At 42.4% G+C, this 144,179-nt stretch overlaps 6 protein-coding genes and 2 long non-coding RNA genes across 24 annotated transcripts in view; 3 read left to right on the top strand and 5 right to left on the bottom strand.

The window, feature by feature from the left end:
• Positions 1–13,496, top strand: part of LOC121694094 (mitogen-activated protein kinase 9-like) — an 18,975-nt gene extending 5,479 nt beyond the window's left edge. The window contains exons 1-13 of one of the 6 annotated variants that reach the window (XR_006025666.1): positions 4,357–4,422; positions 6,489–6,643; positions 7,098–7,227; positions 7,611–7,669; positions 7,766–7,904; positions 8,046–8,211; positions 10,149–10,220; positions 11,169–11,351; positions 11,641–11,765; positions 11,864–11,927; positions 12,026–12,103; positions 12,245–12,499; positions 12,606–13,496. Coding sequence is in view for 4 of the 6 variants with exons in the window: in XM_042074030.1 (XP_041929964.1) it covers positions 4,384–4,422; positions 6,489–6,643; positions 7,098–7,227; positions 7,611–7,669; positions 7,766–7,904; positions 8,046–8,211; positions 10,149–10,220; positions 11,169–11,351; positions 11,641–11,765; positions 11,864–11,927; positions 12,026–12,103; positions 12,245–12,390 (1,356 nt within the window). In the remaining 2 variants the exon portion in view is untranslated. Of the gene's footprint in view, positions 1–4,356; positions 4,423–4,458; positions 4,638–6,488; positions 6,644–7,097; positions 7,228–7,610; positions 7,670–7,765; positions 7,905–8,045; positions 8,212–10,148; positions 10,545–11,168; positions 11,352–11,640; positions 11,766–11,863; positions 11,928–12,025; positions 12,104–12,244 lie in introns of those variants that run through there. The other 5 variants (XM_042074030.1, XM_042074031.1, XM_042074032.1 and 2 more) reach the window with 5 other exon arrangements.
• A 656-nt stretch (positions 13,497–14,152) lies between these two features.
• LOC121695044 lies at positions 14,153–16,404 on the bottom strand. The gene is made up of 2 exons (XM_042075559.1): positions 15,392–16,404; positions 14,153–14,605 (listed from the first exon to the last, which is right to left on the bottom strand). Exons 1-2 carry the CDS (start codon positions 16,249–16,251, stop codon positions 14,368–14,370), a joined length of 1,098 nt encoding a protein of 365 aa, XP_041931493.1. The 5' UTR covers positions 16,252–16,404; the 3' UTR covers positions 14,153–14,367.
• A 20,942-nt stretch (positions 16,405–37,346) lies between these two features.
• On the bottom strand, positions 37,347–38,035 carry LOC121694472. The gene is made up of 4 exons (XR_006025766.1): positions 37,905–38,035; positions 37,735–37,800; positions 37,567–37,638; positions 37,347–37,460 (listed from the first exon to the last, which is right to left on the bottom strand). It is a non-coding gene; the product is annotated as an uncharacterized LOC121694472 (long non-coding RNA).
• A 6,874-nt stretch (positions 38,036–44,909) lies between these two features.
• On the bottom strand, positions 44,910–45,624 carry LOC121694471. The gene is made up of 4 exons (XR_006025764.1): positions 45,468–45,624; positions 45,298–45,363; positions 45,130–45,201; positions 44,910–45,023 (listed from the first exon to the last, which is right to left on the bottom strand). It is a non-coding gene; the product is annotated as an uncharacterized LOC121694471 (long non-coding RNA).
• A 9,183-nt stretch (positions 45,625–54,807) lies between these two features.
• Positions 54,808–75,015, top strand: LOC121694562 (ras-GEF domain-containing family member 1C-like). 6 transcript variants are annotated; one of them, XM_042074756.1, is made up of 15 exons: positions 54,810–55,335; positions 56,086–56,133; positions 65,587–65,784; positions 66,453–66,575; positions 66,865–67,002; positions 67,960–68,172; positions 69,187–69,261; positions 69,772–69,870; positions 70,614–70,716; positions 70,861–70,940; positions 71,669–71,764; positions 71,945–72,040; positions 72,136–72,259; positions 72,431–72,503; positions 72,609–75,015. In XM_042074756.1, the coding sequence occupies exons 3-15, from the start codon at positions 65,593–65,595 to the stop codon at positions 72,631–72,633; spliced, it is 1,437 nt and encodes a 478-aa protein (XP_041930690.1). In that variant the 5' UTR covers positions 54,810–55,335; positions 56,086–56,133; positions 65,587–65,592; the 3' UTR covers positions 72,634–75,015. The 6 variants fall into 6 exon arrangements, with proteins under 6 accessions (XP_041930695.1, XP_041930690.1, XP_041930691.1 ...); XM_042074757.1 differs by having other exon boundaries at positions 65,591–65,784; XM_042074760.1 differs by having other exon boundaries at positions 54,818–54,858.
• Positions 75,016–77,139: 2,124 nt separating this feature from the next.
• tmem129 (transmembrane protein 129, E3 ubiquitin protein ligase) lies at positions 77,140–81,056 on the bottom strand. Of its 3 annotated transcripts, none has more exons than XM_042074939.1 (5): positions 80,804–81,056; positions 80,115–80,589; positions 79,546–79,705; positions 79,035–79,307; positions 77,140–78,933 (listed from the first exon to the last, which is right to left on the bottom strand). In XM_042074939.1, exons 1-4 carry the CDS (start codon positions 81,006–81,008, stop codon positions 79,053–79,055), a joined length of 1,095 nt encoding a protein of 364 aa, XP_041930873.1. In that variant the 5' UTR covers positions 81,009–81,056; the 3' UTR covers positions 77,140–78,933; positions 79,035–79,052. The 3 variants fall into 3 exon arrangements, with proteins under 3 accessions (XP_041930873.1, XP_041930874.1, XP_041930872.1); XM_042074940.1 differs by having other exon boundaries at positions 79,027–79,307; XM_042074938.1 differs by having other exon boundaries at positions 77,140–79,307.
• A 2,312-nt stretch (positions 81,057–83,368) lies between these two features.
• atoh8 (atonal bHLH transcription factor 8) lies at positions 83,369–89,352 on the top strand. Its single transcript, XM_042074953.1, has 3 exons — positions 83,369–84,632; positions 86,001–86,192; positions 88,666–89,352. The coding sequence occupies exons 1-3, from the start codon at positions 83,964–83,966 to the stop codon at positions 88,669–88,671; spliced, it is 867 nt and encodes a 288-aa protein (XP_041930887.1). The 5' UTR covers positions 83,369–83,963; the 3' UTR covers positions 88,672–89,352.
• A 2,240-nt stretch (positions 89,353–91,592) lies between these two features.
• Positions 91,593–115,949, bottom strand: st3gal5 (ST3 beta-galactoside alpha-2,3-sialyltransferase 5). Of its 5 annotated transcripts, none has more exons than XM_042074933.1 (7): positions 115,722–115,949; positions 104,499–104,579; positions 102,121–102,238; positions 101,555–101,892; positions 95,366–95,552; positions 94,749–94,907; positions 91,593–93,434 (listed from the first exon to the last, which is right to left on the bottom strand). In XM_042074933.1, the coding sequence occupies exons 2-7, from the start codon at positions 104,534–104,536 to the stop codon at positions 93,177–93,179; spliced, it is 1,098 nt and encodes a 365-aa protein (XP_041930867.1). In that variant the 5' UTR covers positions 104,537–104,579; positions 115,722–115,949; the 3' UTR covers positions 91,593–93,176. The 5 variants fall into 5 exon arrangements, with proteins under 5 accessions (XP_041930867.1, XP_041930871.1, XP_041930866.1 ...); XM_042074937.1 differs by having other exon boundaries at positions 104,499–104,595; XM_042074932.1 differs by having other exon boundaries at positions 104,499–104,623.
• Positions 115,950–144,179: the final 28,230 nt, after the last annotated feature.

The following is a 144,179-nucleotide window of genomic DNA, read 5'->3' on the forward strand; positions in this document are numbered from 1 at the left end:
TTAGAGTTAAAGTCACCAACCCAATGGATTATGTTATTTTAACCCAACATGAGGTCGGTCCAATAGTGACCCAGGTACCTGGGCTAGGAATAACCCAATTTGGGTTGTTTCCAACCCAGCATTTTTAAGAGTGTAATGACGCGGAAGCGATGCAGGCCATAGTGTTGCAGAAATTGAAGCAGAAATTAAGCAGAAATAGCCAGGCCTACACCAAATGTTGAAAAACGTTCACGTGTGATGAAGTCTTAGGTAAGCTATGTTATTCACCTATTCTAATTCTGAAGGAGAATATCCTTTTGGAGATTATGATCGATCGTCTATGACAGCGTCTGTGAATGGAGGTGCGTGTATACAACGGTGTCCACTAAGCATACCATGCTTGTTTCGACCCTCTGCCCAACATAGCTTGGAGGTTGCAGTGGTAATCGTGATGATAGTGTCCGTAATGGATGTGGTACAGACATCAGGGCTAGTAGAAATAGGGCTCTAAAGAACTACAAAGTCACCCGCAATATGATGCGAACTTCTGGTTACTGCAGATTACCCGCGATAGGAACTGTTTGACCAGAATACTTTATTGTAGGCCTATATTGTAGTAATCTATTACTAAACCACAACATCTTAGGTGTTGGTATACATCTTAGGTGTTTTTCTGTTAATTTGTTATGTGAGTAATATGAAAAAAGGAAAGTAAACCTGCTTAAATATGTTCATCCAGTATTTACTGAAAGGTGCATAATTTGAGGTGCTTGCCATCCATGACAAATTAGATGGGTAAATTTACCCCCTTCATAAACTTTTGTTTTACTCAAAGATTTTTACATTTACAGTATAACTTTATCTCTGACCACTTTCAAGCCATGGCCTTTTAGATTTTGATATAAAAATCCAATGGTGTTGCTTTCTTAACCCTGATGCCTAGTTTGCCAGATTTAAAAAAGTTATGAGAGGAAATATTTTTATTTGGTGTGAAACACACACACATACCTGTTTTTTATGTTTTTCATTTATTTTATAATTTGTATTAATATTTATTTTATCATTATTTTATTTATAAGCTAAGGTTGCTAGCACAGGTGTCTAAAACTAGATAAAAACACTTGCACTTTCTGTTTGCAGTTTTGTGGGGTATTTGAAAAAAAGAACATTGCATTTTCAGCCGGCCCTCCAATCAGATGACGTTGGCAGAATTGGCCCCCAGCTCATTTGAGTTTGAGACCCCTGCGTTAGAGCCTTGAATTTGATGCGGGCCGCCATAGGTAGCCAGTGTAGCTGGATGAGCAGCGGGGTAACATGTGCCCTTTTGGGTTGGTTGTAGACCAGGCGCGCCGCCGCGTTCTGGATCATCTGAAGTGGTTTCACTGCGCAGGCTGGGAGACCTGTCAGGAGGGCATTGCAGTAGTCGAGTCGTGAGATGACTATTGCCTGAACCAGAAGTTGGGTAGCATCTTGAGTCAAGTAAGTCCTGATTTTCCGTATGTTGTAGAGTGCGAAACGGCATGACCGGGCGACTGAGGCAACATGATCTCAGAAGTTTAGTTGGTTGTCGAGAACAACTCCTAGATTTTTTGCAGTCCTGGTAGGTAAAACAGACAGGGATTCAAATTTGATGTTGATGTCGTGATGTATGGTAGGTTTAGCTGGGAGGACCAGCAGTTCAGTCTTTGAGAGGTTCAGCTGGAGGTGGTGTGCCTTCATCCATGTAGCTATGTCTGAGAGGCAATCCGAGATCCGTGCTGAAACCAAGGGGTCATCAGGTGGAAAGGACAGATAGAGCTGTGTGTCGTCTGCATAGCAGTGGTATGAGAAGCCATGCGAACGGATAATCTGTCCCAAGGAGGTGGTGTAGATAGCAAAGAGAAGGGGGCCCAGTACTGAGCCCTGGGGGACCCCTGTGGTGAGATGGTGAGGTGCAGATAGCTGACCAAGCCATGATACGTTAAACGAGCGTCCTGTGAGGTAGGATTCAAACCAGGAGAGAGCAGAACCGGAGATTCCCATGTTAGCGAGTATAGAGAGATGGATGCGGTGATTAACCGTGTCAAAGGCAGCCGATAAGTCAAGCAGAATGAGTACTGATGACCGAGCGGTCGCCCTGGCTTCTTTTAAGGCTTCTGTTACAGACAACAGAGCCGTTTCGGTAGAGTGGCCGCTTTTGAACCCAGACTGACTTGGATCCAGAAGGTTGTTCTGTGAAAGGAAGTCAGAGACCTGTTTGGAGACTGCTCGTTCAATGCCTTTGGATAGGAAGGGCAGGAGTGAGACAGGGCGGTAGTTCTCGACTTGAGCAGGGTTGAGAGAAGCTTTCTTAAGTAGCGGTGTTACGCGGGCCATTTTGAACGCTGTTGGAAATGTGCCGGAGGTTAGCGAGGCATTGATCACATGTGTGATAGCTGGAGCGATGGTCGGGCTGATGGACTGAAGTAGGCTCGTAGGTATAGGGTCCAGCGAGCATGTGGTAGGACGGCTGCATGTCAGGAGTCTAGATACTTCACTCTCGGAGAGAGGCGTGAATGCTGAAAAAGATGTTCCAGCAGTCCCTAGAGGTTGTAGGAGTGCGGTATCTGAGTCAGATGCGTTGAGTGGGCATGTAGAGAATTGACTGCTGATTGCCGCCACTTTGTTTGTAAAAAATGAGGCGAGGGTATCTGCAGTAAGGCTGGATGGAGGAGGAGGCAGCTGCTGAGGGTTGAGTAGCGATTTGAAGGTTGAGAAAAGTTTTCGAGTGTCTGTAGCGCTGTTGATTTTGTCATTGTAGAAAGCCGTCTTAGCAGCAGTGATGCTGGCTGAGAAGGAGGTCAGGAGTGTCTGGTAGTTTTTGAGGTCATCAGTTAGTTTGGACATATAGCGTTTAGATATCAGGGTGAATAATATAACCTATGTTATATGATTGAGGGGCCCTATTAAGACATGTCACATAACATAACCTATGTTATTTGACTGAGGGGCTCTATTCCGATTGGGCTTCAGGGATCCCTGAATACTTGGGCCCCTGGGCCTGGGTCCATTAGGCCCGTTCAGTAATCCATCCCTGCTCATCAATTTGCCTGTATAGAACTTTTGAACCGTTTTGGGATTCCTGGTGTGTGATATTCCATATGTAGTCTTATTCGAGTTTTATTTTGTTTGGGATAAAAAAGCTGATTTGGAAAGTGTTCCATGTCCCATTGAAAAGAGTATTTTGAGTATTTTCAAAATACAAAAATACAGTATTTTATTTTGATACGTTATGGCTACAGTATTTTGTAGTTTATTTTGATGCATTTAAAAGGAGGGTATTTGGTATTTTATTTCAAAATAGGCTACGTCCTGATGTATCCTTGCCCATCCCTGTATGTATTGAAACACATAAACAAAATGTGTCTAACACATTAAACAAAATGTGTCCAATGTAACTATAATCTGATTATATTTTTTTTATGTAATCTAGTCTGATTATAGTTACTTGTTTTTTGTAATCCAGATTACTTGTAATCAGTTACTACCCAACCTAGAATATTGCCATGTGAAAAATGTTGTTTCTGTATGGTTGCACACCATTTGTGATGTACAAAGAGTGTAATTTTCCATCAAATTAAATCAGATCAGTAACAAACAATAAAATGTAGACCTAAATGAACATTTTAACAATAGTTCTATATTGTTGTTTCCCATGGTAAGGATTATATCTTTGCATGGAATTGCCTATTATATAAACAATACTGTGAAGAATACAGTATAACAATACAAATTTACAAAAAATATACAATAACAATTGAAGAGGCTATGTTTTTGGCTTACTCTGAACAAAGTCAATCCTGCCTGTTCAAAAAGCCTGTTCACTTTGCCAAAAACATAGCCTGAAAAAAGCAACACTTCCCCAATAATGTTCGAATGACTGAATAATAACAAGCATTTATCCTGCAGAGGAGTTGCTGCTTACATCTTGTCATAGGTCTATGTCTCCAGCTGTGCTTCATAAGCACCTTTCGCTATGTTTTTTCTTGCAGTGGCGTAATGCTTTCTGGATGGATTTTTAGATAACCGCCAGACCACACCTGTTACGCTTATGGTGTAATAAAAGAGATGGGCATGGCGAAAAATTCCAGTGTAAGAATAAACTTTGCATCGTGATAGGCTATACGCTAAGCGCTATGTTTCTGATCGTCAAAATAGGGCCCAATACCTGTAGAGGTTTATTTTGTGTGACCTTCAGGGAACCTTTAGGGAACGTTCCCGAACGATGCGTGTTTGCTGGAAACTTTGCCAAAATGGCAAGCCAGTTTTGGGCCACATTTGGGCCATAATGAGTTTGCTATCTGGGTCCCTATGAAAGAAATTCCCTGGGAATACAAATTGCATGAGCCCAAACCAGATGTTCCTCTTGTAGGCTCGTCACGAAGGATGCCCCGGTTTATGAAGTGTCATGCCTCCAGCTTCCCGGTAAGGGCGTGATGACGTGTAACACGTGTTGTAACAACCACCCTCCTACCATCATCACACACGTTAGGCTACTAATGTGTCGCCGCGGTACAAGGTTTAAGTATTAAGGCCATAGTGTGGCTTGTAAAGATTTTTGTTGTGTCGAAGAAAGGTTATGCGAGTGTTAGTGTTGCTCAACTGATAAAGACACGATAAAGCAGAAAACACCAGACAAGGTAGGTGGAGCCCGGTTTGATTGCCTGTGCACGCATAGGCTACAAACGCCGGTTCTTAGCTGCTGCTGAAAAGTACACTGTAATACGGCTCTGGCATTATTCCGTGAGTTTAAGGGTCAGTTAAACGTAATAAATGCCTGAAAATCCGTTGAGATACGGACGAATTGCATATGCACAAAATGCACTTATAGCCTAGCTAGCCTGGGTTTTGTAAGTGGACAGCGAAAAAGCTGTCGACTAAATCACTAAAATATGTTAGTGAAACACTGGCATTATAGTGATGAAGTAGCTTAGCCTAACCTAAATGATTTTATATAGGCCTAAGTAGGCTACGGTTGTCTTTGGTGTTCATTTTTGAGAGGTAGGCTACAGCTAATCTCGTAGAGGGATGGACAGACCAAATGACTTCTTGAAAATTATTTCCATCCTAAGGAACCAAAATAACATCATAGCCTACTGGAAGGGTGGCTATCTCTTGATCGTAAATAATATTGTCACCTACTAGACTTTGTTGAAGTGCAATGCTCTTAGTCATCAACAAAATAATGAATTCAGCACTGTTTCGCAAACCTCAAACTTGTACAGTAGGTGTGCTCAGTGCCCCCCTCACACACACACACTCACACACATGACTGCCCACACTCATGAGTCATTGTGCTGTATTTATTTCTCTCTCATATGGAGTAGCCTATAACAGAAATATGAAATGTAGATGGGAAACTGAACTGATGAATTCATGTGTTTGAAATTCTGAAATAATTGTTCAGAAATGTTATTTCTGATCTTACATCCCATTGCAATCCTGTCCTTATATTTGTGGGGAAAACAAAGCATCCATCTATTTGTTAACTTTAATCTCTCTTATTTGGTGAAGAGACATTTCAAAGACCTAGTGAACTATATGTAGTGAATAGAGGTCCATCATATGAATGACACGCAGGGCTGTGTGTAGCCTAGGCTACTATCTGAAGAAAATAAATGGCTTCCCCCTCCTACAGCCCCTTTAAGCAGCAGATACAAAAAATGTAACTAAAATGTTAACATTTTGTACAAAAATATGTTTTCCAAACCATTTGCATTGTGTGTGTGTGTGTGTGGGTGTGTGCGTGCACCTGTGTGCATGTGTGTGTGTGTGTACAGCAGTGCTTCACTATGGGATCATTCTGTGTCAAATCAGACAGAATCCAGGAAAATGGTTGAGCACCATCTCAAATATTGCTCAGACTTTGTGTACATTATTTGTGGATCCCGAAACTAAGACCTGTAAATATTCTCAGTATTACTGGACTATTAAAAGTGTGTAATGCATGCCCACTGATCTTATATAACCCTGTGGATTTGGAACAAAGTGCAAAATGACTGATTAGAGTGAGTCTTTTCATTTTTAGTATACTTTTTAAGTATATTTTGGCCAAATATTTGCCTGTATCCACATTCTACAAGTACATCTGCCATTTTGCAGCAGTCATATTAGGCTCTGTGCTATACGCCTTGATTTTTACAATCTGTGTGTGTGTGTGTGTGTGTCTACCAGTTTGTATGTATATGTGTGTTAATACATGTATGCATGTGTCTGACTGTGTGTGTGCTACTTGCCCACCAAGTGTCATATACCCCGGTATTTCAGTGCCCCAGGACTCATCAAGCATTTGGTGAAAAAAATAAGAACAAATGATTTGTTGCAGTGTTAACCCAAGCCAGAGGGCTTCCGAGAATATTATATTGCAGATCTGAAGACATATAGCCCCTGTTACTGTAAATGACCTGAGTATTACAAAATCAGGCTCAGTTTTATTTAACAAGGACTTGGAAAGGTTTAAACTATGTTTTACTGACGTATGTGTCCTTTAGTCTGGCCAGCCTGACTTTCCGTGTCAACGCTGTGGCAGGATGACAGACGAGAGGGAGCAGTTTTACAACGTCCAAGTGGGGGACTCAACATTCACTATACTCAAGCGCTACCAACAACTCCGCGCCATTGGCTCTGGGGCACAGGGAATTGTATGGTAAGCCACTGCTAAAAAGTGTGCCCTCAGCACCATGACATAGTTTCTACAGAAGTTCATTATTCATAGTGAGTGTTCTTTATTCTTTATTTGTTATTTGTATGCAGCCATTTAGCTGATGCTCTTATCCAGAGTGACTTACAGAGAGCTAATTACAGGGAGCAATTCAGGGTTAGGGGCCTTGCTCAGGGGCAGAGCAGTGGCAGCTCCTATTCAACCCATAACTGTCTGGCCTTACATTTGGAAGTCCAAATATCTAACAGCTAGACCATCACGACCCTAGCATAATGCCTCTAGCATCTCATATTAGACTTTTCCCTGGGTATTGCTCTCAGCAGACTTACAACATCAGTGCAACAGTATTTATTGAGCACAAGCATTTGCCCACATTTTTAAATGTAAGGAAAACATGTTATCTACATTGTGTTTGTTTTATTTGTTCCTTTGTTCAAAGCTCTGCTATGGACACAGTTCTAGAGATCCCAGTTGCAGTGAAGAAACTGAGTCGTCCTTTCCAGAACCAAACCCACGCCAAACGAGCCTACCGGGAGCTCGTCCTGCTCAAGTGTGTCAACCACAAAAATGTATGGAGCATTTTACTGAACATCAAACACATTTGAGCATCACTACTTTAGCACTGTTTTGACCATCACTACTTTACACTGTTTTGACCATCACTACTTTACACTGTTTTGACCATCACTACTTTAGCACTGTTTTGACCATCACTACGTTAGCACTGATTTGACCATCACTACTTTAGCACTGTTTTGACCATCACTACGTTAGCACTGTTTTGAGTTTCTCAGTGTGAGTCAGATTTGGGATTCTAAATCTGTATGGTATAGGGAATTTGTTCTGTCACTTTTATGGATAGGACAATATGGGAAACATAATTCTGCACCAGCTGACTGGGCGTCATGTGTATTGTCACGGCTCATTTGACACAAACTGTCTCTGTGTGCAGATTATCAGACTCATCAACGTCTTCACACCTCAGAAATCTTTGGAGGATTTTCGGGACTTGTAAGTGTCTGTTTGCTTTCAGTCCCAGTCTTTAATGAGTGTGAATTGTCACTAAATAAAGACATCATTATCCTGCTGTTGTGACGTGCTCCCCAGGTACCTGGTGATGGAGCTGATGGATGCCAATCTGTGCCAGGTCATCCACATGGATCTGGACCATGAGAGGTTGTCCTACCTGCTCTACCAGATGCTGTGTGGAATTCATCACCTCCACTCAGCTGGAATTATTCACAGGGTGATTTTTGGATGACCAAGATCTATCTATCTTTCTCTATCTCTTTCTCTCTCTCTCTCTCTCTCTCACATATATATGTGTGTGTATGTGTAACATTGAAAGAATGCTCTGAGTATAGAAAATAGTATTTCTGTACTGCAGGACTTGAAGCCCAGCAACATTGTGGTCCAAACGGATTGCACACTGAAGATTTTAGATTTTGGCCTTGCACGGACTGCCTGCACTAATTTCATGATGACTCCATACGTGGTGACCAGATATTATAGAGCACCAGAAGTCATTTTAGGGATGAAATACAAGGAGAACGGTAAGGGACAAATATGTCTTCTATAATGAAGTTATAACATATGTTACTCTAGTCATTTATTACCTTAAAGCAACACCAAAGAGCTTTTTGTACCTTAAAATAATGTTTCCAAAATCGTTTCAGTGGTTCATCAACTTGTAACAGGGTGAACTGCACTTCTGCATTTGCTTCACAGCCCTCTATCGGCTATAACCGCACTATGTAAGTTTGCCAGATCGGGTAGCAGATCTGTAGTTCGATGGAATGAGACATAAGAAACTACAAATTTGACTTGCATCTGATGTCGCAATACATCGTACTTTCATATATCGTGCAACATATTCTACCTTGTCTATGGACATCGTTATTTGCAAAGCCGGTGCTGGATAAACAAATAGCATGCGTGCGACAGAGGGAAAGTTCTTTGGTGTTGCTTTAAATAATACACATAAATAAATAAAATGTCTGAAACAAACTCATTGTTACATAATTTCAATCAAACTGCCATAAACTAGTAGCCTGGAAAAATCCGAACTCATTCACGAAGTGAATAGAGTCTAGTGACTCTCGATTGGGAAATGTTTGCAACACGTTTGCAACATGACGGGCACTAACTTTGAAATCATTGGTCCAGCCTTACCAATGACATTAATCAGAGATTCCTAACGTTACTTCCTACTTCACCTAAACTTTACAAACTAACAATAAACAGCATCAACAGTCAGGAAACAATTACTACCTTTGCGATAAATACATTTCTGCATTTTTCCAACGGTTATGAACTATAGTGTTCCAGATTAGATCTCCAGATTAGAAGATCTAGATGGGCTAATAAACTAGAGGGAGCTGTGGCGCAAGTGGCAGCACCGTATCACATATGGGTATCAGTGCCATCAGGGTCCATTCCAGCCTGCGGTCATGTCCCGATCTCACCCAATCTCTCTCCTACTCGCTTCCTGTCTCTCCAATGCACTATCCATATATGTGACCCTGCAAGGCGAAACCAGTCGTTTTGGTAAAATTTACAAAATTAAGTTATTGTACTCACACTCACATAAACTAAGCTTCCCAACGATATGTATATCGAGGGTATTGCAAAAAGTATCGCTAAGATAACCGCATCCAAAGTTGCCATGGTTCTCCTGTAACGATACACCAGAAGAGGAGAAAATCACCTTGTAAATGGTCACGTGCGATAGTGTGAGGGCACAGCTATGATTAGCCTTACGGTAGCGTGACTTTGAAGCGGATGACTGACTATGCAGTTTCAACCGTGCAATGAGTCTTTTTCTGCCCACTAGTTAATACCTGGGACGGTCATAAGGTGTCACTATAGAATATAATTAAGGTATTTCGGGGGAAGTAAGGGGAGAGGAAGTTCTGTGTGTCCGTATAAATAGCACCGTGCGCAAGATGACTGGTTTTGCTATGCAGGGTCACATATATATATATGCAAAAAGCCCAAAAATATATACTTTAAAATACTACCATAAACTAGTTCTCACCAAACTTGTGACAGTATGAATATAACCTCTGTTCTCTGAAGTAAAACTAGAGACGTTGACTGAAGGAAAGTTATTCTCTGAGCAACCAAACATACTTATCTGAACTAATCTCTGACCACTAGTTTTTTTCATAGGCTACTGGCTATTTATAAAGCATGCTACTTAACGACAACACAGTATACACTATTAAGCCATGTGGGTTTTAGTAAAGGGGCACATTGTAGAAATATTAATTTGAATAATGACTGTAAATAGTTTTCCCTTGTTCATGATCAGTGAATTGATATTTTGTCCCAGGTCATCTGGTTTTTAAACCCTAGCACTTAAGCAGACTCATTAAATTGCTGTTTTTTAATCCTTGTATTTGCTCAGCTCTCCATAGCCAGGAGTATTTACTCATAAGTATAGTTCTGTCCACCTCTGCCATGTAACCGTGATGCTGCTTCTTTGTAGTGGACCTATGGTCTGTAGGCTGCATAATGGCTGAAATGATTCTGCACCGGATCTTGTTTCCTGGGAAAGACTGTATCCTTCTTAGCAGTGTTTTTCTTTAACCAGTACTTACTTGGCATGGTTAAAATACAGTATGTTTAATGAAGGTTTGAATATGGCACTTGTTTGCGCTATGTCATGTCAGGTTATTGACTTTTGTGTGTTCTTACATGACTCATTTATTATATTTGCATGCATTTTAATCATGATAAAAATACTGAAAATATTAAAGAAAATATATAAAAAAATACATGTCCTTATAATCACTTGTTTTTGTTTACCCTTTCTACAGATTGTGTTTATTTCTGTGGATTCTGTTTTCTGTTTAGCATCTGCATACCATTTCATAATATGTATGTATCCTTTTCCATTGTGTTTAGCATCTGCATACCATTTCATAATGTATGTATCCTTTTCCATTGTGTTTAGCATCTGCATACCATTTCATAATGTATGTATCCTTTTCCATTGTGTTTAGCATCTGCATACCATTTCATAATGTATGTATCCTTTTCCATTGTGTTTAGCATCTGCATACCATTTCATAATGTATGTATCCTTTTCCATTGTGTTTAGCATCTGCATACCATTTCATAATGTATGTATCCTTTTCCATTGTGTTTAGCATCTGCATACCATTTCATAATGTATGTATCCTTTTCCATTGTGTACCATGTTTCATTTGTTTCATTTGCCCATTTCCTTTCACTTTCTGCACTATGAACATGTTGCCTGTTCAGCCACCAGTGGGAGACGGCCTCCTTTATATGAGTGTTGCACAACAACCCTCATCATCAGTAACATGGGAGAATGTGTATGCATATTGTCTCTCCTCTAGGATGATTCAAATCATTCAAAGTTTTGAAAGAGAAACAAATTATGTGATTTTGTATAATTCATTTTTGCTTCATTTTGAGACAGCTACGTGAATCATGTCTCTTCACCATCTTAATACAACAAGCTCTTAACTACAATGATTAGACATTGACCAGTGGAACAAAATTATTGAAGTCCTTGGTACACCATGCTTGGAGTTTATGAGTCAACTCATGGAAACTGTCAGGAATTATGTCATGAGTAAGCCCCAGTTCCCAGGGATCAATTTTGCTGAGGTCCTACCAGACTGGGCCTTCCCCAGTGAATCTGAACAAGATAAGCTAAGAAGTAAGCCTCCTGCTCCTGTCCCTTTTTACTTCTCTACATTTCTGTGTATTTCAAATTAAATGAAAGTTACTTTTCCTTGTTTAGTTTTTTTTTTACCTTTAATTCACATAGATATGTTTTTTCATGACCGTTTTATATTTATAAATAACAGAGCATCCTTTTATCAGAACTTCTGAGGTTGTGGCAAAGAGCAAATCGTTCAGATACAGTCCTCCAATAGTCTCCATTGACCTCCAAGACTGCCTTGGTAGCAAAACCATCTCTTACAGTTTTATTGTTGCCATGACAGCCAGCCAAGCACGAGATCTTCTCTCCAAGATGCTTGTTATTGACCCTGAGGGAAGAATATCTGTGCAGGAAGCCTTAAATCACCCCTATATTCAGTTGTGGTATGACCCAGCAGAAGTAAATGCTGTGAGTAGACTATTCCATTGAGTATACACCATGGGGTTCATGCCTTCTCGTGCCTTGTTTTGATGTTTTTACTTGTCTGTGTTTTTTCTGCTCCACAGCCACCTCCACAAATCTCAGATAAGCAGCTGGATGAACGAGAGCACAGCATTGAGCAGTGGAAAGGTGATTCCTCCTCAAGCAAATCAAATACAATTCATCTGTACAATGAAAGGACTACTCTGAATATGCTACATGTATATTGAGATTTGTTTTTTCCATAGTGTTGATATTTGAAGAGATTGTGGACTGGGAGGACAGAAGTGAACTAAACATGGGAATGCAGAGGGAGGAGTCATTGGGTATCTATGATCCATTTCTCTGGGCTCGCCACACACCATTGGTATCTTGTGTCTGCAGTCGGTGACATTATCCAATAACAAAAGAATATTTTTCTATGTCTCGTCCTTTGTATTTTGTGTGTGTGTGTGTGTGTCTGAAAGACTCAGCTGTGAGCAGTGTCACAGGCATCTTACAGTCCTCCTCCATCTATGATATGTCTTCCGTGTCCACAGAGCAGACACTTGCTTCGGACACTGACAGCAGCATTGCGGACCCTCTCAGTGACCCACCGGACGAGGGCCTATGATGGGATGCTAGATATCCACGCTGCCTGTGTCACACATCTGCCTCTCCCCCACAGAACACCTTTCCCTGGTGTTTCCCCTGGTGTTATGGATGCTTTGTTTTATATTCATGTGGGTCTTTTCTTGTGAAGTCCTGTTGTTCATTTTCAGCTCATGGCGGTTCTTGGTATCTTGCCAATATCATTTAGGTCTTATATCAACTCTATTTTCATTTTAGTGGCCTTTTTCACCAAGATAGCAGCACTACTGTGGATTCCATGAGGTGGTGCATGTTTCTGAATTACTTGAAATATACTTGAAGTAGACTTCAAGTAGTAATGTGCAATTCCATTTGATTTATTCCTCTGACAATTGATTAATGAACCAAAGTACTTAACATTAAACTGAATTTGGCTCAGTATGGCCGTTTTGTATTTGCCTCTCAGTGCAGGGTGTATTCGATAAGTTCTTCATTCATTTTAGGAAATAGCTTTGTGGTAAATCAGTCACAGCCAGTTGTGACCAGGGTTAGATGGATTGGTATATAATGTAAATGATTAGTTGAGATCTTTCTTGTGATACATTCTTGTCCAGTTCACTGAAGAACTACTAACTTAGAGGTCAGAAAACTGGCATGGCAACTGAATGTTTCTTAGCACCTTCTGTATAAACATCTGTAAGCTTTCAGCAGTATTCATATTTGGGAGTTGACTGAAATGACTTTGTTGGTGATCAAAATTTAAGCATGCAGTGTGACTTCTTTTACAGTCCTGCATTCTGCCTAAGTACTCATTTTTGTTTACAAACCTTCAAATTTGTTTTGTTGTTAACAAACATGTGTGCATGTTTGTGCTCCTGAGTAAGTGTGTTATATCAGAGGATGCTTTATGTGTGCATGCATATTTAATGAATGTAATGACATGAGCCACCACCATGTGCTCCCTTTACCAGTATACCAAGTGCATTCTACATGTGAAGGACAATTCTATACAGGGACACCAAAGTGGGCTCTACTCGAAGATGATCTGGATTAAAATGAGGATGTTTCACAAGTTGAATTGTGAAGTGTTCTGACCGTCTGCATTGTGTGTTGTGTGATGGCTTCTATAAATGATCTGCAAAAACGGTATTTGCTTTCACTGTAATGTGTCTGTGGGAACTGCCAGCGTGCGTAAATGTGTGCTACTGCATAATAGCCCAGCAAGTAGAAGCACTAAAAGACAGCTAGACTGTGTGCAACAGCTGTGAGTACAAAGGCTTTAAATGGGTATTTTACTACATAATAATATGCTATGTGGCTACTTTGTACGTCACACCTACCTTAAAAGAAAACAAGATAGTTATTAGCTCTCGGCTTCTATATAAAGGTCTTCATAAATTAATTTCATGGTCATGTGAAAAGTGGTTCATGATTGTGAACCCACAGTCGTTCATGAGTACCCTGACTATACCTTTTGAGTTGTGCTTAGTGTGCCATCTTTTGCTCATTCTGGAGGAACAGTTGCACACGATGCTTTGAACAATATTTCGCAGAAACCTTTAATCATGGCTTGAGAATGCCATATTCTATAGATCATTGTTATTATTCTTGGGTAGTGGAACACATGAACTTCAGCTCTGAAACCTCTCCAGACATGGATAAGATCCTGTGTACTGCCAGGACAATGAGCCCTTGTGCTGTAACATGACAAAACTTTGTCTGTTTAATTATATCCAGTGGAGTTGATTTAAACTAAATGATCTTAACCCAAGATGGAACCATGGAAAGCAATTATTTACTCTTCATTGATTAGTTACTTTTAATTGAAATGTCAACTTTTGACAATATTGCCACTCTTAAAATGTCAACATACCAAAGGAAACCCTGGGACCTAAAAACATCAACTTGGGAATTACCTTTCTCATAACACCTAAAACAAGATTACTGTTTTCCTCTGGTAGAACTGGCATCAACACCAGTGTACATCAAAATAGTATTTCCTGGGTGTCGCTGTCATGTCTCAAAATCCCTGCACGATGCGCTCGGTTTTCTTTGCCTCGTTGGTGAGCTCGCCAAACGCATCAAAGAACTGCTCCATCTGGCTCTGGAGCTCGGTGTTGCGGCGGTCAGCGTCGGCTCGTGCCCGCTCCACCTCACACAGACGCAGCTCCACGGCGCAGTACCAGCGACGCTGCTGCTCCAGGTTGGCCCTCAGACCCAGCACCTCCGCCTCCAGGGCCTCGTTACGCTGCTCCAGCCTGATGACCAGTGCACATGGACACAGACACACAAGAGCCAAATCAGCATTTTATACAATTTATACAATGACAAACACATTTCTACATCAAACATTTTGAAGAGGGTGCTAGTATTTAATGACTATTGCATATACCACCTAGAGAATTGCAATAGGCCTATGTGTCTGTCATATGTACTTCAGAATTGTTTTCCAGATATTTGAGCGGGGTCCCATAGTCCATGGATACAGTAAGCATGTAAACTTCTTTTTCATTTTATTTATCCTTTTCTAAAGTTTACCTTGATAATGACAAAGTGATTGTGCTGCTTCTAGACATAACAGACCCTCGTCTTATCTTAAGAACCAAGAAATGTTCAGCAGGGATACGACCTTTCCTCTGAGTCTATATTAGCTTGCTGTAAGTATGTGGGAGTGTCTTGTTCAGCAGCAGCACTGTAAATAGCTGCTTCCAGCATTACACTAGAAATAGAGTCCATTTCATTTCAGTGCCTGTTTTCCTGTTTTGTTTATGGCTGCAGAGACTCGACTGAGGAGAAAACAACATCCTGATTTAACCATTATGAATTAACCCTCCAATTGACCCCAAACATTTCAACCATGCCCAGTACAGTAGAAATGTTGAACGTGTAGCCTACCACTTTAGAAGAGGAGTTAATCAGGCGGTCTAATGATGTCTACACCAAACTCTGTAAATTCACTTCAGCATAGCCAATCATTTAAAAGGATATTCTGCTTCTTATTTCAAAAATGAAATCCAAGGATTTGAAAGCAAAATGAGTTTTACCTTCTTATTTGGGTTTCATACTCCTCCCTCTGTCGGGCAATCTGCTGCTTGATGCTGGTGAGAAGCGCGGTCATTGTGCTGGACGGCTGGCTGGACTGCTGGACTACATGGACCTCAGGTTGACTAGTTGGTGGTGGAACAGTGGCAGGTAAGGAAGAGGGGTAAGGGGTAGGGAGCAAAGGCAGATTTAGAGAGAACGTGTTGTGGAGGTCTCTAGTCCCTTGAAGTAAGACTTCCCCACCAATGTCTCTGGCAAAAGGTTGCGTCTGAGGATTTGTGTTGGAGAATGGGTGTGGAACCTTTAATATCTTTGGCCTGGACTCCACTGCAGTGAAAAGAAAGGGGTCGGGCTTGCAACCGCTTCTCTTGTTCGGCTGAGCATTTGCTCCTCGACTTCTGTCCTCTAGACTCTCACAAGAGGATATCCATCTATTCTCTGTCTTCTTTGTGAAGTCTATCCAGTCCTTGGGCTCAGAAGCCTCTGATTCGCTTTCGTCGCAGTCCGTGTTGAGGCTGTCCTCGGTGGGGCTCCTGGGCATCTCAAGGTTGTCGTAGAGGGAAAGGATGCTCTCGTATGTGTTGCTGCAGCTAATGGTCTCATGGTCCCCAGCGGCCAGCTTCAGCCAGCCCTGTCCTCCCATGGCCCATCCACTGCTTCCTGGGCCGCTTGGAACACTGCCATCCTCTCTCCCTCCGAGCGTGGGAACCACGGCAGGAGGGACGGTGACCGGGATAGGGAGAGTTCTGGTCACCCCGGGGTCGCTGCTCTCTGAGTGGGACAGGCAGTTATCGTACAGAGGGTCAGTGAAGGCAGAGCTGGCCCTTCTGCGTGTGCCCAAGGGAATGGTCCTCAGCTCCATGTCCCGCCCAGTTAAGTGGCCAGTGGGACCAGTGGGGTCAGGGAGGACTGAGCACTGTGAGGATTAGGTCCAGTAGGGGCCGGGTTTCAGTTCTATCCCTGTTGCTCAATGGGTCTGTCGACCTGAGGCATATCCTCTGACAGGAAGTGTTGTGGTGCGACATGAGAGGGAAACGGGACCAATGTGCCCCCTCTCTCTCACTTTCTCCCTCTCCCTCTCTCTCTCTCTCAGCGTTACTTAAAGATCAGCTGTTGCCCAGCTCCCAGCGGGAGGGCCAAGGCATATCTAAGAGCACACCCTTATTCAGAGGAGTGCAGATATGTTCTAATTGTGAGCCTCACTGACGGTGAGATACTTGTACAGTACAGTACTTGGCAAGCAGACATTTGACTTAATCTTGCCAATGGTATTTTGTAAATGTTTGTAGGGTCATCCTGCAAAGACGTTGACTTTAAACTCTCCTGTTGAACCTAACTTTGCCCTGTCACACAATATGAACCAAACCTTGACCTGTCACACAACATGAACCAAATATCGCCCTGTCATGCAATATGATCCAAGCAATATGAACCAAACATCGCCCTGTCTCGCAATATGAACCAAACTTCGCCCTGTCACGCAATATGAACCAAACCTTGACCTGTCACACAACATGAACCAAATATCGCCCTGTCATGCAATATGATCCAAGCAATATGAACCAAACATCGCCCTGTCTCGCAATATGAACCAAACTTCGCCCTGTCACACAATGTGAACCAAACCTCGCCCTGTCATGCAACATGAACCAAACATAGCCCTGTCACGCAATATGATCCAGACAATATGAACCAAACATCGCCCTGTCACGCAATATGAACCAAACCTCGCCCTGTCACGCAATATGAACCAAACATTGCCAGTCAGGCAACATGAACCAAACATCGTCCTGTCACGCAATATGATCCAAGCAATATGGACCAAACCACCCTGTAACGCAATATGAACCAAACCTCGCCCTGTCATGCAATATGAACCAAACCTCACCCTGTCACGCAATATGAACCAAACCTCGACCTATCAAACAACATGAACCAAATATCGCCCTGTCACGCAAAATGAACCAAACATCGCCCTGTCACGCAATATGAACAAAACCTCGTCCTGTCTCACAATATAAACCAAACTTCGCCCTGTCACACAAAATGAACCAAACCTCGCCCTGTCATGCAATATGAACTAAACCTCGCCCCGTCACGCAACATGAACCAAACCTCGCCCTGTCACGCAGCATGATCCAAGCAATATGAACCAAACTTCGCCCTGTCACGCAATATGAAACAAACCTCGCCCTGTCACGCAATATGAACCAAACCTCACCCTGTCACGAAATATGAACCAAACCTCGCCCTGTGAACCACAGTGAAACCAAACTCCAGCAACTGCATTCTGAACAAGATAGGAAGACCAAGATTGAGCCCTTTTGAGGGTAAAAAAAACCACCTAAAAACTTTTTTTTTTCTTTTTTTTAAAACAGAAATGTTAACTGGTAAGTAGGACTACAAGTGTTATGAAAATTTCTATTTCAATTTAAATTTCTATTCATTTGTAAGGGACAGTGTGCAATTAAAACATAAATGTAAACATTTGATGCATTGCACCAGAGTTAGCCTTGGGCTAATTTACAACACCCCAAACCTTGAAAGCCAAGGAGACATTTAGTATGTTTGCATTTGTTCATCTATGCCTTTCAGGAACTTCCAATATCTGAGAATATAGAATAGAAAGAGTTTGGGATATGGAGTATGTCCAAGAGAATCTTTACGTCAACAGATTTTTGACAAACCCTAAACCTAATCCTGCAAGGATGCATTTGCATTCTATGCCACTTTTTGCTGACATCTGTAATTATTAAATGTTGGAAATGTAAAGATGGCTGTCCAAAAAAAAATTAGTTACATTTCATATAATTAAAATACACTGTATCTTGTATACAGTTGACATCGAACACCCAACTGAATGCAACCAAAGTAGGCATAAGTCTATCCAGAAATGACCTATGGAATGAATGACCAAAATGACCAGTAATGGCATGTTTGGTCCTTCCTTGCAGACTGACTTTGGGCATTTCATTGGACACTGCATTGTACAATGAAACTGGGAACCAGAATGTCTTCGATCTGATGTAGTTGATGATGTTGACCACTAGGTGGAGATGTATTCACATCAACTCATTTTGGTGATCAGGGATGGCATGTCTTCATACCACAAAGGAGAATGTAAAATAAGCCACAGGGCAGTGTTATGTCAAGTGCTGGTAAACCACAAAACACGTCTTCTTCCCTCATTTCATCTTTCCCTGCGCATTCCTCTTCCATTGGAATGAACTAAATTGGCAGTTGCTAAAACTCACCATGAAACAAATCATCTTATTTGAGAAAATCTGAGGATTATCAAGGAAAACATCTGCATAGACTTGATCTGAGACGGTTTTCAAATTATTTGTCGCTTAAACCACAGTTAGGGTGTTTTGATGAAAATTAAATAGCATACAATAATGCATATGAGAAAATAAAATATGAATCAGTGAGTTGTTAATGGGGTTAATAGAGGTAGATAGTAGTGATTTGGAATGTGGTATAACGTGTTGAAAGGATTTGTTTGTGTGAAAAAAATGTTCTGAGAGAGTCAAGATAAAAGTCATAGGCCTAACTGGTTCAGAAATGATAAGAACACGAAAACTACTTTCAATGTCTTGATCTTAATTGAGAAATATAAAAGATACTGGAGTGTTTCAGTAGCACCACAGTGAAACTAACTGATAGTTTAGGGATAATCTGTAATTTCTTAGTGTGAAATGTCTATTTCAGTTTATATTTGTTCCTATTCAGTTCAGCCATGGCTCTGAGAGAGACATGCAGGAGCAGAAGAAGAAGACATTCCTCACTCTCCTAGACCTGCGTAGTTGTTTGTAACCACGACAACAGCTGCCATGACAACTCTGATCCCTGTTTTAAATAATAAAGCATCAAGAGGTATAAAAAAAAGTAGCTAAGATGGAACTGTAATTATGCAAGGGTGGTCATTATGTAGGGAGGTGAAATTGGACGGTGCCCTTTTTTAAAAGCGTCCATACATATTTGCATACCATTACAGCAAGAGGATATTACCTTTGTGACAGATTTTCAATATAGTGAGACAGTAATGGTCCATACCAAGCTTACTCTCCGTTCTCTCTGTGTTTCTCCTTGATAACTAAGCTGTGATCCCACTGCGGCCTCTCTCTAGCCACTTCTGGCATCATTAGCATCATGCTAATCCTTTACATTGTCTTTCATCCCTGGAAGGACAAGGTCATTGTCAGTGGCAGCACAGCACACTGGAAGAGAAAGAGGAGTGGGTTTACTCAAGACTCCATTGAACTAAGCATTAGACACAGTGATGGTCAAGCGAAACTATCCCCATCCTCATTTGCCATGATGGCTGTAGTTGTGCATTGATTCCATGGGTGGTTATTTCATTCTGTGATCTTAAAACAAGCTAAGCTAACTGGGTGATCGCTAAGTTTGACACAGGTGTTTTTTTGCATATAAACTCTTCTAGCTTGGAGATGCTGGAGCATGAAGAGAGCCCTGCGACGACAGCAGCAGCAGCAGCAGCAGCCTGTGCTCTGTGATAAGTGACTGTGCCGTGCGTGGGAACAGCTCACACTCCCATCCTCAGCAGCACCACCGCCAGCCCCGTGACAGAGTATCAAAATAGCTCCCCTCATCTTCTGGTGCATCAACAACCCTTACAATCCTCAGGCAGCATTCACTTGCCCCCCACCCCCTCACCCCCCGGCACACACACACACACATGCACACACACACACACACACACACACACATACTGACACAACCACTGTGTATACATATAGGCACTGCACAACACACACATAACCAATTCTCATGTGAACACACATCAACTCCCACACATGTACAAAACGAGTAACTGCATGTGTACGTCAGCGCTGCTCCCTGTGTGGGTTGCTTGTCTTCTATTCTGTATAGGAACAGGTTTTCAGTTTCTGTTTTTCTCAGGGTGTGTGTGCTGAAAGAAAATCAATCTGTGCACATTATTACTGCCCATGGTAGTGCATGTGCTCTTCTTTAATACCACTTCCCTCTATTGAAGTTCAACAATAAGAGGATGTTATTGTTAGTGCTATTGTTAATCACACTAGCGTATAATATGCATCCTTACAAAGGGTGGTAATAAGACATTTCTATCAGACATGTGGACTCGAGTCACATGACTTGGACTCGAGTCAGACTCGAGTCATGATTTTAATGACTTCAGACTTGACTTGATAAAATTCGGCATGACTTGCGACTCGACTTGGACTTGAATACTATTCACTCGAGACTTGACTCGGACTTTGCCTCTTTGACTTGTGACGACTTGACATGTCTCGAGTCAAAAACTAAATTTCCTGATCGTGGACCAGTCACCCCAGAGATGTTTTCCCTCCGCGACTAAAAAAAAAAAAAATAGCGGAGACAAGCGGCCAGTCCAGAGCAGTTCAGTGCTGCCGCTACCCCCACATGCGTTACGCACTGTGTGTAGGGCACCAAGAGACAGAGAAACGACCAACATTTAGCTAATAACTAGTAGCTTTACTGCAAACTGATTTGCACTCTTGTTAGAGAACGTTTACAATGTCAAAATGCACCAACAGCATGTTACATAAAGATGATTCTTTTCGAATCCTCTCCATTAAGATCCAACTTGAACTTATGCTAGCCTACTCCATTTAATTGAGAACCCCATCTAAGCACGCACGAGAGGGAGAGAAAACGAGTGGCAGGTTCCAGCTGGCTTGTCATTGTTGATGATGATTGATATTTTCTTTTAAATATAAGAAACGTATAAAAGGAAATCATGAAGGCAACAAATACGAGATTAGGGGAAATTGCGGATTTATCCGGTTCTCACTACTGTTATAAACTATGAGATCCAGGTCACTATGACATAGGCTGCACTCACTGTGATTTGGAAAGTGGACAAGAATATGAAGAGTTGTCTTTGCCTTTGTTTAATGGAAATGGTGAGTCTTGAAGTAGGCCTATTCAATAATTTGTTTACATGAAGCACATTGATATGCCGATTGAAACGCATTCCATTCAGCTAGGTGGCTACTGGCTACCAGGCTCATAATTCACATTTAATTGCAAACAGAAAATGTCAAGCAAGCATCATGTCATACATGCATCTATTTCCAAAGGAATGAAAGCTGTTTGTGCCAACTTAATATCAGCATCACATGTGTAGTATTTCTTAAGAAATGAATACTTTAAAACAAAATTACTGTGTCATTATTATCTTTTAAATAATATAAAAGTGTTGACCTTGGCTTCCCTTATGAGTCGCCACTGGCAGACAGCCTAATAAATTGTTTGCAGGCAAATCTGTGGCCTAGCGCAGTGAAATGCCATCAGTCAAATTATTACTCATCCTTACAGTGGGCTCCGAAATTTGGAAAAACAATATTTTTATTTGTCATGTAGCTATCCGTTTTGTACAGATTACTCAGGTATGCACATGTGTATATTGTATGCGCATGCATATATCGTAAAAGATTTCAAGACAGAAACATTGAACATATTTTAATCTGTATTTATAAAAAAAAAATCTGTGGATTAGATGGAAGTGTTAAAATTATGATCGATAGTCTAATAATGCCATTATTAAGTGAAGAGTACCTGATGACTTGTTCAGGACTTGAAAAAGATTGGGACTTGGACTTGGACTCGACTTGGCTTTGATGAGACTTGGACTTGGACTCGACTTGCCCTTCTCTGTATTTACTTGGGACTTGACTTGGACTTGAGTGCTAAGACTTGGGACTTACTTGTGACTTGCCAAACAGTGACTTGGTCCCACCTCTGATTTCTATCACTCAAAATAATGACTTGATTTAATTATTTCAAAGTGTAGTTGACATGCTAAATGATAGAGAAAATAACTGTACAGAAACTGACCAACAAGAATAAACCTTTTCTGACCAACAAGAATAACCTGTTCCAGGGTCACAAATCTATTTCTTTTTATCAGAATGTGTAGGAAATGCATGTCCACATAGTGAAAACACTCATTAAAAAACTGGCCTTCTGAACAACATTTGGCTTTACCTGTGTTTACGGTTGGGTTCAACACTATTCTACCTGCCTTCTGCCTAGTCTTGTCCTATGACCCACTCATTTCAAACACACTTTGAATTCTAGCATTCAGTCTTCCTTTTAAAGCCCACAAAGCAATCTGCCAGATATAATCACAGCCCTCTCCTTCAGGCCACACAAAGAGAGAGGGGAGAAGATTGAGCTCATTCCCCCTCCGTACCCATTCACAACAGAGCTCTGCCCCAATGCATCTGCTTGCTTTTTCAGCTGAAGATATAGTTTTGAAATTCAGTAAGTGCAAGGTCAGATGTCTGGTCGATGATGAATCAACATATTCACCTTTTAATTCAGAGGTCTTTTGCATATTTTGCTAGTTACTGTGCTACAATCTGACATCCACTGTGTGATCTATTTCCATAGACACTAGTGGTGTACGCTTTTATCTAGAGAGATGAAGGAGACGACACTATTTCATTTCATCTATATTTAGTGTGATGGATATTCAAAAAAAAAATTACTTGGCAAGAGCCAGCAGTCATTGAACTGAGATTGAACAGCCATGGACTAAGATCATTTCCTTTCATTTTCATCTCATTTCACATTCTAAAATGGGATGGAGCGACATCGAAGAATAGCTATCCATGAATATGCTACCTTTGATGACAACATATTTGTTCTCAACTGAATAGAGATAAATAGTGGTCTATTATGATTGCCTGCATTAACTGTTGTTACTTTAGTATAGCTTACAGTTGTTTTTTTTATGTTTTAAAGGTGCTGTTTGGTGCTAATGATGCTTATTTAGTTTGTAGAAATTAACTATAATTTATGTTTATCGCTTTGTTTCCAGTGATGTGTAAAAGTTCCTATTTGAAATACCGGTACCCATCTTTGTGCTTAATTTGGCTAATGGAGACAAAGTGACTCCATCATTCCAGCCCTTCAGAGAGCATTCAGTGGTTCCAGCACAGCAGGCAATGAAAGTGGCCTTAATAGAAAGCAATAGGTACTACATTTGCAGCATGTCCGCAGGGAAGACATACACACAGCTCCTTTCCCCTATATATTCCACCATGTTAAGAACTACCATGTGCCCACTGCAAGGTTGGACATATTCGAGGATTGTCTGGAGGTTTGATTTATCTGAGTGTGCCAGACTTTCATGCCATGGAGTGTAATTGAATTCCTCTTTTTTCACTTAACTCACAGTCCCATTGCATCTCAGGCAACATGGAGTGGAGTAATGAGCGCTCCCCTGGACCTCATTACAGCCGTATATCCAGGAAAATCAATTAGGGCCCAGGAAGTAACTTAACGAGCCTTTGTCTGATCTCCTCCCTTTTAAGGAAAGCCTCAGCCATAGCTATTATTTAACTATTAGACACAGGGGAAAGGTCCAACTCCAGCATGAACAGCAAAATAGGGGAGTGACAGAGACCAAGAGGGCTACAGTGTAAATGTAGGTTAAATCCTCTCATGCACATTTCAACTGCATCCCAACGAATTTGATATAATGGCAGTACGGAAAAGCCCGTGTTATCTGTTCTGTTAGAGTTTACAAATGGCCTGGGCTCAGTCAGACTTCTGATATGTTGTATTTTCTCCAGGGATTTCAATACCACATCTATTATCTAAACCATTGACATTTAAGATGAAAGCTTATGTTGAGAAAGGAAACCTTGCATATTAAATCGAAGAATCCTGACATCATGAACAGAATGCCCATCCTTTGTGTCCCACGACTTTGGTTGGTGTAGTCCCAGATATTCCTTCAAAGGGGAATAATAGGATAGTATTATAAAAAAACATTTTAGTATCAAGTGTAGGCCTACATAGGAAATTTCATTAGACTTCAAATATAATGGACATTCCATAATCAGCATTTGTAAATCAAAATGTGTAATGTTCATTTCTCATCCCTCCTGATCCTCCATTAGGTCACTGCCCATTGTGGTTCAAGTTGCAGAGTATTAAACAGATGAAGAAAAGGAGCTGGTTACTTCAATAGCTCAAATGAGATTTCTCTTCACAGAAGATTATGTGGTTGGATGAACTCAACTTGTGATTTAGAAGTGAAGAGGAAATGGGAATGAGAGCAGAACATAGCAGACTGAGAGACAGACTTTGAAATGGATTTTTTAAAAGGGACGTCTCCTTTGACTTGAAGCAGTTTTACATGACCAGCTGACCCAAATAGGTTACACTGAATGCCCAAAAACATTAGGAAATCCTCTCTAAACTGAGTTACTTACGTTTGCCCCTCAGCAAAAGCATAGAAGCCAAGAGTCCTCAGCTCTCAAAAAATATGATATGCCACATGCACCCATAACATGTCATGGGTCCCCAGAACAAATTACTATACGGCTTTTGTACAAAAGAAAACGTAAATGATTTTACAACCTGATCAGGGATATCTCACCAGCAATTTAAATAAATATACAAATACAGAAAATGCATATGTTTAGTAAATTGTACCAGTAAATTGGCAGCGGTAATTATATGTTTGCAGCGGTAATTACGTAAGGGATAATGACAGAACGCCGGTCATTATCGGAAAATAATTCCCTTCAGGACGAAACAAGACCCATTCACTGGTGCATCGGGGTCCTGTCCACCCTGTCGGGACTCATTTCCTGATAATGACCAGCGTTTTATACATTATCCCTTACATAATGTTTATAACGTGTCTGATCTTTTTGGACTGCTGTTATCCTCCAATATGTCATAGTTTGGTGGTTACCTGTAAACTAATACAAAACTCAAAACTAATACAGGATCACTAGCAGATCCACATTTCTTTGCTTCGGGGGCTCGGATACGCCGCTGGTCTAATGTGGACGGGAGGGCGAATTGTGACAAAAGTATTTCGGATTTAAACGTATCTGAGCTAATGTGGACTTAGACTTCATGTCAAAGATTGAATGACATTTGCAAGTCTCATGCCATAGGGGATGTGTCTGTTCCACCATGCTGCATTGTAGGTCTGTGCATCATGTGATGCATCCCATGCACTATGTACTGGATACTTAACTTGCAATTAGGGTTCATTCACAGAAGGTGTGGTGTCTGGTGTGTGGAGAGGATCTGGAGAGCCATGTTTTTTTTCTACAGCATCAGTGGTGCTTTGCTGCATCGTTGCTCTGAGAATGAGCTCACTGTGGCTCCTGGGAGAGATCTGGGGAATGGCATCTAATGGACATGGATCTGCACACGCTGAGAGGGCGGGGGGGCTGGGGGGTTAGCAGAGAGTGTGTGACTCCTGTGTGTGTGTGTGTCTGTATGTATGTGTGTGTGTGTGTGTGTGTGTGTGTGTGTGTGTGTGTGTGTGTGTGTGTGTGTGTGTGTGTGTGTGTTTTGCCTTGTATCTGTTGGCTCATAAAAGCACCAGCCAGTGAACTGTCAGAGAGGCCCCATTGCCCTAAATCCAGTATGTGCCCTGCAGCTGCCAGTGCTTCCCGAGTAGCAGGGTCAAAGCTAGAGCTCCTCTTGGTGATCATTTCAAAGGAAAACTTCCAGGACATTTATTGTATGATTTGGGCTTTTGCCATCAAATTCTTAATGGTTATAGCCTCACAAATCCTCTTCAGTTCAATTTTTAAATGATTGCTCTAACATGCACTGTAAATTGTTCTGCTAATTGGATAAAAATCTGAAGTATACTTACATTTTCTTTTAGTCTTTACAAAGCTTTGCTTCCGGAATCCTCTCCCCCATGGATGTCACTGCACATCTCCTCTCAAGACAGTATGTAAAGACCACAATCCGGTCCCACACATTCTACCCCATTGATTTTGATAGCCCCACAGCTTGTCATTGTCCTCCGCTCCGTTCATTATTCATTGCAAATAGGGATTTACCCGTATGACCTTCACTAGTCAGGCGTCCGTGGAACCATTCAAATCTTTTTGTAGAACTACTCACCTGCTCCCATGATTAATATAAGACATATTCTGGTGCCCTGGTGCTGTGCAAGGGTTACTACTCTACTAGACAAGAGACAATGAAATTCAAATTGTCCCCAACTTCATTGCAAATGATTATCCTAGACTGACTTCCCCATTATATATATATATATATATATATATATATATATATATATATATAAGACAGAATGCAATTTATTTCTCTTAAGACAGAATGCAATTTATTTTAAATTAACTTCATGTATTCACCCATGTTCTCCATTATCGTGTCACTGAGTGCCAGGCTCCAGCTGCCCAAGGTGATGGTCTCATGCTTGTGTTATGCATTGTAGCAGGTTGTTTAATAAATGCCATAGCTAGAACATTTCTGAGAGAATATTTGAGTAACTGTATGTGGTAAGGGTGGAAAAGACGCACAGTACAGGACGGCAGGAAGTCTCTCAGTACGTCCTTACGAGGACATAATGGCCCAGTGTGAGCTCTCCCTCCTCTTCTCTGTGCAGACTGAATTGTGAATGGAGGGAGCAGGTAGTGAGTACACACACTGGCTGGCTCCCTGCAGGTTGAGACAAACAGATCAATAACACATGCATGTTTCATACTGAGCTATGTGCACAGTCCCCAGACTATTGGATGGGGATGTCACCCATCCAATTCAAATGTAATGAAAGCAAAGATGACACTGTGACTGTCATGTCCCAACTCAGTATGGGGAGATCTCTGGGTCAGAACATTTTCCTCCATCTCTTTCGGACCGCCTCTTCTTCCCCCAGCGGCTCTGCCTGTGCCTGGACTCCTCAAACTGGGCCATTATTTCCTGAATCTCAGCTGAAAGTTTATCTGAAGACCTCAAATCTGCAACCACTGACACTGACATGATGATGATACTGGTGCTGACATGGTGTGTATGTGTGCGTGCGTGCATGTGCGTCTGTGTGTCTGTGTGTGTGTGTGTGTGTGTGTGTGTGTGTGTGTGTGTGTGTGTGTGTGTGTGTGTGTGTGTGTGTGTGTGTGTGTAGTGGATGGGGGTGGGGGTGGGGGGGTAGTGTTGTTTGTATGTTTTTTATTGTGCCCTGACAGGGGACTGCAGATGTAAATTAGCCTGTGGCTAACTCTGCTACAATGCATCAAAATGGCAACATTTATGTTTAAAAAATGGGGTTTCCTGTCTCTTGTAGCTGCCCCCCCAACACCCAGGCTAAGCTCTCCTCATCCTCTCTCTCCTCCTGGCTGCTCCTGCTCCCTGGAGACCAGCAGCCCCTCACTGATCCGCCAAACAGCCATCCCTCATCAGTCTACAGCAGGCAGGATGAAGGGAGAGGGAAGAGAGAGAGAGAGAGAGAGAGAGAGAGCACTAAGGAAAGAGGAAGAGAAATATCAGGATACTTGCCTCCTTTCTCACATTTGCCCCATTTGATCTCTCTCTTACCAACAGAAAAAATGTCAAAAGAAAAGCTTGAAAAAAGCTTGAAATCATGGACAGATTGTTGCATATTAGGTCTTGCAATGAGGCAGGTAATACATCTCACTGATAACAAATTGGTCCCCAAAATGTGAATGTAAATCACGACCATGTTTCCTCCGAGACAGCAGAGGGGAGTGCACCGCACCAAATAAAGAGGAGAGGACTTATCCAATAGTTTTGCTATGAATGTTACAGTGTGAGTCTGGAAAGGATGCGTATGTGTGTGAGTGTGTGTGTGTGAGTGTGTGAGTGTGTGTGCGTGTGTGCGTATGTGTATGTGTGTGTGTGTGTGTGTGTGTGTGTGTGTGTGTGTGTGTGTGTGTGTGTGTGAGAGAGAGAGTTGTATACATCACATTAATGTATATGTATATGTATATGCACATAAGCCCTGCATGTGGAACTGTATGAATGCAAGAAGGGCAATTTCATTAATCCTGCGTTGTCGTCCTGGACACGGCTGTCATGGTTTAGGGTGAATGGGAGAGAAATGGAATGGCTTTGTGGAGGTGCACTGCTGGCTTTGCATGATAAGCAGAGCCTGGTGAGGAAACCAGGAGCATCCCACATTCATCTATCTCCATGAAGTGGAAGAGTAGAGTCATGATTCAGTGAATAAAGATGAATAGCAAAGGGAGCTCAAAGCAATATCTTCCATGGCCGTGCTTAATTCTGGTGGTTAGAGTCAATATTATGATGGCATTTTAACTAAATCCATTATGGAATCGGAAGATTCATTTCACACGTCTCTATATAAAAAGCTTTATGCATGGTTTTATTCAGTTTTGTAAACAGACATACACTGTTCACATGAGAAAAGCTTAGACAAACATGGACGTTTCTATGATAACAAGAGCTAAACAAGTTTTAAATTTATTGCATTTGACAGACACTTTTGTCCAAACACTGAGTTTCTGACCGCGATTACTGGTATGGACATTTAACCTAACACTGTTCCGGTCAAAAATGACCGATTTACACATTCCCTGTACCATAAATATGGCATTTTTCATCAGATTGCCTCAAGATCTTATGATATCCTTCACAAAAGGCTTTTGAACACATAGAATTTATTTTGACTACTTTCTTTGAATTTTGAGTGATTTATTCAACGTAGAAACACTTTTTTTGTTTACGGTCAAAAATGACCGCCATAGGAAATGAATGGGAAAGAGTATAATTTTCATCCAGGAGATAAAAGATATCTCCTTACACACACTCCTACAACTTACCACCAATGTTCCCACACACATGCACACATATAGTACACACATGTACACCCACTCACAGACACACACACACACACTCAGTACATGTTGTCAGTTCATATTGTCATGTTGTCACTTGTACGTGTGAACCACCAATGTTCACACACATAGGCATTCACACACATACAGAAACACACCCACCCACACACACACAAACAGACACACACACACACACACACACACACACATACACACACACACACACACACATAACACACACACACACACAGTTCATGTTATCAGTTCATGTTGTCATGTGAACCACCAATGTTCGCACACCCACACACACACACACACACACACACACATTTACACCCACTCTCTCTCTCTCTCTCTCTCTCACACACACACACACACACACACACACACACACACTTAATGCTGTCAGTTCATGTTGTCACTGAGCATGTGAACCACCAATGTCCGCACACATTCATGCACATACAGAAACACACACACCCACACACACAAACACACATGATGTAGATGTTAATGTTCTAATAAGGGTCTGTTTACAATAATGTTCTATTAAATAATACTTTTTGTCATGGTATTGGTATTTAAGAGCAGTTAAAACTGTCCGGTCAAATTTGACCGCGAACAGTAAATTAAGGGGGGTAGCAACGAACAGTGTTTAAAGGTTAAACCTAACCTCAAATATTGTCCAGTTGATTACCTCTCTTGAGTGCTTACAGCCCTCAGCCTTTAGAGATGCTGTTGTCAAGTGCCAAGCCACATGACCTCACAGGTTTCAAAAGCACACATATCTTCAGCATACTTCAGCATGGTTGGACCTGCAGCACATGTTGCCAAATGTTACACCTCTTCACAGGTCTTTGTTTTTTGCTGTACAGTAAGCCCCCATTTGTTTGCAAACTCCACAGATGATGCAAAACTCTTCACTGCAATTGTGGTTGGAATCATAAGATTCCAACAGAATCTTCTGTGGAGGCAAATCAATTTGCTCTAATTCATGGAATTTATTTTTTATTTCTATAGCTCAGTAGAATTAATCAATCTTGAGTTATGTCAACGTGCTTTCCAATCAAGTATGATATATATTAACAATATAAATAGACAATAAAAGAAAGTATACAAGGATATATGAATTATGGGAAATACAAAAAAACAACTAAATAAAAAAAGTAATAAAAGCCAATCAAACCAAACAAATAATAATGCATAAAGTAAATACTCAAAACATGATCAACTATAAAAAATCACAAAGCATTATAAAAGAGGACAGACACACACAATTTCCAAGTAGGGCTGATAAAAAGAAAATTAGCTATAAGGTGTATAACAGTTGACCAGCAAATAATTCATAGTAGCAGCAGCAGTACATTTATACTGTGTATTGGCCTAGTGCATTTTCTAGCACAAATGGCTGCGCTTTACACAAAGACAGACATAGACATAGAGACAGAAAACATAAACAATCAACCAAGTCCATGGACGATGGTATAAGTATATATACTCTTTTGATCCCGTGAGGGAAATTTGGTCTCTGCATTTATCCCAATCCATGAAGCACACAGTGAACACACACTAATCCCGGCGCAGTGAGCTGCCTGCAACAACAGCGGCGCTCGGGGAGCAGTGAGGGGTTTGCCTTGCTCAAGGGCACTTCATCCATGCCTACTGGTCGGGGTTCGACCAGCAACCCTCTGGTTACAAGTCTGAAGCGCTAACCAGTAGGCCACGGCTGCCCTATGGTGACCCTCTTGGCATCTGCAGGTTATGGTGACCCTCTTGGCATCTGCAGGTTACTTTGGTGAGGGCTGTCTTTAGAGCTCTAAAAGCAAATCTAAAGTCCTGACCAATCTCTCTAGATGTTGGAAATCCAACTGCAGATTAGCAGCTTCATGGACTTCTCATAGCAACAGATTGCCCAACAAACTATAATGTATAACAAATATAAAAACGTAATATAAAAATAGGACAAAACATTTCATATGAACATTATAAAACAATTACAAAAACAACATGCTAGATGGAGCAGCATGATTCACCTGCATACCTGTAACCTAGCAACCAAATTCATAGGATTTGCTTGTTGTTGCTGGGTGTGGATCCTTGCATGTGCAGATAGATTATGGACTTTTTGATGGAGAGACGGCAGACAGTCAGAGTAGACAGCATAACATCTAAAACTACAGTGAGCACAAGATCACCACAAGGGTGTGTACTGAGCCCCTTACTGTTTACACGGCTGACACGTGGCTGTGCTGCCAACCACATCATAAAGATTGCCACAGCACAGTTGTCTGCCTCATCACAACAATGATTCAGCCTACAGGAATGAAATGGAGTATCTACTGTAGCAGCCTGGTGAACAACACACCTTGCCATCAACACCAACACCAAGAAGATAGTCACTGATTTTAGGAGGACTGGTCACCTGCACCATCTCCCTCTGACTATCAGCAGCTCCGAGATGGAGAGGGTTCACAGCACCAAGTTCTTAGGGATCCATCTGACAGACAATCTGACCTCCAGTGACCTCCACAGCCGTCATCAAGAGGGCACAACAGCGCCTTCATTCCCTGCGTAGGCTGAAGAAGGTTGTCATTCCCATCCCACCCATGACTATTCTACAGAGGCACCATCAAGAGTATTCTTAGTCACTGCATTTCTTCACGGCACAGCAGAGGAGAGACACAAACTGAACAGGAATAGTGAGAACTGTTGAAAAAATATAATTGTTGCTTCGTTGCCACGTCTGCAGGACATCCACACTAGTAGACGTATAATAAGTGGGATAATGTATAGAACGCCAGTCAATATCTGAAAAATAAGTCTCTTCAGGGTAAAGCAAGACCCCTCCACGTCCGGTTTGCCCAGTCAGGACTTATTTTCCCGATTCTGTTCTGCACACTATCCCTTACTTACTTTGTAGAAATCTGCTTTCACTTTGACATTAAAGAGAGGATTTTGTAAATTATTATAAAAACAGGCCAAATAAAAGCAATCAATTCCATTTATAAAAGCAGTAAATGGGGAAATACCAAAGGGGAGAAGGGGGGGGGGTGCATACTTTTTATAGGGACTGTATAACCATCTAAAAGGTATAATTTAGAATTTACACATAGGCTTGGTTCTGACACATCCATAGATTACTCTATACAAATCGATGTAGCCTACAGCATGTGAGTGTATGTTGGCACACAGATCCACACCTACACATATGCCCACACGTGTAGAACACATTGCTTACGTCAATATGTCTTTATTAATCCCATCTGTCTGCCATGGATCATCTCAAATTCTAACAAGTACTCTCAGCAATGATTGTGTTGACTCATACGTACAAGTGGAACCTCACATTAGTTTATGAATCACACCCCTTTGTCTCTGGGTTCAGCTTGCTGGTGGTGTGAGCTTTTGCCTTGCAGCCTTGCCTCATCCATTATGGGCAAAGGGAATTATTGAAAGTAGCATGTTTGCAGAAAAATACAAATTAATTCTCAGAGTAAGTCAGCACTTTAGCAGGAGCCTTTGGGTTCTTTGAGCTTTGGATGGGGGTTGAATCTTTATGCTGCACTATGTGTCAGAGGTGTACGCCATTTTGTAATTTTGCAGTTTATACTGCCTTTCAGATTTTTTTTTTGAACCAGTGGATTTGAGAGAGAGAGGAGATGGTACTACGCTCTGGGTTTATTTCCAATACATTTCCAATACATTCTTTACAATAAATGTACTTATTATTCCTTATTTTTTCCCCTTGCTACTTGCCTTTGACTGCTGGACAACATGCTGTAAAGAAATATTATGGTATGCAATATTATGTACATTTATATTGCAATACACTTCAATGTAAGCGGAAATGATTGAAAATATGGTGATGCCCGGTAGCTTTCATCTTCAACACATTTTTACTTATTTCATTGATAGGATTTTGGCTGGATTTTGGCACAAAATAGTGCCTCAAAAATTGAGAATCTAGCCGTGTCCTTTTCAAAGGTCACTTTAAAGTAGATGTGGAAGTTCTTCTCTATAAATACCATAACTCGGACCACTGTGGCCAGAGGCGATGCCTTCCTCGCTAGCAAATGAGCACACTGCTGCAGGAGCACTGGGGGAAATGGCCTTGGCAGCAGCATCACCAGCGGTGACGCTGAATGATGAGCGCTGTATTTATCTATGACTGCTGCCAGCAGTTTCTATATAAGGTACTGACATGGCATGTCTGAATACTTCTGACTCGCATTTGTGCACAATAACCCGTGGTGCTTTTATATTTGATGTAAAACACATTACTGAAAAGTAACCTGCAGATTAGAGTTTCTTATGCTATGAGATGGAGGCCAAGGACACAATGCTATGTGACTCCTATTCAGTTACACGTCTGTTGAGCTGCAAGAAAAGATAATGAATCTAAGAAAACTTTGGAAATCTCCCAATCTGGCTGGCACATATGCAAAAATGTTTATGGACTCCCCATACATCTTACCATTATAATCTGCCCACTTATCTCTCCAAACAGAGTGGTCATGCAACTATTGCTCTGTTGCTCATTCAAACCTGTTGCTAGGAAACTGGACAAAAGCAGATGAAATGGGGTCTGGTTAGGATCACCTGAGCTACAACAGTTTAGCATTGTGAGCGTGTATGCCACTGTTGCTGTCAGAAATGAATGTAACATGTTTTTTGACACCAAAAAAATGATTGCCCATAACATAAAAACAAAAAGTGGTTAATTCCTGTGTACCATGAATGCTTTAAATTCAGAAATCCACCTAGCAACCAATGCATTTTGGGTAATGAGGTTACAGCCTACATACCTGAAAGAAAATATTAAAATGGGAAATTGCAAATGTATTATTAATATGTAAAAAGTGTTGTTAAAGGGGAACTATGCAGTTTTTTTAGCTTAATTTACCTTAACTGAACAGCTTCAAAGTCATTGGAATGGTTATATGACTTTTTTCGGGTTGAATGGTGGCCGTCTCGCTTCCCCCTAGTGCCTGTGAGCGGAAAACCCACCCTTGCAACTTTGGGCCGGCGAGCCGACGGCCTCAGAGACAGAAAGTCTCGCAGCCTCGTGAAGTAACAAATTGCTTTACTGCACTACACACATACACGCCAGGCACCGGCTAGAATGATGGAGTTTCTCAGACATTCATAATGGCAGAGCCAGCGAAAAGAAGCAGAAAGCAAGAGAACTGTTGTCAGTAGAACAGGGAAAGAGGAAACGGCAGACTGACTGATTGAGGAGTGAATCATATAGTCTGAAGCTGTAGGGGGAGCTCTGCAGAGAAACCTGCGAGCAAAAAGCGAGAAAACAGCGAATAAATGGCCAAAACTGCATAGTTTCTCTTATGTATATTGGCAAGTGTCGTGTAATACTGACATCATTAGTGCAGCATAACAGTAGCATTGCAGCGCTTCTAACTGTACTCCCCTGTCTGTCATCATAGAAATCCAGCCCCCTTCTGGAAAAGCGGTTATCATGGGCTCCTGGGTTTTCTGTGATTTTGGAAATCACTGTAAATTAAAGAATTGCCAGACAGACAGACAAAGTCAAATGCATGAACTACTTACATTTTCCACATTTCAATTTTACCATCACATTACTGCTTTGTGAGTCATGACTTTGATGGATGTGATTATTCAACATTCCCACCGAAAAATAGGCGGCATCACCCTAACCCAACCAAAATAAACCTGCTGATACTTATTACAGTTGCCATAAAGAGGCTATTGGTTAAATACGCTGATTATTAAAGGGTCAATATGCCAGTTTACTGTAATGTAAGTAAACAATGTACCAAGTGCTACAAACTTTTTCTCAAAAAAAAAAAAGAATGGGGGTGATAGGATGGGGGTATAGGCAACATTGGTTAATAAGTTGTTAAGCCAAAAATATCAGATTAGCCAAAAATGATACAGTGGTAAGAAATGCATTTGGATGTGATAGTCACACTCGAGGAGTTTAACAATCTTAAGCTTAGCTGTAGGGTCATAACTGCTGTAGCTGATGAATGTTAATGAGCCAGTAAATATCATTAAAAACGCAATATCCTTGCTTCTGTGCATTTATAAAATGTAAAATCCTCACACCCCTGGCATCCTCACCTCCTTGGAGAAATTCAGCCCTGAATCTCAGGGGTTGGGCATTTTGATGTTAAGCTTGTGTCAGTCTAATTAGCTGAAACATGTACTCATCATGGGTCTGCAAGTCCGTGTGCATCCCTAGGGTCCGTCCTCTGCAGTTATGGAGACCGCTGGTCTTTGTATTACACTCTTGAAATGAGCTCCTGGTGGTGTCATCTGGTGGTGAAAAGCCCTGCACTCATGTGCTCCACAGTATTCCCTGGGTACCTCATGTGGAGAAATGCATGAAGAGTCCAGAGAGGCTAATAGCCTACAGTTCATATTCATAGAAGCCTAGAAATGTAACAATTTCAATGGGGTCTTTACCATTTATAACCATATTGGGTAAAATATGTGGACAGATAAAGTCATTTGACATTGGTGTTGTCCTCACAGGGGTTGTGGTCATGCAGTAACAGACTGCATTCAAAAAAGGCATTCAGAACATGTTTGATGATGGTGGAGGTTATTGTCCAATGTTTATTCAATAATACCAATGGTATGAAATGGTTCCTAGTGTGTTGATAAGTGTACATATTATAAATGTGGATAATACAGTGTAATTTTTGAATGTTAAACGTTGCAATTGGTGAATAACCTATTTTGATAGTTAGATAAACTCTAATAATAGGGGGATAAACTCTATTTCTGAAATTTCAGAGGTGAATAAACTGTGTCTACTTGCGTTTAGCCTCCACTACATCCCTGGTTGTGATCTGATCTATGAGAATATTGTTTTGTATTACTGTTGTCAGCATTTGAGTTTTGTGTGGCCAAGCAGCTGTAGGCCAAATTGCTATCCACGTGCTTGGTTATTTTATCTCATTGTCCATTTGTTTTTTGTGATTGAACAGCAGCTTGGTGGGGTTTCATCCCCCTCTATGAGTATATGTTTGTGTGTTGCACCCATTCAGTCTGGCCTATGGTGCTGTGATGAAGTGACCAGAAGGCAAAGCCAGTCTGTCTGGAAAAGACAAGTGGCCCTGTATCAGTCAGGAACAGGTTATGAGTTAGGCTAACAGGCTGTTATGAGTTATGAGTAACCAGAGTTTCTCTTGTAGGTTTCTTTCTTTGCCACCCTGCAATGTTTCAATGAATTAACAAATCTTGGTATTACTGCCTATTCACATAGCATGGTTTCTGCAGCATGATAGCCATATGGTGCGCTGCAGATTCAAATTAAGGCCCATACAGTAATTAAAATATATCCAAGCCATACCAGTCAAACGTTTGGACACGCCTACTCATTAACCTTCTAACACTGTTCCGGTCAAAAATGACCGATTTACACATTCCCTGTACCATAAATGTGGCATTTTTCATCAGATTGCCTTAAGATCTTATGATATCCTTCACAAAAGGCTTTTGAACACATAGAATTTATTTTGACTACTTTCTTTGAATTTGGAGTGATTTATTCAACGTAGAAACACTTTTTTTGTTTACGGTCAAAAATGACAGCCATAGGAAATTAATGGGAAAGAGTATACATTTCATACAGGAGATAAAAGATATCTCCTTACACACACTCCTACAACTTACCACCAATGTTCCCACACACATGCATGCATGTGTAGCAAAGTGCTTGGTTGCCATATATAAACTACCAGAGCAGGCTATTCAAGTAAATGAACATAGAGGCTGTCTCAGTCAATAAATAGTTTATTTGTTTGTAGTCCTTGTCTTATCATTTTCTTAGAAAGTTTCTTGGTTTTTTTTCTTTAAAAAGAGAGAGAGTACAGAATACACATAACAATAACAAAGGAAAATACACACAGCCAACATAAAGACAAAATACCATAAACAGACACAAATGCCCCCAACTCTTAAGTAATATGGGCCCACACCCACCCACTACATCTCAGGTCAGACCGCAACCTCTATAGAATCAAGCTGGGAAGTGATGGACTAAGCTATAAGTCACACAAGGTTACTTCGAACTACACACCATTCTATCTAAGGAAGTAATTTCATCACACGAGGATACACAGCAATTGTCAACCCACACTAACAGGTGCTCACACAAAGCAGGCTACTACACAGGTTTGGCTGATTAGATGAAGTTCAGTAGGCCGCAGGCCGTAGATGGATAAAGAGAGAAGCACGGGGCAAAATATATAAGACATTAAGAAAACCCAAAACAAACCAAAAAAAAACAGACAAAGCGCCTGCCCGTACGAAGACGCACGCGCACACACCCACACAGACACGATATCAACAACCCCAAACTAAAAGAAAAACATGACTGGCTACGATACTAGAACTCAAACAAAACACGGAGAAAACAGTGGTCAGAACCCCTTGCCCACAATTCGAAGGCCTGTAGGGGGAAAACGTTTAATTTAAAAGGCTTCAATAAACCATCACGCTATAATAAGTCACCGTGACACTTGCACATCATGGACAACATATATACATAGGCCTACCTTAAAAAGTCAATGACCGGTCATCACAAGAGGTGAGCCGAGGTAGGAGGGGGGACAGGCTTTCGGCATACTCTAGTGAAACAAACTAATGTTAACAAACAGTCAGGATCTTTACTGTCGGAGCTCGCTACAGCATTAAGTTATTATAAACAAGGGAGACACCATTACCTTGCACAGCTGGCGATGAATGCTAACGCTACTGGCTGCCACCCAGAGTTTGTCTGAAGCGATTCACTAAAAAAACAACAAGCACGCATGACTTAAGAACACTAGCCGAGGGCAACATGGTTCCTTCGTAGTTGAGAACCACATGCAGCATAACAAAAGCCTTTACATACCGCTCAACGACCGATGTACCGCTAGCAATTCCAGCCTTCCGACGCCGGCAACACGTTACAAACAAATGACGCCGGAAGACCGTGTTTTAAACAGGAAGACATTTGTTGCTCATTGTCAGTCCCACCCCCAGATGCACACAATCCGCCTGGCAGCTGTGAAAAGTTCACCCGACTACACTCACCCCGGCCACTAAAGTTCACCGTCCCGGTGAACAGTCCCTGAAAGGTCAGCTGTGTTGGAGAATAAGGCACCTACTGGTCTAACAGGCTCATTGGGAATGGCTGATCGTGGCAGGTTATAGGGGTTTGAATGCTGACCAGCAATACTACGACTAGAACCCCTTCGAAGGGGCATGGGCAGGTCTAATGGAGCGTTGACCCCGGGTGCTAGGAAAGAAGGGGATATGTCATAGTCTAAGGGTTTTGGGGATTGAGGCCTAACCTGAGGAAGAGGTAAAGTTGGCAGTATTATGGGAGAAGTGAGTGGGCCTGCACCGCTGGATGATGAACCACTGTGCTGACACTCAACTTCAGATAATGATGGTCTCGGGGCATATTGCCCATCCTCTCTGATAGTGGGTGGAACAGTTGCTCTCTCAGAGTCCTCTTCCTCCGGTCCATGCAGGGCTGGCTCTAAGTCACGTGAGGCTGGGTGCGGAGCTGTATGGGCTGTGATAGATGGACTACAGGGTGCTCCAGCTGTGTGGGGGGGGCTCTGTGAGCTGGATAATCTCCAAAGGTCCTCGTCCTCGGTGTCATCTGGGCTAAGTGCCCCAGTTCCCCCCAACTCTGGACGTGGGGCTGCATGGGTTGGGATGCGGGGTAACTCCCCAAAAGGCTGGGATGCAGGACGAACATCTTGTCTGCCCCTCGCACCTCTGGGAGCTGGTTTTATCTCAGTCCGGTGCACAACTCTACAGGGGCCATCTTCACCATGAGGTTTGAGCCTATAGAGGGTCCCAACTTGGTTGAGGCATTCCATCACCTCATGGACTGCCGAATTCCAGATATCTTGAATTTTGTGTCTGCCATGATGGTGATTTCTGCAGTACACCAAGGTGCCAGGGGGAAGGATGGGGGTTGGTTCTGCATGGTCTTTGTTTCGGTGGGCTGCGGCGGCTTCCAACTGGTGACGTGCATGGTCATATGCTGTCGAAAGGTGCTCTCTGTGTTGGGCCATCCAGTCGCCAAGGTCACTATTCAGGGGATCGCTGTCGGCTGCACCCAGCAGCTGGTCCACAGGAAGGCGGGGTTTTTGCCCAAACATCAGCTCGTACGGCGAGAAGCCTGTAGATTGGTGTTCCGTGGTGTTGTATGCAAAAAGGAGCTTTGGGAGCAGTTGTGGCCATTTTCTTTTTCGCTCTACCGGCAGTGTTCTGAGGAGATCGTGAAGGGTGCGGTTAAACCGCTCACATTGGCCATTCCCTTCCGGGTGGTAGGGGGTAGTCCTACTTTTCCGAACGCCATACAGTGTGCAAAGTTGGTGTAGGAGCTCTCCTTCGAAGCACCGTCCTTGATCTGAATGAATGCGTTGGGGCACCCCGTAAGTATAGAACCATTTCTCGGTTAACACCTTAACCACAGACTTGGCTTTTTGGTCCATTGTTGGGTAAGCCTGTGTAAATTTCGAGAAAACGTCTGTGACCACCAACACGTTCTCATGGCCACTGCTGGCACGCTCAAGGATGGTAAAGTCAATGGCTATTATTTCCAAGGGCCGGGTGGCCAGTAAGTTCCCCCGAAATGTCCGGACCTTGGGCTGGTTTGCCTTCGCCACCACACACCGCTCACATTCCTCGCACCATTTGTTGATGTCATGACTCATTCCTGGCCAGTAGCACCGTTGGCGGACCAGGCTTGTCGTCCTATCTACTCCCTGGTGCCCATGGTTGTTATGCAGGTTGGTAAGTACTTCTGCCCGCAAGGACATTGGTAAAAGGAGTTGCAGGACTGTAGCTTTGGATGGGGGGAGTTGCACCTCTCGATATAACAGCCCATCCTTTTCCTTGATTCTGCGCCACTGTTTCACCACCCCTCGCACTCCACTTGGGGACGCCTTCACCTCAGCTGCACTAGGGGGATGACCCCTCTTCCAAAACTGCAGAAAAGCATTGAGGCAGGGGTCAGCCGCTTGTAGCACTTGCAGGTCGTGCTTGCTCCGAGATACTGAGGCCCCAACCTCATTTACTTCTGCCACCCGGGGGCCCAGCCCGGGGGCCATCTGACTTCGTACCCAGGGTGGCACTTGAATGCCTAAGCTGAACGTCCCATCCTGGAGAGGTTCGACACCCCGGGGGCCCAGCCCAGGGGTCATTTCTTTCCCTGCCAAGGGTGGGAAAGTCAGACAGTGTCGCCAGGTCGTCTCCCTGGGCAGGAGTTCCGCCTCCCCGGGGCCCAGCCGGGGGGCTTCAACTTCTTGCCGATCTTGTTGGCGGATGGAAGCACTAAGTGCACTAGTTTCGCCTTCTTGGGTGTTAACTCTCGGGGGGCCCAGCCCCGAAGTTGTCCCAGGGTCTGAGTTGGTGGCTACTGGCAGTCGGGAAAGCGCGTCGGCATTGCGATTTGTTGTGCCCGGTCGATACTTGATATCATAGTCGAACAGTGCAAGTTGGGATACCCACCTCTGTTCAACAGCTGCTAACTTCGCAGACTGCAGATAGCGGAGGGGGTTATTATCAGTATAAACTGTGAACTTATGGCCAAGGAGGTATTCCCGAAACTTTTCGGTTACTGCCCACTTCAGGCCCAAGAGCTCCAGCTTCATAGCACTATAGTTAGACATATTCCGTTCACTAGGGCGCAACCCTCGACTAGCATATGCAATAGGGCGTTTTTGTCCATCCTGCTCTTGGGACAATACCGCTCCCAACCCGGCGTGACTTGCATCGACTTCAACAATGAATGGGCGAGTGAAATCAGCATACCCCAGCACAGGGGCCTGGACCAGTCGACTCTTCAGTGCCTGGAAAGCTTCCTCGCAGTCCTGGCTCCAATGCTGATCAACCCGTCCACGCAACCGGGGCCCTGGTTTCTTCCGTGTCCCCTCCAGTGCTCCCACCAACTTATGTAGTGGAGCGGCATAAGCCGCAAAACCCCCCACAAACCGCCGGTAGTATGAGGCAAATCCGAGGAAAGAGCGGAGTTCTTTAACAGTTGAGGGCCTCCTCCACTCTGCCACAGCTCGGATTTTCTCAGGGTCGGTGGCTACCCCTGATGCTGAAATTATGTGTCCCAAATAACTGACCTCAGACTGGAAAAAGTGACATTTCTTGAGCTTCAGTTTTAGGTTGTGTTGTTGTAGTCTCTGCAATACTAGTTCTAGCCGTTCCAGGTGTTGTTGGACAGTAGTGGAAAAGATCACCACATCGTCTAGGTACAGTAGTAGTGAATGGAAGCTCTGATCGCCGAAAATTCGTTCCATCAGTCGCTGGAAAGTTCCCGGGGCATTACACAACCCAAACGGCATACGATTGAATTCAAACAGCCCGAATGGTGTGCAAAACGCTGTCTTTTCTCGATCTTTTTCATGGACAAGGACTTGGTTGTATCCACTGGCTAAGTCTAGGGTGCTAAACCACTTGGCTCCGCCTAGCGCATCCAAGGTTTCTTCGATGCGTGGTAGAGGGAAGGCATCCTTCCGCGTCCTAGCATTAAGCTGACGGTAATCAACGCACAATCGGATGGAGTTATCCTTCTTCTGCACTACCACGATCGGCGATGCATAAGGGCTACAACTGGGCTGGATGATGTTATGATCCAGCAACTCCTGTACGTGCTTCTTGACTATGTCATACTGTGATGGTGGGAGCCGACGGTACCGTTGTCGCACTGGGGCTGTATCAAGCAAGGGGATAGTGTGTTGAACGCCGGTCGCACATCCTAAGTCTCCATCACCCTGACTAAATGTACCTCTGTACTTTTCCAATAAAGCACGAGCTTTCTGTTGTTCTTGGGCAGATAGGGCAGGCCAAGCAAGCTGGGAGAGATCAAGAGGGGTACTGTTCTCTGTCTGAGTAGACTGGATAAAGACTACTTGCTCATCACATCCACCCACCATTTCAAAGTGAACAGAGGGGCCGGGGGCAGGAGGTGTGGTTACGTATAGCTCGCCCAATGGTAGTTTAGGCCAAAGCCACTGGTCTTGATCTCCAAGGTTAACGACAGGAACATTGACGTTGCCACAAGTGACCGAAAGGTAAGCAGTTGGTATCAGCAGATTCCCAGGTAAGTGTCCATCAGTAAAGGGGATGGGCTCCAGTAGAGCAGATGAAAGGGTAGGCCCCAGGCCCTGGTGGCAAGAAGCGGGGACCAACTTCATCGACCCGGCGGGTATACATACGGCTGGGCCTGCCTGCACTCGCACTGATCCTACCCGGCCGCTCTCAAACACCTTCTCCAGGTGCTGGCATTCCGAGAGAGCTCGACGCCACACTTTGCCTGCCTGGCGAACTGCTGAAGATTGGAAAAGGAAACTGCCATGATCTATGAACAACTCCTGGTAGCAGTGTCGAATAATGTTCATTCCCAAAAGGCCGGGAACAGATTGCTTATGCGTTTGGGTGTTGGGGTGAAGGAAATCTTTGACCACCAAAATACCCATCTTCTGGAAAGTCCGGCCGAAAAGGTGCACGTCCAGTTCCAAGTACCCAAGATAGGGTATCTCCAGGCCATTAGCGGCCTTTAATTTGAGCCAAGTGCAAGGCTGTAGCTGAAGTTGAAGAGATGGTTGTAACTGTTGTTCAAAGAACCTCTGGGTGATGGTAGTCACCATGGAGCCGGTATCCAGCAAGCAAGCTACACTCACTCCTCCCATTTTAACCTCTACTACAGGACATCTACCAATAAGCTGAGATGCACCAACAGAACAAAAACCCGGAAGTCCCCCACCTGACGCTTGGGTCCTGACGTCAGGGGGCGCTAGTTTCCCTGCTGCTGTGAACGGGAGTTAGCAGCTAACTCTGCTCTAGAATTAGACCGGGATGTGAGTGAGCAGAAACGTGCGATATGACCAGGCTGGTCGCAACGTGCACATATGGGCGTGCCGTCAGATTGAAAACGGAGCCGCGAACCACGTGACTGGGGCCTAAAGGTGGAAGGGGCCATAGGCTGGGGAGAGTCAAGACGTTTCATAATAGCCTCTAACTGGGCCTGCTGCTTGCGAAGTGATTCTTTCATCTCTGTTAACTCATTGGTAGGAGCAGCAGCCACAGCGTTGGAATCTACCTCGCATGGGGAAACAGCGTGCGTGCTAAAGGAGTGTGCCCGTGGCCTATGGTCAGTATGTTCACCCTCCTCCACCCAACGAATGGCTTCACTACGAATATCAAAGAAACCCATAGTAGGGTTAAGACGCACTTGACGTCGTAACTCTCTCTTAAGCATTATATCTCGTACGTTTTCAATAAATTGATCACGCAAGACTACATCAGGGTTAGCAAAACAAGAGGGGTCTTTTAATTTAACTGCTTCTAGCGTATGCATAAGAGCATGAGAGTATTCGGTAACAGACTCCCTTTCGAGCTGTCGTCGCTGAAAAAACTGCTTTTGCAGGCTAACGTAAGACTGAGTGCAACCATATATGCTTGTAAGTACACCAAATATCTTGGTGGGACTGTCACGCTCACCAGCAGGACGGAACTTGACTTCTCTCTTAGCCTCCCCATCAAGCAAATCAAAAATTATTAGGGTCTGTTCAGCAAGGGGCATAGGGCGTAAAGATAAATGTCTACGGGCCTCTTCTACCCACTCCTCGACAGGCAGAGAATCTTGGGATACTTTTCCCGAGAACCTTGGACATTTGCGTTCCCGGGGGAGGTATACATAGCGTTCTACTGCACCTGAGGGGATAGATCTAGTACCAGAAGACTGACCTGGGGGGGTTTGACCTGATGAATCACCTTCAGCTGGAGGGACTGGCCTCTGGGCTATCTGCTCTCTTAACTGCTTGTTATCTGCCTGTAGCTGCTGCACTAGGTCTGTCAGGGCTTTCATCTGTGTGACCATCTCCTCCATGATTGCCTCTGAGAAAGGAGAGGGGGTCTAGGAGAAACAAATACAAACAATCAACCAAAAGTAAAAGGAAAAAAAAAAGAAAAGAGAAGAGAAATACAGAGGTGCAGGGAAACAAGTCGCAACAGTCACAGAACAGCAACAACCATAGATAAGCGGACGCTGAAGTCTTCACCAGGGATGTGCCCGCTCCGTCAGTTGCCCGCCGACTGGGTTTTTCAACCACTGTTTTCCCCGAAAAAAAAACTTACTACCAAAAGCCAGCCAAGACACCACATATACAATAGAAAAAAAAATACAATGCACTACTAACACACAAACCACTGGACAGCCTCAGCTAATCACCCTGCTCGCAGCGCCAAATGTAGCAAAGTGCTTGGTTGCCATATATAAACTACCAGAGCAGGCTATTCAAGTAAATGAACATAGAGGCTGTCTCAGTCAATAAATAGTTTATTTGTTTGTAGTCCTTGTCTTATCATTTTCTTAGAAAGTTTCTTGTTTTTTTTTCTTTAAAAAGAGAGAGAGTACAGAATACACATAACAATAACAAAGGAAAATACACACAGCCAACATAAAGACAAAATACCATAAACAGACACAAATGCCCCCAACTCTTAAGTAATATGGGCCCACACCCACCCACTACATCTCAGGTCAGACCGCAACCTCTATAGAATCAAGCTGGGAAGTGATGGACTAAGCTATAAGTCACACAAGGTTACTTCGAACTACACACCATTCTATCTAAGGAAGTAATTTCATCACACGAGGATACACAGCAATTGTCAACCCACACTAACAGGTGCTCACACAAAGCAGGCTACTACACAGGTTTGGCTGATTAGATGAAGTTCAGTAGGCCGCAGGCCGTAGATGGATAAAGAGAGAAGCACGGGGCAAAATATATAAGACATTAAGAAAACCCAAAACAAACCAAAAAAAACAGACAAAGCGCCTGCCCGTACGAAGACGCACGCGCACACACCCACACAGACACGATATCAACAACCCCAAACTAAAAGAAAAACATGACTGGCTACGATACTAGAACTCAAACAAAACACGGAGAAAACAGTGGTCAGAACCCCTTGCCCACAATTCGAAGGCCTGTAGGGGGAAAACGTTTAGTTTAAAAGGCTTCAATAAACCATCACGCTATAATAAGTCACCGTGACACTTGCACATCATGGACAACATATATACATAGGCCTACCTTAAAAAGTCAATGACCGGTCATCACAAGAGGTGAGCCGAGGTAGGAGGGGGGACAGGCTTTCGGCATACTCTAGTGAAACAAACTAATGTTAACAAACAGTCAGGATCTTTACTGTCGGAGCTCGCTACAGCATTAAGTTATTATAAACAAGGGAGACACCATTACCTTGCACAGCTGGCGATGAATGCTAACGCTACTGGCTGCCACCCAGAGTTTGTCTGAAGCGATTCACTAAAAAAACAACAAGCACGCATGACTTAAGAACACTAGCCGAGGGCAACATGGTTCCTTCGTAGTTGAGAACCACATGCAGCATAACAAAAGCCTTTACATACCGCTCAACGACCGATGTACCGCTAGCAATTCCAGCCTTCCGACGCCGGCAACACGTTACAAACAAATGACGCCGGAAGACCGTGTTTTAAACAGGAAGACATTTGTTGCTCATTGTCAGTCCCACCCCCAGATGCACACAATCCGCCTGGCAGCTGTGAAAAGTTCACCCGACTACACATGCACACACAGAAGCACACACACCCACACACACACAAACAGACACACATACAGTAAACACACATGTACGCCCACTCACAGACACACACACACACACACACTCAGTACATGTTGTCATGTTGCCACTTGTACGCGTGAATCACCAATGTCCGCACACATAGGCATTCACGCACATACGTGAATAGGGGTGAACAGAAACACACCAACCCACACACACATAAACAGACACACACACACATGTACACCCACTCACACACACATACATAACTGACACACACACACACACACACACACACACACACACACACACACGTGTGTTGTCATATTGCCACTTGTGCATGTGAACCACCAATGTTCGCACACACAGGCATGCATGCACACACAGAAACACACACACACACAAACAGACACATACTGTACACACACATGTACACATGTACACACACACACACACACACACACACACACACACACACACACACACACACAGTTTATGTTGTCATGTTGCCACATGTGCAGGAAAACCACCAATGTTTGCACACACATGCATTTTCACACACGGAAACACTCACACCCACACACACAAACAGACACACAAACAGACACACACACACACACACACTCTCTCTCTCTCTCTCTCGCTCTCTCTCTTTCTCTCTCACACACACACACACACACACACACACACACACACACACACACACACACACACACACACACAGTTCAAGTTGTCAGTTCATGTTGTCATGTTGCCACTGTGCATGTGAACCACCAGTGTCCGCACACATTCACGCACATACAGAAACACACACACCCACACACACAAACACACGTGATGTAGATGTTAATGTTCTAATAAGGGTCTGTTTACAATAATGTTCTATTAAATAATACTTTTTGTCATGGTATTGGTATTTAAGAGCAGTTAAAACTGTTCTGTCAAATTTGACCGTGAACAGTAAATTAAGGGGGGTAGCAACGAACAGTGTTTAAAGAACAGTGTTTAAAGAACAGTGTTTAAAGAACAGTGTTTAAAGAACAGTGTTTAAAGAACAGTGTTTAAAGAACAGTGTTTAAAGAACAGTGTTTAAAGGTTAATGTGTCTTTCTTTTTGTTACTATTTTTACATTGTAGAACCTGAAAACTCAAAGCTATATCAAAAAAGTATTAAGAAAGCAAAATGTGTCATATATTAGGTTCTTCAGAGTAGCATACTGCTGGTACTCTCTCAACCATCTTTAGCAATGTCCTTATAGGCAAGTCACCCACTCGGCGGTAATATTTGTTTTCGTTTACAGTTTTTCTCGATTGCTTTTACCTGCTTACTGTAAGTAAACTAGAACCCACTTGGTCTTCATGACTACTTTCTTTGCACAGCAGAAGTAATCTCTTGCGAATGTGTTCACACATTTTCATTGGGTTCACACATTTCTCACACCCTTTTGCAAAACAGTTAACACAGGTGTCATTCAAAAGCCCCAAACTCTATTGGTTTTCCCATGCTAAACAAAAGGAAAACATCTTTTCACCGGTGGTATAGATTCCTTGCATAAGTCTGAATCTCTGATACACCTGTGTGAAACTCCTTTGCACAATTCTTCAATCAGCAATCATTCATTATACATAAGAGATGTCTGTTCTGTGTTGCTATTTGCAAGTATGGATTTAATGCACATTTAGACAAAGTACTGTATTGCCTATTTGGTGGAGAAAACAGTACAAAAAGTGTATACTGTAGGTTTATTTTGATGAAAGTTGTAGTTCAATGAAATTTACATTATCTTGCTATGTGTTTTCTGTATGTCTTACACGTCAATGACAGTTACATCTTGGGAGGAATGAATAAATTATTTTTTATTCAGTACATTTTTTCTTTTCACAGTTTTTTTCTGATACCAGAAAAATGAGAAAGTAATGGAACAGACATAGCAAAAATGCTCATTTTGAGAACTAGATTTTGCATTTTGTTGTCCAGTGTGTAATGACTGATTAAAGAGTGTTTTTGAATTGGCAACAAGTTGTAGTGTTTGAAGGCAAGATTTGCTTTTGCTGCATGTTTCAAGTGTTTTGAGAGAGTAACAGCCTTTTGCAAGCAAAATGTGTCATTTTGTCCAGAGTGCTTTTGTTCAGACACGGGTGTTAACTGTTTTGAGAACGTGATGTCAGAGTTGACACAGGTATCAAAACGATCGAGAAAAACTGTAAATTGCACTGTTGGTAATGTATTAGATTCTTCACTGAAAAAGAAAAGAATGTAAAAGAAAGACCCATAAATAGGAGTAGTATAATGTATGTATATATATATCCAAATCAAAAGCACCTTGCCTGGGGAAGTAGGTGACTGAGATTGTCTTTGGCATTACTGATGCCGAGTGTGTGCAGAGGAGTCCACATGGTAGTCATGAGCTAAGATTACATAAGAGGCTGTTATCCCAAATTCATCTTGTAGACCTAGTAATGGATGTGTCATGGAGGACATGACAGCCGTATCTGCCCAAGAGGACAATTAATGAGGCCATGTCTCTCTTTAGACATGTGCAACAGATGATGGGCTTAATTGTCCTGCAAAGGCGTACGCCAGGGGTGTGTTATGCACGTGTGTGTGTGTGTGTGTGTGTGTGTGTGTGTGTGTGTGTCAGTGTGTGTCGGTGTGTGTCACATGTAGCCAATGCATGAATGTGCAGACGTGTAGGTGACTTCTGCAGTGCACATGCTCTTGATGCGTTTGCTGTTGCTCTCCATGCATATCTATAGGCACAGGCGCACGTGCCTTGCTAGACCCAGGCATATGAGCATGTGCGTGTGTGTGGGAGTGGGGATGCATGCCTGTCTTTCTGATTGAGAGGATTTCCATTCAAGAATGTTTGTCAGTGTGTTGGTCCATGTGAGCAATGCGACAGTGCACACTCCACCCTCTCCGCAGAGTGATATTACTACTGCTGTGAGCCCTTTTGAAATCTATTTTGTAGTGTGGTTTGTGGTATGACCATAGGTCTATATTGATATTAAAGGATTTTCATATCAATGGTAATTCATCATTATAATAATTCACATAGAGATTCACAGGTTTGCTTCGCCAAAAGAAATAAAATCCTCCTTAAACCATATTCTTGTTATTTTCTACAAAATGCAATACAAAGGGATTCCATAGACATATTATTAGCCGTTTAATGTACACCAGGTGGTCATATTATTCTGTCACATATCACCATGTCATGTAACATGTGTAATTGGTGCTTCTCTATTATTCATTCACAGAGACAGGCCATCCTCTATGTTTCAAGTCAACATAAGAGGACATTAGTCAGGAGTGTGTTGACAGGAGCACAAACTGCTCGGTGAGTTATACTCCTCCTAATTAACAGATGTGCAATGAAATCATAACTCTCGGTGTACGGGTAGGTGGCTGGTATCTGTTGGCACGGAGCAAAGAAGGAGGCATGAGCAAAGGTGTCGTGTCAGAAATAGAAGCCTCAAGTCGACGCAGAGGCAGGTGTGCGACTTGATAGCTTGTGTTCCCAGAACGGCAGGCTAGGAGGTGTCTGGTTGTGCCTGGGCTCCTGTGACTAATATGTGAGACATGACTTCACATCTGCTCCTGGCCTCATTACCTGTGTACAGCATTAGGAGCCGCGCCGTGCCACGCTGTACCGCCCGGGGCAGCATGGGAACACCTGCGTCAGATGAGCACTAGACTGCAACACCAGTGGAAAAGCTTCTGGCTTTGGATGGTGTCACAGTCAGCTCATCCAGTGGAAGTGATGACACTAGCTGAATCATCCTCAGAGATGTCATTGCAATGCCGTGAGAGTTGTTTTTTGTTTTGTTTTAGGCTTTTATCTTTTTATAGTAGAAATCCAATAAATCCCCCAAAAAGATTCTTCTGACACTGGCAATTAATTATATTAAAGAGTACTGTTAGATATCAGTCAGCAATGCATGAACATCACCAGTACAAATTACAGCATTCCAACAAAGCAGTGTAGACGAGTTCAGAAGAGTCTCATAAGATATTAGTGTGGGGGAAATGTGGACATATTTTTTAAATGGAAAGAACCAAGTAAAAGCAGGAAGAGGAGACCCATTGTTTGGCTGCCCAGCTACATATGTTTGACATGACTTTGCCATGCCCACAGGCGCTGTGTGAGAACTCACCCGGAAAACTGGGTTGTCAGAGAAGAGATGAAGTTTGACAGGACTTGTGAAAACAACATGCTGCGATGTGTATGTGTATAGAGGGGGCACACACTCACTCTCACACACACATATACACGCAGTAGTCACATGAATGCACAGGACGCATGGCAGTGCTGTATGCATGTCAATTAATTCACAAGTGAATGGAGGTCTAATATCCAAGGAGAAAGCAATACTCATATTCTTAGCACGATGATAGGAGTCAGTGACATACTGCAACGTTGTGAACAAGTCTGTGTCTGTTGCTGTAAACACGTGCATGCCTGGTGCATAAATCCATGTGTTTGTGGGGGTGTGCAGTTGTATGGAAACCCTCAAGGGATTGAGTTTAATCTCTGTGCTTTGATTTAAACAGAATTTGATCATCTTTTTTTAGAGAATGTCAACAAAACACCGTACTTGTTTGGGAACCAGTGGGCCCTCTCCTGCTTTCATTACTGTAAGGTAAGCTCGTTAAACGTTTCTCTTTCTAGCCTTAATCGGAGAAGCTTCCACCTTCAAAGAACAGCCCAAGAAATCAATACAGGCCTCCGTTTTCTGTGGGGGCACAGAAGAAGTGTCTTGGCAGAAAGAAAACAAAAGGCGTGCCTGATTAAGCATTATCCTCTTTGATTCTCACAGTCCCCATAGGATGTGTGTGTGTGTGTGTGTGTGTGTGAGAGAGAGAGAGCGAGAGAGAGAGAGAGAGAGTGGAGGGGTGCACTCATGGAAATATACATGCTGTATGACCATTTGCGAATTAGTGTTTCATTGAAAATGGCAAAGTCAGGAAAAACCATAGATCCACTAGTGTTGATGGATTCTGTGATGACCAAGCAGAAATCAAATGTGCAAATCCAGTTAGGTAATATGGAAGGATAAACTGAGCCTTAGCTTTGATATACAACAGTGATATGCAGACACTCCTCACCTAGAAATTGGATAAGACATTTACAGTTCATATCAGTATTTAGTTGCTGCAATTTTGCTTTTTAATATTTTCATATTACTGACTTTCCAACAGACTGGTATGTCCATGTGTAGTTTACTTGTAGGTTTATGAAAATTGTAGCAAAGACTACCAAACTTAATGTCCATTGGGTAACATCAGGTGTTATGCATGCAGAAAGTAAACATAGGGCACATGAAGATGATCTCCTTTCCTCCTTTCAAATAGGCAGTGAGAATGAGAACATCTGCCATTACATAGAGGAGCCCTGGAGATTTCCAGCCAGCCAGCCAGCAGATTTCAGTTTTCTGTTGCACTTTAGGCAGTTCTCATCTATATTTTTGATAGATAGGACAGTGTGATCCATATTTTAAGCAACACATGGAAAATGGCACATTGTGTAGGTGTGACTGAAGATTACCATCTGCCATCCTACTGCCAGTAAGGTGACATGGTTGCAAGGGGCTCTCGTTGTTTAACTTCATGCCTGTGTTGTGTTCTGCTCTCAAACCTCAGTGCTTGTTCTTGAGAACTGTTTTTTGTAGTTCAAAAATAATTAAGATATGTGTGTGTGTGTGTGTGTGTGTGTGTGTGTGTGTGTGTGTGTGTGTGCGTGTGTGTGTGTGTGTGTGTGTGTTTGTGTGTAAGGAAAGAGTATGTAGATCCTGTTAAATCCTCTAATTTCTGGTGACAGAATTAGTCCACGACAGCAGGCCAATGGAATTATTTATGTGGACAGAAATATCCACAGATGAATATTTATTTCTAAATATGTATGTTTCCATTCAAACTGGGGAATAAGATTATTTAAATTGAGTCAATTGAATTGACTGGTGCCTATATTTGATTAATAATTAATCTGCAAAATGAGCTTTTTCTGTCTTTTATCCATCTTCCATATTTCCTCCGTGAATACTGCCAAATTTAGTTCTGGACACGGAAGACTTACATCTACTAATTGTTTTAAATGTTTATATTTATCACTTTCACACAAAGATATATGTTGAAATAATGTAATAAAACAATAATTATACAATCTAGTCATGTCATATCAAACAATAGCATTTCATAGTGTATATTTGAAACACAGAAAAAAGAGACCATTTCAGGACTCTATATCAGCAGTGTTGATTCTATCCACATACTGTAATGCCACTTGAGAATTGTGTTTCCCACAGTTTTATGTGACTGATGGAGGACCATAAATTACTACTTTGAAAACAGATCTAGAGACAGGCCATATTGCTGATACAGTACAGAGATTAGGACAGGGCAACCAGGTAACTGAGGAAATAACTTTTGATGCTGGCCAGTTTAGAAAGGACTATCTGTTATTTGATTTCCTCTAGCTGTTCAAAGACTAGAGAAGAGAGAGAGAGAGAGAGAGAGAGTATAACATAGTGAGCATAATCCTGTCCTGCTGAGCCATCCCAGCGTGAGCAACAGTCATGATGTGTCGGAGAAGCTGTGTCCTGCTCAGATTAATTACTGACAGACTGTCACTCACTGGGTGTTGCTCTAATGAGCCCTTGACCATGTTCCAGCAAGACACTGGATGGCAACCGCAGCTAAAGACTCTCAGCATTCAGTCCCCAATGAATATGTCAATGTTGGAATGTATAAAAGGTCAATTAATCGCATGGATATCTCTGACCTGAGCTCAAAAGGCACTTATTGAGTGAACACTATCATTTCAGACCAATTGTGAAAATTGCATGCACTCCAAATCTGTTTGGTCTTAGTCAATCGATTAGGAATGATACACTGCAAAGTTCATTGGAGGCCTTCGGGATGGGCTACCACAGTATTATTTGAGCAAGGGAACATCAAAAGTGCTATTCATGGAGATGCCAATGTACCTAATTCTATCACTGATTTTTTTCCCAAATTATGAAATCTGAAGGCTAAACAATTGAAGTTGGTACAGTATAGCAGCTCCATCTTTAAAACGAAAATTAATCTTTTACATGAAGAAGATAAACTGTAGGCCTGTGTTATGGCACATGGAAGAGTAAGTTTTGTGCAGGATTAAGTCAAATGAAGTATGAGTGAAAGGAAGTCTAAAATAAAGTTGCTCCGCACACAATAACTGACTTTGTGACATCCAAGAAAAGTCTGTCAATTCTGAACTTCTGAAAGAATAAGGGGCTTATACACTACTCAAGAGTGGATAAAAATAAAAATGTACCTAAATGTCATGATTTTCTTTTCATCTTATCTGAGAACACTGCACCCCCTCCTCCTCCCACCCACCCACACACACAGCATGTACACAGAGAGAGAGAGAGAGAGAGAGAGAGAGAGAGAGAGAGAGAGAGAGAGAGAGATGCACACACTCAATCCCTGCATCTGCTAACAGAGAGGCAGTGTGCAGTGTGACTCTTAAGGGTTTTGCACTGCAAGCTGCCAAACTGGGAGCTGCTTGTGTGGCTCATACACTCTCAGTCATCACCACAAATAGGACACCTTTTTTCTCACAATCTGTTCCCACTTTTGTAGGTTTGTAGGGAGAGAGAGAGAGAGACAGAGAGAGAGAGAGAAAGAGAGAGAGAGAGGGAGAGAGAGAGGGGGGCGGTGTTCAGCTATTCTGCCTAGGCAACTAAGAGGAGACTTTGGGGCGCCAGTGAAAAACAGGCCTTTCAGGAGTAAGAAAGCCCAACACAAATAGTTTAGGCATTTGTTGGTGGACTTGCCGATGTGGAAAATTCACAATGAATTCACTTCTCTTTTCAGAGGGTTAAATAGGCTACTATGTATACAAAAATTAAAATGATACATAAAATATTTCAAAATCTACAGCATATTTTAGCACGATGATCCCATTCTTACTTGTCTTTAAAATTAAATGCCCAGCAAAGGGCATGTTGTACATGCACCAAGTAAACATAATGGAATGCTACATTTGAGAAACTAATGGCTGCTGATCCTAATCACAGAAGACAGATATACATTAGGGTACACTCTGTCTGTGATACTGTGAAAATATCCACAATGGAATTCTGAACTCAGCAGTTGTCCAACAGGTCTCCTCATGGAGAAAGGAGAAGCTCAAGTACCAGCACTAGGACAGCGCAGCCAGGCAGAGACTGATGTACTCCCCAGGGTCCCTTTCACTCCCAATTATGATTAGCGCTGTGGGGGTTAAAAAAATATCTGTGTCTACTCTCAACAAGCCCCATCAGTTACCACTATCATTTAACAATAAAAATGCAAATGGATAAGTTAACAATAAATTCATTATACCCTGTTTGCCAAATGGGAATGAATTCCTATTATAGGCAATCAATTACTTTCCCTAACTAAATAATAATAACACATAGCCTCTACATAGTTATTTAATTCCTATTTTGAGCTGTTTGTGAAAGTAAATAAAGTTAAGATATAGTAGTAGATGAGAAAATACACTTTTAATGGTCGGATAGTCCAGCTTTTCCTGGAGTTATTCATTAGTTGAGCAAACGACTGCCTTGACATTCTTTTTTTAAATGTATTTTTTAAGACACATTTTGCTGGGTAAATAGACAACATCTTATGCTGATGAAAACACCCACCAACCAATAATAGGCCTAACCCTACTCAACCATCAGCCTAAACAGTAAACAGTGTTCTTTTTTACGTTGAACTTTCATCAGTGGGTGGTAATGTACTTCCATCAGTGAGCACTCTCAAAAATGAAAACTAGTAACCATTTCTAGTTGAGATTTGTGTGTGTGTGTGGGGGGGATACTCTTTGAATAACAGACTGCAGAGTCTAGAGTATGTAGAGGGCTAGATGGTATAAAAGGTTCCTTCCATCCTTCATCATGTAACCCGGACACAGGACGCCTAGCCAATCTTTTGTGCTGTCTGCGCTGCACGTGCAAGTGCAAGTAGTCCAAACATCAATGAAACTATCCAGCCCAGGTTATTCGTGAACATATCAGTTACAGAAAAGAAAACGTATTATGATGTCATATTTCATGACCATCATTTGTGGTTTCTGCTTTGCTTTGCTACAGCCTAGATTGTATTAAACGTGCGCGTGATTTCGACACCAGTCCTATCCATCTCAAGCGCGCGCCTGCTCGCGCAATTTCCTCCACTCCCTGGTAAGCTTGCTTGAGCGTGTAGCCTGCGAATTGGTGCTTCCACTCAAAAGCCACTGATTCAACGATCACAACCGAGACCGACTGTTTGGGCAACCACACCTAGACTGCGTAGGCTATTGCGATTATTTACTCGTACTCAAACCAAGACTGCAGCAGCACGAGGAACATGAGCTTTCAAATGCATCTGCTGGAATAATATTTGCGTCTGCTACCTGTTCCATCGAGGAAAGTTCGGTGTTGAGCGAGAGATATTACGTTTTCGGATATTCATGTCATTGGAGCTACAACAGTAGCCTGTAATAGGCTTGAGAGTATCATCATCCTCGAAAGCAATTCATTTGGGTATACTTCTAGCCTACGGAAACGGACACTCGTTAAGATTTTAACCATTTTTGAATTATCAAGTCTACGGTTGTTATATTATTAGTCTGTTCTACCCACGAGAGAGAGGATGGGGACACGGCGTGTGTAGAATTGGTAAGTCAAAGCTACTCGTCTGTATCTTGATGACATGCTCAAACGCGTTTACAGAGAACGCGTGTAGGCTGTTAAGAGCTTGACTGGCCGACGATCAGTAGGCTGACAATGTTTAGGTAGAACTGGATTAGTACATCTTTATATATAAATACAAAATGTATTTTACACTGCATACAATATAGGCCTGCACTGTAATCGGCATATGTGTATCCCTTTACTTTACGTGGTTTGGTCTCCTTTGTGATCAGGCTACTCCCATACCCTTCATTATGCACCGCAATATAGCCTATACATTTACATACACCAATGATTCTACAAATTTCAATTTTCAGCGGGTTGCCACAGCAAAAGTTTACCGGATTTTAAAAGTCCACTTGACAGCGCATCAGTCAGTGGTCACGCAGAAGCTAGGTGTAGTGCGTGGTGGGTTCAACAACAATACCACTACTATATAACATCATGGGGAAAGTGTTGAAACACAACAGATCTGTTGGAGTTTTTGGTTGGGGTTTGTCAGAACATAACAGCTGCCAGCCTGGAGAAGGTGATTTGATAGGAATCTGAGGTGGGTTACAGTATAAACTCCCCACAACCTTAAAGCCTTAACCAAGTGTTCTTTCAACAGTAAGCTCCATAGACTGTGCAGTGTGTCTTTACGTTTTCCTGATTGAAAACTGGTAGACATAAGCCTATACTTCAAACAGCAAGAAACATATTTTTAAAGATCTCGAACTCAATGTTTCACAACAGATAAAAACAAAGAAGGACACCCTAATACAACTGAGGAACATCTATAAGGTAATGAGAACACCCTTTCTATGATATACAACCTAATAATCTGGCAGTGAAGGGTGTTCACTGCCAGATGCCGGGTGCAATTTATGCTCTTGTGTAAGGACAATTGTGCAGTGGCAAGAATTGACAATCACAGACTGCTTAACAAGAATGGGAGCATGGCCGCATGTTTTTTAAAATGATCTCTGTAACCTGTTGGTTTGGTAGAAATACTTCTGTGATTATTGAGACACCATTCTGAAAAGCAACTCCTGTTCTCATCACGTCCTGAGGGACAGAGAAGTCGCCTTGAGGTTTTCTGTCCCCAGCATCATACATGTCTCTCTCTCTCTCTCACTCACTCACTCACACACACTCTCACACACACACACACACACACACACACACACACACACACACACACACACACACACACACACAGTTGTTTTTGTCAATGGAATCTCCACTATTTCATTAGAGGGGTGTAGGTCTATGTATTTTCTTTGATATGTATCCCAGCCAGGCCTATAATGAGGAGTGTATCACCAGTTGACTACATTGCATTGGTGACTGTTTAGTAATGTAAACCCAGATTTGAAAGGTGGAGAAAAAAGTCCTAGCATGCAGCTTAGCTGTGAATATTAAGTGTTTCCTCTACAATCTAGAGCTAGCCATCTTGTTAATAGTTAACTGAAACTTTTAGAGGTAAGAACTCTGCCTCAGTAACCTGAACCTATTGTGGCCATGAACATGTGGTTTGTATGGAGTTATAGAATGTTATACCCACATAAACATGGTGTTTCCACGTTTAAAATTGTGTGTACTTGGACACAATTGGGTTTTCTTTTTGTATTTATTACAGATTTACTACTAATGTAATGTTTATTTTAATTTATTTTGGACAAAAGTGTCTGCTAAGAAACATAAAGAGTTTCAGATATGGTTTAAGAAAGGGTACATTTTTGCTTTCAAGTCAATATTGTAATCACGGTAATGTTGATAGACTGCTCTCGTGAAGCTGAACAGTGCTGTCAGAGATTCCCATGGCTGTATTGGTTTCTCTCACTGAATGTGGCCATTGCGGCGTTCGCTTTGTTTGCTCAACTCTGTTTAGTGTGGCAGGAAGTTGTCCTGCCAGATTCTTTGACATCAGTAGACATACAAAAGGATTTGTGTGCCTGTGTGTGTTATCACTATTACAATAACAGCTGATTTGGATCTTTGAATCACTTGTCTCCATCATCATGAGCTGACTAATTTAAACATTTTCAGTCTGTCGTCATCAGCTGGATTTTTTTTTTCAGAGGGTATGAAGCAATTTATTTCTGTTACAAGAACAAAGAGTATTACAGTTTTGTATTGGTAAAAGCTTGAATATGACAGGTTATCATCAGTACATAAATGATTGATCAGCTTTCCTTTTACAGGTCCACAGGGAAACCACTAGCGTATGTGTTCTGTAATATTAGAGATGGTCACAGTAGGAGGGAGGTACAGTAGGAGCACCAGTTGCCTCGCTTAGCAGCTGTTAGTGTGAGGCTGGTGATGTGCTATCAGTGCTGATTACTCTGATCCAAGAACAGTAATTTCCTGTGTATTAGATGCATGATGTATAAACCACACAGTGTTTTATGCTTTAAAAGTGTTTTGGCTGCAGCCGTGTATTAACCACAGTTTATTAACATTACTTTATATTGTGTCTCAAAGAAATACATTTCACTTAATGTAAAACGAAGGGTTATGCACAAATGCAGTTCAGTAGACCACTATCTCACTGTTTGATAGCAGGGTCCAATTTCTGAGCTAGTGTTCTCTCCTGCCCTCTTCCCACAATACAAATGACCGCCAATGGAACGGTGTTTCGACTGTTTGGCATGAATGAGATCTCTCCACTATAGTGCATCTACAGTAACGGTCTAACCATGTGGAGTGATGTCATAGTTGTAGTTGTTGTTGTTGTTTTATTGGACCCCAGCCCTAGCCTCACCCCCACCCCACACCCTGCTTCTTCAGTGGAATCAAGTGAACTCCATTTCCATATCTAGATGGAAATCTGTCTGATGTTGGTAGTAGAAGATAAGACAGTAACAGTCTGTGGCTTCTCTTTTCTTCTCTATTATAAATACAAATCGGTCCTCTGCCTTTCTTCCTGCTTGAGATGATAATGTAATTGAGCTGGTAGTTGACCACGCCTATGCTGTGTAACAATCAGGCAACTGTGTGCTGCAGTCCTAAGATTAGCTTTGTCTCATTAGCCCACAGCCTGTGCCCAGACTCGCTCTGGAATGGGGCTGCATGGCAGCCTCTCTGTGGAGATGCTTTTGTGCCCAGTCCTGTGAAAGCTATTAGGAACTCATTCCCAAATGGACTGATAAAAGCTGACCGTAGAGTGGAGTAGGTGTCAGGATTTGGGTTTCAGAATGCATCCTCACGCCTGTGTTGAGCTCTTTGTTGTGCCTTGGGCCATGGTATGTGTGCTTCACTGTAACCTGATAGTGTGTGGGTGCACATGAATGTTGGTTTTACAGTTATCTGCCCTCCCTTTTGGAGGTGCTACATAATTGTGGTGCACCGTAACAAAACAGCCAATTAGGATTAATAATATTCATGAATCGCTGACCTAATAATTTTGGCACGCAATCATGATCCTCTGTGTAACAGTTATTCAGTACCTGTTAGCCCAGCCCTCTCCACTGCAATAGCACCATCAAGCCTCTGCCACTGGGAAAGCACTACACACCCACGTTTACGATTCATTTTGAAATAATGTCAATGAAATACTATATTTTTGTTACCATTTGTTTTGCTAACTAAATAGTGCTGGTATTTCAGTGTTTTTCATTTAATAGAGAGGAATGTATGTTCATCAATAGATGCAACAGTATATATAAACATTATGTGTGGGGCAAGTGTTAAAGATTATGCAGCCATACATACAGTGTGAAGACATTGATTTTACTCTGCTCTCTGCTTGTCACCATATATGACAATCTCCAGCTTTATTATGTTTAATGCTTTTTGCTTACTAAGTAGAAAGCCTTAAAGTCTTTTTTCATAACAATACTGAATAGAGCAACAATAAATTATGTCAAATCCTTAAATTATTAGTTGAAATTATATGTGATTTCTGAGAATGTATAGTAGCTGTTTGATTCAAATAACCTCAGGAACTCTTTGAAATGCAGTGTTTGCTTAACTAGATAGAAAAACCCCTTTTCACCAGTCATTGCACCCCACTTAGTTGTTATTGTGTTTGGTTTCCTGCATCCTATGGCCTTTGAAATGCTTCCATTGGAAAGGCCAGGGGCTATGACCTTGAGGTCAGGTGACAGGGCTTTGAGTCTGAAGAAGTGACATTCCTCTCCGTGCTGACAGCCCCAGGCCGTCTGTTTGATGCGTTAAAACATTACACTTTACGTCTGATTTCAAATCTCACGAAAATCCACAAATGTGTTTAAACTGCTTACATGACAGACTGACAAGCACATAAACCAACGACATCAAAAACAAAACCCAGATATGAAAATGCATGTAGACAATCACACATACATACACACAAAGCCTACTGACTACCTTTACAAGCATGGCATGGGTCTGTCCACATTAGAAGAGTGTGTGTACAGATGGTTCTCTCACAGGCGTTGGCATGGCTTGTTTTGGTTTTGGCTCATGGTCCGCCTTGGTCACTGTGGGACTACAGCATCGCTGTTTAGGGACTTGACTAGAGGCAGCAGAACCTCCTCACCAAAACTAGACCCAACAGAGGAAACTTCTCCCTCATCTAGCACAGTGTGTTAAACATTCGGATTGACTTGTACTCACATTGCGCTTTGGGCACACTTCACACCACAGCACATAACAAAATACCGTCTTAAGCCTCCCTTTGCCTGACTAAAAAGAAGCACAGCAGTCACCAGTCTCGTTTAAACTGCTGACAACAAAACCATCCTCAGTCTGTCTTTATTTGAACCCACTAAATGCATACAGTAGAGTTTAAGTGCACAGATCATTGTGTGAGCTTCTGGAAACTACATTTCCCAATGGAGGGAATAAAGTATCTGTTTGAGAAGATGGAAATAGCAATGCCGTTGATGTAATCACACAAATCCCCTGTGGGACTATACCTTCTCTGAGTAATCAAAGGCTAATGCCATACAAGTAGAGCATAAACACTTTACTCAGTGTTTCCTCATGTGTGTACAAGCGTAAAGTTTTATTGTTGCACACTACTTTACATTTTATATTAAGAAAACACACTTCTGGATCCTCCCATTTATTGACTGCAACAATTCCCTCACTCATGAGTACAATAGCAATACAGCAATATTAGATTTGGTCTGCATCTTGGTGTGGCTTTATTGACTTCCTGTTGAGTCAATCAATGACATGATGCTCTTTTAGAATGTTGCCAGGTTTCTGCCTGTGCTGTCTAATACTGAATTATGGCTATCACATAAATGCCACCCAAATATATTTAGGATACAATGGTTTATTATGTGAAAAGAGACTGAATGTATCTCACCTGCACTGTGTTCATTTGACTTTTTCACTGATCATGATCAATCTGTACAGTATGTATGTTATAGAATTGCATGTGATGGAGTGTGTCTCGACTTGGGGGAGGGGGGGGGGGGGGGGGTTGTCAGTGTGATGTTGCTTGTCTCGACTTGACTTGAATGGTCTTTGTGTTGGCCTGCTTATATCCTCATCCTTGCCCTCCAATGCGCAGACAATACAGAGTGACTGCTCTAGCTGCTTACGTTCCAGAGATGCAGTGGCCATTTTGACCTGACCTACTGTATACAGCCCCCTGTGTTGCCTGCACAGCCAAGAGCCAAGGAAACACCATCTTAATATACGTGATCTAAAGCAGACCATGTGTTGTCATTGTACTGATCCACTGATGTGATGCTACTTGTATATAGAGGTGTGTTGAGGTCTCATTGTCGATTTGATATCAGTTGCTGACCTATTGTGATATGGTATTCTTAAGCAGGAAATGTAGGCGTAGTTTCTGAGCTACTGTAAATACAGGCTGACATATATCAGGATTGATGAGGTCAGTGAAGAGGAAACCAGTACTCAGCAAGTATGATAATACTCTATTTTAAAATACAGTCTGTAGAGATCCGTTTCATGGCCAAAATGACATCCCATGAAACAAGTGAAGTCCATGCAGTCCTTGTTAAGCACAGCTTAAAGGACAGAGGAACAGTGTTTAGTGTCCCCCCCCCCCCCCCCCCCCCCCCCCCCACACACACACACACAGGCATCATTGAATACCTTTCCTGCAAAACTAGCTGGATGTCTAAGAAAGGAAGCGTAGCTGTCACCTGCTAGTCAGTTGTAATTAGGACTCAGGAAGGGAGATGAGCGGGAGGAACAGGAACTGAGAGGCAGTGGAGATCTGAAGAGGTTGCGTTGCGTGGGGTGACCAACACACATAAACACTGAGGAGACACATGAAGGCTGCTTCCTAATGTTTGGCCGCCTAAAGCATAGACGCACCGACATGAGTGCACCAGCACTGTCACTTGCCTACGCATATCAGCGTTGAAATGTTCAACTGACAGGCATTCGACAAACTATGGATTTTATTGAGCGGTGCTGACAAAAATAGATCTGAATGGTAATCTACACGGCAGCGGCAAAAGGGTTGATCAGTAGTGTGAAGGGTTTTGTTGAAAACAATGGAATGGAAGGACTTGAATGTGGAGAGCGGAGTGTGCTGCACTCATGTTGCCACCTCTGTGTGGGGGCCTTAACCCACCTCTGTGTGGGGGCCTTAACCCACCTCTGTGCGGGGGCCTTAACCCACCTCTGTGTGGGGGCCTTAGCTGTGGGCACACATGCACATGCACTACACTACACACAAAGGTGATTCACTAATTTATGGCTAGTCAGACAAAGCCTTACCACAGGCCTGTGCCACTACTACTACTAGTGCTACTGTATTGGCTCCCTCCCTGAAGGCATGCATCAGATGTGGACTTGCAGTCTTAGTGGTGCCTGTAAGGCAGTGCTGTGGTAGAGGACAGTCCTGCCTATAGCTTAGCGACAAGAGGTCAACATTCTCATGGGGTGTGAGTGCCCTCTGGATTGGGCTTATGTGTCTTCAGAAGGCTGGACACATAGCTTGCCTCATTTTGATGCCTTTGTGTACTTCAATTCGAGCAGAAAAGATGGTTACTGGACACATCTCCTACAACAGTGTGAAAGGGAAACAGTGTAAATATGCTTCAAATATGTCTGTTGTTTTTACACTTCACTGAAAGGCTACAAGAAGATTACAACTATAAAACCTCTCAGAAAGAAATGTACAGTAGCCACATATTTTAAACAGTAAATACACGTAACACATAGATTTATATACTTTCAAGACATATTAATAAGATGCACACAATGAGATGAGTTGAATGTGTAGATTGTGATATTTTATGTAGAAATAGACGTTTGAGTCGTTAGACCATTACACAGTATGAACATTATGCAGTGTGTGTAGTGTAGATAATGTCATAGAGCAGTTACTAATCACAGCAGCAAGCTTACTGCTACTACATAAAGATGATTTAATAGTTTAATCATTTTATTTAAATCACCACCTGAATCCCATTCACCACCCTTCTGAAATTCCCCTTCTGTAGCATAATGTATGTCCTCTACAGTGCCAGGCAGCCATGCTCTGTCAGAAGTAGGATCCCCCCCCCCCCCCCCCCCGATATGGAGATCTTTTGTCTGCATGTTTCCTGCTGCATACCCAGCCAACAACGCCTCATCTCAAATGTCTGAACAGGGATATTAGCATAATATTATAAGTATTGTACAGTGCCTAATGCTTTTTAGCATGAGAGAGAGAGAGCAATCACTCAAAAATGTGTGGAAAGTATAGCTAGGTTTATGAAGTAGAGATTCATGTAGTGCATAACAAACTATGGACAATGACTTCCAAGTTAAAACATATCTTTGTCATAAATTGTGCTCTAATATTGACTTTCACATGTGTAGTTTTTGCTCGGCTGTTGCTTTAGCTATTGTTGTCTGAGACATGAACAGATGAATAGACACTGTGCAGTTGTTCGTGTTTCCTATTGTGCAGATATTGTCCTTTTTGGGCCCCAACCTGATGTTCCTATCAAAGTGCTCCCCTTGCTGTCATGCTATTGTTCCTCCCAGGAAACAAAAGGATTCTCCAGGTCATTAAACCTGAGCGGTGACAGTGACGCCACCCTGGTGACACCATTGCCTGATGCAGGAACTTGGGCAACAGAAGGAAATGAAGAAATGCATGAGATGTTATGTGCTTTGGCTGTGCCATGTGGAAGAATCTGCCTTCGGAGACTAGCAGGGCATTCTCATCACACAGCCTTTGTGTCAACACCACACCCATCCCCCATCGCTCACTTGTCCTCGTGCTCCACTACCACTAAATAAATAAAGTGTGTGTGTGTGTGTGTGTGTGTGTGTGTGTGTGTGTGTGTGTGTGTGTGACAGAGAGTGAGAGCTCAGTCACAAATGGAAGCTGAGAGTTGTGGAAACTGGAGACATGTCCTACTGAGTGACTCCTACTGCGACCTCTCACCTCTTAAGAGCTGTGACCACTTCAAGCTTCAGAGGTCAGCCACTCAGCTGAGGAGCTGGGGGACTCCTAACCCCTTTAAGGCTTGCTCCCCTCACCACCCGTAATATATCTCTAAACACTTTGGACAGATAACAGAGATATCTTAGTTTTTTAAAGCTATTCAACCTAGTATATTATAAAATACCTAAACAAACCCTGGAAATGTGTTGGATTTCAATCAGTAGCTTCACAAGGCTTCATACGGGTAGTCACGCTATATAGACTCTAATGACTTCCCAAACATCCATAGTATATTCACCTAGCTATTGAATTATTAGATTGACCATGTTATTGCAAGGAATGAGTTGTGTGTTTCACATGACAGTGAATCTCCTGTGTTCAGTGTACCGTATGTTCAGTGTGTCCAGTTGGCAGTCTACAGTTAAACTGTCACCATGTTTTAGTGCTTCCCTCATTCATTTCAACTGAGATAAGAGCAGACTTTGGAGCACAGGTCAAATGCCCACATGGACTATCAGGTTCTGTTGGACAAAGAGAGTTTTTTTACTTCTACACTGTCAAACAAGATATGGTCGAGTAACTGCCACACCTTTCTCAAAAATTCCCTTGTTCTGCAATCCTGTACACCTGACATGGGAGCAGTTATTGTTTTCCCACCCCCTCTACATCCTTACAGTATAACTGGTCTGGTGTCAGCTATTAAAGTCCTGCCGCACTGCCATGTACTACTTTCGGTTTAGTGTCAGTGTAACAGACAGTTCTTACTGAGAGGGCTTGCTGAGGAGGAAGTGGTTTTAATGTTTAATCTGACCAGTGTTTGACCAGCAGAGAGCAGGGCTGGGATTGCTGTGGCGACAGCTAGACCCATATTTTGCGTGACTGGAGCCTCTCCAGTGGTGCAGCTGTCGGGAGCAAAGCAGTGTCCCACAGCAACTGCTAATACTGTGTCCCCATAACAACTGCTGTTGGGCAGATGAAAAGTAGGCTTTTAGCTCAGGGTGGATGAGAGAGAAAGACTCACTGCAAAGCATCTCAGCACTACACTGGCAGATTGGGCAGTTTGATAATAGGCTGTTAACAGGCAAATAACAGGTCGTTATTTGATAAGCGACCAGCTGAAGCCATATGTAAATCTTTGACATTATTATTACATTGTGACCATATCATTGATGTCCACCATTGTTACATATTTTTATCCGTGCCCAGACTTACATACTTCCTTCACAAGCCATTTTACTATGATCTTATCAATTTACTTTAACAACATAATAGACAAATCATTTCCAGTGCGATTATGCAGTATATGTGCCCTTGGTGAATATTAAAGATCAGAGACCTAACTGTAAGCATGATCATACTGAGATTTTCCACCAATATATCCATCCAGTATGTGACTTCAACTAGAGATGAAAATGTAAGGTTTATCTATGTGTAAAAGGGTCTCCTTTTCCTGAGCTCTTGCTATTTGGCTCATTTGCACTGGTTTTGCATGGTGGCCAAGCGGCTTGTCTCACGTGTGATACACCTTATGGGAATAGCATGCAAGTCTGCTGGCACACTAGCCTTGAACAGCTGCCATGGAAATAGTGGCACATTGTTGCAACAGATTGTGCTTGTGTTGGTTTGACCATCTAACAAGTGTGACTTGTTCTCAGATCACCGATTAGAATAACAGTCAAAACATGTTAACACTACTGTTGGACAGCATCAGCTTGTTAACACTACTGTTGGACAGCATCAGCTTGCTGTGACTGTCAAAAAGGTTTTTCTGTTTCGGTTGGGTGCTATACCTCACAAGTGTAACTCAGTTCTATACTCTCTCTCTCTCTCTCTCTCTCTCTCTCTCTCTCTCTCTCTCTCTCTCTCTCTCTCTCTCTGTTCCTCTGTCTGGGTCTAAGATAGGAATGCCCCAAACTGTGTGCCCCAGCACTATGTTTGCTCCCAGTGGCTTGGGCCCCCCTTTGGCCTCCGGTGAGGAGCCCCCTCAGGAGGGGCCGGGCCCCGAAACTGGATTTGCCGAGAGCCCCCCCTTCTCTTCGGCCTCCCTGGACACCCTCATACAGAACCTGGTGCCCACCACAGACTACTACCCTGAGGTATGAGCCAGCATTGCTACACACACCATTAACCTTGTTACCCCCTTGTATTGATGAGGAGAACCGTGTTTTCAGATGGCTGCAGTGTAGACAATGGGCCTATTCTCTCAGTGTAACTGAAAAATCACTAGGCTTGTGAAGCATGTAAGAACAATGCCTTAGTGTTAGTGCCAGAATGTGACACTACGGAAACCTTATTGGATCAATTTGAGCATTCTATGTGCTGCTCACCCCTCATCACATTTACATGTGCTAATGGTTCGGGTAGAACAAAGCTCACTTTTAATTGCCAACCTACAAAAACTATACTCTTAAATAGTGGCATATTAAATGAATAAGAGTTTCATTGAATGACATTTCAACAAAAGACTGACTAGCTGTCCTATCATAACACTTCCAAATGAATGATGACTTGTCATTGGGAAGATTGCTTTATGTGACGAGTGTCATATTTGATTCTAATTAAACTTCATTGGAAATTCTTTTTGAAAAGAAAACAATCCTCCTATGATGTCAAAACCACTGCATCAAGGTTCATTTACTAAGAAAAGATGAAAAAGGCTAGTGCACAAGAAACCGTAGACATTTTTTAGGCAATAAGATGGTGTTCCCCCTGGGTCTTGTTGCATGTGTGACTCCTGTTTTACTGGCCTTTGTCTCCCCTGCAGAAAGCCTATGTGTTCACATTCCTGCTCAGTTCGCGCCTCTTTATCCCCCCCCACGAGCTCCTGGCACGTGTCTGTGAGCTCTGCATCCAGCAGCAGCAGCTAGAGCAGACACCCCTGGATGCGGTCAGTTTCCAAGCCATACTGTGTGTTTGTGTGCGTGTGTGTGTGTGTTTGTGTGTGTCTCACATCTCGATCCAGAGTGCCAAATATGAAAGAACAAAATGCTTGGTGATGTTTCAGTCAGAATAGAGTGTGGTGTGCTGCCTGACGTATTTGGGCCAGCTTTGATATCCTCTTCATCCCCTCACTGCTCATTCTCTCTGCTCGCCTCCTCACAGCTCACAGAGCAAGCTCTCTAGCTGATAGCATGCTGCTAACTGTCACCTTTGTGGACTCCCTTTGCTATTTCTAGGCCAAGGTGAAGAAGTTTGGTCCCAAAATCCTGCAGTTGTTGACAGAGTGGACAGAGACCTTCCCCTCCGATTTTCGAGAAGAGAAGATGGTGGCACATCTTAAAGACATCATCCACAGGATAGCACCTTGTGATGAGGTAATGTGAAATAGGGGATGTGGAGTAAGAAGTGTGAACAGAGAAATGTGATTTCTATATTGGGCTTACTGTAGACATCAAATCTCCAGCATGTCATCAGATGTCATTTGGAGTTTAAGAAGAAATGTGGAGTTTAAGAGATACATAGGGAGAAAATGATGCTGAGAGAATGACGCGTCCAGGAGAATAAAAAGGCAGAGAAAACAGTGAATGAGTGAGAGAGGACAGAACACAGACGGGAGAGAGAGGTGAAGCTGCAGCTCCAGTCCCAGACAGCAGCAGTGGGCGCCACACTGGGAGGGGAAGCGGAGGTGGAGCATGAGAGCCCAGCGCTGGGGCACAGTGGGACATCTCAGCTCGGCTCCCTCTCACTGCTGTGGAGAGAGCAGACAGAAGCAACCAGACCAACATGGAGGGGGGGGGGGGGGGGAGTGCAGGATGGTGAGAGAGACTGGGGTAGAAGGACCGAAGAGGTAAAAGAAGACTTGCGGGTATAGGGAGGTAGAGATGGGGGTGTTGAGAGAGAGAGGAAAGACATGGACAGAGGGAGGAGAGGAGGAACAGAGCAGCAGAGACAGGCTAGTGCAGAGCGTGATGAATGTGCTGCTATTTGTGGTGGCACTGGGCACAGGAGTGGTGCTGGGTAATTGATGACACACATGGCGTGATTATCACAGGTTCCTGACCCAGTGGCCCCACTCTCCTCCTGTTCTAGAGGAGCGGAGCCAAGAACCCTCTGGATCCCTCATCACGGAGGCAGGGCATAGACACAGACAAAAGAGAACTCTAAATGCCGCTTGTAATCTTGTATTGAACTAGTACAGTTCTGAAAGCCGTGTGGATTTTGTTTATTACTGCCAGAAAAACACTGTAAATGTGCCACAACTGTTTGTGAAGGTCTTTTAATGACAACAATGAAAGGACATTTGGGGACCAGCCTGTGCTTTGTCTTGGCAGGCTTACAGGAAGAAGCTGAACCTGGTGCTCCAGAATCTCAATGCCAAGCTGGCAGCGATGGCTCAGGGCGACGAGAGCATCGTCAAGGTCACGGCCTCCGTCTCCGACAAACTGGTGGCCTTCAAGACCAAGCCGGCGCCCATCCAGAAGGACATGATCAGCATCTGCAACGACCCCTTCACTCTGGCCCAGCAGCTCACGCACATCGAGCTGGTGAGCGGGCAGCCGAGCTGGGGGCCGAGCGCTGTAGTGCGGCCGGGCGGGCGGGGTGGACGGAGCCGGGGGTCACGTGAGGACAGGGGTCAGCGCAGGGCCGAGAGCCTTCATGTGGAGGAGTGCGCTCAGATAATGACTGAACAGGAATAAGAAACTGAGGAATAAAGACTAGTAGATTAAAACATCTTCTGTATTGAATCAGCTTGGTGCCTACTGCCTACCTGGCGCCACTGAGACCCTGAAATCTCTGGTCCCATTAGCTTTATTACCAACTATTATTAGATGTGTTTTATTAAGTGCTGTTCATTTTAGCCTGCAGCTGAGCAGAGTGAGGGCCCAAATGAAGCATTTTGGATAAGAATAGATTGCTGTTAGAAGCCAGAACAGAAGAGTCTCTCCCTACTGTCACTGGGCTGATATTAGTGTGTATTTTTATCCTAGTGAGGGTTTTGTGGGGTCGTGGAGCGGAAGGCTCGTCCAGCCCCAGGCTGTGAGTAAAGCGTGCACTCTCGACTGAGACTGTGACATCATCCCGAAAGTCACTCTACTGCCCTCAGGGCTGCCGAGTGAGCCGGCGCTGACGGAATGTGACCTGACAGTTTTACGCCACGCCACCGAGACTCTGACACACACACACACACACACACACACACACGTGCACACACATGTGCACACACACATTTACACACATTCATTCACTTTGCGTGCAAATTCAATTAGAAAACAAAGGCATCAGGGCAGATTCAGACATGTTCATCCACACATGCCCCTGCGTTCTTTAGTGTTGGAGTATGTTCCATTCATCTCTCTGAGTCTGTCTGTCTGTCTGTCTCTCTGTCTCTCTTTATTTCTCTCTGCCTCTATGTGATCGTAGCATCAGTGTGTGTATGTTTGCTGACGTGAGGTTTTAGAAATGTTATTGAAGTAATATTTAATTAAGACCATCATACAAGCATGAAAACCATCCTGGTTGAGATCAATCTTCGGATGTAAAATGTTTTTATTTTACAGGAGCATTTGAGTCACATTGGACCTGAAGAGTTTGTCCAGGCTTTTATACAGAAAGATCCCCTGGACACCACCCAGGTAGATTTGTTATGGAGATCTTGTTTTTATTAGTAGACAAGAGTGCCCATTGTTCTCAATCTGACTGAAATAAATAACTTATCTGTGTTTCATTTTACAATAACAAATCCTTTCAGCTAGTTTACATATTCAGTTTACTCTAGTGTGCTGGATTTAAAGGATATAGTTTCCTAATGTATATAACCAATAACATTGTGTGATAACATAATTAGTTGTCTAGTTCGTTTCAGTGTGAAGTGTACACTTCACTGTGAAGCGACAGTGTGAAGTGTACACTGAACCAGCTACAGACAGTGTGAAATGTACACTGAACCAGCTACAGACAGAGTAACGTTCACACTTGCTGCAAAGAGGACAAAGAAGAGTCATCAGTAATGAAAGTGGTGATGAACAGTATGCTCTGCTCATGCGCATGCTCTGCTCATCACCGGTGTCATCACAGATGACTCTCCTTTGTCTTCTTCACCTGTGCATCCTTCCCTATGCTCACCAAATGTCTTCCACTCACAGCCTTGCTTCAGCGAACAGAGTAAATCGTCCTCCAATTTGGAAGCATATGTGCGCTGGTTCAACAGACTGTGCTACCTGGTGGCCACCGAGATCTGCATGGTAAGTGCTGGAGCCCACATTCCCATTTTAAAGAAGCTTTATGACTCACACACAGCAGCAAAGCAACGCTTCACCAGCAATCATTGGATGCCACAAAAATTGAACTGTAGTGCCACCTGGTGATAATTTACTGTCATAGCATTAGAAGACACTCCTATCTCCTATTGCCTTACACAGGTATCTTGGTTGCAGGTACACTACTAGTCAAAAGTTTGGAGACACTTACAAATTTCCATTCCACTCCATTATAGAGTACCAGCTGAAATCAGTTGCATTGTTTTTTATTCAGGGCAGCCATTTTCAGATTACATTATGTGCTTACATAATTGCAAAAGGGTTCTCGACTGTTGTAGAAAGAAATGGCTGATCTTTAATGCAATATCTACTTTGCCCATTATCAGCAATCATTCATCCAATATTCCAAAGGCACATTCTGTTTACTAATCTGATATCATTTTAAAAGGCTATCTGAGAAAACATTGGAGAACCCCTTTGCAATAATGTAAGCACATATGGTAATCTGAAAACTGCTGCCCTGAGTAAAAAAACAATGCAAATGCTCTCAGCTGGTATTGTCTGTGTCTATAATGGAGTGGAATGGACATGTCTAAGTGTCTCCAAACTGCAGAATGCAGAAATGTAATGTAAACAACAATCATGTGACTTCATTCATTCAGTATGCAGTAGACTGATGGGTAGTTAAAATACAACAGTAAATGTCTAATGTCATCTGTCATGTTTAGCCTGCCAAGAAGAAGCAGCGTGCCCAGGTCATTGAGTTCTTCATTGATGTGGCTCGGGAGTGCTTCAACATTGGGAACTTCAATTCCCTCATGGCTATCATATGTAAGTGTGAGGCTTCAGTGGAGCCATATGGACGTCCATTTCTTCTGACTGTGTTCACCCAGATCTTGAAACATTTAAACCAATCTACAAATGTTTCTCTAAGCATATATTACATTTGTCATAATATGAATATATTCTATTCAGCTGGCATGAACATGAGCCCAGTATCTCGCCTGAAGAAGACGTGGGCGAAAGCGAAGACGGCAAAGTTCTTCATACTTGAGGTAAATGACGCCCATGCCCTGACGAGATTATCAACAGACACTAAAACCCATAAAAGTATTTTTTCCAGCTTCTTTATGCGAGTGCTTTATGCCACCCATTCAGACTAGTTGTGTGAGCCCTAATATGAGTCAAATGTCCTTCAGGTTGTCATCAGTTTAAAGGTGCCATGTGTAATGTCCGCCAAAAAATCAATTCATACTCCACATTCCATAAAAGATGGGGGCAGTATACCTCCAGAAAGTGAAATGGTCTACCCAAGAGTAACAACCGACAAACATGTATTGCAGTTTGGCTGGCGGTTATGTTGCCCGCATACCGCCTCCCATGGCCGAAACTGGTGATACCTGTCGGGCTGTGGCTAGTAATTTAGCATGCTAATTCAGGTTGATATCTCTGCAGCACTATACCTTGTCATTTTTTTAATGACATCATCGCCCTTATTTCTTCTCATTCTTTTGATGCGTGTAGCTAATTTTTTGGATATTTTTACCTCAATTCTTACACATGGCACCTTTAACTGTATGTGGCATTGGCATACATATTGGAATAGTTTATACCACATCTGAGACACCAGTGATATCCCAAGTGCTATGCTGTTGAAACAGCTTTTTCAGATTTCAGAAGATGAGTGGTGTAACTGTAAATATGGGCATAGGTCACATCATACTGTATATGTTGTCATTGCTTTATGAATTGTTATTTAATTGTTATTTGACTTTGCAAACAGCATCAAATGGACCCTACTGGGAACTTCTACAACTACAGGACAGCCCTTAGAGGAGCAGCACACAGGTCCCACACAGCTCACAGCAACAGGGAGAAGGTACCGCTGCTACTGCAGGATTACAACTGTGCAGAATATTCTCGGGGGGAAGCAGTATTTTGTGATGATGATGATGATGATGATGTTGATGAGTAGTATTAGTAGTAGTGGTACTAATGTGTGTAGTAGTGTTTCCAAAACCTGAGAGATCTTGTGTCTGATTTTGTCCTTTCCTGTCAGATCGTCATTCCTTTCTTCAGCCTCCTCATCAAGGATATCTACTTCCTGAATGAGAGCTGTGCCAATCGTCTGCCCAATGGGCATGTCAACTTTGAGGTGTGGTAGACTCAGTTGGCTAATCATACTTCCTTTTTATGTTAGTCATCTTAGTGTTGGAAAGGTAAATGTTGACCATGAGGGTTTGTCTGCAGAAATTTGTGGAGCTGGCCAGGCAGGTGGGAGAGTTTATTGCCTGGAAACAGGTGGAATGCCCATTTGAAGAAGACCGCAGCATCCTGCACTACCTCCACACTGCACCCATTTTCAACGAAGATGGTATGTTCCTGTGAGGTCCTGAGTTTGGAATAATGGCCATCTGATCCAAATCCTTCTGATTTGACATGTAGTCTTACACTGTTGTAATGTTATGTGACTCTGGTTATATACAGATTCATTCCTTAAGTGACTTGTCCAGTTTCTGTCTCTCTTCATTTGCGTGTGTTGTAGGTCTTTATCTGGCATCCTATGAGAGTGAAAGTCCAGAGAATCAAGTGGAGAAGGACCGCTGGAAATGTCTCAGGTATGACGTTTGTCACTTACATGTACTTTTCCACTTTGCCTGTCCAGTGGGCTTATTGGGAGAGCTTTCCCCCCACACTCAGCTCATTTCTCAATCTCTCCACAGGTCCTCCATTCTTGGGAAGACCTGAGACAGACCAGGCAGCTACCTTTTATGTGTAATTTGGAGAGGGTATTTATTGCACTAGAAGAAACTGTGAAGGAACTAAGCTGGCTCTTAGATGTGTTTATATATGTAATGAAGAACAAACATACTTCACTACAAGAATTGATGAGCCGGATTCATCGTCAAAAACGACATGTCAAAAATGAGCAGTGAAACATGAATTGTATAGGCTGTAACTGCTGAAGTATTTGAAATGTAGTGTGTGGAAGCATTTTGTGTGTATGGATGTGTGTCTTTCCATCATTATCTCTTGAGAATTCTTCAGAATTTAAAAAGAAATATAGTTACAGGGAAAATGCAGCTTTTAAAACTTTTTATTGAAATTATGATGTGTTATTTTTAAGGGTCTTTTGAACAATACTGTAATCTTGTAGTTGTAACTAAATTATTGTCCAGGGCGCTGGTTTGCCCATGAAGTTGCCTGTTCATATTAGACAGGGGACCATTACATGCTGTACTGTCGTCATAGATTTGAGCATACGTGTGCTGACGGGCAAGTGTATGCCTGTGTGTGTGTGAATGAGTGGGTGTGACTGTGTTTGGGCGTACATGTGTGTGTTTGTGTTCATTGCACTCATTATCTGTACACTGAGTCTCAGAACTGGACATTAGAGCCATAAAGATAACATGAAAAGACCACATGCTACCTGAAGTCACTAAGTATGGGGCAAATCATTGATATACTATGTTTACGTCAGAAAACAAGCTGTTCTGACTATTTCACAGCTGATGTGGCGTCTCTAATACTCTTATGTGTGTTTTTTCTGATGTTTACCTTTTAAAAACAAAAACAATCAAATGAAGAGAAATTGTATAGTGTGTATAAAGGACTCCCTGCCAAACTTCCTGTCACAGGGACTGCTCTACTCGACTGATATTCAGTTGTTTAACATGTTCATGATTCTGTGATAACAGATGTTTGTTTTTATTATTTGGGTATTTTTATGTTATTTCCTGAAATGTTGAAATGTTCTACCAGGAGGTAGTGACATGCGGTGTCTGTTTTCAGTGGGCATTATGGTTGTACTTGAAAATTGCAAGCGTTTTACCTTTGCAGTAGAATCACGCATACCATTCTTAAGCCTTTTTGTAAAAATAGTTTTTAATGGTTTAATGGATCATAGTGGCATTTTTGGTGCATATGTTACTGAATTTAGTTTTAGTCCTACTCCTCTATGTGTCATTCATCTAAGCTCTCTTTTGGACCATGACCTTGATGTGTTTGTGGACCTTTGTTTTTCTGTAAATATATAGTGTGCACAGGCATATGTTTGGGATTTGTTTATTTTCATTTGAGGGTTATTTAAATAAATATTTAAGTGATGTGTTAATTTAAGCACATTTTGTGTGCTGTTGTGAAGCCATGACATAATTCCTGAAGCATTATCAACCTCATTTTCCTCCCATACAATCTTCTGTGACATTGAAGAAGCACTGGGCACACTGGAGTAGAGCTGACATTCTCTTGCACCTGACTTCCAAGCCCCATTATGCACAGCCCCTACAGCACAGAGAAGCAAGGCTGCTGTTAAAGGAAAGCCAGTTCATTCATTCAAAAGTACATTCTACAGGTGTATCATTTATGACATTATTCATGTTACCACGGAAGTATTGACTTTTATTTCCAGAATGACTGTGTAATTACAGCCCAAATGTGACATATGAAACTTTTGCTTCTTATCATGTCATCATCAGTGAGATATTCATGATATACAACTGAGAGGAGCATCTGTGCCTGTCCTATTGAAGTTAACCACATACATTTCTAATAGTTTATGGGGGGAAAATAACAAAATGTATTTGGTGCTAGAAGCTTATGCTGGCATCATTTGGTTCCATCACACTTTACTGTAATGAACAGTCCCAGTGCAGGAATGGGCTCTTGGAAGATGTCTCCCTCCAAACATGCAGGTTCTCAAAATGAACTTGAAGTCAAACTACTGTAAATCCTAAATCAGCATTCCTGCTGCACTTCATATAGTATGCCTACACATGTACCTAATCAGCAAGAAATCTATATAGTGAAATCTGTAGTGTTATGTGGGCCTCATATTCATTATGAATAATCTCGCCATAATCTTAGAAAACTAAGCCTTTTTTGAGATGGTTGCATAACAACTCACAACTTGACAGAATCCACACAGGTCACTGCTGTCCATATGAAGAAGTCAGGAACCTCCCCACCCCTTATCAGTACTGTTGCTATGTTTAGTGTTTCTCTCTTGCGCTGTGTTTTAACAGTATTCGCCGATCTTATTTTTTTGTGTTGGTTTCTTTGTATTACTCCTGCTTTGTACAGTAGACTTGATATTGAAACTGTCCTTTAAAATAAATTGGTTGGGCTGTAGCTAATGTTTCTTGTGTGTGTTTGATGCTGAATGATCTTTAACTCATTTGTTTAAATGCCAATACTAAGCTTCATGCCTGTTTGTGATTCCTAACTGAAGATGAATTAGATTGCTGACATGCTTCCATTTTAATTTTACAGATGTAAAAATGGTGAAAAGCAGATTGTTCTGCATTTATTCGTCAATTCAAATTAACTCTGGTAAAAGTAAATCAAATGATCTTTTTCAAACTTTAACCTTTAATACAATATAATTGAATACAATATAATTAATATACAATATAATAGCATTTAGTATTTATTCATACTTTCACTGTAGAAAAAAATGTCTTTTGAAAGGATGTGAAATTGTTTTGTTGATATGAAACATGTTTCCTTGAAAACGGTCAAGTCCTTTGAGGGAAGAAGAGTCTATCAGTTCTCAAGAAATTGAACTTTGGAAGAATGGAGAACAAAAATTCTGAATCACAAAAATCGTTCTGTTTAAAGTTGCAAGGATTGTAGCCTACGTGCATGCAAAGTTCACATAATAATTCCTAAAAGAGATTCAGAACACAATTTTGAGAGAGAGAGAGATTATTTATGATGAGGGAATTTAAGGCATCCAGTAGCATATGTGACACACACATACAGTGCTTCCCCTTTTACAGCATTTATAAATGGAATCTTGATCGATTTAATTTGGCCTTTTTTACAATAAAAATCAATACAATAAAAAAGCAAATTTCTACAAAATAATATTAATTAATTAAAAATATATAATGCAAAATAAGTGATTGCATAAATATTCACCCCAAACCCCCCACCCCCCTTAAAGTGACTGACCTAAATCAACAGTGGTCCAACCAATTGGTGCTAGTAGTCTCACAATTAGTGAAACGGAGATCGCCTGAATGCAGTGAATGTGTATAGTATAGTAATATAAAGACTCAAAGGTCCAGTTACTAGTCAATCTGTATTCCTGGCCATAATTCCACCATAAGAACAGTTTATTGAAAAGCATGAGTGAGGTGATGGATACAAAAAAAATTCAAGTAATTAAACATCCCCTGGAGTTCAGTGAAATCCACTAAGAAATGTATGTAGGAATATGGCAAATGTACAAATCTGCCTAGAGCAGGCCGTCACCACAAACTGAGTGACTGTTCAAAAAGATTAGTTGTGGAGGAGGCCACCAAGGCACCTACAGTATATAACAACTCCGAAGAAGGTAAAAGCTTCAGCAGCTGAGATGGGAGAAATACAACATACTTTTGCCCAAGTTTTTCACCAGTCAAAGCTTTATGGGTGAGTGGCAAAGCTCTTACTAAATCTGGACTAAAGTTTGCCCAAAGACATGTGGGAGACTCCAAGGTTAAAAGGAAGGTTGAGATTGAGCTTTTTGACCATCAGACTAGATGGTACGTTTGTCCGACACCAAACACTGCACATGACCAAAAACACACCATACCTAATTTGAAGCACTGTATAGCATCATGCTGTGGGGATACTTCTCCAAGCCCAGACCTCAATCCTATAGAAAATCTGTGGCTGTAAATGGGTAATGGGCAAATTGTGGCCAAAGGTGCATCTACTAAGTGTTGACTTGCAGGGGGTGAATATTAATGCAATAGCTTATTTTGCATTGTTTATTTTTAATTAATTAACATTACCTTGTAAAACGCTGCTGTCACTTTGACATTAAAGAGGGGATTTTTGTAATTAAATGCCAAATTAAATTGATCAAGATTCAATTTATAAAAGCAGTAAAAGGTGGGATATCCGGGAGGGGGGGGGGGTGAATACTTTATATAGGCACTTACACAAATACAGAACAAGAAAGCTACTAACACTGTAAGGATAGAAACACAATTGTGAGATAATGGTCTATCCACCAGATTTCACATTCCAGGCACAGGGAACTGATACTGTGATGCAGTATGTATAAATGGAAGTGATGCAGTGAGATGTCATGGTTAAGTGTGTGCCAAACCGTCACAGGGACTGCTGAGTGTGAGGTCGTCCAAAAAGTGGACAGTGCAAGAACAGGATTACTTTGTGTGATATAAAATACAAAAAGGTAAACAGAAAAACAAATCCTTAATACTCTATAAAAACTAATATTAAAATATAAAACAGAAATACTAGGATTTAAACTAAGACATTTATTTACATATTACTTCAAAGAGATGATACAGGGTCAGACACATTACAAAATTTGGACAGAGGACAAATAACAATTCCCTGAGTTATTGTTCGTGAAGATTATCTAGTCATTTTATAATGTCCCATGCCTACAAGGGTTATAGCTCAAATATATGACACCATTAGTGCCAGGACAGTATTATAAAGTCCAACAGAAAAACATTGTGTTTCATGTGGAATTCTGTGTAGGGAAAGACCAAATTAATTTATTCATCTTAAATTCAACAAAAAGCTGTGACTGAAATTAAGGGCTGAAAACCCTTAAATGTTGTTGAGAAACCCTCTACATCTGAAACACAACAACATTTTTGTAAACTGATAATGAAGATTATGGCCTCCTGAAGATTTCTATCCTTCCACATCAGGATGACAGCCATTACAAGCTGTGTTTGCTAAATGTATCTATTAGCTGCTTTAAAAAAAAAAAAAAAGCTTTGTCCAGCGTGGCTGGCTGGGGCACCTGCACCGTACGTCGGCGACCCGGGTCGATTCTCTCCCCGTGGTTCTTTCCGGGTCCCACCCAGACTCTCTCACCCACTCGCTTGTCATTCTCCACTGTCCTGTCTCATTAAAGGCATAAAAAAGCCCCCAAAAATATGCTTAAAAAAAAAGAAAAGAACTTTGTCCCCTTAGATGACATGTTAATATCTAAGAAACATCCCAAACAGAAAATCATGAAAAACATGCTTCAAAAGACACCTAGGACACCGAGAAACATAGTTGATGATCCTGCAATGTAGCATCCTGCTGTTGTCCCACTCTGTCATGTACCTGCCCATAGCAGTAACTGAGCTAATGAAAAAAGGCCATTACCCCATTAGAAACATTGTATGATTACACCACAACAAGGAATGCACAATACTTACATTTTCTGGCTTAACCTTGCCTTAGTGTCCAAATTTAGACAGCACTAGCATTATGCTGTACCTTAAATTTCTACTTAAAAATAATTACTCAAAGCTCAGACTTATAATAAGGTGATCTGCGTTCAGTCATTGCCCCGTGTGCCTGGACGCCTGGTATTGCACTTTGGTGGAGTGGGCTGTGAGGTGACCCTTTTGTCAGTTTTTGTCGCGCTGGGAATTCCTTCAGCACCATTTTCAATATGCAGCTCAGTCCAAGACCCCTTCATGAAACTCTGCACATTAAAAAATTATGCTCAAGGGATATCAAAATATATTCTACAAGGTGGTACACAATTCTTGCATTATATTAAGCTCAAAACTGGAAATGCAAGCCCTTTGGTAAAACTATTATGTCCTTTGGCAGGACATTAGCAGGACTCTTAGCTTTTTCAAGAATTAAAACTGTGGTGGCTGCAACATTGGTACTCACTCAATGTTGGGGGAAGGTTTAATTAATCCAGAATTATATAAATACAATAACACTATTTGTTTGAACAAAAATCAGCATTTGTAAAAGTATTGGAGAAAGTAACGTAAATGTTGTGTCTAGGATGTGCAATGTAACATTTCTGCATTAATGGCCTGACAAAAACAAGGCAAACGACAGAAGGCACGTACAGTATAAGCTTCATTGCCTTACTGGTGTGATAAAAGGAAAAAGAAAAGAAAAAACAAGACGTCAAAAGACATCCCATATGTGGCAGTCTATTCCCTGCTGTAAAACAGCAGCACAGATCCAACCAATTGTTTTTAAAGTCATTCCTCAAAGTGTCTTTGAATTGTCTGTTGAATTCAAATGTCATCTGAACCATTTCATCCATCATTTCACCTGTGGGTAGAGTACAAACAAGAGTATTAATTCAAAGACATGTCAGAGGAGAACGATACAGCTTCAAAGGCCTCTCATTGTTTTTCTCTGTACTTGCATACCCCTGGCTTTGGCCAGAGTCAGTGTGCAATGCAGACGTCCAGGATGCAAAACTTGGCCCTGCAGGTGGGACAGGGCACCCTGCTGCCCAGCCAGGTCTCAGGCCGCTGCTGGTCCTGCCGGCTGGCAAACCACTTGCCCATACAGGTCAGGCACCACATGGGGCGGCAGTAGCACTGCTGACACTCGCCCTCTCCCTCTCCCTCTCCGTGGCACAGATGCAGCAGCTTGATGTTGGCAGTCTCCTGCATGCAGCCAATGCAGGCCTCCAGCTCCTGGGCATACACATAATATACATTTGCTTTAAGAATTATGATTAGTCATCAAATTGGGTTTGCTGATAATATTTTACTACTGTAAGTAGGCCTACATGTAAGTCAAAAGCATACTCATATCAGCTTTGGGGAACTTACTAAAGGCCTGTTTTTTTGTGCATATTTTACATTAACACACAAATGAATTTCTAGAATCTAGTTTGAATGACTTGAGTCTGCGAGGATGTGTTGTTCTCACCTGACCACTGGGGCTTTCATAGATTTGGTTCAGCTCCACGAAAGACCTGAAGGTTTCCAAAAAGAGCTCACTCATGGTGAGATGGATAACCACGTTTGCGGCATTCCTCACAGGAGCCTGCAGTTTGTCTCGTAGTTCAGTATACTCTGTAGAATTTAACCTGGCAACATCCAAGTCAGGGATTAAAGTTTAATCTTCTTGAGTAAAGAGTATCATAAAACATCATTCAAAAATGATTGCCCTCAATTAATCTCAACCCTTCATCTTGACCTAGTGAAGAAGATAAGCGATTACACTTTGGTAAAGAACAGGTATGGAAAAAGAGATAGGGTTAAAATATTAGTCACACAGTGACCTAGTTAGCAAAACGTAAGTAGCCTACGTCTTATATTTACATGACATAAGTGTACAGTGTCTAAAGCTGAACGTTATTGATTCTGGGAATGTCTGCTTTTCAAAAATGTATGGCAGTAATTTTGCTTTACCCTGCATGAGGATATTTAGGCATAGCCTAACTAGGCTACCAGACATGCACAATGCAATCATCCCATGTACTGTAGCCTACTCACCTGATGTCAAAGGGCTTGACATTGGGATTGATACTGGCGACACTAAGGGTCAGGATCTGCACTGGCGTGCCAGAGTCAGGTGAAAGGTCATGCTGCTTCGAGTCTGTGACTGTCAGGTGTGTGTCCTGCTGCAGGGCCACATGGACATAGTAGGTGGTGACCTTCATGATCCAGGTGTCTGTGACAATGACCCTCGCACCTGGTGCACCTGTAGCGAACTTGTCGATTCTGCGGAACTCCGTGTTGATAGAGGAGGCTACAGCTCTCCAGCTGGATTGGGGTAAGGCATGGGAGGCCAAGTTTTTTGATATGGTGTGATTTCCCCATTTCTGGCCAGACCAATAGTGAGCGACGAGGCAACTCAGGAGCAAGACAGCAGCTGACGCAGTGAAGTACAGCTGCCATCCTTCACTTGCCAGGTACACATAGATCAGTTTTTTATCTGGGGCAGCTATACACATACCCAAGTAGTAACCTGACAAGATGGAAAGAGATACGTTATTTCTTTCTCTCTCTACAAAAACTATCATCTTTTGTCAGGAGAAGTGTCTAGGCCTAAATTCAGTTCAGTAGGTCAAAACAAGGAGCCTAGCCTTGCCTAAGCTATCGCTAAAGTCGAAATATTGGGCTTCCTTTTGCCTCGAACGCCTTATATACAGTAGAAATAGAAATAGGACCGTAAAACTTACCAAGAGGCAATGAGCAATGGACAACGAGGGTTAATGTCGTTCTCCTGATGTGGTACTGGACGAAACCTATGTCTTCACTCCCGAGCCAAAAAGAGAACAAATTCTGAACGGTAAAGCCTGCTGATCTGAACTCATTTGGCGTAAACACAAAACAAAAGGCAAACACAACATATGCCAACGTAAATGTCACATCGGGGGAGTCCATCCTCACAATCAGCTGTTGCCAACACCGACTTCCTGTCAGTTGATGCGGAAGTTTTATAATAAAAGTCCCACTGAGCTTCACATCCCGAGTAGCCTACCACCAAAGCCCGATAAAGGGTCGACGCTCATTGTTGTATCAGGAGGTTAGGCCTACGCAACATGTTTTAAAAATAAGAATATAAGTTATGTTGACATTTTTGTAAAGAACTTGGACATTCTGAAACAATTATTTAGAATACGCCAAGATTGTTTACAAATATGAAAAATGTTACGCCTATAGGCTTTAGGCCTATATTTGTGTGTGTGTGTGTGTGTTTTAAAATATTAGATAATAAAAACATGTGTTCTTAAAACATTGAACGTAGTCGTATTGTAAACCCCTAACAGTGTAATTTGTGTTTATTGAAGAACAAACATCCTTTTTGTCTTTCCCCCCTTAGTTTACATGTTGATGTTGAAATATAAATTATGCATATCTGTACGTTCCTGCAAGATTAATGTTTGTAGCTTACTGATTTACTTTCAATAAAGGAGCATATAAACAAAAGAAAAACATGACATGACCTCCGCGATGACAGATGCTGGAATTAGACCAAATTGGCCTCGATCCCAACAAAAGTTTGATCACATTCACAATTCTGTAAAAATCGAATAGACTTACCTCCTGTAAAGACTAAATATAAAAGCCATACCAAATATTTATTGAATTCTAACATCATCTACAAATGCATCTGCAAATGACAGAATAAGGATGACCCATCTTGCATCATTTAGAAAAAAAATTGAATTACAATTACATGTTAAACCAAACTCAAGGCATTACTCTCCAGTGCAGACACAGAGTTTAATATCAGTGTATGTAGGCTACTGCTGACATTTCCACTGTGTTAGGGAATGTTCATTGTGATTGGAGCTGAGAAAGACTAGGGACACTTTTAGACAGCTTATAGATAACGCCTAGGTTAGGTCTGCTATACAGGCCACTATAGGCCATAGGGCACAGACTTCAATAGATAGATCAAAGCTGAACAGGACTGACCAGGAGTAGAACTAGATAATTTTACTAAAATATAGAAATGGCCTCACATATGATATTTATGATGATATATATGACATTGTCATGTCCCATCTCACAAAGATCCACCGAGGGCTTGTCCCATCCCGAGTCCCATCTCTATTTATGTTTCTGTACATCTTTCCCAACAATAATATAGGCCTATAACTTATTGTAATGCTGGTATTTGATATGGTTAACACTACATATCCATTAAAAATATTCATTGCCTACTGGTAATGCCTAATGTTATTCTCACGAAATATGTTCCTTTATACTTAACTAGCATTGTTTTGATGGGATAAAACAGTTGTATTCCGAGCTCTCAGACAGGGCAATAAATGACCTCATCAGAGAGCCCCTGCAGCTCTGCCTGTTAGAGATATTTACCTTTGGGGTCTTGTGGAGGGCTGGCGTCAGCCAGGGCAAAGTACATGCCAGAGGAATTTAATATCTGGAGGAAGCAGCAGGTCGCTGCAGCAATGGCACATTGCCCAGGAACAACTGGAGGCTTTTTTTTAAAATCCCATGTCCTTCTGTTTCTGCAGATTCTTTCACACTGGGGAAATGTGGTATTTGAGGTGTATGATCACAATACAGGCTATGTTACTTAACTTAAGATAGCCTATATTAGTTTATTAGTCTATGTAAATAGTAAAGAATTTACCCGAATGTGTGAATGGACTGGCATAGCCTACCATTTAATACTTGCTGAAAAAATATTCCTTTACTGATCTTTTTGTTTTTTACTATAACCCTTTATTTAACTGCTTCTGAAAAGGGCTTTCTATTGTTGATCTGTACTATTATTACCTTAAAATGAAAATTATGCAGAGTGCCACAAGGTGGAGTAGCAGATAGGAATAAACACAATTGTTTCTTGCTTTTCAGAAATGTAGCCTACATGGCGTTAAATCAACGGGGCCAGAATGAAGCAAACTGAACACGAAAAATATGAGATATTGCTATTGTGTTGTCTACCTGTTTGTAGTCTATTGTTAAGCCTACATGATTGTTTTAAGTCTGGAAAAATTTTAGGCTCATAGAGCCAAATAAATCGAACCTTTAAATTGTAGGCTATGCCTACACCCAATGTTCACTGAACATACATTTTCAATAGGCTATCTAACTTTTCAAACAACATAGTTATTGTGCCTTAATTCACAGGGCAACATCACAAACCCCTATGATGTCATTGAAAGCACACTGGCGTCCAGTAGGCTGGTTGAGGTGTCTGGGTGTCACGCAGCAACTCCGTTGCAATTGAATAGGGAATTAGCCTACATGGCCCAACGATCTAAGCATACAAGATGTCACAGATCAAGTCTGTTGCATTTCCTATAATAAGTCGCCCTTTCTAGCCTAGGATACATTCCCGAAAATGTAAAGGACTTAAGGCAAAGTTTAGATTTAGATTAATAGCGCATGTCGCAATTAAGAATGTGACAAGTTCTCCAGGTAGTTTCAGATGTCAAATAAGATATTGCTTCAGCGTAGCGGCATAGGCGGTGTTATTATTTGAGCACCGCCCGGGGTCGTTTTATTTTGGGCGGTCTCCTAGTGCTGGCGGCTTGCAGACTTATCTCGCCAACAGGGGCTTCTATGTAAACTGAGGCTAAACAAATACATATGAACCTCTGAGTCCAGGCGCATTTACTACATTTGCTGGCAATGCTGCATGGCTCCAGAAGCCGCCGGGAGTCCAAGAGAACAACACGCATCTGCTTAAGTTGTCTGGTCAGGATTTTAACATCTAACATGGGCTTCAACACCGTCAGACAGTGTCTAGCTGTGTCTAGCTGAGTGATTGCAGAAGAGAAGCGTTTCTTCGTGGAACAGCCTGGTGATAATCAGCAAAGGTTTGCGTCTCTCTTGGAGTGGAACTACTGCAATCATTTTAAAATGAAGAATCCACATCTTCTGAATGATGGCAACTGGAAGACACTCAACGTAAAAGAAGTGCCGATGAATAAAAAGTTCAAGCGCAAATCACGAGAGCCAGTAAAACGTGTTAGTGAGGTCAGAAGTTCTCAAGATGACTCTAAATTGGACGAAGACTCAAATGAGGACTCAATGGACAACACTTTTGTTTTAAACAGTCAAAAAAGGCTTCAAGCCATTGCTTCTGTCGTCAGTGGAGAGCACATTGGTCAATTGGGGATTTCGGACACGGCTCTTGATATGCGGATAAATGCATTGCCTGCAATCAGCGGTAAGGGTCTATCACAACCCCAATCATTGTCTGAAATAGCTTCTGCTAAGGACACAATTCAGGCGACATTCCCTCAAGTGGCTGGCTTTGACAATCAGCAGGTTTTTTCTCGTGAACAGAGCTTACAGTCTCGTGTTGTGTTGTGCCAGCGCGCAGAGCGACCGCTATCCTCAGCCTCACAGGCGTCTTACATGAATAACAACGAGCCGTCGGAATCGCCGAGGAAACGGCTGGGAGAGGCGTCTGGCGTCGTCACTGAGATCAAAGCAATTCAGCAGACACGGAGATTGCTGGCAAATGCCAGAGAGAGGACACGGGTGCATACCATAAGCGCAGCCTTTGAGGCGCTTAGAAAACAGGTATTTTCCGCCAAACTGACCAAAGGCATTATTGAGTTAATCTTTTCAGTTTGTCAGAGTTTGTCAGTTGCTTTCTATAGGCCTATGCTGTAAGAAATATGATCGCCAAAGTAGCCTACCACCTTAACAAATATTTTACAAATGTCTTTTAAGGTGCATTTAACTTAAACCACCATGAATTAAAGCAGAGATGACAAGTGTAATGCTTAGGCCTATAGGTTGTATTTTTGGAAGAGAAGAGGCACATGGCCTTTGACATCAGACAATTAGGCGAGCACAGGTCAAATTGGAGATGGCACAGAAAGATATAAAGTCAATGAATTAATTTATTAAATGCATATGATTCAGTAGAATGCCCACCCCACACAAGTGGACGTCTTTTGTAATAGCTGGATAGTTCACAGTTTAAAAAGTCATATTAATTTTCCTCACTCTTGGATTTTGCTCCAAACTTTTGCATCTTGCCTTGCAAAAAACACCCTCTTTGTCACATTCAAGGAGATACAATAAGGAAATGCAGAAGCATTCGTTGGTATTTGTATCAGATGAACAAAAACAAATCTGTCCCTCTTGACACCCACACACCCACATTGACATAGCTAATCCACTGCATTGCTTCTATAATCCCAAGCAATCACAAACATCATAGCCTTCCAAAAATAAGCACACAAACAACAGTTAAAAGATAAGTACTCGATGGACTGCAGAAACATGTGCTTTCTATTCATTGGCTGCATGTCTACAAGCTCTCCCTGTTGATTGCAGATAACCATACTAGCATACAGTTGCCCTTTCTAACTGTCCTGTTATTAAAACACATGCACTGAAAGCTAAAGCAGTTGCTGACATCTCTGATTCCCCCTCTGTGTGCAGTAAAGTGAAATGCTGTGCTCACATCTGTTCTGCAGTGTCATGCAGAAGTAAAGAAGAAAGAGGCTACTGTAAGATAAAAGCCCCTACAGTTACATGCTGTAGGCTGTTGTGTAGAGACAATGTCTACAATTCATCGTTTTAGTTTCAGTCCATACTCTGAACATACTCTCAAACTCTGACATTCAACAAAATGGGATGAAAATCTTTAATACGTCTAATTTAATGCACTATTTATAGCTACAAGCTGCACAGATTGTTTTTTTTTTTTTTTTTTTTTTTAAAGGACAAGTAACCCCCTGCAGGAATTAAACATCAGGTTATCAGGTTGTTATTATAAGATAAGGAACATTTTATAAGAATATTACGATATAATATGCACAACTAGGCTACTTCAATCTTCTCTCCTGCCATATTAATACTGCATAGATCAGTGCTATCATGGCATCCCTTTTAGATTTGTGGGGGGGCCCACAGTAACCCTCTGGTTCCTCACAGGTGCCATGCTACTCCTATGGGCAGAAGCTCTCCAAGCTGGCTATATTAAGAATAGCCTGCAACTACATCCTGTCCCTGGCTCAACTTGCAGACCTGGACTACACCCCGGACCACAGCAACATGAGCTTCAGGGAGTGTGTGGAGCAGTGCACCCGCACGCTGCAGGCTGAGGGACGCTCCAAGAAGAGGAAGGTAATGGTGTGACTGGGCCTGTGTGGGTTGGTCCATGTGAAAGTGACAGACCCAACAATTATGGAAACACACATCATGTAAACAATAGTAGCACTTTGTCCATTACGTTCTCTCCCTCTCTATATATGAAGAAAGCGGTTTGCTAAATATGGTATTTAACTGGTGATTAGTGAAAGAATAGATGATTTCATAAATATTTAAAAGTTCCTTGACTTCAGACAATGCAATTCATTAAGATCATTTAACTTTTAAATGCACTCTAAATCAGAATACACAATGCCATTCTAAATGCAAAATATCAAATGATTGAGAGTTGACATAATGTAACTTGTATGTCCTTGAACACAGACACAATATTAAGAATAGAATATCAAAGAATATCAAAGAATAGCACATTCTATTCAACTCATGTCAATAATTGTATATATTTTGGCTGCACAATACAGCATGACAGACACGACAGAAACTGTAGTGGCAGCTCGAAAAGTAGGCTACTGCCGCTGGAGAATCACCAGAGTATAGCATTCCCATCTGGGACACACACCCGGCAAGCTCACAGTTGGTGTTGATAATTTTGATGGGTTCTGTCAGACTCGGTGGCGCAATCTCTTAACCAGATATGTGTGCTGTTTACTTCTTTTGTTTTGTCTTTTTTTATATCAGCGGACACCATAACAAAGCTGGGGTAAAATATACTCGCTCCAATTAGGGAGTGCATTCCTTTGCTTAGTAAGGACCCCATTAAATTAAATCATCATCAACTTGTGTTTGAAAAGGAACTGGGTGTTCAGCCAGCTTTTTCCTCCCTAAACAGAGGAGCAAAGTGCCTCGGGTGAATAAAGAGGGGTGATTGATGCCTTTGTGTGCAGTTTTATGACATGGGGAGTCATGTAAACCAAGGCTGAACTTCCTTTTGTGCTCTCCTGGACCCACACGGTTAGAGGCCTTGTGTGTATGGTCATTCCTCAAAAATCAACAGGTCTTTCAAAATGCGTGATGAAGATCCAAGTAACAACAGCTCTCTTCATGGTTTATCCAGTATATTTCTGGCCAGTAATTTCTTCAAATCTTCACATGTTGGTGGTAATAAAAATATGTGTTTGTGTCAAAATAAATAAGATTTAATAATAATCCAGCTAGAGTAAAAGTTGTTGTTGTGGTAATGTGTTTTCATTTAAAATGCAAAACATAAAATCAATAAGTAATAAGCATATAGCATGATAAGATTCCATAATGTTAGTTGGAACCTTTAGATAAAAAAAAAAAAAACAACAAACATTTTTCAGTAATCTTAAATTAGTAGGAACTGTTGCAAATATTCTTTGGTGCAATTTTGTAAAGGAGTATTCATTTCAAACATGCTGAATGTAAGTCCTGTCTCTTCCTCCTGCACTCTGTGTGTGTGTGTGTGTGTGAGCTAATGTGTTTCCCTAGCATAAGCTTATTCAGAAGGAAACTAGCTGAGCTGCTGCTTTTTTTTCCTGGCAGTCCCAGACACCAGATGTTCGTAACGCTAGTTGGGAAGTCCTGCTGGCGCCACTCAGGGCAGAGGGCAGGGTGAAGGCACGCGAGCAGGATCCCAGAGAACTCACTCACTGCAGGAATTGGCACATTCCCCAGCCCAGTGCTGGCACATTCCCCCGCTGCTCCCCTCCGCCATCTGTTCCAAAAAAACACTTTGAAATGAAAAACACTGATCATCACTCTCGCAGGATACAAGCACTGAGGAGCAGCTGTTACAGAGGCCGGGGGGAGAGAGAGGGAGAAAGAGAGAGAGAGAGAGAGAGGGAGAGGGAGAGAGAGAGCGAAAGGGAGGGAAGGGAGAGAGGGAGGGAGGAATGGGGGCTCTGTGTAAGAAAGAAATCCCTTTGTCAGAGCGAGCCAGTGAGTCTGAGGGGAAACTTTGTGGAAAAAACACTGTTTTCTCAGTGAAGCTTGATTAGAAGACATTCAGAGCTGGACTTCTGGGGTTGTTTTAAGTGGAGTTTTCATCTGAATTAAGCAGCCATTCACACATTTTTTACTCCTCAATTTTTTTTAAACCAATACGCATTTGATTAAATTTACATTTGAAACATTTGACTATTATAATGTTTCATTACTTCAATGACAATAATTGATGTACAATCATATAAATCATATGTAAAACTGCATAATGTTTATACACAGTTTTGTTGGAAAATCTAAACAAACAAAACATTCCATCTTTTTAACTTTGGCTGACTTCCCATCCCTTTGAAAGGGCCAAAGAAATTCAAGCTGTCCTATGAGGTCCGTCCCTCAGATTTACCAAACTAGTCTTTCCAAAAAACAAATATACATCTCTCATTCTTCCATTTGGATTTATGCTCATTCCCCACCTGTGGTCAGGTTTGTTTCACATGTGACCATGTGAATGTGTTAAGTCTTGTATGTAAAGCAGCAATACTTTTCTGACATCTAACGAATGTATGCTTTGCTTCTGAATTGGCAGGAATGAAATGAAGAATGGATCTCTCGTGGCATCTAAAGGAGTGTGGGGGATTTAACCAGGAGACTGCAGAAGAAAGACTTCACTCAGCTCAACACTTGCGGTCACCTTCATAACTTACTCCCTCAGAGGTCCTTTATGCCACCATGGAGATGAATAGCAAGCACTTTGTCAAGTTAGAAGAAGATGTTAATGATCTTAAAAGGACAATAGCTTCATATTGGTTGTACACCATCCTGGGTTGCCCATTACTAAGTGTTGGGATTAATCAATTGAAGGCATCTGATGCTTTAGTTGCCAAAAGACTGTTTCTTAAATTGCAGAATGGACATCATTTGAGTAGGGGCAAAGCCATGCCTCACACTCAAACCACGTACAAGAACTCATAACCATAATGAATTGGTTACAATAGAAAATGGAAACCGCCTTATAACCGAATATATCATAATAGACATACTAGACAGATTTTTTTTTTGTTTTTTTGGGAAAATTGAAGTTGCTTGGATTAGAGTTTTCCTGTAATCTGATACTCTGACAATCAATTAATTCTGCACAATCACAGTGATGAAGGCATAACAGACTTAAGAGGTAACATTCTGCAATGTGAAAAGAATAAAAAAGGATAATTTGGTTTTTACTAATGTTAAGCATTTAACAACGCTGAATAAACAGTATATGTACATTAAAAAAGAATGAGGTTTATTTAACATGATATTTCTTAAACTCTGGGTGGGACCAGGGCTACAAGATAATACCACATTTTTGGGGATTTTTTTTTTCTTTCAGTAAAACACAATAATCTCATGCAAGTCAGATAACTGACTTTTACCATAAACAGGCACTTCAACCGTTTGGTAGAGGTTCAAAGAAATTGAATGGGAGGGTCCTTTGCATATTTTAAAGCATAAGCCTGCCCATGTAAAACGTTATACTGTATATCTCTTGGGCTTGTCATCTATAAATATAGATAATATATTTATATTATAAAAAATAGCTGTTATTTTCAGAAAGGTAGATCATGTATTAATTAAATTTACATTTTTCACACATACTGCTAAGCCTGTTCAAAATTCAACTGAAAAAACATGTTTTTCAAGCTCATATGTGTGTTATCCCTGCTTTGGTACCTGAGTAAGTGTTGAAATGGGTTTAAAACATCTGTTTTATTTTTAAGATGAAAAATAATATTAGCTCTGGCCAATAACCCCATTACCATCACAACATTATGGATTCTAGTCCCTGACAGGACAAAATGAGTCGTATATGCACAAAGGACATTTCCAGATCCTCACTGGAACAGATGCAAGAACTGTAAGATGTGGGCAGCAGAGATCTTTCTGTGCCCTCAACACACCAAGATGGTCTTTTGAATGACACTGGCTGTCTGTCCCTAACTCCTATTTGAATGCACTCCACACACAACCACACTGAGTTGCACTGGCCCAAACAGCTGTCAGTGGTCACGTCTATCACCAGCATAGCCCGATGACCTCACAGCTCCAGTTGTAAACCAAAGCCCAAACAAAGACTGATTCACCAGAGCATATCCAATTTGCTCTATTAAATAAAGACCAGCTTCAAAAGTTCCCACTCATTATCATAAATGTAATTGCCTACAGTCCAGGAACTACTGTCAGACTGTGTTGTCATTGCTCTCAAACTGTTACTCAGCCTCTCAAAATCAACCCCAAATGAAATCTGCATCTGAGTGAGTCAAATGAAGAATGGTGAGCTGAATAAATGGAGTGAAAGGTAGTGAGCAGGTTTTTTTGAGAAGTCTCCCTCAGTAAAATCAGTTCGTTCTGGTTTGCTGGCACACCGCCCTCAGAAGTTGGAACGCATTCAGCCCTTTACAGTCCTTCAAATTGGGGCTGGAGCCGGAGAGGAAATACTAGTATCCTGTATATACAACCTCTGTCTGTCTGCACTAAAAGGCAGCGTGAAGGGAAAGCAAACGCAGACGGCCAGGAATCGCTCCGATCTGAAATCAGCCGTGAACACTCTGCTGTGAACGGAGTCAACAAATGACAGTGGAGCTCTTCCCGTGTGCCTTCCACTCAAAGTAGCTCATTGAATTTGTTAAGGTTCTTTTGTTTTTTTCTTCTTCTGGGATTTTGTTCAGAGTGCCTATATCAATCTATCATTGAGATTTAACCAAAACATTTAATGTCATAACTTAAATTCTGAACTTTCAGTAATTCTGAAAAGTGAACTTCAAACAAGGACTTGCAGATGGCATAGTCCTGTGTTTTCATGGCAAATTTGTGCTCCCATGACAAATGAGAAAAAGGAAATCCTTAGAAACTGACACATGAATTTGAGTGCAGTATCCACTCCATCTATTGGCAAAGCAATGTTATTACAACACAAGCACTAACAATTTGTGTGACATTCAAATTCAAGTTTGGTGACAGTTCAATGGCATGTTCAGCTGAAATACAATGCTCTATTAGAAGTTGTAGTAGAATGTATTGGCCCTCAAATACAAACATGTGTTGAATGAAAACAAAATAAAAGTTTATGCTCAGCTATGAGTTATTCCATTCACCCTTTTTGCACATTAGTGCTCCCATGACAAATGAGAAAATGGAGATCCTGAGTAACTGACACATGAATTTGAGAGCAGTATCCACTCCATCAATCAAGCACTAATTGTCAGAAGACGTACAGACTGTGCCACAGAGACATGAGTACATCCTAGAATGAGTACAACTGTTCATGAAAACAGAATTTGAGGTGGCCTTAATCATTTAACGTGTTAACTGGCTTGAGAGGCGACTCCAATGGTGGTCACTGTTATTATGTTAAACTAATTAAGTTAAAGATGGTATCAAGTCCAAACATGTTTAGGTTGTCTTTGTTGCAAACATAGGAAATATTGTGTACATTCTAGGTCACATATTCAATTAAAACAATCATCATACAAGTTCAACAGGAACTTCCAGCCATTTGTTTATTTGGATAACAGTGATAGAGCATATCATTGGTACTTCATTTGCAGCAATGGAATGTAAAAATATACTATATTGCCAAAACCTTGTCACAAGTACAACTATACAGTTGTTAGCCTGCATCATTCTGCAGCAACACCAGTGGCGTCCTTTTTTGAAACAGTGTACAGTAAAAAAAGTCTTAATAGGTCTGGAATGATGGCCTGAGGTCCACTGATCAAAAAGACAAGGACAAGTGAGATCTTTTTTATTCTTAGTTTCCCCCCAGAGCTTAAATGAAAGCTTTGTTGCAACGCTGCAGGATGTACAACATGATAAAGGCCTAAAATAAATACATTGGAATGATACAACAAAATTATAAAACTATGGTAAAAACAGTCAGATTCAGAACAATCAAGTACTAATGGTCATAAGTCGTACAGTGCCACAGAGACATACAGTGTACATGTCTACAATTATTTACAGGTCAAGTGGCCGATTACACCTTTTTCAACAGACACACACACACACACACGCTCACACGCACGCACACACACGCGCACACCTCAATGTTGATCTTAAATAATCTAAACCAGGGGTAGGTTATACAGTCACTGGCCTGAGTAAAGTTCACATTAGGTTGCATGCATGTTTCTCCCAAATACAAACAGAAAACACTGTAAAGTGCATATATTTATAATCTACATACATTAGACAATATCATCTGCAAACATTTCTAAGCAATGTCATTTGTAAGTACCACTTAATGTAAACAGTCTTTGCACCACACATGAGTAGAACCTAGGTACAAAAATGTCAACCTCTTTCCCTTCGAGATTAATCATACATTTTATGAATAAGATGTTTCTGTATTGCAAGTCATTATAGATCTATTGATTTGCCTTATGAAAATCAGAACATCAGTGTGAAAACTATGAGACAATTTCTGACTTAGCTGCATATATAAATATAAAAGGATGAGGTTAAAATCTAAACAAATATAAAAGGATGAGTTTAAAATCTAAACAAAAACAGTAACAACCTAAACCCATGAAGAAAGTAAGGCAGCAGCAGTGAGAGTATAGAAATTGTAGTCTAACTATATTGTTTCAACATGCATACATGCCTCTTGGAGTCAGACTACAGCCCTATTGTGTTTATTGAGTTGATCAATATATCAAAATGCTCCCATCCTTGATTCCAAGAAATATTATACAGGGTTTTTCCCTCCTCTAACACTTATCTCAACAACAGAGGTGCGTTCAAATTCGGCAAACTTTGGCGAACGTTTGTGGTGAAAATGTTTTTCTAAAGAGTTAAATTGGAACGATTTGGTGTTAGCATTCCATTGTAGCGTTCATTGCATTGTTACCTTGGTCAAGCCCACGTCCAGCTCCACTGGATGCTCATACTACCTCCTCAGCCTGTTTGCGAGTCTTTGCAAATGTTCACCTGTTTGCGAATTTGAACGTATATCAGGTCATCTTGGCCATCTTGGCCAAAACACACGGCTTTGAAAACATACTCCTCCACATTAATCATCTGACGGGGCAGAACTGCTCTGGGCAGTCAAGAGAGGTGGCATCAGCTGGGGCAGAAACTGCAGTAGATACCCCCTGTGAGATCTGTGATGGTGCCCTCTGCCACTAGGCTCTGGAGGAGTGCCCGTTCCTGGTCCACATTGTGCATCTCCTGGGTCAGCATGGCGGACATGGGCAGACTGTCGTAGTAGTGCAGCGGCGCCTCCCTCTGGCTGAGGTTATAGCCAAAGCCAACTAGGCTCACCTCATCACACAAGTAGGATGCCAGGTTAAGAGCAGACATACCCAGGGTCGGCACGTTCTGTAATGACAGGAAATCACACTATTTACTATTTTTACTCCTTTGTGATATAAGGCTTCATCAACCAACAACCTGATTTTGGGAATGTCTGCAATGACATCATATGGTTCACAAACACACTTCTCTTCAACTAAGAGTGATATATTGCTGATTCTTTCATGCATTACATACGCAAGGATTTTCTGTTTCTTTTTCCTTTTGAGGACATACATTAGCCCCTTTCAGATATACCCTGGACATCATCCGGAGGTCACGCTGTATGTGTGAACACAAATGTCCGAATTATTTGACCTTGAAATCACCTGGGTCTTACACTGCCCTGTAGTACTAAGTGCAGAGGTTCCGCGGGTGCGGGTATGTCTGAACACAAAAGGGTAAAACGCGGGCGATTCACACCTTGGCTGTGTGATGCTAATGGTGTCCCCATTGCTTAACTGTATAAGGCTATGACTATAATAATGAAGTTCATCCATTAATTCTTGTTCATGACAGACTGGCGCTAATTTGCAAAGACGGGAAGTTCCCATGTAGGACCTGGGAACTGTGTGTTATGCAAATACAGCGGTAAAGTTGGTTTTATATTGGCCATTGGATATTCAACAGATTTGATCCATTCAGCACTTGCTAAAACAGACAAATTTGTGCCAAACCAATTTTGATATGTTTATACCTGCCAATATAACACAAAACACTTTGTATATAGAATTCAAAATGTAAATGTCCAACATAAACGCGGTAATGCACATCCACTATGTGAACAGTCAAAAAGCAAGCCAAATTCTGAGCCAAGATAGCAACCATTGCATTACTATTTAACTGTAGGCTATGTCCAGATTGTCGTGATAGCCTTTATGTAGATAGTGTTTCAGCTGGATGTAAACGACAGCCAAACGTAGGTGCTACAGAAAATACGATCTTAAAAGGACAACTTTCAATCTCTAGGATCTTCTTATTGCAAGTGCATCTTGGGGCAAGTGTGACAAAAGGAAACATGAAACATTTCAAGAGAAAATAAAACACGTTTTCAGACCTTCTTTTAGTTTCAATGATCTGGACTTGCCTTATATTAGCATTATTATATCATTAATATTGAACCTATATTGTGCCCCATGCCCCGACAATACAGTAGTATTGTGCGTCAACCCTGGTTCCTCCCCTCCCCTTAAACCAGCTGGAGTATTTACTCCCGGTATGAACAAGTCCCACCTGGGCGATTTCTGTATGTGAGGGTCAATTACCGGACCCAATTATCGGGGCATTGTCTTTGAGTTCATATCTGAAAGGGGCTATTGAGAATAGAATTATTCTACCTACCTGGTCCCAACCCCAGAGCCGGAACTTTGGCTTTGGGTACTGCAATAGATCTAAGGCCGTCTCCCTGATGATCTCTGGATTCAGGACGTAGAACTGCGATAACTTTATTGGGATTTCATCAGGCACCTTCTGCCAGAAGAACAGCCAGTCCCACAATGGCTGTGTATTGGGAGGAAGCCATTCATAGTATTTTAGTAGTTTGAATTTCCCCTTGGGGATCAATAAAGTATCTATCTATCTATTCCTGCTATTTACAATAACTTCCCTTTGTGCCGTGAGGGGAGAAGCATGCATATGCATATATATATATATATATATGGACTGAACAGATCAGCTGATTTGATTGATGGACTTCTGTTTCATACTACCCATAATCATTAAATCGCTTTGATTTATTCTGCAATGCAATTTACACTTCTGCATGCTACAATCAAACCTGCAAGGGGCCCTCATGTACAAACAAACACCAACAACAAAACTAGAAAAATAGAGAAGTGGGAACAAGGTTCTACAAAAGTACATACACCAGGAATATCCTCCCTGAATCGAAGTTCATCTTCTGCACTTTCATAATATTGCTTTTCAAAGTGTGCTGTTGATGCCAGGATAATACTCACCACTTTCTGTTTGGTAATCATGGCATTGAGCCAATTGAAGTCCACAGATTTATAGATCACAGCCACATACTTCAGCTTTGGGTCCATGTCCTCCCAGACCTTTGGACTGCCCTCTGGGTAGCTCATTCGAATGGTGGTATGGTTACCCACATCTTTAATGAAATTTCGCACTGGACCACTGTTCAGTCTGGGGAAAAAATACTCAGTTATCTAATGATTCAACCAATAAGAGATTACATTATATTTCTGACACTTCTATAGGTGGTCCAATTAGAATTGCCTGCATAACTTAATGGATTAGGCAAGTGGATCATAACAGTTCTGATATGATCCTCATGGCTTTTTGAAAATGTTTTGCCATCTTGAATATAACCACAAAAAGTGCTCCTGTTCAGAGAAAATTAAACATACATAATCTGTGAATCATAAACAGTTACGTTGCTCTAAGCACTAAGCAGTTGAATACACGTGGACCTGCTTAGCCCGGTGCAAAACAGAGTAACATGTTGCTGGTCATTCAAGGTCTTTCTCTTATCAAAAAAACTCAACAAGTTGATTAAAAGAGCTGGCTTTATGCTTGGAAGTACACTTGAGCCCTGTGGTAGTTGAGAAGGATGCTGCAAAAACTCCTTTGCATTATGGACAATATAATAATAATAAAATAATAAAATGTATTTATATAGCACTTTTCAAGCACAAAGCGCTCTACAGACAAACAAACAAACAAAACAAAGCAAAAAACAAAACAATAGTAATGATAATAACAATAATAATAATAGTAATAATAATAATAAATATAGCCGCAAGCGGCAATGGCGGGCCCGAGCACCTCCGGTCCGCAACCCGTGACATTTCGGTATCCAACAAAGCACTGACGCGGTGCGTTTGTGAAATGTACATATTTGATGCGTGTGCTATTTGTTTTTGTATTTAATTTTCTGGCACATATACTTGCTTGGCCAGGTGGGGGCGCAATGCAAGTCAGGCCCATGGGGTGTCATCATAATCATAATATATATTAACCTGAGAAATTTCAGACTATTCATTTTAAGCAAAGAACATTTCTGATGCACTTTATGGTTGGCCAGATGGTGGCGCTATGTTAGGTATGGAAATTACACATGTGAATATAATCAAAATAATGATATTTAATTAACATTTTGTAAATAAATTCCAAAAACTAGTCTGACTTTGGCCAGCTGTTGGTGCTGTGCAGTGGTGGAATGTAACGACGTACAAATACTTCGTTACTGTACTTAAATAAATATTCCACGTATTTGTACTTTACTTAAGTAGAATTTATAGTGCATACTTTTGACTTTTACTTCGTTACATTTTACAGCAATTATCTGTACTTTTACTCCGCTACACCATCGTTCCTTTTTACGATACATTTTATGATCAGATTTTTTTTCTCTCTGACAAACACGTTTGTTTTACCAGGGGGTTGCTACCAAAGATTCTGGAGCGCTACGTGCCCAGCTTCTAAATCTTTGAAACATAAGCTTCTAGTCTAGACCAGGCAAAGCGTGAGCTTGTAGCCATCTGCATTCGGTAGGCTATATTCACCAGACCCATGGCTACACTGGACATGCAACTGTGTTCTGTGCCTTTCTCTGTCTGTTATCTGCAGCGTTAGGGCCTCCTCTCCGATGAGATTGCTATCCACGGATCAGCGAAGTTACAGGCTATGCCCATGCTTCTGTCACACGTCTGATCATTTGCGGCACAAATAAATGGTAGACTATTATAGAACCGCTGGCCGGAAAAAAAACGTAGCATTTTCCAGATTAGAAAATATTTCTTAATTGTGTGTGATCAAATAAAGAGGCATAGCCTACAATTGGGGGGGTAGAAATGTGAGCGCTCATTCAATGTCTATGTGCGTCTGTGCAAGTGAAACTGAACCTAATCATAAAGACACCTTTCTCAGCAACTTTTCTGTTCAATCAGCAGAATTGGCATTACGATCCACCCAACGTTTCCCTGGTCTACCCCGTTAAACTTCAGGCTCTCGTGTTTTGCTGAATGATATACTCAGCAGATCACCCTAGTAGATAACCAGAATTACAATCTCTAGAATTGTAGGTCAGAATGTAAACTGGGCCACAGATGGTAAGCACAATTTCATTAGCTTAAAACTATCTAGTCGAATATAGCCTAACCTAAAACTAGCTTAATTAAAATGCCACAGCCCATACTATTTTTTCTTTTAGAATATAGATATTAAGAGAATAAATCATTATGCAAATACTTTTACTTTTAATACTTAAAGTACATTTAAAAGCAGGTACTTTTTACTTTTACTTAAGTAGGGTTGTCATTGTGGTACTTTTACTTTTACTAAAGTAAATATTTCTCTGTGTATTTGTACTTTTACTTAAGTACTGAGATTCAGTACTTCCTCCACCACTGGTGCTGTGCCAGACAGGCATATTGGGTGTTTGGATGTCATATACACCTAATCTGATTAATCTGATGCATCTGATTGTGATATCCAACAGACATGGAAAAAACACATTCCTTCTCTTGCCAATTGGTGGCACTATGCAAGGCATGTTAATAAGACATATGAATGTCATCATCATGATATCTAATTTTGTGTAAAATTTCAGATCAATCAGTCAAAGCATTGAACATGTTTGGCACATTTCCTGATTGGTCAGATGGTGGCGCTATGCTAGGCATATGAATTACACATGTGAATATCATCACAATAATGATATCCAATATTTTGTCAAGTTTCAGATCAATCAATAAAGGCATTGCCAATTTCTGGCACATATTCCTGCTTGGCCAGGTGGTGGCGCTATGCCAGGCAGGCCCATTGGGTGTCTGGATATCTTCATAATCATAATCTCTATTAACCTGAGAAGTTTCAGACCATTCATTCAAGCATAGACCATTTCTGGCACATTTCCTGCTTGGCCAGATGGTGGCGCTATGCTAGGCATGTGAATTACACTTGTGAATATCATCACAATAATATCCAATATTTTATAAAGTTTTAGATGAATCAGTTAAGGCATCATCCATTTCTGGCACATTTCCTGCTTGGCCAGGTGGTGGCGCTATGCCAGACAGGCCCATTGGGTGTCTGGATGTCATCATAATCATAATATCTATTAACCTGAGAAGATTCAGACCATTCATTCAATGCACTGTGACTTTATGACACATTTCCTGTTTATATGGTGAGATATTGAAACCATAATATATTACAACATTCGTTCATCTTGGGGAGATAGACACCTACCAAATTTGGTGTGTGTAGCTGAAAGTATATGCCCACCACGGGATCAGTCATCTAAGGGGGCGTAAGGGGGCGCTAGCGAGTCTCTGGGCCATACCCGTGGCCAAGCTTTTTTACCTAGCTGCTTTGTGTGACACCTGATGTGTGTGCCAAATTTCAAGACTTTTCTATTATGTTAACCACCTCAAAATATTTGCCAACAACGGGATCAGTCACCTAAGGGGGCGCTAGCGAGTCCCTGGGCCACGCCCGGGGTCAAGCTCTTGTACCCAACTGCGATGTGTGACACCTGACGTGTGTGCCAAATTTCAAGAGTTTTCGACCATGTTAACCACCTCAAAAACAGGAAAGCAAAAAAGTAGAATAACAATAATAATACTCGATAATAATAATAATAATCCTTACAAAAACAATAGGGCCTTGCGCCCTTCTGTGCTCGGGCCCTAATAATAATCTTTCCAAAAACAATAGGGCTTCGCACCTCTCGGTGCGCAAGGCCGTCCCGGCCTCGCGCACCGTCGGTGCTAGGGCCCTAATAATAATCCTTACAAAAACAATAGGGCCTTGCGCCCTTCGGTGCTCGGGCCCTAATAAAAATGATAAAATAGTAAACTACCAAACTACAAACACAAACTTAACTAAATATATATAAAAAAGAAAATAGAAAAAGGTATACAGTATAGTACCCATTACCCAAGACAAAATAAACAAACAGAAATGATAATAATGATAATAAATTAGCAGAGACATGAGTGGAATCATTCACTATTTAAGGAAAGCAATTTTATATAAGTGGGTCTTTAGACTAGATTTGAAAACAGCCACAGATGGTGCAGATTTGATGTTATAAGGGAGGCTGTTCCAAAGCTTGGTTGCTCTAACTTCAAATGATTGGTCACCCCTAGTTGACAGTTTACTTTCTGGAACAACTAAAAGTTCCAGGCTGGAGGATCTGAGGGGCCGAGCTGGACAGTAGGGGGTTAATAAATCTGTTAAATAGTCAGGTGCCAAACCATGTAATGCTTTATAGGTAATAAGGAGGATTTTAAAATCAATCCTAAAACTCACTGGCAACCAGTGAAGATTGGCCAGAACTGGGGTGATGTGTTCCCTAAATTTAGACTTTGTCAAAAGTCTGGCTGCTGAATTCTGAACAGTTTGTAAACGAGAGATGGAATGACGATTTAAACAGGTGAATAAGGCGTTGCAGTAATCAAGTCTAGATGAGACAAATGCATGTATAATTCTCTCTGTGTCCTTTAAAGAAAGCATTGATCTGATTTTGGAAATGTTTCTCAGTTGATAATAACAGGACTGCACAAGGAGTTTTACATGTTGGTCAAATTTTAAATCTGTATCGAATAAAACCTCTAAGTTTCTAGAAGTAGTCTTGTTATTTGAGGCTAAATTTCCAAGAAAAGTCTTAGCTTGATTATAGACTTTGTCAGGGCCAATGAAAAGGACTTCTGTTTTGTCAGAGTTAAGCTGTAGGAAATTCTGAGACATCCAGTCTTTCACATCAGCTATGCAATCCTGCAGTACAGTTAGCTTGTTAAGCATGTTTTTGGTTTGACTGAGAGGTACAGCTGTGTGTCATCAGCATAGCAGTGAAATGATATGTTATGGCGGCGAATTATGTGGCCTAGAGGTAACATATACAGGGAAAACAATATTGGTCCTAAAATTGAACCTTGGGGAACACCGCAAGTAATAGCTGAGGTAGAGGAAGTAAAATGACCTATTGAAACAAAAAATGTCCTGTTGGATAAATAGGATATGAACCAGTCCAAAGCAGGACCCGTTATGGCAACCCATTCTCTTAGTCTTCTAATTAAAATAGCATGATCAATGGTATCAAAAGCAGCGGTGAGATCCAGCAACACCAAAACAGAGTGCTCACCAGAATCAGCTGCCATTAGTAGATCATTGGTTACCCTGATAAGAGCAGTTTCAGTGCAATGCATAGGACGAAAACCTGACTGAAATTTCTCCAGGATGCTATTGCCCTTTAACACTTCAGAAAGTTGCATCAAGACCACCTTTTCCAGAATTTTGGAGATAAAGGGCAATTTAGAGATTGGACGAAAGTTTTTTAGAATGGAAGGATCAAGGTTTTTTTAGGAGGGGCTGGACACTGGCTGTCTTGAAAAGGTCAGGGACACACCCTGAGGAAAGAGAATTATTTAAGATTGATACAACACCTCACATCCGCTGCATGAACTACTGGTCAGACAACAGAGTGTTTTCAGCTGGAGGTTGCTTCAACCTCGCTGTAATAAGGACCATTACAGAAAATCATTCCTGCTATTTACAATAACTTCCCTTTGTGCCGTGAGGGGAGAAGCATATTCTGAGAGACAATGAAAGTTTACAATCAATTGCACATAGTCTTATCATAATTGTATTATTTTTGTATATATGTGTGATATATGTTAATACTATTAATTGCTGCCATAATTTCCCTCTGGGGATGAATAAAGTAAACTATCTATCTATCTATCTATCTTATCTGAAATACCAAAGTGGGAGAGAAGAAAATGCTTATATCATACAAAAATACATCTAGCAAATAATTTGAAATATACAATCCATCCATCCTCTCCATAAATTATTACAGTAGGCCTAACCCTCTCTATTGATTGGTGCAAAACTCATAGCATCTCCCATTTACGTTTGTCCATATACTGTTCGTTAAATGTATTCAAAGTGACAATGTGTCGCTTTGAATACATTTGTGTTGTAGCAGAAATGCAGCATGATTTTGTTTTGAGTCTCAGTGCTTTAAGCATGTCTCTCAGAGTGAAATCAATATCTCGATTTTCGATATTTGCCATATCCAATTATTTCCTAGTAAATTATTTACTATTTACTATATCAGTAACAAAAATCAACATACTGTTTAACCATATGATGTAACAAGGGAAAGGGGTACCTACCGAATAACCATGTCAAATTGGTCAATTAGTGTTCCAAGTTCCAGCCCACGCAAGATCCCTCCATTGCCAACCACCACACATCGCTGGCAATCTTTCCCATGATGTTCCTGAGTGGGGGAGGGCGGCAGACGCCTCAGGACCTCCATGAGCTTGTCCTGCAGGTCCAGAAATCCAAAGGGAGGGGGATATTGGAAAACTGTATCCGTTGAACTGGTTTCTCTCCAGAGAAAAGGCTCTATCACTGGGGTGGTTGTGGGAATCCGAGCCTCAATTCTTTTCCGGGCAAATGTAGGTCTGCATTCTCTTGTTAAGACACTTCGCACATAGGTATGCACCAACTGGAAAATGTTTAGAAAATGGTTTAGTGCAAAGGACCTCAGTTTTTCCCCCCAAAAACATCTTATCTGTTTTATATCACTAAGTCTGCTGCTATTACTTTTGCAACTATATAAGTAATGTAATCCATTAATTTATTTGCACTGTTCCGTGGTAATTTTCATATTGATGCTAACAAAATTCTCACCACAAATTTACTCGTAACATGTGAAACCATAAATGCTCGTTACCTCTTGATGTTTGGGATCCACAGGCCATTCGTAAGGCTTTGGGTTGGTGTTAAAAACCACCCCTTTCAGAACCCAGGGCGAGGCCAATGCTAGAACGATGAGAGGCACAAGGAAACGCCTGTGGCAATACATCACAGTCAAAATGTTAAATCAAAAGCATTAACTACAGAATTAGTCATGATGTAAATATTTAGGGCTGTATTTTGGGCTCCAGCGCATGGCGTAAAGCTCGTTATTCACCCGCGTAAAGCTTAATTCGGTATTTTGCACGTTTATTTTTTAAACATTGCGACCAGGGGTGTGGCAATTAACAACCTAGGGAGGGGCCTGGCGCGTTGTCTAAAAATCGCTATCATACACCACCTAAACCTGGTCAGAAGTCAATGGCGAGTTGTTCATATGCTATTTTAAGAGCGCATGTCAACAGTCATATTGGCAGGTGCACGCACCATCCTTCTATCATTCATGAACGCACACCAGCGCACGTCCATGCAAAGCATTACAAATTGCACGATTACAATGGGAAACATAATTAGAATAAAGATATTACGAAATACTGTACATCTCATGATGAGTAGTTATTCACCATCATTTGCAAATTGGTAATGACGGTTAAAAGTGATTAGGGGAGAGACGAGAGACACGTATGGAGCACAGCTGAAGACGCACTGTCACGAGATATAAGCAACTCCTCTGCAGGATAAATGTTGTTTTATTCAGTCATTTGAGCAATATTAGGGTAAGTGTTGCTTTTTCCAGCCTATGTTTTCGATGGTAACCCATTGTCAGTCAATAGTGAAAGTAACTGCATATAACTGTCTTCGTTGACTGACACCTTGGTTAAGTTAGTTTCACTTTGCCAATGAGTTCAAATAATAGACGAGTGCAAATGCGTGAAGGCTATGCTAGGTTTTAGTAATGCATGGTTTAAGAATGACTATTTCATACGGTCTCGCAAGCAGCCTCCTTCAAATGCGCCGTTGAATGCCAAAATACCGATGCATTTATTTGACATATTTTCATTATTTGACGCTTTGCGCCGTTAAAGGGAATGCCAGATGTCATTCTCATTGGTTTAAAATGATGTTACGCCCCAAACACACCCATATGACTGATTAAAAAACCTAGGAACACCTTGTTGCGCCATGCGCTCCACTTTTGATAACGAAACCCCTCCCAGTGTGAACTGGACATCCTACTAAATTTGAATAGACTTTTGACGAGTGACGATGCACTTTAGAATGTCATGATAGGGCCCCTAGTGAATTTAAGAATGTTTTCATTACATTTTGTGATCATGTTCTCATAACAACTAAGCAGGGGTACATTTTCCAAAAGGAACTATTTAGAACCATACAGTTTTGATGTGTTTCCCAAAACCATAGTTTGAACCATCAAGGTACAAGATACATTGGTAAAGGAGAAGCCAACAGCTAAAGTAGCCAGGCAGCTACAGCGCTACACTCTGGAGACATTTAGATACAAAGCATGCATTATGAAGTTACTAAGTTATGGCACAAAAAGTTTAAGAATCACTGGTCTAGAGGAATACGCCTGGATTCAGGGGAAACTAGGGCGGGGAGAGGGGGCAGACCTTGTGAGGATGCACATGTACTGGGTGTTTCATGAAAATACCGCCAACAGCGGACTAACAACCAAAACGATGGCGTTTAGTTTGCCTTTGTAGCCATCTCTGGCTAGCCCTTGCTTGAGACATAACTTCTGTAGAGGTTTAAAGCAAATACGAACGTCAATTTCTTCAGAAATCGACTCTAAACATGCTTCAATTATGTTTGTATCAGCAGCCATTTCACACTAGTTTCAGTAGGAACTTTTCCCCATGAACACAACGGAAGTGAGATCAGTGGGCGTCTCTAGCTGTTTTCCGGTTGTGAGGGTTTTGGCCCAGAAGTTCGTTCAGCATGATGCAAGCTTCTGGTTATCCAGATTACTTCTACTGTATGGCCGCTTTGACAGTGGCCATCAAGTCTGTGGCCTCCGCAGATCACCAGCCCCTCACACTCTCCACCACCGATGTGTGTGTGGCACTGAGCAGGACTAATGCATGTAAGGCTGCTGGTCCTGATGGTATCCTTGGACACATGCTCAGGGCCTGTGCAGCTGACTGAGGTTTGGACTGACATATTTAATACTCATATTTAAACAAGCCCAGGCAGCTGTCCTGGCGTGCTTTAAAGGCGTTACAGGTCTCTCCGCAACCCAACCAGCAGGTTCAGAGGAAGCTTCTTCCCAGCGGCTGTCAGCCTACTGAACTCTAGCTCTGCATCCCGGTGACAACCAATAAACTAAACTAACAAATCTTGTTAATGGTGCCTTTTGCTTTTTATTAACATGTAACACTTATACTAAGTGCTTACCTTTGACAACAAAAGCGAAGAGTTCTTGATACCAACATGGTGGGAAGGGAATGCTTCGGCTGTTCTCTTACAGCTCTTCTCCTGATGAGGAAAACCCCTGTCCATTTGATTAATCAAAGATAATTCTGCAAAACAAAGATAAAGACTGTTTCTCTAATGATAATACGACTTGTACAGAATGTAACATGACATTCCATATGACATTTCTTTAGTTTGTAGATGAAGATATTATCAACCAATAATATCCATAAGTAGTTGATATTTTCCACAATTAGCTCAAAAACATAAGGTGCACTTTTGTCTCAACTGTGTCTCTGTACCCATATGGAGTACACTTGAGACAATACCATGGTACCATTGAGACACCCATTTTTAATGACGTAAAGTTAATTAACCATTCATTGCTAAATTTAATAAAGAAAAAAATAACAATTACTAATAAGTATTTTAATTTAAATTCATTCATGTAATTCAAATTAGCACTGCTTAAAAGGAATAAAACAGGAATATATATTTATTTGATACACAGGAATCGATATGGCGAACAGTACAAATGGAATGTTCAAGTTCAAAGAGGACACTAATACGCATGTGCAGAGCAAAACTCACAATTTGGGCTTGCTGCGCACGCAAGACATTTAAAGGGGACCTATGCAATTTTTTCAATTTAAAGGGCCGTTCTGTAACACGTCATCTTTTCGCCAATTTCTCACTTTTGCTGTTGTATTTTTCTCTACAGAGCTCCCCTTACAGCTTTGGGCTCCATATTTCACAAGCCTCTTTGTTTTTTTCACTGGCTCTGCCATGATGAACATCTAAAAAAAGAAGCCACTATAGCTAGCCAGTATGACTAACCAGTGCTTGATGGGGACGTGTGTATGTCAAGAGAATTTTTTTTCCCGCTCATTCTCGCTTCTCACGGGACTTCCGGATAAAGAACACTGCCAGGACGCTAGTGCAGATCTTGCAAGGCTTGTTTTCCACTTGGAGATGGTAGAGGGAGCAGGGAAAGCCACCATTCTCGCCACAACAGGTCATTTAAGCATCACAATTATTTCTAAGCTGTGTGTTTGTAACGGATGCCAGCTAGCTTAGCTGTGCGTGTGGAACGTTGGTAAACCTTACTCCCTGACGCCTCAAGAGTGCTGATGGCATGCAAGCTAGTAGCCTGGGCTTTTAGCTCAACTGTCAGCACACTCGCCTCCCGATCCGAGGTGCTGCTGTTCGCAGGTTCTAGTCCAGGCGTGTGCAGGGCTGAATCACCGGGATTCAACACAACGCAGGTTCCCGGTACATGTTCAAAGGGGAACTATGCAACATTTTCAATTTAGTAACACAGATTAGATGTTAATTTTTTAGATGTTCATTATCATGGCAGAGCCAGTGAAAACACCAAAGCGACAGTTGTGAAATATGCACCCCAAAGCTGTAGGTGGAGCTACGTAGAGAAAAATGTGACAATAAAAGTGAGAAATCGGTAAAGAAATGACTGGAGTTACAGAACGGCCCCAGAGAATGTCTAACTTAATAAGGGGATAACTTTCACTCTCAGGAAACTTCTGGCTTCTGAACTAGTTGCAGTTCCACTCTGATTCCAATGCAGGGGTGCTCGCGGGCGTGTGCAGAATTAATGGAGGTCTATGGAGCTGTACCCCTTAGAATCTGTTCTCGAGATATACATTTTTGTCTAGTAATTCAAATGTTGCATTCGAAAGGGGAGGCAAAGAAAATACACACTACTGAGTAGGCTATTATATTTTCTAAAGTCGCTTATTTGTTCTAAATGCCTTTTAAAAATGTCAATGACGTCATTCATTAGCAGAATGCTTGCGTGTTATGGGCAACAACGACCCAACCTATAAGAAATTGAAAGGACATAAGTACTCGTTCGTTCAACTTTAAGCCTATAATCCATATTGAACTTGCAGAAACTACAATCAAAGGTGCGATTTTTCAGCGACAATCAGGTGAAAGAGACAAATTTAGCTGTGTAGCTCCATAGACCCTCATTCATTTTACACTCGCCCGTGATCACCCCCAGAGGAACTTTGGTGAAACTGCAACTAAATTTGGTACAATGGGGAGGTGAACAGGCTCTCTGTAGACGGGCTCTGACGGCCCTTTAAAGGGTGTTTCAAGCAGGGACGTCACTAGGATTGAAAGACTTGGGTTGGGTTGACCAGGGTTGTAGGTAATGCGTGTGCATAGAGCGCGCCGAAATAATCATCACACCTTAAAAGGGCTTCAATGAATTGGTAGGTAGGCTACCCTTTGAGGCCTAGGCTATTTTCAGTGTAATTTTACTGTTAAGCTCATTGTAAGGGCCATCTGTTAAACTAGGCTATATAGTTTTCAAGACTATATAAGTTTAAGGCTACCCATATCTGGGAAAGTCTGATGTGATCATGCTTGTAATAATAATAATATACAAAATAAAGAAGTCTATAGTTATTTTTTGTCAGGGGTTACAGCTGACACACCATCACCACTGTGTGATTTAAACATACACATGTGGATGAAGTGACCCCCCCCCACCCCCGCCCAAAGGTGAGATGTTCTCAGTTAAGTGAAACCTGACTAGAAGAGAACACTGACAAGACTTGCACAATAATCCTCTCTTGAGCAATCGCTGACTGGAGGTGAATGTTAGTCAAGTCAAGTCAAGTCAAGTCGGCTTTTATTGTCAATTTCTTTACATGCACTGGTCATACAAAGAATTGAAATTTCGTTTCTTACTTTCCCATGCAGACATAGACATGCTTTAAATACAGACATAGACATACTATGGACATAGCCATAGACAATAAACATTAAATTAAAGTGCAAGACTGAAATATAGAACATGTATGTATCAAAATAGAAATATAGGACATATATATATAAAAAAAAAAAAATAGAGGTAGTTGTGTTGTATATTTCTGTAGTCTTAACAGTTACATGAAGTTTAAACTTGTGTGACCTGTATATTTACATTGATATGCAGTATGTTAGCCTAGAAATCTAGACGCACCCTAGCAGCGGCAAATTAATTTGCTCAGCCTGTACGTCTAGTATCAAACCATAGGGATTTCTATTGGCTGACGCTGTGGACGTCATCCAATCACAGCGCTCTATTTTGTTAGAGAGTCTTAAAGGGGTCATAGAATGCAAAACCGAGTTTACCTTGTCATAGATGAATAACGATAGTTCAGTGGGTGAAATGGAGATACAGAGAAGTTCAAAACCCCATCCACGCCTCCTTTCTGTGCAAATCTCACAATTCGAAACTCCCGCCATAAAACGGGCGAATCCAAAAGAAGCTCAGAGTTTACGCAAACTCCGAAGTGGTGCCTTATTTGGCTCTGGCCTGTACATTTGTCACGCCCCAAAATTTACATACAGACCAGCCCACTGGTTCGCTGGCCCAAGAACATGAATGGAGGTCGTGAAGATGTCAGACACTAGTTTAGCTAGCCTACTGTTGGGTTTACTTCTACAAGAATTACAAAGCAGGCAGTTTCTCTATCGAAAATGAGCCAGAGAGGTAAATGCAGTGTTCCAGGCTGCACGGAGAAAGGGGAAGTTTGTCACAGTCTTCCCAAGGATCCGAAGACTCGGCAGACATGGATAATGTTTGTCTATCAGAAGATCCCTGCAAAGTTCGACGCTCAGCTGTTCATTTGCTCTGAACATTTTACCGAAGACAGCTTTCAAAATCTTGGACAGTTTAAAGCAGGATTTGCCAAACTTCTTTTACTGAAACGAGGGGCTGTTCCGACCGTAAGGTCATCACAAACGCAAGCTGTAAGTATTATTTTGTCGCTAAGCAGTTGATAACAATGCTAGCATATCGTGTATAGCAACATACATGTACACGTAGAATGTGTTACGATTCAGTTTGTTAGCAATGGGGGTAACATTATTTCATTTCCCTGACTGTATTTCATTCGAATAAATAACATGTTGACATGTAAATCTACACTTTACGATGCACGTTTGTCCAGGTCTTCGTCAGGTTATTTTGTTATTCTATTCCAGCAAGATAGCTAAAGCTGAGTAGAATCACGATAGTTTGGTTGCTAGAAGCTAGCACTAAGCTGTAATGTTACCCACCTAAGTCGATCCTGTTACCACTTTTAGAAGTGGAAACTAGGAGTAACGTTAACATTATCGTGTAAAATGATTTCAGAGCACATCACAAGAACAACCACGAACAAAAGTTGCAGCATGCCAAACAGATCCTCCTTGTGTGGCATCTCGCGGGACGCAGCTTTCTTTTACTACATTGAGACCTCACCAACGAAGCAAAGGTAAACGTTCTAATTATTCTTATGTTATCATGAATATTATCAGACGTGTTATGGTGTTTGTGTGTTCCAAACATGTGTAGCATTATTACTGGGTAGCATTTAGTAGAGCAGTGTTGCCCAATTACTTACCTTGATGACTGAGAACATTAGTGAGCCATTCACAACAAATTAAAGAAGTATTCATAGTATGAATAGACCTATTCATACTATTCATCTCACTGAATGACCTGCATTTACTTTTGTGGGGAAGGCCCCCCACAAAAGTTTTAATTATTTTATAGATATTTGATGCAATGCAGCTGAGAACACACACGTATGATGCCTTCAGAAGACATTGTGTACAGAAATGGGTTTTGTTTAGTGAAAGTGTGAGATCAGGCCTAATTGCCAGCCATCAAAATGCAAATCATTACAGTTTTAGGCTGCTCTAACTGAAAGGCACTTGTAACAACACCGGTTAGAGTACAGCTTTGGCACAGCCTACAGGTTTAGCCAATGCTTTTGCTGTGAGTTAATAGTAGTATTTTGCTTGGTGTGTGCTTACAAAAGTGACAAGTGACAATTGTTACAACATTTCTGCTGTTTCATTTAGGTTGTACCTTGCAGCTATGCATTTCAATGAGAATGCTCAGCGCCCACAACGGAAGACAGCCAAGGGGAAACTAATGTACAGGCTTGTGTTTCCAAAGGCCAAAAGGGGAGGCATAGAACAGCACATATGCCATTTTCAGCCCAACCAATGTTACACACCCTATTCAGAGACCTTAAGGACCAGCACCAAATACCCTATATCATCATTCTATCACCCCTTTAAGGCGGGCTTAACAGGATAACGACAGTCCTGCGACGGTGAACAACAAGGAAGGTGGCTATGGCGAACGAAGAGCAGTTGTTTGAATCGGCGTTGGCGTCAACTTTGGAGGAGTTGGACTTTTTTTTGTTGAGCAACACAATGCACTTAAGTTATTCCTTTCGAAGAAGGATGTATTTGCCGTTTTGCCGACCGGATACAGATATGGTCGTAGCGCTGGCCTATTGCATGCCTAGGCAGTTTGAAAGACAATTCTCTGCCCGCCCCTTGGATTAAGCGAGGTGAATGGTTCGATTCCAGACTATACATTTCAATGATAGGATGGCCCGCCAGGCTAGGTGAATGTTGCAGAATGCCATGGAATTCTAAACAGATTACGCACTACTTCTCTCTCTGCCCTTCCTCTCCAGAAGCATTTGATCAGTGCTCTTTTTAAAAGTTGAACTAGGGCAGTGCTTGACTAGCTAATACAAACTACTGTTAATTTATGTGATCATTGAATAATCAAGCAATCATCAAACAATATTCAAACCTTAACAATTGTACCCTAGACTAAGTTATGACCCTTTTTTTTACCAGATACATCATATCCTTTGAGGCCTAGGTTATTTTCTGTGTAATTGTACTATTAAGCGCTTTGGTCATTGTAAGGGCCATCTATATTTAGGGCTATGCTATATCGTTTTCAAGACAGTGGCCTACCCATATCTGCGAAAGTATGATGTGATCATACTTGATATGTTATGTCAAGGAAAAATACTTTGTGTCTCATGATTGTTACATTCATGTCACCTGAAGCATGATGGTATATATTCAAAAGCACAGTTGATCTGTGCATGCTATGATCAACTTTTGATTCTTTGATATGGAAACCAATTTTAAGTGTGTAGGCTATACTGAGATGGTGATGCGTTTTAAGTGGGTAGCCTATAGACAGTATAGTCCAGCGTATCACGTAGACTACACCACTAGTTTCAAGTGGGCATGATGTCCCAACTGTAGCCTACACTCCACTTGTATGATGTTCCTATACGGTCTTATGCTTCTAAAATCTAGGCCTAAATGACACAAATTAAACGGTAGGGCCTACAAGCCCCAATGAAAGGAGTATGAACAACAAAAGCAACATGTCTAATGTCTATATTGGGACTAGCCTATAACTCACTACGGGTGCGTTCATAAATGCAAGCTAAACTACTATGACGCTCTGAATAAACACGATAAATTCCGAATGTACGAATGGTTAGTGTGCTCGGAGCAAGTGGCAATTTACGAACGCAAACTATGTTGACCAAACCCTGCTGACTAGTGTTAGTGCTGACTGCTAAATCTACGAAGTGATTGTAGCAGCCGTCCGCGTAGATTATTTTTACTTTCCCAACAGCACAACTGTCTAGGTCTAGGATAAGCAAAGGTGAACCGTCCATATCATGTGTCAGTAGGCCGAATCGAAGTTCATAATGTAATTATGCCTATAGCCTATGTTTGGTGCCAGGATACCGCTGTCTCGCTATCCGGCAAAAGATTCTTTGGGCGCCGCCATTGGCCGAATACCGGCGCCCATTGAGACTTACATTGAACACATGTAAACAAAACCTCAATTATGTGCTCAAACTAACGCCGCTGACTTATGACAACAACCATTCCACTTTGATTACAGAATTTGGATCAAGTAATGTGGAGAAATATCGATATTAAGAAAATTGCCGCTGCGTGACGCCATGGCATTAATGGCATTTCCCCTTGTCCATGAGTCACGTATAACAGGTCACGTCGGTGGCCGTTATCCCCCACGTCAGAGTAATGACATTCAAAAACGTACCTTTATATTACATTACAATTTATAAAGAAACGACATGTCAAAAGAATTAAGCAATATGTTAGCTGGATGACACGAATATTAGTAAGGAAAAACAAGATTTTTACCGTAATGTCCAGTGAAATTACATATGTTGTGGCGCTATTGCGCGGCACGGCCAGCAGATGACATCATTGCACTATAGCAACCAGGAGCCAGCAATAAACCTAGACACTCGAGATTGTAGGGATGTTGTCAGCCACAACGCACCATCTGAAAATCTGAATTGTGAAGTAGACCTACTCCATAGTCACGTGTGCCTGTTCATTCATTCCATGTCAATAGAACAAACCAAATTAGGCTAGGCAAATTAGGTCTTGAATTTCCCCTGGGGATCAATAAAGTATCTATCTATCTATCTATCTATCTATCTAGTAATGCAATACTACATTTAATAGCCTAAATTCCGGCGCCGTCAGGTGTGGCAGCCTACTCTTTCTGCTGTTAAAGAATGTGTTTGTGTTGTATGTATGCTGCTGCTGAGACCTTGAATTTCCCCTGGGGATCAATAAAGTATCTATCTATCTATCTACATACAATACATATGTATATATGCATGGATATACTGTATGTGTGTGCATATATATATATATATATATATATATATATATATATATACATACATACAAACAAGGATACAAGGAAGTTTATTGTCACATGCATATAGTTACTGGAAGTAAGAAATGCAGTGAAATTATGTAAGAATGATTTGTATATCAAATCTTTCATGACCAGATTTACCCCATCCAGCAGGTCTCAGGTCAGCTCTGCCTCTGATGAAAATTTAGGCAAATTGGCAACGTTTTGTAAAAGCACTCAGTATTACAATGTAACAACTATAGCCTATGTAGGTACCCACAAATACATAATGCAAGTACAATGATAGTACAGTACCTGATAGTACATGTTGTTACACAGGTTGTACCACTGTACCTAATTAGGTAGGTACACTGTAACAGCGACACATTAAAATAAAGTGTTGCCAATGTATTTCCCCAGTAGTGGACAATAAAAACTTGTTGAACAGGTGTGCTGAGCTTTGTTTTTGGCTCTTCAAAGTGTTGTAAGTAAGGTGGTGTAAGCAGCCTATAGGCAGGTGGTGAGACAGGTCAAGAAATATGGTGCAGTGAAACACTATACAGTTGATTTTCAGAAGGTGGTTTAGAGTAGTATAAATTAAATATAAATATGTGCACTGTATTACCTTATAAGAGCAGAATAAATATGGCTATGAATAACAATGTCAGTTGATATTATTTTAAATGTTGGTGACACTACATTAATAAGGAGAATACCAATAATAAACAATAATGTGAATGCAATATCAATGGGCAATAAATGCAAATCAACAAATACTATAACATACAAACAATGACTCAGAACAGCCTAAGTGCATGGTGAACAAATATGTCTTTACACCCCTGTTGACACGTGCATGCAAAAACACAGAAAGCAGACAAGGATTTTGTTTTTATAACACATGTAATAAGCAATGAACATTTGAAGATGTATTGTTTTGTTCTTCTAACATCAATAGTAGTTGTTCAGAGGTTGTAACATAATGATAAATACATGCTGCCTGTCACATTATGAATATATACCCTGTCTTGTCTTGCACATCAGAAGCAGCAGCACTATGCTATTACATCGTTCACCGTAGGGACTAGTATGAGGGAGACTGAGTTGCCAATCTCTCTTAACAGGTCCTGCATCATATCTACAAATATCTGTTCTGCTCTGCACAAATATAAGCAGGGTCTGATTTAGTGTGGCAGAGTGCTGATTGACAATAACATGGTTCCCTGCTGTGTTTGGTGGATTCCCATTGATGTTTGTGCATTCTCTTTGACTGTACATTTTATGTGTGGCATCTCATTCCTCAGTTGTCTAACATGTTTTCTGACGGCCACTGATTGCATTAGCAGTTGAAAGACCAACTTGTAACAAGGTCCCAATTGTGGATACACCCATTAACAGTCCTTGCGACCAATGACATCTGGATCAACTACAAACTTTTGATTGATTTTCAACAATGAACAATTAGTTCAGTGTAATATGTTCAGCTCTCTCCCCCATCTTAATAAGTCAACATTATATGATATGACCCTATTTTTACATTATAGCCTACATATGTTATAGCCTAACCCTTATCTATAGGTGACTGATGAGATTCATGTTAGCATATATTCATTGGCGCCACAATTAATATTGGAGCTATTTCACTGTCGCAGACCCAGACGTGCTTGGTAGCCTAGTAGTCATATAGGCCAACATGAGACTTAAGCCCCCGTGTCGTCATGACTTAGGTTAGCCTATGTTCTTACTGTTGTTATTATCTGTAGGACATATTGTCTGTGGAGCACAATTGTAGGCTTAGGCCTATATTTGATTTTCAGTAAGCTTATATATCAACGATAAAGCTTCTTTACTTTTTTGGTGTATTATTTAGGGTTTTTTTTTTTTTATCTATGTAGGCTATTTTTTTAATGTTACATTATTATTTTGTTAATACATGGAATAAATCACCACAAACACACGCGACTGTAGCCTATTGGCTTCTTCTGTAGCCTACCCGGCTTGCGCAGCGTGGCTAACAACGCCCCTAAAACAAGTGTAACCGTCGGCTCCTCGAGGCTTATTACTTAAAGGGGTGGTTCAGGATTTTGGACATAGGACCTCATTTCCAAGTAAGCAAGTGTGATATTTATCAGTGGAGACCGTTTTCAACACGTTTCATCCAGTCGTTCTAATTGCAGAGTTCGCAGGTGCTAGGCTAGCGCAAGTCAACGGTATGTGCTAGCCTGCCACTAAAAACAGTCTTACCTACTGCAAAGGACACTCGAGGCAAATTCCAGACAATCGATGTAAATGTCTGTGTTGATAGAATATTTTAAGAAATACAACTACCCTCGCATCGCGTTGCAATAGTTATACTTTGTTCCCTGAAGTTGGTAGTAGTCATTTTGCATCTCAGCGGCGGACTGATATTACCAAGGCTACTACTAGGTATCCCCATTGGAGTGCGCTTTACTGTTTACTTTTTGGCGCAGTACTACTAACTGGAGCAAGTATAATTCCGCCGCTGCTAAGACACTAGTCCCTCAAAATGTAATGCGATTGTTGAAATGCAAGGATAGAATAATGTTAGAAATAAAACTATCAATACAGACATTTACATCGATAGTCTGGCGTTATAATTTATTTGCCTTGGGTGTACTTTGGAGTGGGTAAGACTGTTTTTAGTGGCAGGCTAGCACATACCGTTGACTTGCGCTAGCCTAGCACCTGCGAACTCTGCAATTAGAAGGACTGAATGAAACGTGTTGAAAACGGTCTCCACTGATAAATATCACACTTGCTTACTTGGAAATGAGGTCCTATGTCCAAAATCCTGAACCACCCCTTTAAACGAAGTTACAGCAGCTATTAGGCCCGAGGTGCAGTGAAATGGCGTCATCTGGTGGTCATACAATTCACTCGCTATTAGACCCGAAGTGCAGGAGAAGTGGATATTCAACCACGCCATCCTTCAGGTCGCAGCGAAACGTATGTGTACTTTATGTGCTGTGTCATGCTGCCATCTAGTGGTTGTGGAATATTTAACATCCATTATAGTTCTGGGAATAGATGTGCCCTCGAATAAATGTGTACTTTGTTACAAATTATTTGGGTAATCCATCTGATAAATTGTGTTTTTCTTTTTATACTTCGTACCTTTATAAATTAAAGTGTATCATGAAGGTACCTTTTTCAATGTCATTACTCTGACATTCGACATTAGTCGACCATACATTTGGGCAATGGGCACATTGTTAGGGGTTGACACTTACTTTCTCCACATTACTTGATCCAAATCCTGTGATTTTTGTTGTATAAATGTTGTACAATTATGTAGTTTCGTATCAAAGTGGAATGGTTGTTTTCATAAGTCAGCGGCGTTAGTTTGAGCACATAATTGATGTTTTGTTTACATGTGTTCAATGTAAGTCAATGGGAGCCGGAAATCCATAAATAGCGGCGTCCAAAGAATCTTTTGCCGGATAGCATGACGGCGGTGCGACACAGCGGTTGCCAGGATGTCTATGTCATTCCTATAAGTGATTTATAAACAAAAGATTAGCTAACCTACGTTGTTTGATGACTCATTTCTCTGATATCTCCTTGGTTTCCCATTCTCCAAGTGTTGAATTGTTCATATGGTGCTGACTTCAACTCTCCTTTATCCGTTGTGTCAAGTAAAATGTAAAGAGAGCATATCTACCTACCGTTAAATACATGTAGCCTAGTCAGATGATGAACTTCAACAGTAGACTACTGTTCCAATGCTCCATCCATCACACCCCTCTCAAAAGGCTACGGTGCCTTCCTAAACCTAAACATCCAAAACTATCCTATAACATAGGCTACAGCAGCGTTCTGTAAACAAGCAGCGTGAACCTAGCGAAAATAGAATAGTTCCTTTATTCTGCTACTTGCACAATCAGTCACAATCGCTTCCGCGTTCTACTTAATACTGCTCAGCTGTTTCCGGTGGAACGATGGCGACAAGCAGCGTGAACCTAGCGAAAATAGAATGTTGTATCTATTGCTAGCAAAGGTGGCTAAGAGTTAGCCATTGTTTCAAAATAAAAGTACCGCTAACCACATTGGGTTTAATGGAGATCGTTCAGAATAATGAAACAAACTTTTGATTTGACTAACCCTATAACATAAACCTATGTGAAATAAATAATTTATTAGGAAAAAACTGGTTAAATTTTCAAAAATAAGTTTAGTTTATGAAGCTTCTTATGTGTTATGATTTGTATAGTATTGTTTATTGTTTATTAGGCTGTTAATTAATTAGACATTGTTGTCAAGTTGTTCAGCTGAGAAAACTAAGTCTTGTGCCCCCTTAACATGGGGGTGAAATGACATCCCCACATCATCAGCTTTCTGAAAATGTACAATTTATGCGGATTGAATCGCCCGGGCGGCCTACGGGCATCATCATGTGCCAACCGCGTTGTAATTATTGACTCTTACCTCAACCTTTTAAACAAACAAAGTAGGTGTAAAGGTACCACCCTAACCCTTGAATTTCCCCTGGGGATCAATAAAGTATCTATCTATCTATCTATCTATCTATCTATCTATCTAACAGTGGCCTATACAAATCTATTTCAGATCTGGGTTGTTACCAGGTTGAAAACAGAACAACTTGTGGCAATATCATGAAGTAAACTTAAAGCAGCATTAAAAAAGATTTAAGAAGCGCAATAATAAACAAATTATGCGTCTTTTGCAACAAAGTATGAACATAACTCTGCTATAATATAGAGGGAATGTACTGAAAGCATGCAGTTTGTAGAAAAAGATCGGAGAGTGGCCATATCACCTTGGAGTGAGGTACCGATCAATTAATTAGCACCTCCCATAAAAATGAACTATGGTGTAAGGACAATGTCCACAAGTGACAATAGGGGCATTCTGTGGTGTGCATTATACCAGCACCTGAAGCCCTCAACACCACCTCCAGCCATTGTATCAAGGCCAAGGTCCGTGCCTAGAGTAACCCCCAGATTGTGGTCTAACATAGGCCTTCAAAGTAATGCGTACTTTGCAGTTCTAAATAAAATGTGCGACATATGTTGCACTGTACATCCTTACTGTTGGATGTGGTGGTGTGCCTGTTGGTTTGCCTAGTGGGCCTGCTGGTGGTTTCTATGGTGTAGGTCAGATAGATAGATAGATAGATAGATAGATAGATAGATAGATAGATACTTTATTGATCCCCAAGGGGAAATTCAAGGTCTCAGTAGCATACAAACATCACACACAACATGCACTTACAGCAGAAATGGTAAATATAAGTACAAACATATAACCAGACTCCACTGTACAATAGAGACAGTAGAAGATAAGAAAAACTAACAAAACTGTGAGGTCTGGATTCCTTTGGCGTGGATGATATGTTGTTAGAATGTGGGTATATGCGGTTCCTCTCGTACTGAGCAGGATTACCATTGCGACAACACTTCATCAGTAAAGCTAACCTGTCTCGCAACGGTCTAATCCCAGCTCACATTCCCTATTAGTGGGTGAACAATCCAACGCTTGGTGAATTTTGCTTCACAGTGATAGGAAGAGCCAACATCGAAGGATCAGCATAGTGAGTGTAGGGGGCAGCTGCTAAGGCTCTCCGGCAGGAATTGCAGGCAGTTCACCATGCCACAGACTCCTGACCTGGTGTGTCTTATGGCACCAAGCAATAATATCACTTGGGGTCACACCATTGAAGAGGCCAGGAAGGATTTCGAGGACCTTGTCCAAAGTGTAACACACCGTCAAACATTCTAAATATGTCACATGAAAAGGTATAACCTTGTTTCATTGATATAGATAGAACCATTTCATTTTGGGAGGTAACATTTAAGAACACTACAACATTGTACCTAAATAATGACGAGTAGACGAGTGTATAGACAAATGTGCTACATTATATAAGGCCCGAGAATGGGAGTTTTGTGATAAAGTTGAAGGCTGGAGTAAAAAAAAGTGCCACAAAACTGAGAAATGTCTTATCAATTACCACCTTCACCACAGATAAGACTGTATGGATTAAATAAAAAGCAAGAAAGCTCAGTGTGTAGGCTTAGTCAAAAAGGAAACATTCCCCCAAATCTGTCCTATCATGCTTGTAACAGATTCAAAAACCATATGAATAATTGCTGGTTCAATATTGTAACTCAAGCCATTTTAAATGAAGATGTTGTTATCCAGCACTTGGCGTGTCGCAACCCTGTGCTGTGATCAGAGTTGGCCATTAGACTTCTGTTTTCATGATAGCAAAGCCATACATAGTTAGTGTAACGGTCAGTGTTTTGTAATGGTTAGCTGTGTGCGGTGTAAAAAAAAAACAGTGCAGAGCAGACACAATTTGAGGTCAATAGGGTGAGTAAAAGTATAGTGTAGGCCACAATATGCAATGTTCTAACTTTCCAGCATTGCTTAGGAATTGTTTTTGTAGGGTTTGAATCGTGGCATTGTTTGCCACCTCCTGGGTGTAGATGTTCTCTGCCATCCTAAAGCATTAACTGGCAGAGAGAAGAAACTACTTAGGCAAGTCAGTAGGAAGAGAAGAAAAGGCGTAAGACCAGACAGTCAGGCCACAGGAAGGGTGGGAAGGTAACAGGTACTGTAGGGACAGTGGGAGGAAGGAGGAAGTCACATGGTTAGTGTTTTGTAATTGTCAGGCTATGTGTGGTGTGAAAAAGATCTCTGAATTCCTGTAGTGCAGCAGCTCTTTTGCGTTTCGATGTCAGATTTTTCTTTTGTAGCACTGTACATCCCTGCTGTTGGGTGTGGTGATACCCGTTGAAAGGTGGTGCAAGGCCATTTTAAATGTAGGCCTAGATGTTGTTACCCAACACTTAAAATCGCACTCATTACAGAGCTGACATTTGCCTCAGAGTTATGTAAAACTCAAATGGCTTTGTGCTCAGCAAAATAATATGATAGTACAATATTTTAGCATTAGCAGGATGTTTCATCTATACATCTAGGTAACCTTGCATTTAAAAGTGGTTGCAAGTAAAGAAACCATATGTTTCACACACATATTCCTGAAATCAGTCAAATTAGTCAACTGATGTAACCTATGATCTTAAATCAATAATATGTCACAGGGGAACACCAATTCATGGACACATGCATGTGTCTTCCAGCTGTGATGTCCCTGAAGGATGCGCTGCAGGATGAGAGCGACGCTCCAGTGCCTGAGTGTGGTCATCTTCATTGACCAAGCATCTACACAAGATGACCACAAATGTATGCCTTAAATTGTGTGGATTAACAAAAGTATTGATATAATACCATTAATATGGGGTTAAAACATCAGCTTAATTAATACCTGTGCATTCTAAATTCTTCAATAATGCGGTATTAATTCTTCAGTATTTATGTGTAGTCTAAATAGGCCTAAACAAACAACTGGTTGTTGATAAGGAAACAATGAAACTACTCATGGAATAGAGTTACATATTCTTAAACCTATAAGATTTATTGCAAATGAAATGAAGAAAAATAAATTATTCAACAAAACATTTACCACATTTGTTTAGCTTCTTTTTAGCCATTTGATCACTGGTCTTGTGTCCTGCGTAAAAATAAGATGGACATTGTATAAATCCTGTAAAAAAATAATTTCAATTTAAATAGAGCTGTCATGGGTCTGAATTATGTGAACTCTTATGGTTAATTTCACGAAAGGAGCTCGTTTGTTTTCTGTGGAGCCAAGTGTGTTTGAACCTGCCGCTATTCTGAATGTAATTAGTGTCTACACGGACCCGGTTGGGTGTTGCACCAAGTGAATCAGTACGTTACGATAAAGAACAGAGAATGTCTAATAAGGGGAGAACTGCCACTTTCGGAAAACTTCCGGTTTCTGAACTGGTTGCAGTTCCTTCTGTTGGTCCACATGAGGGCGCTCGTCCACGAGTGCAGAATGCATGGAGGTCTATGGAGCTGTACCCCTCAACATCCACTTTTCTTGGGATATAATTTTTTTTCAAGTAATTTGAGTATTGCATTTGAAAGGGGAGGCAAAGAAAATACACTTAGTTGAGTATTATATTTTTTAAAGTCACTTAATTGTTCTAAAAAGCCTTTCAAATGTGTCAATGACGTCATTCATTAGCACAATGCTAGCGTGTTATGTGCAACAACGACCCAACCTGTAAGAAATCAAAAGGACATTAGTACTCGTTCATTCAACTTTTGACCTATAACCCATGTTGAAGTTATACAAACTACAATCAAATCTGAGATTTGTCAACGACAATCAGGTGAAAGAGACCAATTTAGCCGTCTAGCTCCATTGACTCCCATTCATTCTGCACTCATGGCGATCGCCCCCAGTGGAACTCTGGTGGAACTGCATCCAAAATTCGGTACAATGGGACTTAAAGGAGAATTCCGGTGTGATATTGACCTAAAGTGTATTGAAACATGATACCGAGTGTGAACGTATGTCTCATAGCCCATCTCGACTTGTCCCCTGCACTCCAAAATCTGGCGCTAGTTAGCCGATGCTACCAACAACTTTTTCAGTAGTGGTGCTTCGGCATCGGGCTAGCCATGCGAATAAATCACTGTTTTACACCCATTTATGAGGCTCAATGTATCTCCACACTTCATTGGTAGACTTCCTAGGGCCCTGACATTTAAAACGAGACATTGAGAACTTTGAAAAAGCACTGGTAGTTTACTTACAAGACGATTTATACAGACAGTATCTTCACGAAGTTTAACGTTTGCAGCCATCTTGAATTTAGTCACGATAAGTCGAGCAACGAGTAAGAATGAACAGGTATGATAAGGGATCAGATTCCAAAAATAATTCAGTGGAAATGCATGGATTTCAGTTTCTTCCAATAGCAGCAACTGGAATCCATGCATTTCCACTGAATTATTTTTGGAATCTGATCCCTTATCATACCTGTTCATTCTTACTCGTTGCTCGACTTATCGTGACTAAATTCAAGATGGCTGCAAACGTTAAACTTCGTGAAGATACTGTCTGTATAAATCGTCTTGTAAGTAAACTACCAGTGCTTTTTCAAAGTTCTCAATGTCTCGTTTTAAATGTCAGGGCCCTAGGAAGTCTACCAATGAAGTGTGGAGATACATTGAGCCTCGTAAATGGGTGTAAAACAGTGATTTATTTGCATGGCTAGCCCGATGCCGAAGCACCACTATTGAAAAAGATGTTGGTAGCATCGGCTAACTAGCGCCAGATTTTGGAGTGCAGGGGACAAGCCGAGATGGGCTATGAGACATACGTTCACACTCGGTATCATGTTTCGATACACTTTAGGTCAATATCACACCGGAATTCTCCTTTAATACGGAGTGGCAAGGGTCTCCGTAGACGGGCTCTGATAAAGAAGAACGTGCAGACACTAATTACATTCAGAATCACGACAGGTTAAACATTCTCCATTTCACACGACAAGTCAATTAAACTTGAGCAATTATGTACGGAGTTTCGTACCTACAAAGACAAAATCGGCTAGAAAACAGGTCTAGAACACGTTGTGTATTACGCAACTTTTATTTAACAAATTCGGCTCGACCGGAAGTCTTATTTTCGCTGAGCAGGGGAGTTAAGTCACTAGGCTAGTTCGACTTGCGGCAGATCTATGCAGATCTGACTTGATGTGATGCATGCTGGGTTGAACACAATGCATACTGGGATGGACGCAATGCTTGCTGGTTAGAAATTCTGTCCGACTTCTGTCAGCCGGGGAGGGACTTACCACCGTGACACCATGTCACATGGCCTTAAAATATCGCGGGAGTCTTAGCCTGCAGACAGATCTTGCAGTTGCCTTCCATGAGCTGCACGAGCTGAAACACGCCCTCATGACGTCAGTTCAAAGACGTGATAGGGCCATTTGGGAGGAATGTCCTCATGACGATTATGACGGGAGGCTCATGCTGCTTCCTTATGTTGGAATATGCGAAAATAAACAGAAATATATACGTGATTTCTGCAACAACAGTAGGCTAGCCTACTGAAAACATTTGGATATTCTGTTATTTTCTGCTGTTGGCTAAATAGATAGACACACATATAGGGGAAACACTTGATATTGAATTTATGTGCTACAATGCAGGACTGTTAACTGTATGACAACAGTGGTTTATTTAAACTACATCATAAGAATTTATTTCGTCAGTCATCATGCTCATTTTAATGAGTAAGAATGAAAGTTCTGCTGTGTTTATTGCAAACAAAATTCCGCGATGTCTCCCGCGAGTCACGTCAGGCAGACTGTAGCCTGTCTGTCCGGGATGAGCTGCCCTCTGTTGTAGCTCCTCCCGGCTAGCCTCTGAAGATCACGTTTACGTAGCCCAAGTCAGATCTGCCTCAAGTCGAACATGCCTATGGGGGGGGTTGTCATTTGTTGGATGGGTGTAATGTTAAAACTGTGGCTGACTGTCTCTGACTTGATAAATCAATGTGAACTGCCAACAACTGCAGGGGTGGAGTATAAAAACAAGTCACAACTTTTACTTTGATACAAAATGTCCAGATTTCGTTTTACTTCCTGGGCTTATAGTAGCTTATTGTGAGCTTATTGTGACAATAAGCTTATTGCTTATTGTCATCTCATGTCCCTCATGTGTATAGACCGCAACAGTCTCACCCACTGCCGATTCCGGAAGTAAGAATACAATACAATTTCTCCATTGACAACTGGATAATAAGCCATAAAATCGTAACCATCCATGGTAGACTTAAAACCAGCTATGACATGACTAAGCGATTGTATGCTCATAACAATTTAGGTTAATTTGGTGCGCTGTAGAGTCATGCCACTAGCACAGCGTTGACAGGTTACTCAGACAGGAATTTGCAAGCACTTTTACCTTTTCCCCATTAGCGAGTGAAAAGTAATATTCAGGATGTAAAGTCAGATACAGTAGATAAATGGTTGTTATCTCATGCATTACCTGGCATAAGCCACTGAAAGCTATAGTGATAAGCTTGTTAGTCAGCTAGTTAATGTTATAACATATTAACCAATCACAGGAAACCGCACAGGTGCGATGTAACCTGAAATAAAGTTTAATCATTATCATTAATTAGCTCACCAATATAATACAATCTTGGGTACAAAGTAATCACAACTCATTGTGGATGATGCTACATCAAAGTCCTTTTAGAAAAGTCCCTCCACTTGGCGGCCATATTGCAAAGCTTTTTGGGCTCTTGCATCTATTTCGGCAGAAACGTACGTGTGCAAGACTTCACGACACCAACCTTGCTCCAGCGGCAAGATCACAACACATAATTGGCACGATGTCTAAACAACACACCACATTATTACCTGCGTGAAGCTGGCCCCCCATGTTATTCAAAAATTATTAAAAACACTGCTATTCGTTTGTGCTACGTTTGTGCCGTAAAAATGATTGTTTGTGCTGTTAAGGGTTTTAACTAATTAAACTTTACATTTTCTGGCCAGTGACGTCACTCAGCCCCCCATACTTGTTCAAATTTCCCCAAATAGTCTCAATCGTTTGTGCTATGTTTGTGCTCATTTGTGCCGTTAAAAGTAACATTTGTGCTACTATGTATTTTAAGATATTCCACGTTATTTGTTACAAGCGTGACGTCACCAGCCCCCCATCAATGTCCAAAACTCACCAAAATGGTCTCAATCGTTTGTGCTATGTTTGGGCTGATTTGTGCCGTTAAAAGTAACATTTGTGCAGCTATGTTTTCTAAGTTATTATGGTTTATTTATGTCACCAGCCCTAGCCTGACGAGCCAGACCCACATTAAAATGTAGGCAGCAAATGTAATTTACACTTTCCAACTCGGGCGACGGATTTACAAGTCTAATGGAAAGGGCCAGAGCCATAGAGGGTTGTATGGCTCTGGAAAGGGCCATAACCCCATGCATTTCTATGGAGGGTTTTTTGAATGCTGTCATTAGAAAGTCTCTGGCTACATGGCTTCACATCCCAGACATAATAAAGTCCTTAGAGAAATAACTTGGCAAGTTTACTCTGACAGGCTAGTGACGTCAGTCAGGTGTGACAATACGGCCACTGTGTCTTAAAGGCACAGACGCCTAAACTCCCATCCACTACATATGCAATCGCGGATCGCGGATCGCGACATCGTGCGTGCGTGCGTGCGTGCGTGTGATCTCTTAAGAAGCCAATTGCGTGACTGTTTCTAACTGTTTGCTGTCTGTTTGTTGAACTGTTTACTGAGGGCACTCATATTAACAACTGATATCAATGGCAACAGCCAGAGAAATAAAAATCATTTTTTACGAGAAGGAGGGCCTTTGGTTTACAAACGCTACGGCCAGCGTCACGAGACTTTCATAATTGATAGAACACCGAGCACTAGACTGAACAGCGCTCCCGTAGCACAATGGAGTAGTCGCTGTGCAACACACTTGAAGCATTGTGCCAGTGTCACAGGTTCTAATCCTGCTTGGTGACGTGACCACCGCGGTATCCAGTTATTTTTACCGGTAGCCTATGCAATCGCGGATCGCGGATCGCGACATCGTGCGTGCGTGCGTGCGTGTGATCTCTTAAGAAGCCAATTGCGTGACTGTTTGTGACTGTTTCTAACTCTTTGCTGTCTGTTTGTTGAACTGTTTACTGAGGGCACTCATATTAACAACTGATATCAATGGCAACAGCCAGAGAAATAAAAATCATTTTTTACAAGATGCAGGGCCTTTTGTTTACAAACGCTACGGCCAGCGTCACCAGACTGTCATAATTGATAGAACACCGAGCACTGCATTAAACAGCGCTCCCGTAGCACAATGGAGTAGTCGCTGTGCAAAGCACTTGAAGCATTGTGCCAGTGTCACAGGTTCTAATCCTGCTTGGTGACGTGACCACCGCGGTCTTCCGTTATTTTTACCGGTATCCGGTAGCCTATGCAATCGCGGATCGCGGATCGCGACATCGTGCGTGCGTGCGTGCGTGCGTGCGTGCGTGCGATCTCTTAAGAAGCCAATTGCGTGACTGTTTGTGACTGTTTCTAACTCTTTGCTGTCTGTTTGTTGAACTGTTTACTGAGGGCACTCATATTAACAACTGATATCAATGGCAACAGCCAGAGAAATAAAAATCATTTTTTACAAGATGCAGGGCCTTTTGTTTACAAACGCTACGGCCAGCGTCACCAGACTGTCATAATTGATAGAACACCGAGCACTGCATTAAACAGCGCTCCCGTAGCACAATGGAGTAGTCGCTGTGCAAAGCACTTGAAGCATTGTGCCAGTGTCACAGGTTCTAATCCTGCTTGGTGACGTGACCACCGCGGTATCCCGTTATTTTTACCGGTAGCCTATGCAATCGCGGATCGCGGATCGCGACATCCTGCGTGCGTGCGTGTTATCTCTTAAGAAGCCAATTGCGTGACTGTTTCTGACTGTTTCTAACTCTTTGCTGTCTGTTTGTTGAACTGTTTACTGAGGGCACTCATATTAACAACTGATATCAATGGCAACAGCCAGAGAAATAAAAATCATTTTTTACAAGATGCAGGGCCTTTTGTTTACAAACGCTATGGCCAGCGTCACCAGACTGTCATAATTGATAGAACACCGAGCACTGCATTAAACAGCGCTCCCGTAGCACAATGGAGTAGTCGCTGTGCAAAGCACTTGAAGCATTGTGCCAGTGTCACAGGTTCTAATCCTGCTTGGTGACGTGACCACCGCGGTCTTCCGTTATTTTTACCGGTATCCGGTAGCCTATGCAATCGCGGATCGCGGATCGCGACATCGTGCGTGCGTGCGTGCGTGCGTGCGTGCGTGCGTGCGTGCGATCGATCTCTTAAGAAGCCAATTGCGTGACTGTTTCTAACTGTTTGCTGTCTGTTTGTTGAACTGTTTACTGAGGGCACTCATATTAACAACTGATATCAATGGCAACAGCCAGAGAAATAAAAATCATTTTTTACGAGAAGCAGGGCCTTTGGTTTACGGCCAGCGTCACCAGACTGTCATAATTGATAGAACACCGAGCACTGCATTAAACAGCGCTCCCGTAGCACAATGGAGTAGTCGCTGTGCAAAGCACTTGAAGCATTGTGCCAGTGTCACAGGTTCTAATCCTGCTTGGTGACGTGACCACCGCGGTCTTCCGTTATTTTTACCGGTATCCGGTAGCCTATGCAATCGCGGATCGCGGATCGCGACATCGTGCGTGCGTGCGTGCGTGCGTGCGTGCGTGCGATCTCTTAAGAAGCCAATTGCGTGACTGTTTGTGACTGTTTCTAACTCTTTGCTGTCTGTTTGTTGAACTGTTTACTGAGGGCACTCATATTAACAACTGATATCAATGGCAACAGCCAGAGAAATAAAAATCATTTTTTACAAGATGCAGGGCCTTTTGTTTACAAACACTACGGCCAGCGTCACCAGACTGTCATAATTGATAGAACACCGAGCACTGCATTAAACAGCGCTCCCGTAGCACAATGGAGTAGTCGCTGTGCAAAGCACTTGAAGCATTGTGCCAGTGTCACAGGTTCTAATCCTGCTTGGTGACGTGACCACCGCGGTATCCCGTTATTTTTACCGGTAGCCTATGCAATCGCGGATCGCGGATCGCGACATCCTGCGTGCGTGCGTGTTATCTCTTAAGAAGCCAATTGCGTGACTGTTTCTGACTGTTTCTAACTCTTTGCTGTCTGTTTGTTGAACTGTTTACTGAGGGCACTCATATTAACAACTGATATCAATGGCAACAGCCAGAGAAATAAAAATCATTTTTTACAAGATGCAGGGCCTTTTGTTTACAAACGCTATGGCCAGCGTCACCAGACTGTCATAATTGATAGAACACCGAGCACTGCATTAAACAGCGCTCCCGTAGCACAATGGAGTAGTCGCTGTGCAAAGCACTTGAAGCATTGTGCCAGTGTCACAGGTTCTAATCCTGCTTGGTGACGTGACCACCGCGGTCTTCCGTTATTTTTACCGGTATCCGGTAGCCTATGCAATCGCGGATCGCGGATCGCGACATCGTGCGTGCGTGCGTGCGTGCGTGCGTGCGTGCGTGCGTGCGATCGATCTCTTAAGAAGCCAATTGCGTGACTGTTTCTAACTGTTTGCTGTCTGTTTGTTGAACTGTTTACTGAGGGCACTCATATTAACAACTGATATCAATGGCAACAGCCAGAGAAATAAAAATCATTTTTTACGAGAAGCAGGGCCTTTGGTTTACGGCCAGCGTCACCAGACTGTCATAATTGATAGAACACCGAGCACTGCATTAAACAGCGCTCCCGTAGCACAATGGAGTAGTCGCTGTGCAAAGCACTTGAAGCATTGTGCCAGTGTCACAGGTTCTAATCCTGCTTGGTGACGTGACCACCGCGGTATCCCGTTATTTTTACCGGTAGCCTATGCAATCGCGGATCGCGGATCGCGACATCGTGCGTGCGTGCGTGTTATCTCTTAAGAAGCCAATTGCGTGACTGTTTGTGACTGTTTCTAACTCTTTGCTGTCTGTTTGTTGAACTGTTTACTGAGGGCACTCATATTAACAACTGATATCAATGGCAACAGCCAGAGAAATAAAAATCATTTTTTACAAGATGCAGGGCCTTTTGTTTACAAACACTACGGCCAGCGTCACCAGACTGTCATAATTGATAGAACACCGAGCACTGCATTAAACAGCGCTCCCGTAGCACAATGGAGTAGTCGCTGTGCAAAGCACTTGAAGCATTGTGCCAGTGTCACAGGTTCTAATCCTGCTTGGTGACGTGACCACCGCGGTATCCCGTTATTTTTACCGGTAGCCTATGCAATCGCGGATCGCGGATCGCGACATCCTGCGTGCGTGCGTGTTATCTCTTAAGAAGCCAATTGCGTGACTGTTTCTGACTGTTTCTAACTCTTTGCTGTCTGTTTGTTGAACTGTTTACTGAGGGCACTCATATTAACAACTGATATCAATGGCAACAGCCAGAGAAATAAAAATCATTTTTTACAAGATGCAGGGCCTTTTGTTTACAAACGCTATGGCCAGCGTCACCAGACTGTCATAATTGATAGAACACCGAGCACTGCATTAAACAGCGCTCCCGTAGCACAATGGAGTAGTCGCTGTGCAAAGCACTTGAAGCATTGTGCCAGTGTCACAGGTTCTAATCCTGCTTGGTGACGTGACCACCGCGGTCTTCCGTTATTTTTACCGGTATCCGGTAGCCTATGCAATCGCGGATCGCGGATCGCGACATCGTGCGTGCGTGCGTGCGTGCGTGCGTGCGTGCGTGCGTGCGATCGATCTCTTAAGAAGCCAATTGCGTGACTGTTTCTAACTGTTTGCTGTCTGTTTGTTGAACTGTTTACTGAGGGCACTCATATTAACAACTGATATCAATGGCAACAGCCAGAGAAATAAAAATCATTTTTTACGAGAAGCAGGGCCTTTGGTTTACGGCCAGCGTCACCAGACTGTCATAATTGATAGAACACCGAGCACTGCATTAAACAGCGCTCCCGTAGCACAATGGAGTAGTCGCTGTGCAAAGCACTTGAAGCATTGTGCCAGTGTCACAGGTTCTAATCCTGCTTGGTGACGTGACCACCGCGGTATCCCGTTATTTTTACCGGTAGCCTATGCAATCGCGGATCGCGGATCGCGACATCGTGCGTGCGTGCGTGTTATCTCTTAAGAAGCCAATTGCGTGACTGTTTGTGACTGTTTCTAACTCTTTGCTGTCTGTTTGTTGAACTGTTTACTGAGGGCACTCATATTAACAACTGATATCAATGGCAACAGCCAGAGAAATAAAAATCATTTTTTACAAGAAGCAGGGCCTTTTGTTTACAAACGCTACGGCCAGCGTCACGAGACTGTCATAATTGATAGAACACCGAGCACTGCATTAAATAGCGCTCCCGTAGCACAATGGAGTAGTCGCTGTGCAAAGCACTTGAAGCATTGTGCCAGTGTCACAGGTTCTAATCCTGCTTGGTGACGTGACCACCGCGGTCTTCCGTTATTTTTACCGGTATCCGCCGGTAGCCTATGCAATCGCGGATCGCGGATCGCGACATCGTGCGTACGTGCGTGCGTGCGTGCGATCTCTTAAGAAGCCAATTGCGTGACTGTTTCTAACTGTTTGCTGTCTGTTTGTTGAACTGTTTACTGAGGGCACTCATATTAACAACTGATATCAATGGCAACAGCCAGAGAAATAAAAATCATTTTTTACGAGAAGCAGGGCCTTTGGTTTACGGCCAGCGTCACGAGACTGTCATAATTGATAGAACACCGAGCACTGCATTAAACAGCGCTCCCGTAGCACAATGGAGTAGTCGCTGTGCAAAGCACTTGAAGCATTGTGCCAGTGTCACAGGTTCTAATCCTGCTTGGTGACGTGACCACCGCGGTATCCAGTTATTTTTACCGGTAGCCTATGCAATCGCGGATCGCGGATCGCGACATCGTGCGTGCGTGCGTGTGATCTCTTAAGAAGCCAATTGCGTGACTGTTTGTGACTGTTTCTAACTGTTTGCTGTCTGTTTGTTGAACTGTTTACTGAGGGCACTCATATTAACAACTGATATCAATGGCAACAGCCAGAGAAATAAAAATCATTTTTTACAAGATGCAGGGCCTTTTGTTTACAAACGCTACGGCCAGCGTCACCAGACTGTCATAATTGATAGAACACCGAGCACTGCATTAAACAGCGCTCCCGTAGCACAATGGAGTAGTCGCTGTGCAAAGCACTTGAAGCATTGTGCCAGTGTCACAGGTTCTAATCCTGCTTGGTGACGTGACCACCGCGGTATCCCGTTATTTTTACCGGTAGCCTATGCAATCGCGGATCGCGGATCGCGACATCCTGCGTGCGTGCGTGTTATCTCTTAAGAAGCCAATTGCGTGACTGTTTCTGACTGTTTCTAACTCTTTGCTGTCTGTTTGTTGAACTGTTTACTGAGGGCACTCATATTAACAACTGATATCAATGGCAACAGCCAGAGAAATAAAAATCATTTTTTACAAGATGCAGGGCCTTTTGTTTACAAACGCTATGGCCAGCGTCACCAGACTGTCATAATTGATAGAACACCGAGCACTGCATTAAACAGCGCTCCCGTAGCACAATGGAGTAGTCGCTGTGCAAAGCACTTGAAGCATTGTGCCAGTGTCACAGGTTCTAATCCTGCTTGGTGACGTGACCACCGCGGTCTTCCGTTATTTTTACCGGTATCCGGTAGCCTATGCAATCGCGGATCGCGGATCGCGACATCGTGCGTGCGTGCGTGCGTGCGTGCGTGCGTGCGATCTCTTAAGAAGCCAATTGCGTGACTGTTTGTGACTGTTTCTAACTCTTTGCTGTCTGTTTGTTGAACTGTTTACTGAGGGCACTCATATTAACAACTGATATCAATGGCAACAGCCAGAGAAATAAAAATCATTTTTTACAAGATGCAGGGCCTTTTGTTTACAAACACTACGGCCAGCGTCACCAGACTGTCATAATTGATAGAACACCGAGCACTGCATTAAACAGCGCTCCCGTAGCACAATGGAGTAGTCGCTGTGCAAAGCACTTGAAGCATTGTGCCAGTGTCACAGGTTCTAATCCTGCTTGGTGACGTGACCACCGCGGTATCCCGTTATTTTTACCGGTAGCCTATGCAATCGCGGATCGCGGATCGCGACATCCTGCGTGCGTGCGTGTTATCTCTTAAGAAGCCAATTGCGTGACTGTTTCTGACTGTTTCTAACTCTTTGCTGTCTGTTTGTTGAACTGTTTACTGAGGGCACTCATATTAACAACTGATATCAATGGCAACAGCCAGAGAAATAAAAATCATTTTTTACAAGATGCAGGGCCTTTTGTTTACAAACGCTATGGCCAGCGTCACCAGACTGTCATAATTGATAGAACACCGAGCACTGCATTAAACAGCGCTCCCGTAGCACAATGGAGTAGTCGCTGTGCAAAGCACTTGAAGCATTGTGCCAGTGTCACAGGTTCTAATCCTGCTTGGTGACGTGACCACCGCGGTCTTCCGTTATTTTTACCGGTATCCGGTAGCCTATGCAATCGCGGATCGCGGATCGCGACATCGTGCGTGCGTGCGTGCGTGCGTGCGTGCGTGCGTGCGTGCGATCGATCTCTTAAGAAGCCAATTGCGTGACTGTTTCTAACTGTTTGCTGTCTGTTTGTTGAACTGTTTACTGAGGGCACTCATATTAACAACTGATATCAATGGCAACAGCCAGAGAAATAAAAATCATTTTTTACGAGAAGCAGGGCCTTTGGTTTACGGCCAGCGTCACCAGACTGTCATAATTGATAGAACACCGAGCACTGCATTAAACAGCGCTCCCGTAGCACAATGGAGTAGTCGCTGTGCAAAGCACTTGAAGCATTGTGCCAGTGTCACAGGTTCTAATCCTGCTTGGTGACGTGACCACCGCGGTATCCCGTTATTTTTACCGGTAGCCTATGCAATCGCGGATCGCGGATCGCGACATCGTGCGTGCGTGCGTGTTATCTCTTAAGAAGCCAATTGCGTGACTGTTTGTGACTGTTTCTAACTCTTTGCTGTCTGTTTGTTGAACTGTTTACTGAGGGCACTCATATTAACAACTGATATCAATGGCAACAGCCAGAGAAATAAAAATCATTTTTTACAAGAAGCAGGGCCTTTTGTTTACAAACGCTACGGCCAGCGTCACGAGACTGTCATAATTGATAGAACACCGAGCACTGCATTAAATAGCGCTCCCGTAGCACAATGGAGTAGTCGCTGTGCAAAGCACTTGAAGCATTGTGCCAGTGTCACAGGTTCTAATCCTGCTTGGTGACGTGACCACCGCGGTCTTCCGTTATTTTTACCGGTATCCGCCGGTAGCCTATGCAATCGCGGATCGCGGATCGCGACATCGTGCGTACGTGCGTGCGTGCGTGCGTGCGTGCGTGCGATCTCTTAAGAAGCCAATTGCGTGACTGTTTCTAACTGTTTGCTGTCTGTTTGTTGAACTGTTTACTGAGGGCACTCATATTAACAACTGATATCAATGGCAACAGCCAGAGAAATAAAAATCATTTTTTACAAGAAGCAGGGCCTTTTGTTTACAAACGCTACGGCCAGCGTCACGAGACTGTCATAATTGATAGAACACCGAGCACTGCATTAAACAGCGCTCCCGTAGCACAATGGAGTAGTCGCTGTGCAAAGCACTTGAAGCATTGTGCCAGTGTCACAGGTTCTAATCCTGCTTGGTGACGTGACCACCGCGGTCTTCCGTTATTTTTACCGGTATCCGGTAGCCTATGCAATCGCGGATCGCGGATCGCGACATCGTGCGTGCGTGCGTGCGTGCGTGCGTGCGTGCGTGCGATCGATCTCTTAAGAAGCCAATTGCGTGACTGTTTCTAACTGTTTGCTGTCTGTTTGTTGAACTGTTTACTGAGGGCACTCATATTAACAACTGATATCAATGGCAACAGCCAGAGAAATAAAAATCATTTTTTACGAGAAGCAGGGCCTTTGGTTTACGGCCAGCGTCACCAGACTGTCATAATTGATAGAACACCGAGCACTGCATTAAACAGCGCTCCCGTAGCACAATGGAGTAGTCGCTGTGCAAAGCACTTGAAGCATTGTGCCAGTGTCACAGGTTCTAATCCTGCTTGGTGACGTGACCACCGCGGTATCCCGTTATTTTTACCGGTAGCCTATGCAATCGCGGATCGCGGATCGCGACATCGTGCGTGCGTGCGTGTTATCTCTTAAGAAGCCAATTGCGTGACTGTTTGTGACTGTTTCTAACTCTTTGCTGTCTGTTTGTTGAACTGTTTACTGAGGGCACTCATATTAACAACTGATATCAATGGCAACAGCCAGAGAAATAAAAATCATTTTTTACAAGAAGCAGGGCCTTTTGTTTACAAACGCTACGGCCAGCGTCACGAGACTGTCATAATTGATAGAACACCGAGCACTGCATTAAACAGCGCTCCCGTAGCACAATGGAGTAGTCGCTGTGCAAAGCACTTGAAGCATTGTGCCAGTGTCACAGGTTCTAATCCTGCTTGGTGACGTGACCACCGCGGTCTTCCGTTATTTTTACCGGTATCCGCCGGTAGCCTATGCAATCGCGGATCGCGGATCGCGACATCGTGCGTACGTGCGTGCGTGCGTGCGTGCGTGCGTGCGATCTCTTAAGAAGCCAATTGCGTGACTGTTTCTAACTGTTTGCTGTCTGTTTGTTGAACTGTTTACTGAGGGCACTCATATTAACAACTGATATCAATGGCAACAGCCAGAGAAATAAAAATCATTTTTTACAAGAAGCAGGGCCTTTTGTTTACAAACGCTACGGCCAGCGTCACGAGACTGTCATAATTGATAGAACACCGAGCACTGCATTAAACAGCGCTCCCGTAGCACAATGGAGTAGTCGCTGTGCAAAGCACTTGAAGCATTGTGCCAGTGTCACAGGTTCTAATCCTGCTTGGTGACGTGACCACCGCGGTCTTCCGTTATTTTTACCGGTATCCGGTAGCCTATGCAATCGCGGATCGCGGATCGCGACATCGTGCGTGCGTGCGTGCGTGCGTGCGTGCGTGCGTGCGATCGATCTCTTAAGAAGCCAATTGCGTGACTGTTTCTAACTGTTTGCTGTCTGTTTGTTGAACTGTTTACTGAGGGCACTCATATTAACAACTGATATCAATGGCAACAGCCAGAGAAATAAAAATCATTTTTTACGAGAAGCAGGGCCTTTGGTTTACGGCCAGCGTCACCAGACTGTCATAATTGATAGAACACCGAGCACTGCATTAAACAGCGCTCCCGTAGCACAATGGAGTAGTCGCTGTGCAAAGCACTTGAAGCATTGTGCCAGTGTCACAGGTTCTAATCCTGCTTGGTGACGTGACCACCGCGGTATCCCGTTATTTTTACCGGTAGCCTATGCAATCGCGGATCGCGGATCGCGACATCGTGCGTGCGTGCGTGTTATCTCTTAAGAAGCCAATTGCGTGACTGTTTGTGACTGTTTCTAACTCTTTGCTGTCTGTTTGTTGAACTGTTTACTGAGGGCACTCATATTAACAACTGATATCAATGGCAACAGCCAGAGAAATAAAAATCATTTTTTACAAGAAGCAGGGCCTTTTGTTTACAAACGCTACGGCCAGCGTCACGAGACTGTCATAATTGATAGAACACCGAGCACTGCATTAAATAGCGCTCCCGTAGCACAATGGAGTAGTCGCTGTGCAAAGCACTTGAAGCATTGTGCCAGTGTCACAGGTTCTAATCCTGCTTGGTGACGTGACCACCGCGGTCTTCCGTTATTTTTACCGGTATCCGCCGGTAGCCTATGCAATCGCGGATCGCGGATCGCGACATCGTGCGTACGTGCGTGCGTGCGTGCGATCTCTTAAGAAGCCAATTGCGTGACTGTTTCTAACTGTTTGCTGTCTGTTTGTTGAACTGTTTACTGAGGGCACTCATATTAACAACTGATATCAATGGCAACAGCCAGAGAAATAAAAATCATTTTTTACGAGAAGCAGGGCCTTTGGTTTACGGCCAGCGTCACCAGACTGTCATAATTGATAGAACACCGAGCACTGCATTAAACAGCGCTCCCGTAGCACAATGGAGTAGTCGCTGTGCAAAGCACTTGAAGCATTGTGCCAGTGTCACAGGTTCTAATCCTGCTTGGTGACGTGACCACCGCGGTATCCCGTTATTTTTACCGGTAGCCTATGCAATCGCGGATCGCGGATCGCGACATCGTGCGTGCGTGCGTGTTATCTCTTAAGAAGCCAATTGCGTGACTGTTTGTGACTGTTTCTAACTCTTTGCTGTCTGTTTGTTGAACTGTTTACTGAGGGCACTCATATTAACAACTGATATCAATGGCAACAGCCAGAGAAATAAAAATCATTTTTTACAAGAAGCAGGGCCTTTTGTTTACAAACGCTACGGCCAGCGTCACGAGACTGTCATAATTGATAGAACACCGAGCACTGCATTAAACAGCGCTCCCGTAGCACAATGGAGTAGTCGCTGTGCAAAGCACTTGAAGCATTGTGCCAGTGTCACAGGTTCTAATCCTGCTTGGTGACGTGACCACCGCGGTCTTCCGTTATTTTTACCGGTATCCGCCGGTAGCCTATGCAATCGCGGATCGCGGATCGCGACATCGTGCGTACGTGCGTGCGTGCGTGCGTGCGTGCGTGCGATCTCTTAAGAAGCCAATTGCGTGACTGTTTCTAACTGTTTGCTGTCTGTTTGTTGAACTGTTTACTGAGGGCACTCATATTAACAACTGATATCAATGGCAACAGCCAGAGAAATAAAAATCATTTTTTACGAGAAGCAGGGCCTTTGGTTTACGGCCAGCGTCACCAGACTGTCATAATTGATAGAACACCGAGCACTGCATTAAACAGCGCTCCCGTAGCACAATGGAGTAGTCGCTGTGCAAAGCACTTGAAGCATTGTGCCAGTGTCACAGGTTCTAATCCTGCTTGGTGACGTGACCACCGCGGTATCCCGTTATTTTTACCGGTAGCCTATGCAATCGCGGATCGCGGATCGCGACATCGTGCGTGCGTGCGTGTTATCTCTTAAGAAGCCAATTGCGTGACTGTTTGTGACTGTTTCTAACTCTTTGCTGTCTGTTTGTTGAACTGTTTACTGAGGGCACTCATATTAACAACTGATATCAATGGCAACAGCCAGAGAAATAAAAATCATTTTTTACAAGAAGCAGGGCCTTTTGTTTACAAACGCTACGGCCAGCGTCACGAGACTGTCATAATTGATAGAACACCGAGCACTGCATTAAACAGCGCTCCCGTAGCACAATGGAGTAGTCGCTGTGCAAAGCACTTGAAGCATTGTGCCAGTGTCACAGGTTCTAATCCTGCTTGGTGACGTGACCACCGCGGTCTTCCGTTATTTTTACCGGTATCCGCCGGTAGCCTATGCAATCGCGGATCGCGGATCGCGACATCGTGCGTACGTGCGTGCGTGCGTGCGTGCGTGCGTGCGATCTCTTAAGAAGCCAATTGCGTGACTGTTTCTAACTGTTTGCTGTCTGTTTGTTGAACTGTTTACTGAGGGCACTCATATTAACAACTGATATCAATGGCAACAGCCAGAGAAATAAAAATCATTTTTTACAAGAAGCAGGGCCTTTTGTTTACAAACGCTACGGCCAGCGTCACGAGACTGTCATAATTGATAGAACACCGAGCACTGCATTAAACAGCGCTCCCGTAGCACAATGGAGTAGTCGCTGTGCAAAGCACTTGAAGCATTGTGCCAGTGTCACAGGTTCTAATCCTGCTTGGTGACGTGACCACCGCGGTCTTCCGTTATTTTTACCGGTATCCGGTAGCCTATGCAATCGCGGATCGCGGATCGCGACATCGTGCGTGCGTGCGTGCGTGCGTGCGTGCGTGCGTGCGATCGATCTCTTAAGAAGCCAATTGCGTGACTGTTTCTAACTGTTTGCTGTCTGTTTGTTGAACTGTTTACTGAGGGCACTCATATTAACAACTGATATCAATGGCAACAGCCAGAGAAATAAAAATCATTTTTTACGAGAAGCAGGGCCTTTGGTTTACGGCCAGCGTCACCAGACTGTCATAATTGATAGAACACCGAGCACTGCATTAAACAGCGCTCCCGTAGCACAATGGAGTAGTCGCTGTGCAAAGCACTTGAAGCATTGTGCCAGTGTCACAGGTTCTAATCCTGCTTGGTGACGTGACCACCGCGGTATCCCGTTATTTTTACCGGTAGCCTATGCAATCGCGGATCGCGGATCGCGACATCGTGCGTGCGTGCGTGTTATCTCTTAAGAAGCCAATTGCGTGACTGTTTGTGACTGTTTCTAACTCTTTGCTGTCTGTTTGTTGAACTGTTTACTGAGGGCACTCATATTAACAACTGATATCAATGGCAACAGCCAGAGAAATAAAAATCATTTTTTACAAGAAGCAGGGCCTTTTGTTTACAAACGCTACGGCCAGCGTCACGAGACTGTCATAATTGATAGAACACCGAGCACTGCATTAAACAGCGCTCCCGTAGCACAATGGAGTAGTCGCTGTGCAAAGCACTTGAAGCATTGTGCCAGTGTCACAGGTTCTAATCCTGCTTGGTGACGTGACCACCGCGGTCTTCCGTTATTTTTACCGGTATCCGCCGGTAGCCTATGCAATCGCGGATCGCGGATCGCGACATCGTGCGTACGTGCGTGCGTGCGTGCGTGCGTGCGTGCGATCTCTTAAGAAGCCAATTGCGTGACTGTTTCTAACTGTTTGCTGTCTGTTTGTTGAACTGTTTACTGAGGGCACTCATATTAACAACTGATATCAATGGCAACAGCCAGAGAAATAAAAATCATTTTTTACAAGAAGCAGGGCCTTTTGTTTACAAACGCTACGGCCAGCGTCACGAGACTGTCATAATTGATAGAACACCGAGCACTGCATTAAACAGCGCTCCCGTAGCACAATGGAGTAGTCGCTGTGCAAAGCACTTGAAGCATTGTGCCAGTGTCACAGGTTCTAATCCTGCTTGGTGACGTGACCACCGCGGTCTTCCGTTATTTTTACCGGTATCCGGTAGCCTATGCAATCGCGGATCGCGGATCGCGACATCGTGCGTGCGTGCGTGCGTGCGTGCGTGCGTGCGTGCGATCGATCTCTTAAGAAGCCAATTGCGTGACTGTTTCTAACTGTTTGCTGTCTGTTTGTTGAACTGTTTACTGAGGGCACTCATATTAACAACTGATATCAATGGCAACAGCCAGAGAAATAAAAATCATTTTTTACGAGAAGCAGGGCCTTTGGTTTACGGCCAGCGTCACCAGACTGTCATAATTGATAGAACACCGAGCACTGCATTAAACAGCGCTCCCGTAGCACAATGGAGTAGTCGCTGTGCAAAGCACTTGAAGCATTGTGCCAGTGTCACAGGTTCTAATCCTGCTTGGTGACGTGACCACCGCGGTATCCCGTTATTTTTACCGGTAGCCTATGCAATCGCGGATCGCGGATCGCGACATCGTGCGTGCGTGCGTGTTATCTCTTAAGAAGCCAATTGCGTGACTGTTTGTGACTGTTTCTAACTCTTTGCTGTCTGTTTGTTGAACTGTTTACTGAGGGCACTCATATTAACAACTGATATCAATGGCAACAGCCAGAGAAATAAAAATCATTTTTTACAAGAAGCAGGGCCTTTTGTTTACAAACGCTACGGCCAGCGTCACGAGACTGTCATAATTGATAGAACACCGAGCACTGCATTAAATAGCGCTCCCGTAGCACAATGGAGTAGTCGCTGTGCAAAGCACTTGAAGCATTGTGCCAGTGTCACAGGTTCTAATCCTGCTTGGTGACGTGACCACCGCGGTCTTCCGTTATTTTTACCGGTATCCGCCGGTAGCCTATGCAATCGCGGATCGCGGATCGCGACATCGTGCGTACGTGCGTGCGTGCGTGCGTGCGTGCGTGCGATCTCTTAAGAAGCCAATTGCGTGACTGTTTCTAACTGTTTGCTGTCTGTTTGTTGAACTGTTTACTGAGGGCACTCATATTAACAACTGATATCAATGGCAACAGCCAGAGAAATAAAAATCATTTTTTACAAGAAGCAGGGCCTTTTGTTTACAAACGCTACGGCCAGCGTCACGAGACTGTCATAATTGATAGAACACCGAGCACTGCATTAAACAGCGCTCCCGTAGCACAATGGAGTAGTCGCTGTGCAAAGCACTTGAAGCATTGTGCCAGTGTCACAGGTTCTAATCCTGCTTGGTGACGTGACCACCGCGGTCTTCCGTTATTTTTACCGGTATCCGGTAGCCTATGCAATCGCGGATCGCGGATCGCGACATCGTGCGTGCGTGCGTGCGTGCGTGCGTGCGTGCGTGCGATCGATCTCTTAAGAAGCCAATTGCGTGACTGTTTCTAACTGTTTGCTGTCTGTTTGTTGAACTGTTTACTGAGGGCACTCATATTAACAACTGATATCAATGGCAACAGCCAGAGAAATAAAAATCATTTTTTACGAGAAGCAGGGCCTTTGGTTTACGGCCAGCGTCACCAGACTGTCATAATTGATAGAACACCGAGCACTGCATTAAACAGCGCTCCCGTAGCACAATGGAGTAGTCGCTGTGCAAAGCACTTGAAGCATTGTGCCAGTGTCACAGGTTCTAATCCTGCTTGGTGACGTGACCACCGCGGTATCCCGTTATTTTTACCGGTAGCCTATGCAATCGCGGATCGCGGATCGCGACATCGTGCGTGCGTGCGTGTTATCTCTTAAGAAGCCAATTGCGTGACTGTTTGTGACTGTTTCTAACTCTTTGCTGTCTGTTTGTTGAACTGTTTACTGAGGGCACTCATATTAACAACTGATATCAATGGCAACAGCCAGAGAAATAAAAATCATTTTTTACAAGAAGCAGGGCCTTTTGTTTACAAACGCTACGGCCAGCGTCACGAGACTGTCATAATTGATAGAACACCGAGCACTGCATTAAACAGCGCTCCCGTAGCACAATGGAGTAGTCGCTGTGCAAAGCACTTGAAGCATTGTGCCAGTGTCACAGGTTCTAATCCTGCTTGGTGACGTGACCACCGCGGTCTTCCGTTATTTTTACCGGTATCCGCCGGTAGCCTATGCAATCGCGGATCGCGGATCGCGACATCGTGCGTACGTGCGTGCGTGCGTGCGTGCGTGCGTGCGATCTCTTAAGAAGCCAATTGCGTGACTGTTTCTAACTGTTTGCTGTCTGTTTGTTGAACTGTTTACTGAGGGCACTCATATTAACAACTGATATCAATGGCAACAGCCAGAGAAATAAAAATCATTTTTTACAAGAAGCAGGGCCTTTTGTTTACAAACGCTACGGCCAGCGTCACGAGACTGTCATAATTGATAGAACACCGAGCACTGCATTAAACAGCGCTCCCGTAGCACAATGGAGTAGTCGCTGTGCAAAGCACTTGAAGCATTGTGCCAGTGTCACAGGTTCTAATCCTGCTTGGTGACGTGACCACCGCGGTCTTCCGTTATTTTTACCGGTATCCGGTAGCCTATGCAATCGCGGATCGCGGATCGCGACATCGTGCGTGCGTGCGTGCGTGCGTGCGTGCGTGCGTGCGATCGATCTCTTAAGAAGCCAATTGCGTGACTGTTTCTAACTGTTTGCTGTCTGTTTGTTGAACTGTTTACTGAGGGCACTCATATTAACAACTGATATCAATGGCAACAGCCAGAGAAATAAAAATCATTTTTTACGAGAAGCAGGGCCTTTGGTTTACGGCCAGCGTCACCAGACTGTCATAATTGATAGAACACCGAGCACTGCATTAAACAGCGCTCCCGTAGCACAATGGAGTAGTCGCTGTGCAAAGCACTTGAAGCATTGTGCCAGTGTCACAGGTTCTAATCCTGCTTGGTGACGTGACCACCGCGGTATCCCGTTATTTTTACCGGTAGCCTATGCAATCGCGGATCGCGGATCGCGACATCGTGCGTGCGTGCGTGTTATCTCTTAAGAAGCCAATTGCGTGACTGTTTGTGACTGTTTCTAACTCTTTGCTGTCTGTTTGTTGAACTGTTTACTGAGGGCACTCATATTAACAACTGATATCAATGGCAACAGCCAGAGAAATAAAAATCATTTTTTACAAGAAGCAGGGCCTTTTGTTTACAAACGCTACGGCCAGCGTCACGAGACTGTCATAATTGATAGAACACCGAGCACTGCATTAAATAGCGCTCCCGTAGCACAATGGAGTAGTCGCTGTGCAAAGCACTTGAAGCATTGTGCCAGTGTCACAGGTTCTAATCCTGCTTGGTGACGTGACCACCGCGGTCTTCCGTTATTTTTACCGGTATCCGCCGGTAGCCTATGCAATCGCGGATCGCGGATCGCGACATCGTGCGTACGTGCGTGCGTGCGTGCGATCTCTTAAGAAGCCAATTGCGTGACTGTTTCTAACTGTTTGCTGTCTGTTTGTTGAACTGTTTACTGAGGGCACTCATATTAACAACTGATATCAATGGCAACAGCCAGAGAAATAAAAATCATTTTTTACGAGAAGCAGGGCCTTTGGTTTACGGCCAGCGTCACCAGACTGTCATAATTGATAGAACACCGAGCACTGCATTAAACAGCGCTCCCGTAGCACAATGGAGTAGTCGCTGTGCAAAGCACTTGAAGCATTGTGCCAGTGTCACAGGTTCTAATCCTGCTTGGTGACGTGACCACCGCGGTATCCCGTTATTTTTACCGGTAGCCTATGCAATCGCGGATCGCGGATCGCGACATCGTGCGTGCGTGCGTGTTATCTCTTAAGAAGCCAATTGCGTGACTGTTTGTGACTGTTTCTAACTCTTTGCTGTCTGTTTGTTGAACTGTTTACTGAGGGCACTCATATTAACAACTGATATCAATGGCAACAGCCAGAGAAATAAAAATCATTTTTTACAAGAAGCAGGGCCTTTTGTTTACAAACGCTACGGCCAGCGTCACGAGACTGTCATAATTGATAGAACACCGAGCACTGCATTAAACAGCGCTCCCGTAGCACAATGGAGTAGTCGCTGTGCAAAGCACTTGAAGCATTGTGCCAGTGTCACAGGTTCTAATCCTGCTTGGTGACGTGACCACCGCGGTCTTCCGTTATTTTTACCGGTATCCGCCGGTAGCCTATGCAATCGCGGATCGCGGATCGCGACATCGTGCGTACGTGCGTGCGTGCGTGCGTGCGTGCGTGCGATCTCTTAAGAAGCCAATTGCGTGACTGTTTCTAACTGTTTGCTGTCTGTTTGTTGAACTGTTTACTGAGGGCACTCATATTAACAACTGATATCAATGGCAACAGCCAGAGAAATAAAAATCATTTTTTACGAGAAGCAGGGCCTTTGGTTTACGGCCAGCGTCACCAGACTGTCATAATTGATAGAACACCGAGCACTGCATTAAACAGCGCTCCCGTAGCACAATGGAGTAGTCGCTGTGCAAAGCACTTGAAGCATTGTGCCAGTGTCACAGGTTCTAATCCTGCTTGGTGACGTGACCACCGCGGTATCCCGTTATTTTTACCGGTAGCCTATGCAATCGCGGATCGCGGATCGCGACATCGTGCGTGCGTGCGTGTTATCTCTTAAGAAGCCAATTGCGTGACTGTTTGTGACTGTTTCTAACTCTTTGCTGTCTGTTTGTTGAACTGTTTACTGAGGGCACTCATATTAACAACTGATATCAATGGCAACAGCCAGAGAAATAAAAATCATTTTTTACAAGAAGCAGGGCCTTTTGTTTACAAACGCTACGGCCAGCGTCACGAGACTGTCATAATTGATAGAACACCGAGCACTGCATTAAACAGCGCTCCCGTAGCACAATGGAGTAGTCGCTGTGCAAAGCACTTGAAGCATTGTGCCAGTGTCACAGGTTCTAATCCTGCTTGGTGACGTGACCACCGCGGTCTTCCGTTATTTTTACCGGTATCCGCCGGTAGCCTATGCAATCGCGGATCGCGGATCGCGACATCGTGCGTACGTGCGTGCGTGCGTGCGTGCGTGCGTGCGATCTCTTAAGAAGCCAATTGCGTGACTGTTTCTAACTGTTTGCTGTCTGTTTGTTGAACTGTTTACTGAGGGCACTCATATTAACAACTGATATCAATGGCAACAGCCAGAGAAATAAAAATCATTTTTTACAAGAAGCAGGGCCTTTTGTTTACAAACGCTACGGCCAGCGTCACGAGACTGTCATAATTGATAGAACACCGAGCACTGCATTAAACAGCGCTCCCGTAGCACAATGGAGTAGTCGCTGTGCAAAGCACTTGAAGCATTGTGCCAGTGTCACAGGTTCTAATCCTGCTTGGTGACGTGACCACCGCGGTCTTCCGTTATTTTTACCGGTATCCGGTAGCCTATGCAATCGCGGATCGCGGATCGCGACATCGTGCGTGCGTGCGTGCGTGCGTGCGTGCGTGCGTGCGATCGATCTCTTAAGAAGCCAATTGCGTGACTGTTTCTAACTGTTTGCTGTCTGTTTGTTGAACTGTTTACTGAGGGCACTCATATTAACAACTGATATCAATGGCAACAGCCAGAGAAATAAAAATCATTTTTTACGAGAAGCAGGGCCTTTGGTTTACGGCCAGCGTCACCAGACTGTCATAATTGATAGAACACCGAGCACTGCATTAAACAGCGCTCCCGTAGCACAATGGAGTAGTCGCTGTGCAAAGCACTTGAAGCATTGTGCCAGTGTCACAGGTTCTAATCCTGCTTGGTGACGTGACCACCGCGGTATCCCGTTATTTTTACCGGTAGCCTATGCAATCGCGGATCGCGGATCGCGACATCGTGCGTGCGTGCGTGTTATCTCTTAAGAAGCCAATTGCGTGACTGTTTGTGACTGTTTCTAACTCTTTGCTGTCTGTTTGTTGAACTGTTTACTGAGGGCACTCATATTAACAACTGATATCAATGGCAACAGCCAGAGAAATAAAAATCATTTTTTACAAGAAGCAGGGCCTTTTGTTTACAAACGCTACGGCCAGCGTCACGAGACTGTCATAATTGATAGAACACCGAGCACTGCATTAAACAGCGCTCCCGTAGCACAATGGAGTAGTCGCTGTGCAAAGCACTTGAAGCATTGTGCCAGTGTCACAGGTTCTAATCCTGCTTGGTGACGTGACCACCGCGGTCTTCCGTTATTTTTACCGGTATCCGCCGGTAGCCTATGCAATCGCGGATCGCGGATCGCGACATCGTGCGTACGTGCGTGCGTGCGTGCGTGCGTGCGTGCGATCTCTTAAGAAGCCAATTGCGTGACTGTTTCTAACTGTTTGCTGTCTGTTTGTTGAACTGTTTACTGAGGGCACTCATATTAACAACTGATATCAATGGCAACAGCCAGAGAAATAAAAATCATTTTTTACAAGAAGCAGGGCCTTTTGTTTACAAACGCTACGGCCAGCGTCACGAGACTGTCATAATTGATAGAACACCGAGCACTGCATTAAACAGCGCTCCCGTAGCACAATGGAGTAGTCGCTGTGCAAAGCACTTGAAGCATTGTGCCAGTGTCACAGGTTCTAATCCTGCTTGGTGACGTGACCACCGCGGTCTTCC

The sequence above is a fragment of the Alosa sapidissima genome, chromosome 20 (assembly GCF_018492685.1).
Source record: "Alosa sapidissima isolate fAloSap1 chromosome 20, fAloSap1.pri, whole genome shotgun sequence".
NCBI lineage: Eukaryota > Metazoa > Chordata > Actinopteri > Clupeiformes > Clupeidae > Alosa > Alosa sapidissima.

What these genes read in the sequence shown, in the direction of transcription:
- LOC121695044 (XM_042075559.1), bottom strand. Translation starts at nt 16,251, where the DNA reads ATGGAGCTGAGGACCATTCCCTTGGGCACACGCAGAAGGGCCAGCTCT. An exon ending in TATGAAACCCAAATAAGAAG is followed by an intron (nt 14,606 to 15,391) that starts GTAAAACTCATT and finishes ACTGGTCATCAG; the next exon opens with GCTGGAGCAGCGTAACGAGG.
- LOC121694562 (XM_042074756.1), top strand. Translation starts at nt 65,593, where the DNA reads ATGCCCCAAACTGTGTGCCCCAGCACTATGTTTGCTCCCAGTGGCTTG. An exon ending in TGGCCACCGAGATCTGCATG is followed by an intron (nt 69,871 to 70,613) that starts GTAAGTGCTGGA and finishes TGTCATGTTTAG; the next exon opens with CCTGCCAAGAAGAAGCAGCG. An exon ending in TTCCCTCATGGCTATCATAT is followed by an intron (nt 70,717 to 70,860) that starts GTAAGTGTGAGG and finishes TATTCTATTCAG; the next exon opens with CTGGCATGAACATGAGCCCA.
- tmem129 (XM_042074939.1), bottom strand. Translation starts at nt 81,008, where the DNA reads ATGGACTCCCCCGATGTGACATTTACGTTGGCATATGTTGTGTTTGCC. An exon ending in GTCAAGCCCTTTGACATCAG is followed by an intron (nt 79,706 to 80,114) that starts GTGAGTAGGCTA and finishes GGATGTTGCCAG; the next exon opens with GTTAAATTCTACAGAGTATA. An exon ending in ATGAAAGCCCCAGTGGTCAG is followed by an intron (nt 79,308 to 79,545) that starts GTGAGAACAACA and finishes GTGTATGCCCAG; the next exon opens with GAGCTGGAGGCCTGCATTGG.
- atoh8 (XM_042074953.1), top strand. Translation starts at nt 83,964, where the DNA reads ATGAAGAATCCACATCTTCTGAATGATGGCAACTGGAAGACACTCAAC. An exon ending in TTGAGGCGCTTAGAAAACAG is followed by an intron (nt 84,633 to 86,000) that starts GTATTTTCCGCC and finishes GGTTCCTCACAG; the next exon opens with GTGCCATGCTACTCCTATGG.
- st3gal5 (XM_042074933.1), bottom strand. Translation starts at nt 104,536, where the DNA reads ATGTTGGTATCAAGAACTCTTCGCTTTTGTTGTCAAAG. An exon ending in CTTCGCTTTTGTTGTCAAAG is followed by an intron (nt 102,239 to 104,498) that starts GTAAGCACTTAG and finishes GTATTGCCACAG; the next exon opens with GCGTTTCCTTGTGCCTCTCA. An exon ending in TGATTACCAAACAGAAAGTG is followed by an intron (nt 94,908 to 95,365) that starts GTGAGTATTATC and finishes CCCAATACACAG; the next exon opens with CCATTGTGGGACTGGCTGTT.